We start from the raw sequence: 144,179 nt of genomic DNA, 5'->3' as shown, positions 1-144,179 counted from the left end.
CCACTATAGGACTCTAAGCTTCTTAAGGGAAAGGCTGCCTTACTACCTCTACACCCTTGTGCTCTGTGGTTCTGACAGACAGATCCCGGTTATTTACTCTGCCAATGTGTTGGAGGGTGACCACAAGGAGAAAGCTGGGAAGTTAGGAGATCAATGGAAGGCATTCTAGGGCATTAGGATGGTAAGCTTGAGGATAACTGATGGCTGAGGGAAAGAAACCAAGGAAGACACAGAGACTATACATGTAGAAGAGAGAGAAGAATTCAATCAAGAAATGAGAAGGCAGGGTTGCTTGGGTGGCTCAGTCTTTAGGTGTCTGCCTTCGGCTCAGGTCATGATCCCAGGGTCCTGCGATCGAGCCCCGCATCGGGCTCCCTGCTCGGCAGAAAGCCTGCTTCTCCCTCTCCCACTCCCCCTGCTTGTGTTCCCTCTCTTGCTGGGTCTCTCTCTGTCAAATAAATAAATAAAATCTTAAAAAAAGAAAAGAAAGAAATGAGAAGGCAATAGAACAAGAGCATGGAGCTTGTCACAGAAGAATCTCTAGACTTAAAAGTGAGAATAAAGGGAGAGACAACAGAGGAAGTCACAGAGAATTGCTGAAGTAGAGAAAAGACAAATTGAAGTTTTTCATTATGTACATACGTGCATAAATTAAGAAGCCATGTACCAAATTCCTTTCTGATTTATGTATTTTTGTTAAAAATCAGGTTTTAGGTTTGACTTCCCACCAAAATACACTTAAACAAAATAATGTCTGTCCTTAATTTGAGACCCAAATTCTTTTACCGTAGCATTTTAATCGGAAACGATCTTCACATGGAGTTCTGGTAAAATCTAGCAACTTGTGGTTGCAGTGAATTTAATGAGCACATTTTCAGGAAATAAATTGAAGAAGGATGTGACATGAAAGACCTGATAAATGCCTTTGTTTCTAATAAGTAGTGACAAGGTTCAGATACTTTTTCCCGATGGCTTCTTAAATATTTTTTTTACAAAGGTGAATTGTGGGACGCCTGGGTGGCTCAGATGGCTGAACATCTGTCTTCGGCTCAGGTCATGATCCTGGGGTCCTGGGACCGAGTCCCACATCGGGCTCCCCACTCGGCAGGGAGCCTGCTTCTCCCTCTCGCTCTCCTGTTGCCCCTGCTTGTGCTCTCTCTCTCTGTCAAATAAATAAATAAAATCTTTAAAAAAATTAAAAAAGAGGGGCGCCTGGGTGGCTCAGTCGGTTAAGCGTCTGCCTTCGGCTCAGGTCATGATCCTGGAGTCCCAGGATCGAGTCCCGCATCGGGCTCCCTGCTCAGCAGGGAGTCTGCTTCTCCCTCTGACCCTCTTCCCTCTCGTGCTCTCTCTCATTCTCTCTCTCTCAAATAAATAAATAAAATCTTTAAAAAAAATTAAAAAAGAAAGGTAAATTGTTCAATAATAATAAATATCAACACAGTAGTCTAGTTTGGATACCAAACCACACTGGGCAAAGGGGAAGTTTTTTCTATCATCTCTCTCTTCCATTTCACCCCTCCTATCACCCCCATCAAGAGCTCTGTCATTTGGCATGTTTTCCTAAAATCTGTGCTGCCTGATGCCTGCACCTCCTGGGTGATCCCTGTTCAGGCCTATTTTGCCCCAGGCTGGCCCCACTAGTCCTAATAAACCATGATTTACTGGCATTAATGTCACCTTTGATAAAAAGATTGAGGGATGTAAATATCCCTTTGATTAAAATCAGCCTATCCTGAATCATCAGGGTAGTAACAATTAAATGATACGATTGGTGATTCTGGTGAGATGTGCTCTAGGAAGGAGATCAGAAAGGCTTCTCGGGCGCCTGGGTGGCTCAGTTGGTTAAGCGACTGCCTTCGGCTCAGGTCATGATCCTGGAGTCCCGGGATCGAGTCCCGCATCGGGCTCCCTGCTCAGCGGGGAGTCTGCTTCTCCCTCTGACCCTCTTCCCTCTTGTGCTCTCTGTCTCTCATTCTCTCTCTCTCAAATAAATAAATAAAATCGTAAAAAAAAAAAAGAAAGGCTTCTCATGGGGCTTTCTTTCCAATTAATTCATGTGATTCTTCAAACTGTCTGAAGATGAATGGCTAAAGAAAATGTGGAACATGCATACAATGGAATACTACTCAGCTTTAACAAAGAACACCCTGCCATATGTGACAACATGGATGAAATTTGGGGACATTATGCTAAAGTGAAAGAAGTGAAATAAGCTCAGAAGGACAAACTCTGCATCATTCCATTTATACGAGGTATCTAAAGTCAAATTCATAGAAACAGAGAGTAGAGTGGTGATTATCACGGTCTTGGAGATATGGGGAGATATGGGAAGTTGCTTATCAGTCAGTATAAACTTCTAGTTATTCAATATGAATAAGTTCTAGAGAACTGCTGTATGAATGATATTGTGCCTATAGGCTATAATAACACTGCACTGTGCCCTTATAATCTGTTAAGAGGGTAGAACTTAAATATTCTTACCATAATAAATAAATAAATAAATAAATAAATAAATGTGAAAAATATACCTTCTTATTAAAAAAAGAGAATGACCTTTAAAATATTATATTAAAGCACACATCCTCAAACTTGGAAAACATTTTTTGGGCTTTTCAGTCTGTATGTATGTTCATGCACACACATGCACACAAATAAATGATTTACCTTTAACAACATATTACATTTTATACTATATCACATATTTTAATATATATCACATATTCTCTAGTGTTGTTGCAGCATGCAAAAAGGATATAATTTCTATAATGAAGTAAACTGATGGGAAACACATTGCTTTTCAACTTAACTATATATCCTTTGAGCTAACATGAGATTCAACCTCCAAGTAGTTTTTGACATTTGACATTTGATAGCAGATCTTGCTATAAGATTTCAGTTTTTAAAGCTCTTATCTACACCAGGTGCTCTTGCCACTCTTTTGATAGTGTTTTATAGCTGATTTTTCCAGTGAATGCAAGGCAGATTTTTCTATCCTTCCCCTCCTCTATCTAAGGAACACTGCCTAAAATTCCCCTAAAAACATATCTTTTCACTTCCCTGTGTCTCTTCCTACCCTGGTCTCCCCACAAGAATTACAGTAACAATCATCATCATCATCATCATCTAACCACCAAAATGGCTGCTTTCCCAAAACTCAAAAAGAATTGTAATCTGGGTAGCCTAGCTATTTTCTCTATTAACCATGCAGTCAGGGACTAAATCTGACAGATTTCTCAGGAGTATCTCTGCTTGTCAGTATCATGGTAATGATTCAAGAACAGTTAGACTAAATGCCTCAGACTTTTCTAAACACAGCCGATCCCGTGTTCTTTTCCATTTTATGAGCTGCTGTTGACATTGAGATTTTCCACATCCTCAGAGCCGTTATGCTATTTCTGTTGGAAGGACTGGCTATTTTAGTCAGTGTTGCTCTGACAAAAAACATGCCTCGAACATCCTCTGGTGGTGACAGTGGGAATCATCAGCTTCCACATAACTAAAGGTTCATTGCCAGCCCCATTGCTCACCACCGACACTTCCCAGAAAACATACATAATGACAGAGAAACCTGCTACTTTCAACACATTTCAACTACCCAGCCACATATTTTAGTCACTCCGCTGTCGAAGTTCTTAACACATGGTGGCATCATCCTGCCACAGGACTTGCTTTTCACTTTTTTTCTACCACAGGTATAAATCTGTGAAGAGACTTTACAAGTCTGTTTTCAGAAAGGCAAAATCTCATATGACCCTTCTTTGCAAGTTTCCCCAAAGATACACAAATTATTATTCTACGAAGGTAAGTATTTAAAATTATTCTGCACTAAAAAGAAGAAATTCTAACTCATGAAAACAGCAAGTAGAATGATGGTTGCCAGGGCCTTAGGGGATGGGGAAAAGGGGAGATGCTGGTCAAAGGGCGTAAACCTTCAGTTGTAAGATAAATGAGTTCTGGGGATCTAATGTACAGCATGGAGACCATAACTAACAATACTGTATTGTCTACTTGAAATTTGCTAACAGAGTAGGTCTTAAGCATGTTCACCACACAAACACACACACACACACACACACTCACACACACACACACGGTAGCTATGATCAACTTCATTGAAGTAATCACTTCACAATGTACATATCTTTCAACCCACCACACTGTACATTTTAAGTACATATCATTTTATTTGTGAATTATATTGCAATAAAGCTGGAAAAAAACCCTAAATTTTTATGAATAAAAATGACAAAGTATTCCACAAAGATAAACAAAATGCATTGTTTGGATTTCTTTGTCACAAAAATTAAAGTTTAATAAAAGCTGTGCAGTCATCACAGTTGGAGATTCAAAAGCTGCAAAGTGACATTTCCTCATCTGGTGATTGCGGTCTTGAGTGCTTTGCTTCAAAACTGCAAACCCCACAGAGACTGCGTTTTTTGTTTTGTTTTTTCCAAGAGTAAATTATAGAAATCAGTAAACAATGATAGTCTTTCCAGGGATGGGAGGGCTAAGGTATCAATTATGAATTAATTAAGCTTATGTGGCAATTGAAACCTGTGAATTAGGTGAGAAGCAGTCTTCATTTAAACCAGTGATGAGAGCTATTGAGATCATCATGCTGCCTGATCCAGGCTATGTGTTCTTTGTATTTTATTACACATCATAGAATGAATTAAAACTAATGAGGCTGGCTTGTGTTGCTAATTTCATTAATGATTTTGATTAATGTAAAGTTTAAAGGATGTGGCACATGACTAGCTGTTGAATGTCATGGTACTGACAACATTTTTGGGGGCTTCTGGCTCCCAGAAATGTCATCATCCAAAGGAATTACTACTTTGTAAATGTTTCCTTTGTAAATTCCTTAGGATGCAAAGAAGATAAATATGAACACGTGTTCCTGATTCACAGACTAGAACATTATTATAGTAATCATAGGTTAAAAATAACAATACTATGACGTCAAAGACGGAAGTCTCCTTTGCCCTATTTGAAACAAAATAGATGATCCACAATACATCCCAGACAACACAACGCCCCCTACCACTTACCCTTTCTACTTGGTTGGCATTTCTTCAATCTCAAGCAGCAAAAGTTGAACTCTGGCTAGATGCAGCAAAAGGTAATTTAATAGAAAAATCCAGGAAAGCTTCCAAGTCTGGAAGACAGACTGAAACACCCAGCTTGGAAAAGTCAAGAAAAGGCAGCTCTGCAGTTTCCATGGGTTTACCTTCACCATGTGCAGGATGCTGGTGACAAGGATTGGAAGAAAGAGACACAGAGATCCCACTGGCTTCCCTCACAAAAGGCAGGCACCTGAATATACCATCCCACCCAGACTAGGCACACTGAGGGAGAAGCATTTCTTCAAAGAGAAGTTGAGTGGAAAAGGGATAATGTACGCAGGTAACTGGATGGCAATTGCCCACCACCCAAGCCATGGTACCCTGCCTTAGTATGTGCCTTTCCACCCTTCAACTGATGTTGGATTTGGAGCACCATGACCATGTAACTCTACTTAAAATCCTTTTGGTGTACACTTTCAACGTTTCACCTTTTTTTTTTTAATTGTACATTTTCAAAAATTTAATGTTGTTTTTAATCTTAACACGGCATAGGTCTTCTAAGAAAAAGATGAATAAAATTTTTAGGGAAGGCTTGCTTCATAATTCAAGGTGTCAGGCAGGACTACATAGGACAGAGGCGACATCTCCTTTGATTGACAAAGACGACCAAGTCCACAGCCACTGTTGACCATGCCCTTGCTTAATCACTGGGATGATACACAATTCAAGTAAAGAGTTGAACCTGGCCTGGGGTCCCAGTCAAGGAAGATGGTATTTATAAGACTCCCAGTCCACCAGAGAGCCAGAGTACACACCATAACGAAGTCTAGGGACTGAGCACACACAGAAAGCCAGGGAAAAAGGACACACCTTACGCACCGGATACTGAGACCAAGTGCAGGACATTAACGTCTGAGCAACCCTGTTGGAAGGATTGAGTTGGAACACACTTCCCAGTGTGACCTACAGTGGCTGAACCGGACTACTCAGAGCGGAGCTTGTGGAAGGCAATTCTTCGATGTCAGGAGCTAAAAAAGATTAAATTTACAAAGTAATAACTCCCCATGTGATAACATCTCCACAGGTAGGTGATCTATAAAACAGTGCTATCATCTTGCCATTCACTAGCTATTTGTGTGGCCTGGACTGATGAAGTCATAAAAAACACTTGCTCTCCCCCAAGCCCCCACCACCCCCAAACCCAAGAAACAAGAAAAGCACTTTAAGTTCAGTGAGGGGAAGGAGATCTCATAATTTTCTAACAAGTAAGAGGTAGACGTGGAAATCAATATTTATTCACCTGTTATTACTAGGTTAGAATGAATTAAGTATCTTTAATATGTCTTTCTGTATCCCTTTATTATTATTATTATTGCCTAAATAGCCATAAATAATATTTATAAGAGTCAGTACATTTAATCCAGACATTGATTCCCTTGTGCCTCATAAACATTCCTTTGTGTGCCTCAGCAAATTGTCCCTCAAGGCTGGGGGCAAAAGCGTTGTATAAATGTAAAGCAAAATGATGGAAGAGGTTTGCCAGGGAAGAAACTAAGAAAATGTTAGCAAATAATCAGAACTGATTGTATTAATTTCTGGTGGGCAGAAACGATGCCTATTGTTTTCAGTGTTATTTATCATAATCAGCCATGGGGCCTGATAATAACGCAAATGTTCAGCAATCGTTATACTTTATCTCAGTCTAACCTAGCTAGCAGTTTTCTCAATTCAGATCATCAAATACTTATATACCCCCAATCAAATAGGTGATGTAAGGATGTAGAGATGAGGTCACATGACTCCTGTCCTCAAGGAGGTTATAGTCTGGCATAATAGAGATACATCAAAGTACAAAGTGGAGCACCACAGGTTAACACTTCAACCACAAAGTGTGAAGGGAACAAACAGAAGCAAGTTATATGGAATATGATATCCTCAGAAACACAAAAGAGCTTGTCGCAAATATTCTATCAGGTAAGAACTAAGTCCTTTTTGTTTTTTTATTTTTTTAAAGATTTTATTTATTCATTTGAGACAGACAGAGAGAACACAAGCAGGGGGAGAGGCAGAGGGAAAGGGAGAAGCAGACTCCCCGCTGAGCTGGGAGCCCCACATGGGACTCAATCCCAGGACCTGGAGATCATGACCTGAGCCAAAGGCAGACGCTTAACAGACTGAGCCACTCAGGTTCCCCAGGAAGCCCTTTTTAATTGAGAACTTCATGCGCTCATTCTTATTCTCCCTCACATATTATAAATAAAACAATGCCCTTCATACCAGTGGACCTTGAACTCTGGTTTGCATAAGGATAGCTAAGGAGATAGCAAACATGCCGACGCCCCACCCCCATTCTTAAGCATCTAATTCAGTGGGTCTACATTTTAATGTGTACTCAAGGTGATTTTGATATGGGTCCTCGGCCTATCCTTTGAGAAATGTCATTCAGATGTTGGTATTTTGTTCCGTGTCCTTTAAAGTTTGTACTCCTTTACCATGGCAAAAGTGAGTGATAAGGGTTTGGGAGAGTTTTATAAGATACTTTATTTATCATAATCAGCCATGGGGCCTGATAATAACCAAATGTTCAGCAATGGTTATACTTTATCCCAATCTAACTAGCTAGCTGTTTTCTCAATTCAGATCATCATCATCTTTCCTCAGATGACACCCATACTAACTTTGCCTACTCTGTACTTTAGGTAAAAACGTGGCTGCATTTTAATGGGGATGACGAAGAATTCTAAGATGTGTTAAGCAACAGAAGAGCAAAATTCATACACTATTAAGGCCTACATATCATTTGCCCACAAATCATTATTTGGAAAGAAGTAGACATATCTGACATAACAAGATTTAGGAGAGACCAACACAGATACTTTCACTTCTTTGCATTGCAAATTTTATGTGCTACCTTATCATTATATTGAAAAATATTATCAGGTTTATATGACATTGATTTGTTCTTAATAAACCCATGCTGTTTATGTCTCAATTCATTTGATTGTAGAACTCTGAATAGACTATAAAAATGGATTTCTAGAGTTAATGAGCTAAAAAATTGCCATTAATTGAAGTACAAGCATTTATTTCAATTAAAGAATGTCACAATATTTAGTTTACATCTCATAGCTACCACCGTAAACCTAATCAATGGCGTAATTTATACCGAAGAGCAATTTGAATAATTTAATACACTGTACTTAATGTTGGTCATTAGATGTAATTGCAAATTTATACTATTATAAACGCAATATGTACTGTTCTTTACTTTATTTCCTGCACATTACTTATTATTACTATTAATAAACAACACATAAGAAACCATCCCTTTTTACCAATAATCTCAGAGAAAGTTTAAGCAGTGTAATCCCGTGGGCAAAATCCATCCTTCCTAAATAAACTGGAAAAAAAAAAAACACACTTTATAAATATTAAACATGCAATTACTTGGGATTACTCAATAAACTTAAATATCTATATTCTAATTTCTCCTTTTGTGCCAATTAGCTCTTGCTAAGGTGAGTTTCAATTTCTATAGAAGGAAAGTAAAGCAGGCATGTGGTTGCAAGTCTACGACTAACCTAATACCTCCTACTCAAAACACTCCCTTGTGCAGGAGATTGAGGGCAAGTCATAATGAGATCGTGCACCGTCGCGAGGATGCAGTGAGAGGACACTTCAGCTCTGTGATCTTCCATGATCTTCCTCCCCCAAACACACCCCAGCCAAACGATGAGAAAACATCAGACAAACCTGAATCAAAGGACAATCTACCAAATCCCTGACCAGTCCTCCTCAAAACTGTCAAGATCATTAAAAAAAGGGAACCCTGGGACACCTGGGTGGCTCAGTCAGTTAAGCATCTGCCTTTGGCTCAGGATCCCGGGGTCCTGGGATCAAGTCCTGCATCAGGCTCCCTGCTCAGTGGGGAGCCTGCATCTCCCTCTGCCTGCCTCTCTCACTGCACATGCACTCTCTCTCTCTCTCACTCACTGTCTCTCTTGCTCGCTGTCTCTCTCTCTGATAAACAAATAAGTAAATAAATAAATAAATAAATAAATAAATAAATAAAATCTTTTAAAAAAATAGGTTGTAAAAAAAAAGAGGTGGGGGGTGGAGTCTGACAAGAGGCACAAATCAGAGGAGGCTAAGAACACTTGACCACTAAATGTAAGGGGACATCCTGAATGGAAGCTGAACCAGAAAAGGGGTTTTGCAGAAAATTAATAAAATGTGAACTCAGCGTGGGCTTTGGTTAATAGTAATGTATCAATACCGGTTCGTCAGTTGTGACAAATATAGTTTAGCTGTGTGAAATGTTAACAGGAGGGGGAACTGAGTGAACGGGGTATGGGAACGCTCCATATCACCTTGACAACTTCTCTGCAAACAGAACACTCTTCTAAAATCAAAAGATTATTGACAGATGAAAAAACTATAATATTAAAGGACAACCCGGGTGGGGGGATGGGGTAACTGGGTGATGGGCATTAAGGAGGGCACATGTTGTGATGAGCACTGGGTGTTACACGTGACTGATGAATCACTGAACACTACATCAGAACCAGTGATGTACTATATGCTGGCTAATTGAATTTAAATTAAAAAACTAAGAAAAAAATTCCTTTTTTTTCTTTAATACTTGTAGCATAATAATAAATAATTAGCATCCAGAATATAGCCTCCAAAATTATTAGAAAAAAGACAAAAATAGAAAAGTGGGAAAAACACCAGAAGCGGTAATTGCCTAAAACATACGAAATGTCCAATAAACATAAAATGATGTTAAGCGAAACACAAATTAAAATGACCCACTTTTTATCCATTTTGTTGGCAAATGTAGATTAACTACATCTAGGTCAAAATTAGAGAAACTGCATTGCCATGCGCTGCTGGTAGATCTGTGTGGTATTATGACATCTTTGGGAAGCGATTTGACAGTGTATATTACAATTATAAATGCTCATGCCCTTAAACCCAGAAATTCCAAATGTCATTATTTATCCTAGACATGCAATGGCCAGAAAACAAGTACAAGGCCATCCACTGGGGCAGTGTTTGTAGTGGTAAAAAATTTAGAACTATGCACATATTCATAGAGCAATCATTCCCTAAATTAAACAACGTGATAGTATATGCATCCCACATATATGATACATGCTCTATCACAATGTACAAAATGAGGCAGACCTCTCTGAGCTAACACGGAGAGATGTCCAAGATTTTGCTGAGGGGGAAAAAAGCAAGCTACAGAACAGCAAGTTTATCGTGACACATTAAAAACTAAAGAGGAAAAAAAAATGCTAACAAAATTATATGTTTTATCTGGAACCCCCAAATATATAAATACACAGAAAGTCATCTGGAAGATTTATAGTGTATTGATAGTGGTGGTAAAACTTAAGAGCGAGGAGGTGCAACTTGTGTTAAGGATGCTTGTCCAAGAGAAATCTAGTCAGTGCTGTGCTGATATGGGTCTGGCACAAGCCCCCCTGTGGAAGTATCTGCTGATTTCTGACAAGTAAATACACACCTTGCAAAATTCCTAAAACATTAACAACTGTTTCTTCCAAGTCAATACAATCCTGTTCTAGTACCTCGCTGTCTCTAGCCCTACCTCTTTTTTTTTTTTAAACTTCTGTGGTTAGAAGTTATTTCTCAATAAAAAAAAGTCTTCTATTTGAGTCATTCAGGGACATTCCAGAGGCAGAAATTTCCCGAATTATATTAAAACCTCTAAGTGCTACAAAGGGCTCCTGATGTCATAGAAAATGTCTGTGTCCACAGATGATGGTTTTGGGGTGTTTGGATGGTAGACATCCTCTCTCTCACAGTAGTATAAGCAAACTTCAAATAATTTTAAACAAATGATTTCTCTGCTTTTCATCATGAAGCTTCATGAATGACGAGATAATTAAGGCTGTTGTGTTAGTTTCCTCCTTCTGCTGTAGCAAATCACCACAAATGTAGTGGCTTAAAACAATATAAATTTATCTTACAGTTCTGCAATTCACAAGTCTGAAGTGGGCCTTTGTGGGCTAAAATCAAGGTGTCAGCAGGGCGGCATTGCTTTCTGGAAGCTCTAGGGGAGAATCTACTACCTTGCATTCTTAGCTTCTAGAAGCCGCCTGCATTTCTTAGCTGATGGCCCCCGTCCTCCGTCTTCACAGCCGGCAATAGTAGGTTGAGCCCTTCTCACCTTGCATTCCTCGGACCTTCTCTCCAGTCTCCCCTTCCCACATTTGAAGGACCCTTGAGATTGCACTGGGCCCACCTGGAGACTCCAGGATAACCCCTCCATCTCAAGGCCAGCTGATTAGCAAGCTTAATTCCATCTGTGACCTTAATTCCATTTGCCATGTGACCTAACCCATTCACCAGTTCTGGAATTAGGACACGGACATCTTTGGGGGACTATTAATCTGCCTACCAGAGTCAGGAAGAGAGCTATTGGAATAATGCCACCAATGCCAGTATGACCCACCTGCCTCCCATTCCAGCCAACCTGACAGTCCAGAGATTTGCTGCCTCCTTTTCAGTCTTGGCTGAAGTGTCACAAAGATGATGGTGTGGGGTTGCTGACCATTTGTAATGAGAGTGTTAGTTTCTCTGGGAATGAGAAAGTTGGCTGGAACTGTGTGATACAAGGTTTTGATCAGACATGAATAGCAATGGTAACCCCAACTACCAAGACTTTTCTTTCTGATGAATGCGATAATAGCCATATAACAGGACTATCAGACTCATCTCTGGAGCCATTTGGTACTGACATTTTTCGGTTACTTCACCCAATAATACTTAAGAGTCATAGGGAAGCAATGGTTTTGGTGGGGCTCCCACAGATGCTGGGTTGAATTACCTGGCACTTCGGTTCCCACCTTCTGCATCTATCCTGTGGGCACTTAGACTAGAATTGCTCAGCGGAGTTCTTAAGCCAGGGAAGTGTTGGAGCCCGTATATACCCTGCCTGTGAATTAGTCTTTAAAAAAAGGAGAAAAGGAATGTCTTGTCCAGATTTTAAGTACCAAAGGCATTATGATGCTATTAACAATGGGCTCTACAAAGGCAAAAATTAAACAACAAAAGCTTTAACTGCATGAAATGGGAAATCAATGTTGTATTTATAAAAGCACCAAGGGGAAAGGATATACTTGAAGGTTTCAAGACACATTCAGTACCAATATGATGCGTACACGCTGACTTGGATGGCAGGTAGGATACAGGGAGGTCAGTCATGGAAGAAGAAAAAGACACTAATATATTATTCCTTCCACAGAGAGAAGGAATTTGGTTCTTTAAAATACTATTTTATATTTTCAGCTACTTGATACATACACTATAATATAATCCAGGCCTTTTGATGAGTTGGGTTTTTGTTTGTTCGTTTGTTTATCTAATTTAGTGTGATAATAGTTTGGTAAAGTACTCAAAGTGTTTCCAGTTTAGCTGTTGGTTAGCAAGGATCGGGTCATGAACCCAGGAGCTGTCATATGGTATTGAGGCTCAGACCCTTGTCTTGGCCTCTCTCATCTCTTGACCCAGGGCTGCACGTGTGTCTTCATCCCAAACACTCAGTGAAACTTACGCAGTTGAAGAACCTAAGAGGACTTATGAAATATCATCTTAGGTTAAAGTGCTTTGGATAGCTACCTTGTTTTTTCATTCCCCCTCCTCTTTGTACTCCTCTAAGCTTTCTCGGAATACTTGTTTTGGGAAAAACTAAAGTATTAAAATTATCTTAAGGACCAACTTCACAACAGACAAAGAAAGTATTTAAATTCTTGAGAAAGTTAATGAGAAGATGATATGACTATCTCTACTTTCAAAAAAAATATGTTAAAGTCTAAAAAACACTGAAGTGAGAAATTTCTAGTCTATACTTCAAATCAGAAAACACAATTGAAGATAAGCTCAATTACTTTCTCCCCAAAGTAGACCAAAATACGGGGGACAGGGGGGTTGTGTGTGAATGAAGAAAAAACATATTTCTGCATCTGCCATGTCATTTTTCTTTTCTTTTCTTTAAACACAGAGTCTTTATGAAGAGAATGAAGAAGTATGGGGCAGAAAGGAAGATAATAGATTCAAAATAATAACTTTAATTCCCTCATGTATACATGTCCTGAGAATGATTTTTGTCCCCTGTGAAAAAAAGAGAAATATATCTGGCGATCCAGTTATAAAGAGAACAACATTTATCCTCACATTTCAAAGGAAATAAATTTGAAGTAAACCGATATGCATATTACTTGTTTGAGTAACATTATATTCCTAATCCTGGAAGCATTTGGAAAAATAGTATAATTCAAAGCCTCACTTTTCCCAAAGGAACAATGGTATAATCAGAGGGATAACTGTAAGATATTTCTGGTTAGATGTGATAAAACTGAAAAAAGAGTTAAAATAAATCAGATGACAGGCTGGCAAGAAATGAGGGTGAGAAAAGAAGAGAAATTCTCATGACTTTGCTGCAATTTGGTTTTACCTTCTTGTTGGAATGAATGTGGAATTCAAGAAAGCACAATTATTAGCAGTTCTTAGAAAAGAGGGAGTTTCAAACTTAACAATTAATGTACTTAGGTTATTTCAAAATAACTTTTAATACTATTTCTTTTATCGACAGCAGTCTGTATCAGGCAGGTAGCTCTTGGATAGTCTTTCGGGGACGATATCACTGTGATCAAATCTCTCAGATTCTGTAAGACACCCTCAATATAATCAGGACAAATTACTGTGTAGTATCCGTGTGGCTATTCTTGTGCAAAAGCTCTGTTACTTCTCCATTACCTGTACTTCTAATTATTTTCTAAGGTAGTAGAAACAAATAAAGATCGCATAGAGGACTTTCTTTAAAAAAAAAAAAAAAGATTTTTTTCACTCAGGCAATATAAATACTAATCAATTAAAACTCTAAAAGTCCTGTGACCCAAAATATTAAATCTAGAATAACTTTATTTAATGTTTAAAATATACAACAAGGAGCTTAAAAGGGGAACTAGAACATTAATCAAATAAGTTTCAATCAAATATGCAAAAGGCATGACTATAAATGCCTGGCCCAAAGTTAGCTATTAGACCAAGTTAGCTTCTCCCAAATTAACAGATTTAATAATATGAATAGATAAAGGCAGATGTACACATATATTTCTCAACAACACAATGGAATCTCAATTTGTAGCCCACTGATCAATTCAGATAGATGCCACGGAATTTTTTTAAAGATTTATTGATTTGTTTGAGAGAGAGAAAGAACAGGGAGAAGGTCAGAAGGAGAGGGAGAGAGAGACAATCCCCAAGCAGGCTCCTTGCTGAGCTCGGAGCCTGATGTGGGGCTCAATCCTAGGACCCTGAGATCATGACCTGAGCTGAAATCAAGAGTTGGCCACATAACTTACCGAGCCCCTAGGTGTCCCAATACCACAGAATTTTATAATTTATAAAGACCCTAAAGATATTCAAGGTAAGATTTTATCATCTGGGGCCTCAAATTATTCCATAACTTTAGTGTCCAATAGACAACTAAGCATACAAAAACCAAGACCCCATGAACAAAAATCAGCACCAATAACAGAAAACTGAAATAGATCCAGACTATAGACTATGAAACAACTAGTATTATTATAAAGCCAAGGTTAAAATTACCAACACCAAAATGGAAATTATTAAACAGTGACATAGATGCTTTGGAGAAAAACCAAGTAGAAATTATAAAACTGAAAAATTAACAACTCAATGAAAAGGTTTATCAGATTACATCCAGCTGAAGCGAGAGCTAGTGAACCAGAAGACAGATGAAATTAGCGGAATGAAACATGAAGAAATGAAAAGACAGAAAATATTTTTTTAAGTGTACGATACACAAAAGTGAACAGCATATATAGTAAGAAAAGCTTCTATCATAGGTTTAGTTGGAGACTCAGGAGAGAACAGAAAAGAATCAAGGAGATATTCAAAAAACCAATGGCTAAACATTTTCTAGAACTGATGACAGATATCAACTCACATATTTGTGAAACCCAATGAACGCTAAGCAGGAAAATATAAAAGAAATACACATGTATATTATAGTGAAACTGAAAAAAATCAAAACAAATATACAACTTTAAAAGAAGCTAGTGAATAAAGGATAGATTTATTTAAATAACACAAAAGAACAAATAATCAATGACTCTCAGTTTTTGTTGGTCTGAAAAAAAGTCTTTATTTTGACTTTATGTTTGGAGACTATTTTGCTGCATACAGAATCCTGGCAAAGGCTCTCAAGAGGAAAATGCTTCTGTCAGGAATGCAACAATGACATCACTAAAACTTCTATCTGGCCATTTGGGGCTCCTTACACCACCGAGCCAAGAGATGAAAAAGATGTTCGTCTACTAATTGGGGTGATTATTCCCAGTTACCAAAGGCATACTGATTTGCTGCCTGACAGTGGAGGCAAGGAAAACTACATCAATAACCCAGGGGATCCTCAGGGATGCCTCTTGGTATTTCCATGCCCAATAGTAAAAATAACTTTAAAAATACAAAAAGAAAACAGAATGGGTGAGGACTCGGGCCATTCAGGAGAGAATGTTTGGCTCACTCCACCAGATAAAGAACCCAGGGAAGCTGAGATTCTGGCTGAGAGCAAGGGAGATACAGGATAGGCAGTCGAAGAAGACATAGCCAACAATAAGCTTGTGACCAACTACAGAAGTGATGACTATATGAGCTTTCCATATTTTTTCTTTGTTATGTGCATGTATTTGTCTACTCTAGCACTTACTTCTTTCTTCCCATCCCTATTTTATATATGTTATTAGAAACTGCATTTAGATTTCAGTTTTTAAGTAATAGAATAGTCTAGCTAAATTTGAGAAGGAATTAATATAATTTAGTAATGGATACAATGATTATTGGGACAGTGAGGTTTTTCCTTTTGGGGAAAGGATAAGAACTTTTACGTGTCAGATGGATGGATGGATCTTATTAGGTGCAAAGATAGAGTTGTTCTGATGATGTACAAAAGCTCAAATGTGTGTAGAAAAGTGCATCTGGAAGCTCGGTAGTCAAGAGGTGGACTGGGCCAGTTATCGATTTATTGTGTCTCAGCTCCAAAGTCATATTTCTCTGTCTAGTCTGAAAAAAAAAAAAAAAAAAAAAAACTGGATCTGGATCCTTTGTCGATTTTTTTCCTTTGCCAATGGCTGTAAGTTTTGTCAATAAAGGGTACTGGGAAAGACACTGCAGTAGGAAGGGGCTTTCGATCAGGTTCTGGTGTGCTCATTTGGCAGGACTCTGCAGTGCACACAGCCAATAGCAGTCCATTGCCAGCAACTTCCCCTGGCACCCTACTCAGGTGGTTTTGTAGCACAGTGCCTTAGTGAAACACCTCCCCGTGAACAGCTTTCCCCAGTGCCCTAGAGCATGGAATGTTAGCAAGTTCCAGAGGGCACATTTCCAGCAAGTTCCACAGCATGGCACCACGGTGACTTCTTTGCCATCAGTGAGCCACAGCTGTGCCTCTGCATTGAGATCTGGATCTCAGCCCTGGATGGTATCTTCCTTGAGCACTCTACCTCAGCCCTAGGGGTAACGGCTGCTCCTTACACTGCTGCTCCTGTATTCCTTAGAATCCTCTTTATTTCTCACTAGTGAATCTCTCATTATGCCAATCCCCTCTTACAGTTAATAATTCTTGATATTAAACCTTCCCTTTCAAATTCCTTTTCCTTTCAAATTACCATGTGGTTTCCCTCTTCTAACTGGACACTGACTGACACACTGTGGTTTTCTCTATTTTTATTTTTCCTGAGGTTTGTGGATTTTCTTGGATTCTAAAAAACTACTCTGTACCACCCTCTCTTTTTCCTCTTACTCTGAGACTCTGATTAAACATACGTTAGACTGCTTGATATTGTATCACAGGTCACAGAGATTTTGTTCATTTTCTCCAGTCCTTTTCTCTGTCTCTCACTTTATTCTGGATTCTTTCTATTTGCTTTGTCTTCAAGTTCATTGATCTTCTGCAGTGTCTAATCTCATGTTAATCTCATTCAGTCTGTTTGTCTTTGTGGATATTGTATTTTTCACCTCTCAGTTTCATTTGGTTCTTTGTCATATCTACCATTTCTTTCCTCATCTTTTTCATGTTTTCTTTTACATCCTTGAGCATACGTAAGATTTATAAATGTTGTCTTAAGATCCTTATCTCCCGATTCCTTTATCTCTGTCGGTTTTTGGTTCTTTTATACTGATGGATCTTTCTCCTGGGTATCAGGCATATTTTTCCTACTTATTTGCAAGCAGACTGATCTCTTTAAATCATTTCCTGGCCATTGTGAATTTCATGTCATTGGGTGTTGGATTTTATTGTTTTCCTTTAGTATTTGGCTTTCTTATGGAATTTTACTTGCACATCACTTTGCTCTTTTCAAGGCTTGCTTAAGCTTTATCACGGTGGACCTAGAGCACCTGCTTTAGAGCTAGATTGCCTGGAAATAATATTATGACCTTTCTGAGGATTCTTTCCCAAACCCCATGTCATACCAGATTTCTTTACCCAGACGGTGAGAAGCCAAACTTCCCCCCTGAGACCCACGTGAGCTCTGGGAATCATTTGGCCCACTGCCTTCTGGTGGCTCTCTTCTTGGCTTATGAAGATTCACCCCCACCTGCATGTGCAGACTCAGAGAGAACCCTATGTAGATCTCCAGAGCTCTCCTTCTGTGGGGCCCTCTCTGGTACTTTGCCTACAAACTATGACTACTTGCTGCCTCTCCAAACTACAGTCTCTGTCTCCCCAGTCAGCAAACCACCGGGCCCACTTGTGTTCTCTGTCTTGTGCCATGGCCCGGAGACTGGCCCTCAGCAGTAACCTGGAGCGACTGTAGAGCTCACTCCATTGTTTTCCTTCTCTTGGGGTCACAGTCCAGTTTTCTAGGTTTCATGGAAGGAGAGCCATTTCCAAAGCATTTGATTCTTCATGGGCAGAAGTAGAAGTTCTGCATTAGCTCTTATTTTATGCTTTCTTGGGAATTAAGAGTGCAAATGCAACCCACACTTAAATTTATTTAAATAGCATACACCAACAGATATTTACTCCCAGGATTATAATAATAATCACAAATCATGTTTTCCATCTAGCAAAGCATCTCTAAAAGAGATACTGGATGTACTCTGTTATTTGTGCAAATGTATTCTTTGCAATTAATACATCTGAATTTTTAAAATTATCCTATAAAGCTTTCATTCATTCACCCAACCACAACTTTTCTAAATAACACTGATTTTTATGCCTGAAACTTCAACAACTACATTTGCTACTTATTGGAGTTCTAAAGGGAAAAAAGCCAGAAGAAAGGACGCTGATGTTTGACAACGGTGAAATCCGGGTTTCACGTGTATGTAATACTAGCTCACTTTCTGGATAGGGCTAGAGGAGCACCTGCCCCAGGCCACAGAGCTAATTAGAGACCATGATGACTCTGATTGCAAGTTCAAACTCTTTCTAAACCATTACATTGTCTACACCCGGTGCTCCTGTTCCTTGTGATGACATTTGGCACTTACAACCTGCATAGAGAAGTATTTATCCTTTGAGACAACTGCTACAGCCCACATAGTCATGCAAAGGGGGAGAGCACTGAACTTGGAGCAGTTCACATGCATTCAGTGTCATCTTGCCACTGGTAAGATCTGTGTGGCCTCCGTTCAGGCCTCAGTTTCCACCTCAAGAACCACATATAACCAGAGAAGTGAAATATAAAAGTTCTTCATATGTCAAAATACAATACTTTGTCTATTTATGTCTAAGAGTTTTAATCCAATTAAGTTCTAGGATATAAAGGTGTTAGCATCTAAGACTTTCTCTCTCCTCCTCAACCTGTCACCTGACCCTTTCTTCCTTCAAATATTTAATTACCTGGCTACCGACATAAAATATTCACTGATGAGGTCTGATATATGGAGAAATGAATATGCACGGTACTGAGTAGGCTGCCTGCCGCCCTCATTTACAGACTAATAAGGAATCCTACCTGTGATGATCTGGCTGGTCAAGGGTTAAAGATTGGTAATTTCTGTTTCAAAAATGACAATACATTCCTTGTCACTTCCTAAATCTGAGTCATTCATATCAGCCTGATAGCTGACATTTTAAAGAATAGATCTTTCTCTGTGATTTTTTTTTCCATCGGACTTATTTTTGCTACTTCTAAGGAAAGTGTCACAAGAAAGCAATATGTATGTACATCGTCTGAGCAGCCACCCTGGGTAAAGCATTAATGGAATGGAATGTTGGCTTGCGAGTAGATCCATGAGGAGGGGCAGGAGACAGGTGGAAGGATGCAGATAATCGAGGGGGGAGACAGAGAAAGAAATTTTGAAAACTTGGCAAAACAAAGCAATGCTATCAATGCTGAAAAAGGAAGAATTTTGGCATCAATATAACTCTACCACAGGAGGAAGGCTAAGGTTTTAACACTGTGCAACGATCTTTCCTATAGTACAAAATTTCCAAATGCTATATGTTAGGGGCGCCTGGGTGGTTTAGTCGGGTGAGCATCCAACTCTTAATTTCTGCACAGGCCATGATCTCAGGGTCCTGGGACTGAGCATTGCATTAGCATCTTCCACGCATCTGGAAGTCTGCTTGGGGATTCTCTCTCTCTCTCTCTCTCTCTCTCTGCCCCTCCCCTTGCTTGTGCTCTTTCTCTCTAAATAAATAAATATTTTTTAAAAATCCTTTAAGGGGTGGGGGGCCTGGGTGGCTCAGTTGCTAAGCATCTGCCTTCGGCTCAGGTCATGATCCTGGGGTGTTGGTATCAAGCCCCACATCGGTCTCCCTGCTCCACGGGAAGTGTGTTTCTCCCTCTCCCACTCCCCCTACTTGTGTTCCCTCTCTCACTGTGTCTCTCTCTGTCAAGTAAATAAAATAAATAAAATCTTTAAAAAAAAATCCTTTAAGGGGTGCCTGGGTGGTTCAGTCGTTAAGCATCTGCCTTCAGCTCAGGTCATGATCTCAGGGTCCTGGGATCCAGCCCTGCATTGGGCTCCCTGCTCAGCGGGGAGCCTGCTTCTCCCTCTCTCTCTCTGCCTCTCCCCCCGCTTGTGCCCTCTCTCTATATCAAATAAATAAATAAAATCTTTTTAAAAAAACCTTTAAAAATACTATATGTTAGAAAAGGTCTCATACAGTTACAAAGATGGATATTTCTGACATCTTTAGAAAGAAGCAGTCTAAATGGCCACCAAGTCAGGAACAAATGAACAAAATACAAGCATAAGATAGAACACTCTACAACATGCAGAGACAGCAAAAATGTAATACTGTGTAAAAAAGATAAGATAAAATGATACTGATATAGTGAATGCATTAATAAAAACATGCAAAAAATAATACTATGTAATTTTACATGCATTTTGATGAACTGGAAAACTACACACTAATCATAGTGATTGCCTCAGGAAAACGGGTCAGACGGTGGGACAGGTTATAATGGTCAAAGGAGATGTTAGCTTCATGTTATGTTTCACATTTTTAACAAGCAGAGAACGCAGATATGACAGCTTTTTTTTTATACTTAACTCTTGGTGATAAGAAAGTCGGTATTCTTAATTCTGTTATCATTGTTTTAGCTTTTTATAAATTTTAAATTTATAAATTTATTGTCCAAAGTAAAAGTAAAATAAAAAGAACTCAGAGCCTGAGAATTTAAAAAATGATTTGTTTGGAGCAGTGATGGAGAGAAGACACTAGAATCATGACTGGATCAGAGCTGAGTAAATGTAACTTTTAGGGTCTCCTTCTCAAGCTATGCACCCTGAAATCTGTGGAGGTGAATATATACACACATTATTATTATATTTACATAAAATTCTATTGTTTTATTATTTATATATTATATGTAGTATATATATAAAACAAATATATATACATATATATATTTACATATATATAAAACAAAACTGGTATGCTGAGATGTGCACTGTGAACCCCCAAGGAGAACCTTGGCTGAGGGGATAAAAAGCCATTTAAAAACCGACATTTCATTAGCATGGGATGGAAGTGTTTGTATACTTTATATACTTCATCAGGACTCTTTAAAAGAAACTCCAAGGGAAGGAGCAACGGCCAACATTTTTTTGCAGGGGGGCTATTTTTATACCGTTAACCAATAGTGGCTTAAGGACACAGAAATTAGAGACCCGTAGTTGGAGAGAAAGAAAGGAGGAAGAACTACAGATGTCCATCAACGGATGAACAGATAAAGAAGATGTGGGGTGTGTGTGTGTGTGTGTGTGTGTATTTAATGGACTATTACTCAGCCATCAGAAAGGATGAAACCTTACCATTTACATCAGCATGGACAGAACTGGAGGGTATCATGCTGAGTGAAAGAAGTCAAGCAGAGAAAGACAATTTTCATATGGTTTTACTCATATGTGGAATATAAGAAACAGCACAAAGGATCATAGGGGAAGGGAGGGAAAAACAGAATGGGAAGAAATCAGAGAGAGAGAAAAACCAGGAGAGACTCTTAACTATGGGAAGGAAACTGAGGGTTGCTGGAGGGGAGGTGGGTGCCAGGATGGAGTAACTGGGTGATAGATGGGCATTAAGGAGAGCACATGATGTGATGAGCACCAATGAATTACCGAACTCTACATCTGAAACTAATAATGTTCTCTATGTTGGTTAGTTGAATTTAAATAATAAATAAATAAATAAAATATTCCTAACATTTTAGAGCTCTCCTTTTGAATTTTAAAAACCCCAGGAAGTCCTATATGATATTATTTATGCATTTAAAATCCACCGATTGAAAAAAATAATTGCAAAAACCTATTTTGAGTTAGGCAATATTTCTCAAGAAGATTTACTTAATTACTAATTCAAAATTATCTTTCGATGCTTGAAAAATAGTAGCATACTGTTTTTGTTTATAGGCAATAGATGAAGTATCTCTGATTCTGTGGACCTTTATAACAATTTTGTAGACCCCTACCTCTTTCCATCAGATTGTGGCAACATTAATCTGGACATAACCTCTGGTTTTAGGTGTAAGATGATTAGAATAAATGGAAAAACAACTCCACAGAAATTTGTGGCTTGAGTTCAGTAGAGAATTCTGTGGACTTAGAAATGGATTAAGAAAGCTTATTTGCCAAATGCTAAGTGGCAGAAACAGGACTCAAATTAATCTGATTGATTTCAAAGCTTGCGCTCCTTCCACCCAACACACAACACTATTTTTGAACATTGCATTTTGTACCCAACGCTAGGATGACTAAAACACAGTTAAAGCCAAACTCAACACAAGCCCTAAAGTAAAGATTTGAGCTTTAGATAAATCAGTTGTTATATTATACTGGTGGAGGTTTATTTTACATTATTCCAACCAAGACCTTCCCTGGGAGCGAAAGGCTGAGCAAACAAACCTGGTCCATCCATGAGGCAACCTGGCAATGTGGGCGGGGCCCTGCTGAATGGGCAATATTCACTGTCTTACTCTGTATCTGTGGATGCCTCATTCATGCATCCCGAGACCCTCTGTAAAAATTGTCTTTCCATTGTCCAATTTTAGCAAAAAGAGAGTCAGGGCAGACCTGGATCTCCTGGACAAATATTTAACTGAAGAAAGGAATCAAATCACCTGGTGTTTAACATCCGGGTACTCCTGACCAGGAACATGAACAGCTAAGCAATGAAGCTGAAATCCTTAGTCATATTTCCAGGAGCCAAATGCTGACTCCCATTTGGAGTATGTTCCTGAGTAGAGTCCTGCCTCTATTTTGAAATGCAAGCACCATGGGAGCAGAAGCTGATTCACACATCCCCCCTGCTATCTCCCCAGCACCAGCACCTAGAACAGTGCCTGAGACATAGAAGCACTTAAATATTTGTTAAATGAATGGATACTAGTGGCTGTGGGATTTTTATTCCTTTCCTGTTAGTATAAGTTATAAACATAATTCCCTTGGAATAGTGATGATACCTTTGAGCAGAAGACCAAGATTCAGCTTAAGAGCTGATAATCTCACTAGAGTATCTGAGAGCTTCAGCAAAGTGTTCACTCCCTTAATTTCCCCATCTCAAGGCTAGTGGGCCTTTCCAAGTCCTTCACCCATGATCAGTGATGCGTTCCATAGGTAATGTATGTAGTTTACTTGCACCTACCTTACCTCATTCAATCATCACAGCTAATCTTTAAGTAGAATAATAATGCTTATTATTATTATTATTATTATTATTATTATTATTCCAATTTTACCAATGAAGAACCAAAATGTTCTTGTCAGGACTCAAACTAGTCCAAACAAAATGAAACGCAAAAAGGTTAAAAAAAAAAAAAAAGGTGATTCCAAATAACTGAAATGTCCAGAACCGGATCCAGGTTAAGTTTAGAATCAGTGACTCAAAACATGTCAGAGCTCTCTCATGTGGGCTCTTCTCAGCTCTGTGGGCTTCCTTCTCTGCGGGTTAAAATTTATTCTCAGGTAAGTTCATTCCAGTTCCATAACTGGAAACTCAGTCAATACCATCCTTATAGCTTATGATCCTGGAGAACAATAGCTCACTTATTCCTCTTTCCAAGAAACTTTAGTAAAATTCCCAGATTGGGCCAGTTTGGGCCATGTGTCCACCCATCCCACACTAATCACCGCGGCCAATGGAGTGTTTACATTGCCCCAGTCCACATCATGTTATGGAGGAGGTCAGGTATTGGCCACCTTGTTAGGTAGAAGAGAGAGAGTTCCTACAGAAAATTGTTGGGCAGACGAAATGTGACAGACTGTCCTCAATACCAAAGCACAAAAAATTCAGTTCCACATACACAATTCCATTGCCCCTAAGAGGCTGAGAACCTGAGTGCATAACACATTAAGTATTTACTGAGTAACTAAATAAATGTGAACCTGTGTTCTAACTCCCAAACCCATGCCCCATCTACTATGTGGGTAGCCTTCTATATTTTCAGCAAAATGCAGAACTACCCCCAAGTTCTCAAAGTGAATAGGATTCACCATGTGGGTTGACATAGAAAATTGAACCATAAAAATGGTCATTCTTAGAACAGTGCTACATAATATTGACCTAATGCTTTCTATTACTCTTGATTGTAAGGATTTCCTAATTGATCTAATGGTTTGAAAATGCTTCATTTTCTGTGCACTTAGCCAGCCAACGTCAGAGGTAGTTTCACTCAATAGGAATGACAGAACTTGCTCCCTTAAGAGATGAGGAACAGAACCATCATGTTGCTACTATTTCTGTCTTCCATCTAGTAAGTCTTATCCCCTCCTCCTTTTCTGATTGATAAAACACTTGACTTGAATTAGTGAGAAAATGAGTGGGTAGCATCTGTAAAGTTTTTAAACCTCCCTTTTATCTTGCAAAAATCCAAATGATTTTTATTTTCACTTCAAGAAGAAAAAGAGAAACGAGTCTAAAAAGTATCAAGCGCAGGTGGAACCATTTGCATTTATGTTCTGACACTAAAGTATTTTTCTAGTGTCAACAAATGGAGAGCTTTATTTTAAATGTTGCTAGACTCTGCCTAAGCGTCATTATTCCAGTCCGCTCCGCTACAAAAAGGACAGATACTCTTTCTTTATAACCTAGGATTCCTGGGGAAAGATTGAGGCAACCCTTCTGGCTGGGAGGAAAATGTGTGACTTTTCATTAACGTTAACAGGAGTGCTTTGCGCTGAAATAGCAGACTCCATGTTTTTAAATGCTTGAGTGATGATTCACACAAAGCGGGGAAAAGCCTTTTTGTCTTATGCAGCTCTGCCCACTGTTGGCAGTACTGGGATTACGAATCACAAGGGGCTGTCCTTCTAAGACAGTACATCCATCCACAGACATGCCAGAAAGATGTCATGGCTCCTCACTGCAACATCAAGGGACAAGGCTTCCAGGTAACACTCTTGTTAGACCCTTATGAAAAGAAAGACTAAGTTAATTGAAAAACTGCTTAAGGCTGTATCTTTTCTCTGGTAGGTTTAAAGTCAGAGAAAAATAATAGTATTGCTCCTGTATTTGCAAAGGCTGAAGAAAATCCACTGAAGTACGTGGACACAACAAGCTAATCCTGGTAATTTTTCCACCCCGTATTTACCACATAAACAGAATGACGCTGTTTTCTTATGTTCACTTCTAAATAAGAAAAAAAAGTATAACTTTACAACCTTTTAAGTAAAATAATTATGAAATAAGAAGAGATATTAATGGTTTTTTAAAGATCCAATAAATCATGTAAACTAGGCTTTCCAAGTAATGTTTGCAAGTTGCTGAAGATCTGAAGAGAGGAAGAAATGACTGAAATTAATTCCGAAGACAAATCCCCATCAAAATGAGAAATAGTGCACTAGCTTATATTAAATGAAAAATCACTCGGGTGGCATAAAGCAGATAGAATATCCCTTTTTTTAAAGGAATACAAATATGCAAAGGAGCCCTGTGTGAAAATAAGCAAAAAAGAGACTAAAAGACTGGACGCTGACCAGGTAAGGGATGAGGCCATGAGAGCACCACGGTGGGTTTGCCCACCCTTTGGTCTTGCTCTGTCTCCCTACCCAGTACTCCCCCAGCCTGGGGACCTCTGTGTTCAAATAAGTCTCCATGGGCCAGCAGAGGAAGGCCCAGTGCCCACCTCCTCTGCTTTGCCTTGTGGATGCCCATCTCCAAAGTCCTTTCCGATTTGTCTTCTATGGCACAAAGTCTGCTGGGTCTGGAGAAAATGGGGAACCTACAGGGTTACAGGATGCTGAGGGGGGAGTCGAGGGGGCCGGGCCCACGCATCCTCTTAAAGAACACTTTTAGAAAATAGAAACAAGGTCAGAAGCTGATAGAACAACCACATGGTCCATTAGTTTTTATCAAGAAGACACGCCCATCCTGAGCATATGACCCTGAACAACTGTGTTGTCAGCAAGTCGAAAAGAAGAAGGGTGATGTGGCTTTAGGATAATGTGAAGGGCCAGGAAGCTGCTGGGTGTTTTCCAGATCGCAAATATTTCTACCGTGAAATCAAGGACTGCTGAGAAGAGATGAGGGCTGGGGGAAACACACACACACACACACACACATACACACGCAGATTATGTTTTACATTCCCACAAAGATAAGTAAATCTATATTTAGTTGTAACTGAGGTTTGTTTGTGTCTGGTAGCAAGTTCAGAATCTTTTACCTCATTGGGAAATCTGTCAAGCCTCAAAAGTGTATGGGAGAAAACATGCTGTGGGAACCTATCAAAGAGACTGAAAATAGTCCTTACTTTCGAGGTGTTTAAATGCTACCTGTGAGGAGCAGACATGGGCCCAATACAGTTTTTTGAGGGCAATTTACAAGTAAGACATTTAAAGCATGTGAGAGAACTACTTTCTATTTCTTGGAGTCTGCAGCGTAACGGGAAATGTTTGTAAATGACCCGTCCCACAAAGTAAACTGAGGACAGCTAGACTCATCTGCTCATCAGATGAGTGACTCACGAGGAGAAGAGCTTGTACAAGTAAGGAGGCAGCCTCACACCCCGGCTCTCAAGCCAGGAGGTGGAGCAGGCACCTGTCCCACCTCATCATCTTCTCCATCTTGCTTCTTGGCCCTGATGTGTCTCTGCCTGCCCACATCTGTGGGCAACAGGCCTGCCAGCCCCCAGGTTGCCCTCTTCCAGACCACCATGCATAACATGAGGGGCTAATGTCCAGACACCTCAATCCCCTGTTCAAAATTCTTCTGGGCCTTGTTGCCGGCTCTGTATCATTTATCCTCCAGTGTCTCCGGTGTCTATTATGGTGCATGCTACTTACGTGCTCATAATTAACTTGCATAATGAATCCATTATCTCCGGTAGACAGATAAAGGTCAAACTTCATAATCTAGCTCTCAAAGTACTCAGTGTGATTCCTTCACCTGCCTTTTACTGTAATATTTCTCCACTTTCTGGCACATATTTAGATTCAGAGACCATGGCCCATTACCAGCTCCGTACCCCACCCACCCTCACACTTCTCTTCCTCTTTCTTCTGATCCATGCACCTGGATGCCTTCTCTGCAACTGCCTCTCTAACCTTCCTCTCCAACTTTCAAGTCCAATGCCACCCTCCCCATGCAACAGTCCTTGCTCACCTCAGAATGTTCTTTTTTTTTTTTTTCTTTTTTGAGCATATACTTTGCACCATCCATCCGGCTTTAGAAGATGCTCTGAATTATATTTAGGTGTGTGTCAGGCAAGAAGTGAATTTCCCTTAGCACAGGACACTAACTGACACACAGTACAAGAACACAGTAAGTATTCATGGAATACATAAACGATATGCTTGCATGCTGTCACCCTCACTGCCAAGGGAGAAATGTCAGGTGTTACAAATCACGTTTAATTACAACAACAAAAGAAGAGAAACAAACAGAAGGAGGAGTGTATTACTGCACTTGACTTTGCCATGTTTCCAAGGCCATCATAACCATCTTGTATACACCCTTCCTACTGTGCCACAGCCCTTACATTTGTGGATAGAGATGCCTGCTCACCGAAACATCAAACCTGCTTCAGGACATGCATGGTATTAAAGATAACTATAGACTATAGGACAAGCATTAAGTAAAATTATCATAATGGGCTTGTCTGACCCCAACAACATGTAAACCTTATCTTATTCTATCTTCCGCTTCAAAGTGAGTCCGACCATCATCCCAGGAGGGATCTCAGTGAGCAGTACCTCTTACCCCAATCAGTTAGGGGCCCCTGTCAGTGGGACTGCTCTCTAGAAAGCTCTACATCTCTAAGAAAAGATAATGCATCAACTAAATGCATTCAAGAAAATAATTTCCTTTAGGAATAGTTTCACAGTATTATATAGGGCATTTGTTAAATATTTCTGATGGGTGGAAATTGAGAAGCATATAATAATATGTGGTTACATAAATTTCACTGGTCCTGACTAGAGAGTGGGCATGGAAATAAATGGAATGTGTGCATTAAGAAAACTTACCAATGGTGATACCATAAATTGGTGTTCTGTGATAGAAATGTATAAAGGAACACAATAAGGTAGTGTTCCAATAGTGTGGGATTAATTAGAAATATGGGAGAATGGAATTAAAAGTACTGTTAACTCACACTTATATTCTGGATCACCTCCCACAAGCTGACATCCTGTCCAAGAAGGGACTTGTCCATTGTGTACGTGAATGAGACTTTCAGTCTCAGGGTGACCCTCGGGTCTCCTTGTCACTTAATTCTGTACTCAATGTGCTACCTACCACAAAGTGCCCTGCCCATTTCCTAACTATGCAATTCAATAATTCAGTAATTGATTTTTTTAGAACCTTGTCTAAAACCCAGCTAACACAAAGCTACTAAAATTTTAATGTACTAGAACTAGATCAAATTCAGTAGCTTTGAGTTCACAGGAACCAAATAACCATCTATTTTATCTGCTTCATATTCTCTTGCTAGAGTGTTTTTAGGCAGAAACAGGAAAGTTCTGTTAGCGTTGTATATTTGCTTGGTGGATGAAGGGCAACTGAAAATCTACCTCTGTGCAGACTTACTCATTTTTATGCACACCCCAAGATGAAGCAGACGATCCATGCATTGCAATTGTTTGCCTTTGGTGCTCTATCATTATGAAGAAGTCTGATTTATCAATGTAGTTGGCCCATCGAAGAGCTCACTTTCATTCACCCACCTGGCCCCAAGAGAGGCCTCATTAATGTGGGCAACGAACAGGCCACAGACTAAACAAATGCCGACTCTCCACTGGAAGCAGAAGCAATGAGTGTTGATATTTAGTGAATATAGGAAGTTCTCCAGATAACAATTCCACTTACCTTCACAGAGTTTTCAACTCTTTCTCACCTAAGTGGCTCTTGGAAATTAAATATTCTACTTCCATTTGAGATAAGACAAGCTAAAAATTCTTAACCTAACCATTATCTAGCACACACAAACCTGGGAATTCATGGATTAAAAGATATTGCCCCATGCTACCCAGATCTCATATTGCTGCCTAGGAAGTCTGGTGTGTTGTGAGGGAATGTGGGAGATAAGATTCCAGTCAGATTCCAAGCAGAAAGTGACTTTTTCCAACCAGACTGGTGCTAAGTATGACATCCATCATGACATAGTGGAGAATGATATCACCAGAGAGAAAGAAACTGCCATGGAGGACACCGAGAGTGCCTTGAGGACAGGAGGGGCAGAGAGCTGTCGCTTCACATGGCCACTTCCATTAACAAGTCTGTGCAGCAGCCTCCATCTCACGGAACATTACGGCGGGAAGAGAGCCTTCAAAACAATCTGCTGAGAAAGACTCAGGACTTAACAACTGCGTTTGGAGTGAGTACATAAGCAAAAATCTAAGAATTATCAGGGCTGAGGAAAAAAATTATGAGGAAAAAGGGAGTTGGCTTGGAAGAGAACAATCTGCAACATAAGGACAGGATCCAGAGAGGATGGCGTTGATTCCTTTTGTCACATGGCTTAAGGACTTGACAACACTTCCTTAGTGAGGAGGAACTGCAGGTTTGTATCTGAATCCCCTGTGTCTCCTTTACAGTTTGTTGGGTATAAATAACAAGTAGGACTACCTTTACCAGTGTGGGCATCAAAATTGATCATCTCTTGGGCGCCTGGGTGACTCAGTTGGTTAAGCGACTGCCTTCGGCTCAGGTCATGATCCCGGAGTCCTGGGATCGAGTCCCGCATCGGGCTCCCGGCTCAGCGGGGAGCCTGCTTCTCCCTCTGACCTTCTCCCTTCTCATGCTGTTTCTCTCTCTCTCTCTCTCTCTCTCAAATAAATAAAATCTTAAAAAAAAATTGATCATCTCTTTTTTTAGTGTGGCACTTGCAGCTCCACATAGCCTCATTCATAGAAAGTCTAAGTACCCCCTTGGGGAAAGCTGTCCAAGCAGGTACCATTTGCATCCCAGGGGGGCCGGTCTGGGCACTTCTGCTTTCTCCCAGAGCCTTCAGAGTCATTCACATTCTGCATTGTTATCCAAGGGGATGAAGGGTGGAGAGATCCAGAGCAGAGTCCAGCCTCAGCCCCCAAAATACTGCCACCCGTCCTAGCCCACAACCCTCAGGCTTTGCTTTCATCGGATGTCACCAGATCGGCCTACCCCTCCCACATGGTGCCTTGCTTTGCTGGGCCTTCCCAAGCAGTGAACTACCACCAGGTTCCTCTAACTTTCAAACTCACTTGAGAGTCTTAGCTTCTTCCCTCCCCAGAAGGACCCTAGCTCTTCATGGAAATAGTGTCAACTCTACCCCAGAGGTCTCCTCACAGAGAGGAGCTCCCCTTTGTCACACTCCTCTGTGCCTTCCCTCCAAGTGAGGCACACCTACATGCCAACATGTGCATCTCTAAGAGGGGGTCCCTCAGCGACTCTGAAACACAAGGAAGTTACCCTTGGGAGACTGTCTCTACCTAACCTTACAAGAAGCAGGCATAGTCAGCTTTTTAAGTTATCTGCATCAACAGACAATAACATATAAAATGACACTAAGTAAACCTATTTACTCCTCATTTCAGAGTATGGCTTCACTCATCCTTCACAAATTATTTCATCATCTTCCTTCAAGTAATTCGATATTCAGGCACATAGAGGCTGATCCTTCCTAAGGACTACACCTACTTTCAGTGCCCAGCATGTGGGAAGAAGAAAAATGATGAGAAACTCCTCAGGAGATTTTGCCTTGGGGAATGATATTCCTCTCTCTCAGCATGGGAGTGACTAATACGCCATGTGCCACAGAGGGAGGTCCTGTCTGTGTGGAAGCCCAGGGAGAGCCAGTGGGCACAAAACCGATGATCCTTCCAAAAAGGCAAAAGGGAATGATAAAGAAGACGAGACTGCCCAACACAGTCCCCTTCCAAAAGCCCAGGGCTCGTGGTGGTACAAATTGCACTGGGGGTATGAAGTGCCTCCTTCATCCATTTGCTTGGTGGACATGGACATCCATGGACACGCAGACCTGCCAACCATCACGAAGAAAGCACAGAACCGTAAGGAGGGTCCATTCCAATCTTATGACGGAGTTAATACATGTCATTAACAAGGTAAGGCAATGAAAACACCAGACAGTTACAGTTCTTCGGTCTTTATATCGTACTCAGTGTCATGAAAGCTTCTGTTTGCTATTTTGTCATCAAACTCTTAAAGGTTAGAGAAAACCTACCTCTCAGTGTTTTGACTAAGGAATGAAAGACTGGAACTGGCTATCAATCCTCTTGGATATGAAATGAGATCTGGGGAGATCTATGCAGTCTTGGATACGCTGAGAGGCTGAATGCAGAGGTGTATACATTGCAAAGTATCCAGAAAGAGTGCAGGATGGGTGGGCAAGCTGAGGTCGCCAGGCAGCCTACCCACTTAATGCCTGTCACTCCACAAAAGTGGGGATTGCTCTGACCCATTCTTCACTATATCCCCATCACCTCGCACAATGCCTGGGACTTATAAAACTGCACAATCAACAGTTGCTGCACAAGTGAATACATATTCTATACACGATTAAGACAGCTATAGGGTAAAAGCACTTCTCTAATGTCTTAGACATTCCCATAAGTGATGTAGTAACAGCAAACACTTAATTTAGATGCTCCCATGAGTGCTACAGTCTTAAAAATGAACAACAAAAGATTTAAATCTTGAGATCCAAAGATAAAGAAACTGATACCAATATGATTAAGTACATAGCTCAAGGTCACACATCACTTGCAGGACTCAGACACAGAATTCAAATCAAGGAGTCTGGCTCCAGTCTATACTTGGAACTCTCTAGAACACCTGCCCATGTGACCGCCTGACACGAGATGAGCACATAACCAGGAATCAGTCAAAAACTTTGCCCAGCGAATGGTGTGAGGAATACCACTTTGAATCATCTAAGGTACTGACCTGTATTTATTACAGCCATTACTTTATTGTGGGTCTGGCTTCACTGAAATTCTTTGTTCCTTTTGTGACGTCTTCACCTCCTTTCATTTGTGCACCTGTCCCAGGTGCGTGCTCTTACCATATGTCACTTTCCACATGCAGGCCCTGGTTTCCCTCCATTTGTCTGTATGTGGGGGCTTCCTTTCCGCACATCAGCTGGAAGACATGGGTCATAGCTTCCTATTCCTGATTCACCTCACATGGTAACGGTGGGGACTAATGCTGTTGAGGCAAGTCTGCTTTGTTAAGAGCATTGTGCAATGCATTGGAAAGATTCCAAAGGAAATAAAAAGTACAAATAATTCATCAGATGCAGAGGTTTGACAGTAGGTACTGGACACATTTTTTTTTCCCTTTCTGGTCAAAAAAAGGAAAGAGAGTTTTCCCTTGGCTGAATCAGAGGACAGAATTAAGAAACTCCAGAAATCAATTATGTCTTCCTCTCTCAATAGTTTTTAAGTGATTTAGAAAAAAAGAAAGAAAAAAGTCTCTTCTGGCCTCAATATTGTCTGCCTCCTTTGAACTAATTCCTATGGTATAGAGATTACAATGAGAAAAAAATATATTTAATACAAATGTGTGAGAATGTAAAAATACAGACCAATTGTTAGTAAGCCAGAAGAAAGAAAACTTCTCCAAGGGTAGTACTGAAAATATGTATCATCCTGCCAAAGATGTGTAAGTTAGCAACACTGCATCCTGGAGTCTCAAGGAGGCTCTGAGAATAGAGCAAGGCAAGGCTGGAACCTCAAGGGTCAGAACTGCAGTGAGATATAATAGGTGTAATCAATGTCCATAAGACGTTTTCAAATATGTGGCTTTGTGCAAGGACTAGCAGTAATAATGGTCCTAACCTATATGTGATGCACTGTCTCTTGGAGCTAACTGCCTCACCTGCTTCTTGTCCCACACAACAGAGTACCACTTAGGATGTTTTCTCACACTTACATAAATGAGAAAATCACCTCCTTGGTGCTCCGAAGTATTAATTTCTCTTCCTGGGAAGACCCATCTCCCCACAAGAACTATATTTACATTTGCTTTGTGGGGACTTAGAAAATAAAAACCTGTGGAGTTATAGCCTTCTCTTAACTGGTCTCTGTTTTTCCCAGACGGCTTCACATTTCTGGTTATGGGTGGAGGCTGAGCTTGGCCATCTTGACTACTGAGCCTAAGAGCAGAGGCAAGTTCCTTTCTGCAAAGCCATCATAAAACACTTCCCTAGACTTGGCGTGTGAATTTTTTTAATAATGCCTCAAATATATTTATTGGATGTTTGGAACCATTTCATATGAAAATAATTTCTAAGTATGAGTAGAAAAAAGGGGGGGGAAGCACATATATTACAGGAGGTTTTTTTGTGTGAAGATCATTTCTTTCAAATGAGATTTGTTCAAAAAAGTATTCATAAGGAAATTTATTTAATATGACTGAAATTTCAAGGGCTCAATTTTCATCTCAGTCTTGTGCTACAATAATACTGTAGATCTCCTTTATGCCATAAAGAAGCATCTTTATGTTATAAAAGATAAAATGTTTTTCACGCAACATATAGACTTTAATCTGCATTTTAAGAAAATCCCTTTGGGCCAGATTCTAGTACAATTTCACAGGAAAATTCCTATTGAGGCTGACTGAATTCCAATATAATTTGAAAGCAATTAAGGTTTATCAAAGGAATTACGCAGTAGAGTTATTCTGGAAATGAATCAGGCCCAAAGGCAGTAAAACAAGCATATTAGGTCTTTGGATTTCTTAAGTTCTATTCACTCACTAAAACTATAGTGTTCCAGTGGAGGGAGGGAGGACAAAAGCCTTATAAGGCAATTTATACAGATTCATTGAAAAGTTTCTTAAAACTTGATAATGTCATTTCCAAATGGACATTCCTGTACAACCTGAAGCATAACACTTCTAGTATGCTTTAATAAAACATAATCTAAGCCTGATACAACACAAAATTTCCAATTTAAAATCCTTTCTTCTGTGTTGTTTTTATCTTTCTTAAAAATGTCTGAAGGGTCATATTTCACCACCTCACTACCTCAGTGAGTGCCAGTTAAGAGTTTCACACAAAAGTAACACGGGAAACAACTCTAAACAAAGGAAGGGAACATAGAAAGGAAGGAAAGAATGTTTCCCTGTGCATATCCTCAGGGGTCGCATTACATCATCGGTGTACAATACCTCATCTTTTCCATAACGTTCTATACCATTAATTAAATTTAATTAATTAAACATAGGTTGTTTTTTATCATAGGAATAGTTGCTATATCAATATGGTCTAAAAGAAGTGAACAGATTCTAAGGAAAATGAGATTTATAGGGAGTCTATTTATGCACATGCCACCTTGGGATTAAGTTTGTAGAGTTAACTTGAAAATCATCAGCACATGTTAGCTAATTGCTTTTAACTAGTTGGTTAAATAGAGAAATAAGATCTCAGGGTAATTAATTCCATAAGTTAATGACTAATATTGTTAAGTCAAGGTCATTTTCATTTTAAGAAATTTTACCAAAAACTACAAGTCTACCCTCAATCACAAATGATGATATTTGACACAAAATTCTGGAAAATATGCTCACTCAAGTGAAAATTCCAAAAGGGATAGCCAGACATTTCAAGTTAATACACTATCTTGAGAGAAAATTACATCCAGAATGACATGTAGAGCTTCACAGACCTGCTCCCCAGCAAAACAACCATGACTGATAGAATTGAAAAAAAAAAAAAAAAAGAAGAAATTTAAAAAGTCTGAAAATTTTTCTAAGGACACACAGCAAAAGAAGAAACATTTATTGAAGAAAATCTCCTAAATCTCAGTAAGAACAGGAAGACATATGGTAAGAGCACGCACCTGGGACAGGTGCACGAATGAAAGGAGGTGAAGACATATGTGGTATGTTGTACCCACTTACTTTTTATCCTTTTTATGCCTATCAGACAGAACCACAGAAAGAGACAGCCAAGAACCCTCCTAGGATCAGAACAAATCTCACAGCTGGCCTCAAAACCATTCCAGCAAAGGGGTCCAAATTTAACTGAACCAGATGTGGAGCAATTTATGCCCCAGGGCATTGTCAAAAACAATGAAGCAACCAGCCAGGAATTAGTGGACCTAAGAGCTAGGGTGTTTGTGAGGCAAAGAGCTTAGCAGAGAGATCGAGGAAAGAGACCACGCAAGAGAGTCCTGTTACATCACTGTCATTCCAGGATGACTGTGCACATGCCCAGAATTGCAGTTCTCTTGAGAAGCTACATCATAGGCTTCACAGTGCATAGAATAATAGATGTGATAAAAAAAAAAAGCCAAGTCATTAAACAAGTAAACAAAGCAAACAACAACAAAAACAAGCGGGGGGGGGTGGGGGGGAGTGGGAGGAAAGGGGAGAAAATGAGCACAGGATCAGAGAAATATGGGACACTATTAAGTGCCCTAACAAGGGGTGCCTGGGTGGCTCAGTTGGTTAAGTGTCTGCCTTTGGCTCAGGTCATGATCTCAGGGTCCTGGGATCGAGCCCCATAGCAGGCTCCCTGCTCAGTGGGGAGTCTGTTTCTCCCTCTACCCCTCCCCCTGCTCTGGTGCTCTCTCTCTCTCTCTCTCTAATAAATAAAATCTTAAAAAAGAAAGTATCCTAATATTTGCATAACGGGAGTACCAGAAGGAGAAGAGAGAAGCAGGAAAAAAAATACTGAAAGAAGGAATGGCCAAAAACATCCCAAATTTGATGAAATATTAATCTACATATCTAAGAAGCACAACAAACTCTAAGTATGATAAACACAAACAGATCTACACCCAGACACAACATAGTAAGAAAGCGTAGGAGAGGGCAGGTAACAGGAAGGGCAGAAAAAAAAAAAGAAGAATTTGATAGCAGCAACATAAAAATGATTTGTCATGTAGAAGGAAACCCCATCAAGTTTAATGGCTGACATCTGGGACGCCTGGGTGGCTCAGTCGGTTAAGCATCTGCCTTCGGCTCAGGTCATGATCCCAGGGTCCTGGAATCGAGTCCCACGTCGGGCTCTCTGCTCAGCAAGGAGCCTGCTTCTCCCTCTGCCTGCCACTCCCCCTGCTTGTGCTCTCTCTCTCTCTCCCTAATAAATAAATAAAAATCTTTAAAAAAAAAAAGTTTAATGGCTGACATCTCATGAGAAACAATGGAAACAGTGAAGGCCAAAAGGCAGCGAGATATCATACTCAAAGTGCTAAAAGAAAAAAAAAACTGTTAATCAAGAATCTTATATACAACAATCTTTTACACATAAAGGTAAAATAAATATATTCCCACATAAACAAAAAGAATCTGTTGCTAGTAGACTTGCCTTACATGAAATCCTTCAGTTTGAAACCAAGTGACCCCAGACAACAATATGAATCCATACCAAAAACCAAAGAGCACTGGTAAAAGTAATTATGTAATTATAAAAGACAGTATAAGTACATATTTCTTCCACTTATTATTTAAAAAGCAGCTGTATAAGACAGTATTATATAATTGCACTATTAGGCTTACGACATACAGAAATGTAACATATTTAACAATAATAACATATAGGAGGTAGGTGAAAACAAAGTAAGAAACTGGAGTAAATTACACAGATGGCAATGTGAATCTACAGGGCCAAATAAAGAACCAGAAATGATAAATAAGAAGGCTAACTTTATGAGAAATTCTATAAAGAAGAAATTCTACGTGTCCTTTCTTTGCTTAGCTTCTTTAATAGACAAACAATTCTATAAAGTAGTAATTATAACAATATATTGTTGGATTTGTAGGGTATATATATGTAATATATAAAACAATAATAGCACAAAAAGGAAGAAGAGTGAATAGAGAAATGTAAAGGTAGTATTTCTGATCTCACTGTGATCAAGTTAGTATAAATCTGAAGTAGATTCTGATGAATTACATGTATATGGTAAGCTCTATGGGGCACCTCAGTGGCTCAGTTGGTTAAGCATATGAGTCTTGGTTTTGGCTCAGGTCATGATCTCAGGGTCATGGGACTGCGCTCCATGTCAGGCTCCAAGTTCAGCATGGAATCTGCTTGGGATTCTTGCCCTCCCTCTCCCTTTGCCCCTCCCCCTGCTCATGCTCTCTAAATAAATAAATACAATAAACTTAAAAAAGAACATATATGGCAAGCTCTAGAGCAGCCACTAAGAAAATAAAGTCCAAAGAAAGTAAAAGAAAAAAATTATTAAAGTAATTGAAATAGTACAATGGAAAATATTCACTTAATGCAAAAGAAAGCAATAAAGGAGGGTCAGAAGAACAACAAAGATATGAGACATGTAGGAAACAGAAAGTAAAGTGGCAGACACAAATCCAACTATATCAACAGCAACACTAAACGTGAATGGGTTAAACAATCCAATCAAAAGTCAGAGAGATTGTCAGGCTGGATGAAAAAACAAGATCCAACTTTAAGTTGTCTACAGGAGACACACTTTAGATTCAAAAATACAAATACACTGAAAGTGAAAGAATGGAAAAGACAGTATTATATGGTTGCAAATAGCAACCATAAGAAAGCTGCAATAGCTATACTAATATCTTACAAGGTACTTTTTTAAAACAAAACAGATTTCTAGAGATAAAGAAGGACATTTTATAATAATATAAGGAGAACTCCCTCACAAAGATATGAAAATTATACATATATGCACCTAGCAATAGAGCCCAAAATGCCTGAAGAAAAAGCTGACAGAAATGAAATGAAAAATAGATAATTCAAAAATAATAGTTGGAGCCATCAATAGCCTATTTTCAATAATAGAAATAGGAAGATCAACAAAATAGAATACGTGAACAACATCATAAACCAACCAGACCTAATAGACATCTACAGAACACATCAACAACAGCAGAATACACATTCTTCTCAAGTGCACATAGAACCATCTCCAGGATAAACCACATGCTAGGCCATAAAACAAGCCTCAAAAGATTTGAAAGGCTTGAAAACATGCAGAGTTAGTCCTCTGACCACAATGGAGGGAAATTATATATCAATAACAGAAATTTGAGAATTCATAAATATGTGGGAATTAACCAACACACACCTAAATAATCGTTAAGTAAAAGAAGAAATCACAAGGCAAATTAGAAAATATTTTGAGATAAAGAAAGCAAAAACATAGCAAACAAAACTTGTAAGATGCAGCAGAAAGCAATGCTTAGAGAAAATTTTATAACTGTAAATGGCTTTATTTAAAAAAAAAGATCTCAAACCAATAACCTAATCTTCCACCTCAAGATATTAGAAAAATCACAAACCAAACCCAAAGCGAGCAGAAAGGAAATAATAAAGGTTAGAGAAGAACTTAATGAAATAGAGAATAGAAACACAGTAGAGACAACCAACAAAACCAAATGCTAGCTTTTTGAAAAAGCGACAATATTGGCAAGCCTTTAGCTCAACTGACCAACAACAAAAAAGACTCAAATTATCTTAATTGACAAAACTTCTGAGGACAATTATTACTTTATACATCATCAGGTACATTAATCATCATGAATCAGAGACACTTTCAGATGTGTAAGCTATGTGAAAAAGCACCTCAGCTTGTTGCTTTTTTTTTTTCCTGTTAGGTAAACAAATCCACCCTAAATTACATTTCAAGATCCGTGAAATTTGTCATTTATCTCAAGTTAACTTCCCCCTACACCCCAACACACACACACTTTTGCTTTGAGAGGCTCCTTCCTCAACTTCAGGGCCCATTATATACCTTTCTTTCCCACAACACCATCAAAGCAGGATAGATTTGAGATCAGTTATTTGCACTTGTGTTTACAAATTACACTTTCAAATTCATTCCTACAAAAGCATACGCTCACCAGCATTCATATTCTGAGTCTGAGGTACCGAAGTGTGGAAGGAAGAAGGGGTTTCCTATATTAAAGATTAGTAAGCCTCCACACAACCTTGCCAATGGCTACCACAAGCTGAAACCAAGTAGTTCATGTCAGCCTTTTGACTCAAAACATAGATGGTAAATAAACTTGATTGCTTCAGTTAAAAAACATTGGAGGGAGAAATATGGGCAACTAGATATTCCCCTACAGGTCATTTGAATTGTTATGTTTATTTTGTGTTTTTCAGGGACAGATGATAGGAGACTACAGGAAGCAGCAGAAGTTAAGTCCAAGACGATCCCCTAGCTGCTCAGTACCAAGTGCATCAGGGCAGAGGCTGGGTACCTGCACCCTGCTTTCAGGCCCCAAACACAGGCTCTACCAAAGGAGTTCCAGGGCGCCTTTTGACTGGCTTCTCATCCACAAGAAAATGAAATCTTTGGAGGTCATCTTTAGATGTCAACTACTAATGAGGCAACACCTATGACCCATGTTCAGCGTGTGTGGCATGTTTTAGTCGAAGAGAGAGAAGTCTTTAAATATGCTACAGTCTTTGCAACCATGCTTTGCCATTTCTTCATTTTTGCATACGAGAACTACATACAGAAAGGAAGAATCCAGGGCTTCTCTCCACTTCTCAGAGGCTCTGCCCGATGCTGCCCTCCTGTGGTGCAGGTTCAGGGCAGACCCCAAACCTTCACAAGCCCCCACGCTTTTCCTCACTCTGCTGCAACGCCCATCCTTTCTCCCCCTGCCCAAGGTTCTACCACGATCTTCCTTTGCTGCCGTTTTCAGGGATACTCGGTGTGATTTTTATTTGTATTTAATGCTTTTGTTATTACAGCCCCTACCCAACACATCTAAAATCTACCCAACACATACTTCTTGCACCTGTATGATTTCTAACTTGGACATTGTGCATCCCCAAATCCCTCCAAATTAGGACTATGAAGTCTTTGGTTTTACAATAATTATAACAACAAATAACATTTATTAAGTACTTGCTTTGTGCCAGGCACTCTACTGCTTTACATAAATTATCTCATTCCGTCACATCTAACTGCTTCTAAGCATATGCTTACATTTGCCAGTAGCACTTAAAATTTAATTAAAATAAAGATATTGTTGATTATCTTGGAAAGCAATGTCTCAACATACTAAAGTCCATAGAATAAAATATTTTAAGGTCTTACAAAATGTACAACACTAAGTTATTATAGGATACTATTAAATTTATGTTTCTATCATGGAAAATAAAGCTATTTTCTGGTATGTTGTACCCACTTACTTTTTATCCTTTTTATGCCTTTCTCAAACTCCTGGAAACCAGAGCTTCTAATATGTCAAATAAATACAATTAGATTCATACATTCAATTTGATCCTTTGAGAAATATATAAGGTGACTTTGTTCTTGCATTAACTCCCAAATTGTTTTGCATAATAACCAGCCTGACATTAATTGTGGCATGAGGGCTGAAAAACAACATGAGATATGACTTTCACTAATCCTTCACATTCCATTTTCAAGCATATGCTGTTCCTGATCAAAACTCTTATTTATTATCAAGAATTACATTATTCTCTGAATGAGTGAATTTTCTCTCGGAGACAGGAAATGAAGGATCGCTAACACTGGGAGTGTATTTTTCCTGTCTCAGTATTAATACATGATATATATTCATATTAATAACAACTCTGAAAACTAGTTTCATTTCGTCTACACATAAGCAATAAACAGTATGTGCAAAAATCTGAATCCTAGCAGCAGTGGTGTGGATATAGAATATTGGGTTTCTTTTGAAGGCACAGCCATTTCTAATATTTCATTAGAGCATGTGTAGAGGCAACTGTCACAGATGTCCATCAAAGCTGGGTTGGATGAAGACAAACAATGCAGGCTTTGAGGATAAACTGTAGCTGCAGCTCAAAAGTTTCCGTTTCTCATCGAAGGGCACTATAGGATCATTGTCTTCCTCCTTGAGGCAAAAAGAATGAATCAATTATGTTACTGACATCCCTCCACAGCAGACCGAAAAGTCTTTTTTGCAGTCCCACAAGAGACAGTGAGAACAAGATTTCATAAGAAAATGTGGAAATTTCAAAAATATCTACATGCTCAAGTTTGTCATCTCTGCAATTTTTCCATAACGTCTCCCATCATTTTATTTCTGTGGCAGAATCTACTAGTGTAAAATTTCACAGAAGTATTTTCAACAGAAGTAAATGCTTGAACTACTAAACAAAACATTTCTGTACCATGTTTAATAATAAGATTCAGCTTTAAGTTATTGTCATTAATTTCATGTATATTAATCACAGATGGTAACTGCTTGCACACAAAGATCACTTCTTGCTAGCCCCCAAATAACTTTGCAATTCTATTAAGTAAATGGATAAATAATAAATACAAAATAATACATGAAACAATAGTCTTTTTTGAGATAGTGAATTTCCCATTTAGGAAAAAAACAGCTAAGATTTTAGTTCAATAACATCTATTCGTGTTGCCAGTGATGGGAGTGGCAAAACCAACTTTCATATAGTTGCTGCACGTTAACTGGTCCTCTTTTTGGGGACAATAAATACCTATTAAAATTCAGATTGCATATACTTTCTGACCTGAAATTACATTCCTAGAAGTTTATTGTACAGATATAACCATCCAATCATATGAAGATTTTATGTCGGGATATTCACTGCAGCAATTAAACGACTTCCTTCCTTAATAAAGTATAGAGTAGGACACAATAGAGTACTTGAAAAATGTCCACATAGGCTATGTGTGTATGGATGTATTGTACATACACACATACATGTGTCTGCCCACATATGCAAATGTACATACAGATACGTGCAATTTCTGGAACAATTTATTAGAAAGTATTTGTAATGTGGGGTATATTTTTCCCAACTACATTTCAAAGAAGATATAGTCCTAATCAAATCTTTAAGATCTCAGATAGAACTTCAAAGGTAAAATAGGACTTTGTGTATATATTTGACAATTATAACCCAGCAAATTTTAAGTCAAAGTGACTCACATGAAACTGATAATCAAAATTGTGAAGCCACAGCATTTCAGAGCTAAAAGGAGCCTAAAAGTCATGATGTATACATTTTCTGCAAAAGAAAAATAACCTGGAGTTCCCCATTTCCTAAAATGTGTTCCACGCAAGCAAAAATTAGTTGGAAAAATGAATCCGTGTTCAAAAAAAAAAAAAAAACTGGAAACTCTGGTTAAATACAGTAACATATGGTTCTTATATGTAAAACCACCTCAGAGTTCTTATATACAAAACCACCTAACATGCTAATGTGCACTGTAAATCTCCAAAAGAAGGTTACGATATCCAAGATTCTCCAAATTTATAGACTATCAGCTCTTGACTTAACAAACACCTTAATGGGTATCTTAATGGCTCCGCAGAACACTTTTGGAAAAGGCTAGTCGACAGGAATATATATTCCAAGTTTACCAGAGTAATGAAATTTCATTTTAAGAATATATGAAACCATTCTAAAAATTAAACTATCATGGTCCAAAATACCAATTAAACAAAAGATAGTTAATATGTAGTCTCCGTAATCATACAAATTCAGGTCTTAACACAAAGCATTTTAACACTGAATGTTCATACACCCAGAGTGCAACAGATGCACATGCCCATTGGTGTCTCATTCATTTTGAAGTTCTAAGGGTCTGATGTAAATGGTTCTCAACAGATGCTAAGTGAATTCTAGTCTACCAGAGTGTGGACTCTTCCTGGTAAATTTAGGTACTCACCCTGCTAAAATCTCCCTCAAGAAGAAACTTAAAGATAATAATGCCCCCTGCTTGTTGGGCTTATTCTCCTCTACAAGGCACTGTGAGGATGATCTTTATGTTAGCTCCCCCCAAAGATGGATGCTTGATCTTGTTCACTGCAGAGACCAAGTTACCTGGGAAAATACTTCAATCGATCACAATCTGCAGTATGGATTTGGAATCAGGGAGACCAAGGTTCAAATCCCAGCTCTGCTGCCAACTTGCTGTGAGATTTTAGGCAATCTACTCGCCCCTTCTGAGCTTCAGATGATAGCAGAACCAGACAGAACCTCACAGGGTTGTGTGAGAATGTAATAGGACAACAGACAAAAGGTGACAACAGTGAGTCCCGGGCACATAATTGAGCTACTAGTGAGGATTTCGGTTGATTCTACAGACATCTCACTAGCATCCATAGCATGTGTTCAAAATTTACTTTTCAGAATTTCAGAGGAAGTTTTCATGGAAGGAAATTATACTTGATCTCATTCGCAGTGTTCCCAAGGTCCAACGCAGTATCTGGCCCACAGCAAACACTCCAAGAAAATCAAGTGTGTGTGTGTGTGTGTGTGTGTGTGTGTGTGTGTGTGTGTACATACATTAAACAGTATAACAAAATGACAGGGGCAAATTTATTATATAGTTTTAATTTTTAAAAATTTGTATCAAAATTACACATTCGCATAAAGGGTTAAATAGTTTTAGAATGTTTCTTATGAAAACTAGCAGGTCTCTGTCTCTTATGCCACCAATTTCCTCAACTCTTTTAACTGAGTATTTTATTTACACCAAAGAGCTAAATAGTGTAATTGTATTACTCCTTTTCAATTTTTAGTATTGTCTCTTGACTTTCCCCATGGAGAATGAAGATTTGACCCTCCTTCCTCCTGTCAGACACCCCCCCACCACATACACATATACACACACACACACACACCACCCACATGCATATAAACCCTTCCTTCACTCCATCCTTCCAATACGGTTATGTAGTAACTTTGGCTGGATCAGTTTCTGTTCTATTCTTTCCATTATTGTGATGATGTAAATCTTATCCAGAGCTGAATTATGTGTATTAATGTATCACTTTCTTCCTGCACTTCTTTTCCCCTCCTGGAGTGAATAACTGTAATTATCTTGGGGTTTTTCCACCTTAGTTTTCTATGTACTCAAACCAAAGCTACCTCCCAATCCTCTGATACTCAGGAAGTTAAAGGCATATCATGCAATCTATCAATTTCATCTTCTTGGAGAAAGTTCTAGAATCTTCTCATTTGCTCATATCTGGACTCATGACTCTATCCCTACAACCCTACTTCACAAACATTCTGGGCATCTCCTTTGCTGGATCTCCTGGTTCCCAAATTCCCCATCTGTTTTCTCCATTTTGGTGACACGTACCTTCTAGTAGCTTCCTAGGAAGAAATCTTCAATGATCTTGATATTTAAAAATGACTACTGTAAGTTTGCCTGGGTAAAAAATTCTAGATGAGTTGTAATTTTACCTCAGAATTCATGCTTGACGTTTAGCTTCCAGTGTTGCTATTAGTCTGATGTTCAAATTCCAGTTTCTTTCAATGTTTTTTCTCCCTGTAATTCCTCCCTCCGTGTCTAGGAATTTCACAATGGTAGTGCCTTGCATTTTGATCAACCGTGCTGGAAATTCAATCAAACTGTAAATGTATGTCCATGAGTCCTGAGAAAATGTTTAAATGATTTTGTTGCTGCTTCCTCTCCTCCATTTTCTCTGTTCTGTCTCTTGTTTTCTGATTATTTGGATAATGGACCTCCTGCACGGGTTCTCCAATTTTCTTATTTATCTCCTGGTTTTGCTCTATTTTCTAAGAAATTTCAGTTCTGCTTTCTGATTCTACTATAAAAGTTTTCCTTTCTGCTATCATGTTTTCGGTTTCCAAAAGCTTTTTAGAATATTCCTTTTCTTCACAGCATCCAATTCTTGTTTCATGGCTACAATCTCTTCCCTCACCTCTCTGAAGATATGAATGATCACTTTTTTGAACTTTTCCTAAGTATTTATTTCTTATATCTTACCTTCTATTTGTTTTGGGCTCTGCTGTATTTTATGCCTTCTTCAAATGTCTGTAACTGTTCATACCTAAGAATGGGAACTACCACTATAAAAACAACAACAACAACACAACAAAAATCCAGAGTGGAGGCTCTGAGCACACAGAGGGCACTTATTTATTTGTCCTGCCTTCACCATAGAAGTACCAGCTGGGCCATTTCATTAAAAAGTCCCTGGGGTTGCTCAGATTCTCCAGAAAGACCCTTCCAGGCCCCAGCCTAGAGAGTAGAGGATTTTCTGCCAGTGTCCTGGAGGCCAAGTGGGGGAGGAGCAAACACAAGACATGAGGATATTATTTATTCTATTTTTCAGAGAGGAATCCTGATACTCAATTGCACCTAGGTCCTCTAATAGGCAGATTCTCTCTTCACCAGCTTTTAACAACTACACAGGATTTCAGCCTCCTCTCAATCCAACTTCTAGAGATTATCTGTTGCCACCAATTCCTGAGATTTTGAGAGATTATCACGTAAACAGGCTTGTTCCTCACATCTGCTAAGTCTATTACCTCACAACCATCTGCTTCCAGCTTCCAAAATATTTTTGCTGCTGTCTCTTTTGTTTTCTCTATTCTTGGAGGTTTGTGCACTTAAAAAAAAACACACACACAAGAACTTTTCCTGTTATTTTAATGCAATTTGTGGTGGAAACAAAATTAATTGCCTATGATCAATGGATTATCATTATTTGATACAAAAGTTCTTTTTTATACATTTGTGTATTTTCCCAAGTTTCTACCATAACTATATTACTTGATAATCAGAATATATATTTATTCAGAAAAACCATCTAAAGAAATGATACTTTCAATATACAAAGGCAATCAGACTGACTTGTTCCCCTTTGGGACTTCCTCCAAATACCCATTTATGTATATATAAAAAATAAGAAAACTTAACTCTAAAAAAAGAATGTTCTATTATACAATGATCACTGTTCATAACGAGACCCTGAAGTATGGCCATATCCTAAGAAGTCCTCTAAATCATCTGGTATTTCAGTATAATTGTAACAGATGCTATCTTTCACATGTGAGTATTTCTGAACCTTAAATTACCTTCTATGAAGAGACCCTAGGAAATGAGTGCAAATCAAATCACTACTGGGAGGATTTCCTGAAAAGCTATCAAAAATAAACAAGCACGTAAAATTAAAAGAAATCATAATAAAATAATAAAAAGGCACGCATGCCCATGTGCCCTACTTCTCAGAGGTCACTGCAGGTCTCAGGGCTGACCTAAGGGTTAGTCTGGTTCAGCTCACTGATAACACATTAAAGTTTTCCTCCTTAAGTAAGATAACTCAGGGTAAAATCTCCGAAATAAGAATCTTTTAAGAAATAGGGATGGGGGTGCCTGGGTGGTTCAGTCAGTTAAGCATCTGCCTTCAGGTCAGGTCATGATCCCAGGGTCCTGGGATTGAGCATCAGGCTTCCTGCTCAGCCGGAAGCCTGCTTCTCCCTCTGCCCCTCCCTTTGCCTCTCCCCCTGCTCGTGCTCTCTCTCTGGCTCTCTCAAATAAATAAAATCTTAAAAAAAAAAAAAAAAAGAAATAGGAATATGTTATACATGAGAATTCGCTCTTTCAGAATGGTCTCTTTGTCCTGTACACTAGAAGAACACTTTCTTGGGGGAGTTTTTACATGCTGTTTTAATTTGGAGTTAGCAATGTACCTGATTTACCACCAACACTAGGCTGTAAGCCCCTTCAGGGAGAGTCTATATATGTCTGATTATGTTCTTATTTTCACACAGCCCCTAGAATGCCACCATACACAAAACAGAAGACTAAAAATAAATGTCCTTCCATGACAAACAAGGACACTTGGCCACCTCTTCCCCCCCGCCAAGATACCCACTAATAACAACATCAGGTCATGAGGAAGGAAATACAGAGAGAAAGGAGGAAGAGAAAGGAAGAGGTCAGGAGTGTCCAATGCATTTGAAGATTCAAAGAAAAGAGTGTGAGGAAAATGCCATTGTATTTGGAAAGAGAAGTCAAAGCATATCAGAAATAAGAAAGGGGTGCCAGATTATTTAACATTATTCTGAAAGTACTATATGATGCAGTAAATATTGAAATTAGAAAGGAGAAGACTGTCATTATTTACATATGTGAGCATGGTCTGTTTAAAAAATTCGAAATAATCAGCTAAAATGTTACTGGAAACTATGTGAAAGGTCAGTGAAGAAAGCCAAGGACAAACCTAAGTAATTATTTGTTCAATGAAGAAATATTAGCCCATAGAAAAATATAATGGAAAATGACACTAATCAAAATCGATAATGACATCAGTAACAATAGTAAAGAAAGAAAAAGAAAACAATAATAGTAATAGCTCACATTTGTTGAACGCTAACCTCTGCTAGGCACCGCGCTGTGCATTTTACCTTATTTCATTTCGTCCTCACAACATCTCTAGGAGGTTATTACTCTTAGTATCTTTTACATCATAGATGAGGACACTGAGGCTCACAGAGTGTATCATTAATTTGCCCAAGTTGTGGAGCAAGTGGTGGTGCCAAGTTCCCCACCAAGCCACACCCAAAGCTGACTCTAGAGCCCAAGTTCACACACATCTGTAATGAGTCTAGTAGTGACGAGAGAACCATCCAATGAATGAAGAACATAAAAACTTTTAATAAGCACCGACCTATGCATCGTTCCTTGATAGAAAGATTTGATACCAATTCTCCTTAAAATTATATATTCAATGCAATCCAAATGAAATATTCTAGGAAGATCCTTTTTTCTTTTTCTTTTCTCAAACTCTTTTCACACCTCCTCTTTCTTTTACTCTTTATTTCGACCCATCTGATAAAATGACCCTATAGATTATCTGGAAGAATTAAGCATGTGAAAACAGCCGGGGGCGGGGGGGGGGGCGGGGAATAGCCAGGAAAACTCTGCAGAAGGGGCTAGGTAAGGGATCTTGTCCTACCAAACACTGAAACATACACAAATACCATAAACATTGTGAGCGATGCTCATGAATAGGCAGGTTGATGGAACAGGAGAAGGACTTCAGGAATAGAACCAAGTAGTCACGAGATTCAATGTTGTAACATATTTTTATCCTTTTTAGTCAGATGAGCATGGATGAAAAATCTGGAAATAGTTAATGGTGGTGAAGGTGAGGAGAACTGTGGTTAGTGGAAGCATAAATGGATACAACTCCTGGGAAGAGCAATCTGCATATATACATACTATAATTGAAACTCTCTGACCTGGTAACTCGTTACCAAGAAATTTTTAAGGAAATAGATGCATAAATCAACCACAGTATGACTAATAGCAAAATACTGTAAATAACCTAAATGAATGATAATAGAGGAACAGCTCAATAAAACTTTGGTACATACTTAAAGGTAACCCTTAAAAGGCAATCATTTAAAAGTATGCCATATATCTACTCAACGGCATAAAAAGATATATTACCAAGCAGACAGAAAAACAGCCTGGGGCACCTGCCTGCCTCAATTGGTAGAGCATGCAACTTCTGATCTTGGAGTTATGAGTTCAAGTCCCACACTGGATATAGAGCATACCTAAAAAAAAAAAAAAATCCTCTGGGTAGCCTGGCTGGCTCAGTCAGTAGAACATGTGACTCTTGATCTCAGGGTTGTAAATTCAAGCCCCATGTTGGGTGTAGAGATTACTTAAAAATAAAAAAATAAAATAAAATATTTTAGAAAAGAAAAATAGCCTGAATATAATCCCATAAGGAACATTCTATGTCTACATATCCCATAGAAGATAAATGCATAAAGAGAGATCAAATGGACAATAACAATAAAGGTTAAGTATTCACTGAATACCTACACCATGGACCAAAAACATGTTAAGCCCTTTACATTATCTCATTGTATCTTCCCAATCACACTATGAGGTACTTATAGACTTCTTTTAACTGAGGAAAAAAAGAACTTAGAGAAATTAGTAACCTTCTCAAGATCACACAACTAATTACTAATTAGTGGTGGAGTCAAAATGGAACCTGAGACATCCCCACTATGTTGTGGGGCCTCCATGTTCACGTCCTGGTGATGGCTGTCACTCACAGAGGGTTTGAGAAATCATTGCTTCTTCTTTAGTTTGTTCTATATTGTTTGAATTTTCTGTCATGAACATGTATCATATTTAGACACATGGGAACAAAGAACAAAAAAAGAAAGAAATCAAAGGTGACTCTTGCCACAGCAATTTCAAGAGGTACATGGAAGATGAACACATCTCAAGAAATCGAGGAGGAAAGAGGAGATGAGAAAGAGGCAGAAAGTATACTGAGTGATAAAAAAAAAATTGGCAGAAACACCTTCTATAAAATATTTGATCAATGGTACAAGCGTACATACATAAAGGACCCCATGAAAAGCTGCTTTATTTTTTGCTCCTTCTGCTTTTATTCTTGCTAGGACCCATACCCCTGCCTTCCACACACCTCACATAACAGATAATGTCTGTCCTCATTGCAGAGGTCAAGGAGTTAGTGATTTCTTTGGAGTCTTCAGCAAAAGAGATAACATCTTAGGAGTGACCAAGCAGGGTCATTATGAACGTTTTCCAAGACCACTGACTCATCAAGAGCCCCGGCTCTAGGGCATACGTGACTTAGGGAGGACACCTGAACACCCATCTTTGTTCCTGGATGTCTGAGAAGACATGTGCACCAGACCACAATCCCCAGTAAAAACCCCAGACCCCAAGCAACGACGAGACTCACTCTCCTCTCCTTTCCGAGTCTCCGAGACACTCTGTCTCGCTCTATGTCTTCAATAAGCTCTGCTCTCACTTCGTCTTGGCTCGAGTTTGCTTTCTATCCTGCACTAAGCCAAGGACTATGTTGGCCGGTCCTGCAGGACACACTCTGGGTCCTCGGGGACCCGGTCAGCCTGCATCATTAGCATAACCCTTATTATCATAACCCTGCATTTTAGCAATATGTTACCAAAAATGAAAACATGAGTGTCCTTTTTTCAGAGAAATCACATTTCCAGGAAATTATCTAAAAGAGATAAGGAGGCAAAGATATACAAGGACTTCATAACTTTCTGCCCTTTGTTATTTGAAATGTGGTGTAGTGACAAGAGCTCCGGGTTTGCAGTTAAACTTACCTGGGTCTGAATCATTGCTCCGTACTTTACTGGCTGTGACCTTGACCAAGTTACTCAACCTCTTTCAGCCTCAGTTTATCTCTAAAATGTAAGTCAAAACACAGGCCTCACAGGATTGTTGTGGAGATTAAATGAGATAAAATACAGCACCGTGTCTGAACTATAACAAAGCACTCAATTCTTTTTCTTCCCACCACTCGCTAATATGCTTAACTTAGAATGAATACATAAACTTTAATCAGAACTCTAATATAAATCATACAGCTTGGTAATTTCTACATTATTCTGCATCCAAGTATCATAAAACATTAAACTTAGCTTTTAAGGTTGATCAGTAGTAAACCTACGTTATGATACTTTGACACTTCCTCAATCTCAATTAGCTGTAAACCAATTAACAAAACTTTTATACACTACAGTGAGTCACATTTTTCTTCTTTCTTCCCTAATCCCTGGTGTGTTGTAAGGGTGATTGAGTGTCTAATTACTTCTTAATTGAATGCACATATTATACATTTTTCACTAGTTCAAGCTTAATGCTTTTAGTCCAGAAATCAAAGTCAATGAAATTAAGTTGAATTGGGATTTGGGCAACTATTATAATGAGAGAAGGTTTGTATTATGTCTAATTATAAGTAAATGTGTATTTTAGCATTATTTTCTATGGAAATATTTCAGGTACAGGAATGTGCCATAACTGACTAATTTAGATGATTAATAACATTGTTATTCTTACTTACAATCTTTCATTCCTCATTACAGTGATTTTGATTGCTGGGACCCACTAAATATAATCATTCTTTAAAGAAAAGATACCATTAGAGAATCATTAGTTGTACGCAAAATCAGAATGAACATTCACATCAGTGACTAGATGAGTTTCTCTGCAGCATAAAGGTTATAGGAATTCTCAAATGCTGCCAACAGAAGAAAAACATAACTTTGGAATATAATCAGTTACAATAAAAAATATTTATTTATGGCAAACCATAAAAACATTACTATCAAAATGGCATTCCAAATTCAGTTAATACTTCAGAGAGACTATTTTCATGAGAGGTTTTCTTTTTTCCCCTTTTTGCATTCTACAGGAGTTAAAAAAAAAAAAGGTCTGAAGTAGACATTCTCCAACAACAAAGGTCTGTTTGCTGGTTTATAGATACGGGGAGCAGCCATCTGAAATAATTGAGTTGAAGACCTCCTCCGCAGATGACTAGATTAAGTAACTTTTTCAGGTCCAATTCAACTCCATATTTCCAAGATGTCCTAAAAAGATTTTCTGTAGACAAGCCCTAAATACCTTTATGAGTTTCTAAACACTGAAGTTACAACAAGAATTCAGAAATTTTGAAGGCAGTTAAAGAAGCACCGTAATAGAAAACAGACCCATCAAAAACCAATATGGTTTTCTTGTTTTAACACTTTATTTTGAGAAGGTGTTACCTACCTAGTGGCAAATTTCTTGACTGGAGAAACCTCCACATTACCTAACAAGTATATCAGATTCTGCCCCAAGATATTGGGTATTGTCTAGATTATTTTAGCTTTGTATGTTATCAAAACGAGTTTTAAGTGGAATGTTTGTTTAATTAAAACTGAAGTAGCCCCAGGAGGGAGGAGCAAGATGGCAGAGGAGTAGGAGACCTAAATTTCGTCTGGTCCCAGAAATTCAGCTAGATAAGGATCAAACCATTCTGAACACCTAAGAACTCAACAGGAGATCAAAGAAAATAATAGCAACAACTCTCTGAACAGAAAAGCGACCGCTTTCTGGAAGGTAGAACGTGCGGAGAAGTGAATTCGAGGCGATATTCGGGAGGATAGACGGCGGGGGAGGGGGCCTCTGTCGGCCACTTCTGGCAAGTGATAGAGCCGCGGAGCACAAAATTGGAACTTTTAGAAGTCGGCTCCGCGGAGGGACGTCGCTGCAGTGGCTAAGCGGGGGGTGGAACCCTCGTGGGACAGTGTGGTCTCAGGACACTCGGGGTCACAGAAAGACTGGGGGTGCCTGAGTGCGGCAGAGCTCCCAGGTATGGGAGCGGGGAAGCCGGCTGCAGAGACGGAGCCGAGGCACAGGCTCTCAGCTCGGGGTTGCCATAAACTGTGAACCGCAGCATAATCAAGCCACTGCTCCTCCAGCAGGGACCCAATAAGCGGCAGATCCGGGGAGACTCCCCTTCCTCCCCCGGGGAGGAGCGGCGTGGGACCGCACCGCAGGGATCTGCTGGGTTTGGAGACTCCACACGGGGTCGGGTGCCAGAGATACAAACACTCGGTCCCAGAGATACAAACACTCGGTCACAGGCCAGGTGAGCATGGAGTGCGGCCGGAGACTGGGGAGACAGGACTGACTGACTGCTTTTCTCTAGGGGCGCACTGAGGAGTGGGGCCCCGAGTTCTCAGCTCCTCCGGGGCGCAGACTGGGAGGCCGCCATTTTCACTCTCATTCCCCAAGGCCGAATGGAAAGCTTGCAGGGAATAAAAGCTCCCGAGAGCAAACCCAAGATTACTTAGCCCGACCCGGCAAGGGCGAGGCAATTCCGCCTCCGGCAAAACATTTGGAAACCATGGCAACAGGCCACTCCCCCAGAAGATAAGCAAGAATAGCTGGCCAAGACCAAGTTTACCGATCAATGAGAATGGCAGAACTCCAGCGCTAGGGGAATACAGCACAGAGAATTCATGGCTTTTTTCCCATGATTCTTTACTCTTTCAAAGTTAATTTTTTTAATTTTTTTTGAATTTTTCTTTTTCTCTTTTTCAGCCATCTTATCAGTCCCTTTTTTAAAACATCTTTTTTATTTTTCATTTTTAGAGTCATATTCTATCCCTTCATAGTAGTTAACCTTATTTTTGGTATATACATAAGTTGTTCTCTCTTTAAAATTTTGGGATACAGTTTCTTCTAACAGACCAAAATATACCCTAAATCTCTAGTGTATGGCTTTGTTCTAGTCTCCTGCCTGATCATATTCTCTTTTTAATTCCTCTTCTTTTTTCAACCAACTTATCAATTCCTTTTTTAAAATCTTTCATAATTTTCATCTTTACAGTCATATTCCTTCCCTTCCTCATATTTACCCTTATTTTTGTACATATATGTTTTTCTTTAAAATTTTGGGAGGCACTTTCTTCTAACAGACCAAAATATGCCCAAAATCTAGTATGCGGTCTGATCTATGCACCAGCCTGATCATATCTGAGAATATTCTTTTTTTTTTTTTAACCTTTTTCTTTTTTTTTTCTTTTTTCTTTCTTTCCCTTTGGGATGAAGCAAAGGCAGTCCTAAGAGGAAACTATATAGCAATACAAGCCTTTCTCAAGAAACTAGAAAGGTCTCAAATACATAACCTAACCCTACACCTAAAGGAGCTGGAGAAAAAACAGCAAATAAAGCCTAAACCTAGCAGGAGAAGAGAAATAATAAAGATCAGAGCAGAAATCAATGAAATAGAAACCAAAAGAACAGTAGAACAGATCAATGAAACTAGGAGCTGGGTTCTTTGAAAGAATTCATAAGATTGATAAACCCCTGGCCAGACTTATCAAAAAGAAAAGAGAAACGACCCAAATAAATAAAATCATGAATGAAAGAGGAAAGATCAAAACCAACACCAAAGAAATACAAACAATTATAAGAACAAATTATGAGCAACTATATGCCAGCAAATTAGATAATCTGGAAGAAATGGATGCATTCCTAGAGATGTATCAACTACCAAAACTGAACCAGGAAGAAATAGAAAACCTAAACAGACTTATAACCACTAAGGAAATTGAAGCAGTCATCAAAAATCTCCCAACAAACAAGAGCCCAGGGCCAGATGGCTTCCCAGGGGAATTCTACCAAACATTTAAGGAAGAATTACTACCTACTCTTCTGAAACTGTTCCAAAAAATAGAAATGGAAGGAAAACTCCCAAACTCATTTTATGAGGCTACCATTACCTTGATCCCAAAACCAGACAAAGACCCCATCAAAAAGGAGAATTACAGACCAATATCCCTGATGAACATGGATGCAAAAATTCTCACCAAAATACTAGCCAATAGAATCCAACAGTACATTAAAAGGATTATTCACCACGACCAAGTGGTATTTATCCCTGGGCTGCAAGGCTGGTTCAACATCCGCAAATCAATCAATGTGATACAATACATTAATAAAAGAAAGAACAAGAACCATATGATCCCCTCAATAGATGCAGAAAAAGCATTTGACAAAGTACAGCATCCTTTCTTGATCAAAACTCTTCAGAGTATAGGGATAGAGGGTACATACCCCCATATCATAAAAGCCATCTATGAAAAACCCACAGTGAATATCATTCTCATTGGGGAAAAACTGAGAACTTTCCCCCGAAGGTCAGGAACACGGCAGGGATGTCCACTATCACCACTGCTATTCAACATAGTATTAGAAGTCCTAGCCACAGCAATCAGACAACAAAAAGAAATAAAAGGCATCCAAATTGACAAAGAAGAAGTCAAACTCTCACTCTTTGCAGATGATATGATACTTTATGTGGAAAACCCAAAAGACTCCACCCCAAAACTGCTAGAACTCATACAGGAATTCAGTCAAGTGGCAGGATATAAAATCAATGCACAGAAATCAGTGGCATTCCTATACACCAACAAGACAGAAGAAACAGAAATTAAGGAGTCGATCCCATTTACAACTGCACCCAAAACCGTAAGATACCTAGGAATAAATCTAACCAAAGAGGCAAAGAATCTGTACTCAGAAAACTATAGAATACTCAGGAAAGAAATTGAGGAAGACACAAAGAAATGGAAAAACATTCCATGCTCATGGATTGGAAGAACAAATATTGTGAAGATATCAATGATACCTAGAGCAATCTACACATTTAATGCAATCCCTATCAAAATACCATCCACTTTTTTCAAAGAAATGGAACAAATAATCCTAAAATTTATATGGAACCAGAAAAGACCCCGAATAGCCAGAGGAATGTTGAAAAAGAAAAGCAAAGCTCGTGGCATCACAATTCCGGACTTCAAGCTCTATTACAAAGGTGTCTTCATCAAGACAGTATGGTCCTGGCACAAAAACAGACACATAGATCAATGAAATAGAATACAGAGCCCAGAAATGGACCCTCACTCAACTCTAGGGTCAACTAATCTTCGACAAAGCAGGAAAGAATGTCCAATGGAAAAAAGACAGTCTCTTCAACAAATGGTGTTGGGAAAATTGGACAGCCACATGCAGAAGAATGAAACTGGACCATTTCCTTACACCACACACAAAAATAAACTCCAAATGGTTGAAAGACCTCAGTGTGAGACAGGAGTCCATCAAAATCCTAAAGGTAAACACAGGCAGCAACCTCTTCGACCTCAGCCACAGCAACTTCTTCCTAGAAACATCACCAAAGGCAAGGGAAGCAAGGGCAAAAATGAACTACTGGGACTTCATCAAGATAAAAAGCTTTTGCACAGCAAAGGAAACAGTCAACAAAACCAAAAGCCAACCAACAGAATGGGAGAAGATATTTGCAAATGACATTATCAGATAAAGGGCTACTATCCAAAATCTATAAAGAACTTATCAAACTCAACACCCAAAGAACAAATGATCCAATCAAGAAATGGGCAGAAGACATGAACAGACATTTTTCCAAAGAAGACATCCGAATGGCCAACAGACGCATGAAAAAGTGCTCAACATGGCTCAGCATCAGGGAAATCCAAATCAAAACCTCAATGAGATACCACCTCACACCCGTCAGAATGGCTAAAATTAACAAGTCAGGAAACGACAGAAGTTGGCAGGGATGTGGAGAAAGGGGAACCCTCTTACACTGTTGGTGGGAATGCAAGCTGGTGCAGCCACTCTGGAAAAACAGTATGGAGGTTCCTCAAAAAGTTGAAAATAGAGCTACCATACGACCCAGAAATTGCACTACTGGGTATTTACCCCAAAGATACAAGTGTAGTGATCTGAAGGGGTACATGCACCCCGATGTTAATGGCAGCAATGTCCACAATAGCCAAACTATGGAAAGAGCCAAGATGTCCATTGACAGATGAATGGATAAAGAAAATGTGGTGTATATGTGTGTGTGTGTGTGTGTGTGTGTGTGTGTGTGTGTGTAATGGAATATTATGCATCCGTCAAAAGGAATGAAATCCTGCCATTTGCAACGATGTGGATGGAACTGGAGGGTATTATGCTGAGTGAAATAAGTCAATCAGAGAAAGACATGTATCATATGATCTCACTAATAAGAGGAATTCTTAATCTCAGGAAACAAACTGAGGGTTGCTGGAGTGGTGGGGGGTGGGAGGGATGGGGTGGCTGGGTGATAGACATTGGGGAGGGTATGTGCTATGGTGAGCACTGTGAATTGTGTAAGACTGTTGAATCACAGACCTGTACCTCTGAATCAAATAGTACGATATATGTTACAAAAAAGAAGAATATAGTAGGAAGGGAATAATGAAGGGGGGGAAATCAGAGGGGGAGACGAACCATGAGACTATGGACTCTGAGAAACAAACTGAGGATTCTAGAGGGGAGAGGGTGTGGGGGGATGGGTTAGCCTGGTGATGGGTTTTAAAGATGGCACGTATTGAATGGAGCACTGGGTGTTATACGCAAACAATGAATCACGGATCACTACATCAAAAACTAATGATGTAATGTATGGTGATTAACATAACATAAAAGAAAAACTGAAGCAGCCCCCAAAATAAGGCAAACCTATACACACACACACACACACACGCACACACACGCACACACACACACACCTCCAAGACCTATACAGTTAAATGAACTTTTTATGGCGTATTTTTACTAAAAATATTTTAAAATACGTTCTCACCCTTTTGAGGGTCCTATCAATATCTTTCTCTTATATGGTTTCTTCTCCAACTCACCCTTTTCCCTTCTTCAGGAGATGGCTTTCATCCCTAACAAAGCGGTCCGGGGTAGTTTCCTCCTTACTGTCACGGCATAATTCTGTCCTCACCATCATGCCATTTCCATGCTGAGATTTTAGATTCCCTAGGTTTTGCTATATGTAAGCAATTTGCTATATATAATGGTCAGAACCATAACTATTGCATAACAAAATGAAAATATTAAAAAGAGGACTTTAGTCATTTCATCATGCTTCCGTGTTTCCTGGATAACTGCTAACACCTAGCTGCGGATCAGTAGCTCTAATGCAGATAGGTTTTCCAAAGCCCATTTTCAAAAGACTCTGTACCTTAAGAGCAAACATTAAATCAGATGCCAATAATAGTACTTTTCGTTATGGATGGCAATCACCACCACCACCAAACTCCCAACAGCAGGTGTTGCCAACTAGTCACAGCACCCCTTCCCACTGTGCTGAGAGCAAGCTTTAGTGTCCCTTTCAACCAATCACAGCTGACACACAAGACTGACTGCTCCACGTCCTCCATGTCTTTTATTTTATCAATCTTTCCTTAATAATCCTATGTAGACACCACATCCTCTGTGTCTTTTATTTGTATCAATCTTTCTTTAATAATCCTACGTAGAAGAGAGGGGGGATGCTCTTGTGACAGTCTAGATGAGAAATGGGGCTAAATTCTTGGGGTGTGATGCTAGGGATGGGGGCACAGACAGATTTGGGAGCTGTCAGAAGGCAAATCTGCAGAACTGGATGATCAATTGGAAACGTAAGGTGAGGTGAGATGAGGAAGAGAGGTGTCAAGTGTCACTCTGGTTTCTAAGAAAACTGGAAGAGAGCCAGGTCTGTGAAGAAAGATCATAAATTCACCCTCGTAAATATTGAGTTTAAGATGTCTTTGACACCTCCAAAAGAAAAGTCAGACAGTCAGTCGGGCATTCAATACTAGAGCTTAATATTAAGAGAGACCTAGTCTGGTACTATAAATGTATGGGTCATCTGCAGTTGGTGGGAAAAACTGTAGGTTTTCTGTCCCCTACCTCCTCACAGGTTGAGCTGTAAGGACTCCGACCAGAAGTGGCCTCCTGGAAGGTCCGTCTGAGTGCTGAGCTTTTATTCCTCCCCAGTTCCAGAATGACTGCTTTCCTCAGTCTCTGTAGACTCCATCATAGAAAGAGAAACTCGAGAGAATGGACAGCAAATAAATGAGGAGGAAACTGAAATGAGTGCCTCCTTATGAGTATGGTTTTCTTAATAATTGGTCTCAAAGTGGAAAAATGGAGCTAAAGAAACTGATCTGAGGAAATTACCCAAAACGAGCACCCATGATGCAAAAGGCATAAGAGCACATGTTTAGAGGAGATCACCTGGTCTCAGTAGTTTCTTATGGAAAACATATGCTCTAGGCTTAAAATCATGAAACCTACCATATTTAAGGTATCAGAATATATGAATGTTCAACATACAAGTTGGCCCACGACTGCAAAATGTTCTCTTTTCTTCCTCCCAAACAAAATTTTCTTTGAATTCATGGGGGGGGGGGGGGAGAGAAAAACCAAATCATTCTGCAATTTTTATCCACAATAAACCATTAACATTCCTAAAACATAAAAAGGAAAAAGGGATAAATGTGGAAGTAAGGATTATTTGCCTTGTTGAGTAATCTTAAAGAAATCCCCATACAGCTTTGATGCTTTTCATTCTTGGGTTAACAACAATTTTTATACCACGTAATCAAAACATAATAGACAGGTTGAGCACCCTTGATATTTTGGCCTTTTCCTGAAATCATTTTGAAATCCTTTAGGAAATCCATTCCATTTTCAAGAAATTCTGTATGATACAGTAAATAGAAAACAGCTATATCCATCGAGTTTTCATTTCTCACCCTAATGCTGTGCATCAAGTTAAATTATTAGAGTGAGGAAAAGTCCAAGTTCTATTGACTGAAAATATGGCTTTGAGTTTTCCATTTGTCTGGGAAGGATAATAGCTTTTCTGGAAACTACTTGGTCATTCAGAATTGACGCTCTCCCTTTCCCCACATAGCCCCTCCTTTTCTAGAATGCCTTATCCTTTTCTAACCTATAACTCTTTGTTATAAAAGAGAATGGATAAGAAACTGATGCTTGTGATAGTGTTATTAAAGCTAAAAAGACATTATTAATTGCAAAAGTATATGGGAGGAAGAGTTCAACACAGTCAAGGATGGCTTCAAAGACCCAGAAACAAAAATGAGGGCAAGCCTGAAAAGGGAACACTCAGAGTCATTTGGTTTATAACCCTCTTTTTTCTTCTTTATTTTTTTCCCTAATTTACTTGGAGGCATACTTAGATTTCTTCCCCCTTTCGGGGGGGGTGGAGGGGAAGAAAGGAAACTATTTAAAGAGCCTTGTGGCATAGGTTTTACAGAAAATAAATAATTATAATTAAGTATAGTTACTGTACACATGCGCAGCTTAACAATATCTGAGCTACAGGGGAAACAGACAAGTCTTTGAGCAGTCAGAAAAGCTCTAAATAATGGGCTAAAACTTCATGAAACAGGCAAGTAATCATCTCATCAGAACTAAGTACCAATATTAAGATACCAAGAGCAACAAGTAAACTAGACCAAAACTTTGGTCTTGTTTTTTGTTTGTTATTATTAAGATTTGGTTATCATACAGAAAATTCAATGGGTAAAGAATCATTTCATGTCCACTGGCTCCCAGAAATCTGAAGTAGCGCTGCCAAACTAAAGAATTTCCAGCACCTGGATGAGTTATGTGCTAGTTCTTTAAACAAGTATAAAACCATAGTTCATACTTCTTAAATGGTAATATAAAAAGTCACAGATTATTTATGGAAATAATAAGTCTTGGTTATCAAAGCCCTCCAGATGTCTAGACATGTCATGCAAAAAAAAAAAAAAAAGTCATTTTAAGTCCAAAAACTAGTTATTTTAGTAGACATAGCTAAAATAAATCTGAATTATTTTAAACATTTTTTTAGAGAACCACCAGAAAAAATTTTTTTTTCCTTTTCAGTTCCAAGAGCTTAAATGAAACATTCATGCATTAAATTCAAAGTCTGACTGTCAAACCATTTCACTTTAATAAAAATTTGAATTACCTGCCTTAGGGCATTATTAAATATCAAATAAAAAGCACACATCCATAAGTCTGATTTCCCAATATAATTTTTATGTAGAACTATGACTAGATTTCTATTACACATTTCAAGATAAAAGGGTCAAAAATGTATTCATAGAAGGATGAAGTCTAAACTGGAGTTGCCTTTGAAAGAATTCCTGCACCATTCTTAGGAATTTGGGGGAAAGTGACCCCTCTTAAGTCATCTCAGTCACCAAGATAAGGATACAAATCCATCCTCCTTTGAAAAGACCTAGATCGTAATAATTTAAAGCCTTGAAAAATTATACATTATCTTCCTATCATATAAGGAATATGAAGCACCTGAAATATGCATAATCTCATCAACAGCATTTCAGTCTGTGTGCACGTATGGGGGAGATAAAAGAGTGATGGTTATTTAGATATTTAGAGAAAGGCAACTCTGGTCTAGGGCTAGATGTGGATCAAAAGTTCATGGTAATAATGTGATTTCATAAAAAGTGTCATTTACAGTTACTGATATTCAGAGAGGACACAAAACCTAGACTGGGGAAATTAATAAATTCACATTCACCAAAGCTCACCACACACCTCCGGCCAGCCCACCTGCCCCTCCTACTGGGTCGCTCCTGCGAGCCCCCCATCCCCCTTCCCCTCTGCGCCAGTCTCCCACCTTCCCTCCTCCCACCTCTCCTAGCTGCAGCCCCATTCTTCCTTAAATAAGAAAGGCAAGTCATGGAAATGCTAACTCTACAAACCACCGCCTCCGTCTCTCCTCCTCTTACAGCCCAGAAAGTGTCCCTTCTTGCAACAAAGGCAATCGTCTCTCTTCCCATTATAGCCCAGAAAGTGTCCCTTCTTGTAACAAAGGCAATCGCCACATTTGCTTAGGATTTCATTGCCTTTCTTTTTTAGTAATCCCTACACCCGGGGTGGGGCTCGAACTCAAGATCCCCAGGTCAAGAGGCTCATGCTCCTCCAACTGAGCCAGCCAGCCACCCCAGATTCCATCCCCTCTCAAGTCTTCAGAGACCGCACAGCTAGGATTAGCCCCCCTGAGAACTGGCACCTTCATCGCCTCCCACCGACTGGCTCATTACCCCAACATACAGACAAGTGCTAGTGGTTTTTTTGTTTAAAAAGTGTCCCTGGATCCCTTCACCCCCTCTACTGCTGCAGCCTTCTGCTCTCCTCCCACCCAGCTCATCAACAGCTGCCATCACACCTTATCTCCCCCTCTTCCCTTCCCACTGGACTCCGCTCTGCTGCAACACGCACCCCTCCTCGTCACACCACCCTCACCGCAAGCTTGGGGGCACTCCCTGACCCCTGCTGGGCAGTGGGTAACAAAAGGGGCTCTGCCAGCCAGGCTGCCTGGGTCCAATTTCAGCTCTGCTGCTCCAAAGACTGCGTTATCTTGGCCAGTGATCTAACTTCTCCGTGCTTTTGTGAACTTATCTACCAAGTCTCACATTAAAAATTTTGTGAACACTCAATGAGACAATCCCATGCAGCATCAGAACGTGATACGTGTATATCCAAGCTCCATGCCAATGACTCAATGACTCCCATATTCGGTTCAGACCTCCTTTCTCATCTCCGCTTCTGAAAGTCCAGTTAGCTGCATGAAGGGTCCATTAGTGCGACTGACAGACCTCTCTCATTCAACGAGCTCCAACTCAACTCTTTGTAACTTCCCAAGAGTCTCCTCTGGTTTTCCTGCTGTCATTCGATGACGGCCCTTGACCCGCACACAGTTTCTAAAGCCCCCAAATCCCAGTACTTATCTTTGATATTTCCCTCTCTCTCCACCATCATCCAGTTTGTCAACTAGGTACTATCACTTTCAAGGTCTACTAAACATACTTTAACTTCTCCCCACCTCCATGGCTCCTGGTCTAGTATCCGAGTCTCTGCGTCTTTCACCTCGGCTACCCAGCTGACTTCTATAATATCTCCCTACTCCTGCTCCTGGCCCACTATCATCCAATCTGTTCATTCCGCAGCTACCGTGAGCTACTGGAAACGTACATGAGGTCAGGCCACGCCCCTGAGCAGAAGTCTTTAGAGGTTCTCAATGCATCAACAGCAAAATAAAGATGCCTTAACAAGGCTGACAGGGCCTCCAAGATAAGAGCCCTGCCCCTTTGAGTCCTACACCCCAGACACACAGGGCCTTCCTATGTTCCTCAATGAATCAAATTCTTCCCTCCACAGGGAGTAGCCCCTCAGGGCTTTTGCAAAAGATACTCCCTCTACTTGAAATCTCCTTCACTGCCTTTTTTTGTTCTTCTCATTCATGGACTTATTATAAGTTGTAGTTGTATGTTTTCTGAAATATCTATTTTAGTATTTATTTTTCCACTCTCAGGCTCCCCACAGGAGATTGTTTTCTGAGAGCAGAGACATCTATTCTGACCTTTGATACCCAGAACCAATCACACGGTAGTGATTTTTGATCAAATATAATTTGAATTCTTTAGTCCCTCCATCACAAGGCTTAGCTTAAAGCAGTCTTGCATGTTCTCTCATGTTACCACATACGAATTACGGAAAGTCCCTTCGCAGTCCTACCAAAGCAACTTTGCCTGGCCCTCACCCTCTCCAAAATCAGAAGAGGAAGAACCATACCAACTAACTCAGAAACGAAGAGTCAGGGAATGACTGGCATGTGGCTGGCTGATACACGCTACGTGTAGCTCTCAAGAATTACTAATGGGCCAACAGACACTCAAGACGCAAAGTGTTATGTGTCACAATGGATTCAAAGCAAAATGAACATGTTTCAACCCTTTAAAAGCTTGACTGTAACACAGAAAGTAAGAAATACACACAGCTAAATGGAAGAAAGAATGTGAATAGAAAGGTACAATGTAAGGGAGAAGCAGAGAATTCGTGCTGAGAACAGGATTTGGGTTGAGCCTGCAGGGTAGCTAGGACTTCAACAGGCAACAAGAGGGGTGGGAAGGACTGTATGAGCAAAGCACATTCACAAAGAAAAAAGACAGTTTGGATGGAGTACTGGATATATATGGTTACAGTGATAGAGAAGCAAGAAAAATGGATTGGAGAACACATGGATAAAATGATCACCTCTGAAAATTCCAATGTCAACTGTCTAGCTCAAGACACTGTTTGAGCTTCCCGAAGCCAGAGACTTCTATTCATCTGTGACTCCCAGTCTATATCATACCACTCGCACAGTATGTGAGCTTATACTCACCACGGTCCATTATACCAAGTCCAAGCTCTGTCCTGTTTACCTATGTAACTTCCAACAGATGCTTTCCTCTGTGGGAAGCAGCAGTTGGCCAGCTATGTGCGCTGACCGATGTTATGCACTCTTAGGTAATTCACGAGGTAAAGAAATAATCCAGGATACAGTCGTTTATGTATATTTGATCTTTCCCATGTCTGTGAGATTTTATTTTGTCAGCTCTTTGGGGATAAGGTATGCATATATTCAATCCAATATATTAAAATGCATAGATTATATTTCAGTCAATAAAGAAACGTACCATATTCACATACCTAGGAAGTGCTTCTTGATCTTTCAAATAAAAGCACTTCCACAGGACAAGGATTTTAATGCACGCCAGATCTGCCCTCGCCTACCCCGATAAAGAGGTCAAACCTGCATTAGACGAGGGTCAGCCCTGAGGCTCACATACCCCTCCAGAGGATCCCTTTATGTTCCTCAGTCATCAGGAGGTGACTGCTGCCATTTCAAGGGTGCCGCATAGGGAGCCCTAAAAAGGACTTTTACCTCTTTACCTTGAATAAAGAGGGGATGCTTCTCTGCCTTGGGGCTCCTTACCTGATGAAGGCTAGTAGTAAAGCAAAATGGGAATTAAACGCTGCTCTGGTGGGAAAATACAAGGATCGGAGGTTCTTTTTCAAACACTGCATGAAATTTTTAAAGCCACCTGACTTGTAATTAATAAGGTTTAAGAACATGTCACCACTTTTATCAAAGCGAAGTGCATTCACACTGCTACATCATCAGGATCACCATGAGACTAACTCTGGTGTGACAGGTTTATATGACTGGGAGCCCCATTTTCCTTACTCAATCTGCACATACCCAGATGAAGGCCGTCTTGTTCCCATTCTCTCTGGCTACTGAAATGCGGCTCTAATGACTCTGTCACTAAGTGGCTGAGTGGGTCTAAAATTGTCTCCCAAAACCCCATCACAGCCTTCCACGAGCTCTGCCCCCTTCACATGTGTCCTCAGCCTGCGAAATTCTTCAATCTGAAAATAAAAACAGAGCAAAACAGCTTGATTATTTACTAGACATGAACAAGACTGGAGTTTCCTCAGTGACTCAAAATATGCATAAATTGTAGCAGTTTATAAAAAGAAAATGAAAATTAATCTTTAAGAAGAGTAAGACCGGGGCGGGGGGGCGGGGGGGGCTGGGTGGCTCAGTCGTTAAGCGTCTGCCTTCAGCTCGGGTCATGATCCCAGGGTCCTGGGATCGAGCCCCGCATCGGGCTCCCTGCTCAGCGGGAAGCTTGCTTCTCCCTCTCCCGCTCCCCCTGCTTGTGTTCCCTCTCTCGCTGTGTCTCTCTGTCAAATAAGTAAAATCTTTAAAAAAAAAAAAGAAAAAAAGAAGAGTAAGACGGACTTAATTCTTCCAAACCTAGTAAGACATGAGACATCACTGCTGCACGAGAAATGGAGACAGCAGAAGGAGAGATAGTAAGGTCTCCAGACAACCCCAACAGCCACAGAAACCTGCTGGATTTGCTCACGCCAAAATGCAATACACCTCTCTCTAAAAGCTCTCACACCTATCTGTAACATAATAAGAGGCGAACAAATGAGTAAGTATTCCAAGCATAGCTTTAATTAATGAATTCCAGTATTACTGTATGTTAGCACTGATCAGGCGTTAGATTTATCAGATGGAGGTGTCCTTCATCACAAGACTCTCTCCACTGCTCTTCTAGCTTTTCGGAGAACACTGGTCCAATGAAAACCTCTGACTGTCCAAAAATGTAAGCCCAACTTCTCCCCTTAGCAGTATCAATTTTCATGTTCATCTCCCTTTCTCAGGTGGCCTCCCCAGATCCCATGGATTCTCATTACACGTTAAGAAAGTCCCAGAGTCCCAAGGGTCAGTTTCTCCAACTTAACAGGTCTGCGCCCCCTAAGAACCTTCCGAGGAGTAGCTGAACCCTCCGAAGAGAAGCTGAACCCTCCGAGGAGTCGCAGAACCCTCTGAGTAGCTGAACAACAAGCAAATGTGATGAACGTTCCCCAGACTCATTCCCATCAGTCCATTTATCTACAGGACTCATCGTCTGCCATTCGCTTAAATGCCACACGGTCACATGACACAGTCCTCACTCCTTTCACAAAAGAGGAAACTGAAAGATTAAGAGAGTTTCCATGTTACCTGGGTCTGACAAGTCCACCTGCTCTTCTGCCAGCTCCACTGCCACTTCTTCAGAAATTCCCATCAACCCAGTATAACCTGCATCCTCCATATATCACAGGATATGGAACTGCTTTAAACAGCATCAATCCCCCAAGTCTGCCAGGTCTGTATCACAGGACTTTATCTACAAAAGTTCTTCCTACAGCACAGCCACAGAAGTCTGCCATTCATGAACTAAAATGAAATGCAGGAGACCCATGAATTCGGGGGTTCTAATAAAAGTCTAGACACCCCTAGAGACTTTAGGGACTCATGAAACCCCTGAATGATACACAAAATTTTACATGTGCATTTCCTAAGAAGAGGCTCCCGGACCCCAAAAGAATGGACTCTCACAGGATTCTAATACTCCGAAAATTCACATACATGTTGGGAAACAGAGCTGAGGGAAAAGGAAGTCGCTTGTTATATTAGAATGCAAGTTAGAAATCTAATCTCTAAGGTCTTATTTTCTCACGTCTCCAAATGATTTCCCTAAATGTTGATTTCCCTACATGGGATAAGACTGACCCACTTGGTACTGTCCTGTTTTTTTGCTTTTTTATCATACCTACGTGCTGTCCTTCTACGGAAGTGCCAGTGACATAAGCAATTAGCTGTTTAATCTACACAGTGGTTTTTCCCTAGACCTTCTTGGGATCTTAGGTTGGGAATATAATATGGGCATCACCTATTGTTTGCTGCACCTGGAAAACTTCCAGAGCCAAGTCTGCAGGAGAATCCCCTGTCCTTATTTGTGGCATGTATTTTTACTGAGTTCTCTCTAAGCATGGAGTGGAAAGGAAACTAGTCAGGCTTTTTCAAACAGGAGAATATGGAGGTGAAGGCAGTTGGCTCTGCATCAAAAGCCTAGTTCAGAGGCACCTGGGTGGCTCAGTTGGTTAAGCGACTGCCTTCAGCTCAGGTCATGATCCCAGGACCCTGGGATCGAGTCCCCCATCGGGCTCCCCACTCAGCAGGGAGCCTGCTTCTCCCTCTTCCACTCCCCCTGCTTGTGCTCTCTCTCCCTCAAATAAATAAAATCTTTTAAAAAAATAAAAATAAAAAATAAAATAAAATTTTAAAAAGCCCAGTTCACACCCTGGCTCTGACACCTAAGACCCAAAAGGCCAGGCTACGTCTCCTCTTTACACTTCAGTTTTCACATGGATATAAGGGATGACAATAACAGCATTTGCAAGGACGGTGTAAGAAGCAAGATAATTCATGAGAATCGCTCAGCATACTTCCACAGCACACAGAAGTGTTCAATAGATACTGGCACAACTTCTTTTGAAGCCAAACCTTTAGCATCTTGAGATAAATATTTAGCTAAAATTTTCTGTGCAAAAAGTATACTGGAAATAATAAACCAACTGACTGAGAAAACAGAAAGTCCTGCCCTCCTCGTACCCCCTTTTACATGTAATCACAAGTAATGGCAGCAACTAGAATCCACACACTATGCACGGGGTCACCGATGAGCAATGCGGACTAGAAAGTGTACTGCCTAAGCATATTTTAAGGAAGACTCCATTTCTGACTGACTTTGAAGCTTATTTTAAAACTAGGTTAATTTTATATTTACATATTCTATAGTGACGAATAAATCTTTCAAGCCCCAGACCTCAACCTGAAGCAAATAATGTGAAAACAGCTTCTTCTAGAACAGACGATCGGAATCCACAGCCAGCCAGTCTCAAATCACTGCATTCTTGGGAGAGAACTATTTCACAAGAAATGTTTTTCTCTGATCATAGCAACACTTTGAAGACTTCAAACATCAACAGAGATCGAGGGGAAAACACGCCTTTCTAAAATGCCAATTTTTCTGAAGTAACCACCCCTCAAAACCTTTAGTCACTTCAAATGGTTTTAAAAACACGTACTGTGGTATCTCCCACTGAAGAGAGAGAGAGAGAGAGTGAAAAACGAGCAGAATAATATCAGGATAAAAGTCTGCCACGAAATTCAAATGTCAGAGCAGTAGAGAGACTATCACACGTTATCAGTAGGGATGATTTCGTCAATTTTTAATGCTACTCTACTTAAACATGGCTATTGGTTTTTAACCAATTTACAAGAAAGAGAGGACAGAAACCCAAGCTTCAGGGAGACATGCTTGTCTTCTGAAGGTAGCAGAGTTGAACAGCTATTCTCTGAATCGCACGTGCACTCTGCTTGGTCTAAAGCATTGACTCCAACCTTCACTGACTCATGAACCAGATTATTCACTCAAAGTTCAGCTTTAAAACCGTTTTCTTTAGGAGTGCACTTAAAGTGCTAATTTACAGGGCTTAGGGTTTGGCACTAATTATTTTTAAAAGTTCCCAAGTTCCTGTGCATATGCTCTCACAAATGTCTTTTCACTTGCATCTCTGTTACCACGTTAAAATTAAGAGAAAAAGAACACATCAAAGTCAACGTTCTCATCTTATTTTTTATCATCAGGCAATGAAATACATGAATTAGAGTAATATAATTCCTGATGGAAGCCATCAAGTAAGAGTCAAAAGCCAGCTATACTTAAATAGTCCATAAATAACGTATATATACTGAGATTATGTCATTGATAGGACTCTCCGCCTTTCATGTACTCAGTCTTATTGTTTTTATTTCATTTTCTTCAACCCACTATCTCACTTTTTTTCTAAAATCATTGTTTTTTTTTTAAAGACTTCTCATCCATAAACCAACTCATCTGTCACTGACTCCTTAGTCTCATCTTTCTAATTTTTCTGAGGAAGAGCTCAGAGAAGAGAAGATCCTCTGCCCAGTACGACTGATGCCAACTTGCCCTTCTTCCAATCCCCAGTCCTGGTCTCTGCCAGGGGTCTTCCCATCTTCACTTGAGGGCAGCTACTGAGGAGCTACACATAACGCAAACTTAGTCAAGAATTACAGTCTAGAGCGCCTGGGTGGCTCAGTCAGTTAAGCATCTGTCTTTGGCTCCGGTCATGATCTCGGGGTCCTGGAATCAAGTCCCGAATCGGGCTCCCTGCTCAGCAGGGGGCCTGCTTCTCCCTCTCCCTCTGTTTGCCACTCCCCCTGCACATGCTCTCTCTTTCTGTCAAATAAATAAATAAAATCTTAAAAAAAAAAAAAAAAAAAAGAATTACAGTCTAGAGTTCGTGACCACAGAGGAAGCACTCTCTATCATGGAAGACACTGAGGAAATACATCCCAAACTCCCCTCAAGTGCCTAAAAACCACATGTTTTAAGAAAGGGAAGGAGTGTGCCAGGAAAATCTAGAGTTGCACTATCTCAGTGTGGCCACTGAGCATCTGAAATGCGACTGGTCTGAACTGAGATGTGCTGGCAACGCAGGACATACCCTGAAGTCAGATTTAGCATGAAGTAACCATGTAAAAAAATCCCACCCATGCTTTTTTATATTCACTGCATGTTAAAATGGTATTTGGGGTACACTGGGTTAAAATATACTATTTAAATTCATTTCAGCTATTGATATTTAGATTGTTTTATTGTGGACACTAGAAATTTTAATCTTATGTATGTGGCTCACATGGTTTCCACTGGATAGTCAATGCTTTCCTTAAGAAACTCTGCATTCTGCTATTAGAATGCGGTTCTAAATTACATACGGAGGTAAATTCCAGTAGACAAGAAACAGGGGTCCTCAAAGTGTGCTTCCTGGAATAAGTTCCTCTCCCAGTCCTACTGGATCGGCAACTCTGGGGTGGGGCCCAGCAATTTGTGTTCAAACAAGCCCACCCAAGTTTGAGAATCATGGATACGGAAGAAAATTCACAACAAATGTTCCCCATCACTTGAAATCATTTTCAAACATGACCACGTGGTGGTCCCACAGCAACTTGGGTCTTTAGAACCCATGTGGGAAGCACACAGACAAGAAAGGCCCTGCTGCTGAGTCCTGAACCTAACTGGACCTCTTTGGTCACCCAGGACCAGGTGGGCTCTCAGATCCCACCAGCCAAGCACACACCATACCCTGACTCGGGCTGTCGGGGCTAGGAAGAGTCCCACTTCTCAACCTCTCAGAAATATGTAATGGGGAAGGAAGAAGAGGAGGCAAAACCGAGAAGAAAAGAAAATTAAAGTGGTTTTCCAAGTTCTTACAGACAAATATCCACATAGTGAAAAACAGTGAACACATTTATGCTCCTTTGCTTCCCTGGTGTTACTGGAGTTGAAAGAGAAAGAAAAAAACAAAGACAGGCGCATCTAACTGAAGAAAGCAGATAAACTAAGAAGTAGGAATAGATGAGTAAGGGGGAAACAGAAAAAGAGAGAAGCAAAGTAGAAAATGGAGAGTAAAACTTAATCAATATCTCTGTGTATGCGTGCATACTTGCACACATGCCATATTATCAATTTTGAATATTGTTCACATTTTCATGTCTCTGAAAATCAGGATGGGTCTTATAATTTGTTGACAGATTTGATGAAATTTGGTATTTTATTCTGTTCTTGGAATCTCATCTCCAAACATAACAATTCAGCTGAAAAAATTTTTTCCTTCAGCTTCCTAATGCTTAGACCACTATTTATTGAAAAGTAATTTAACAGTTATAGATCATAGCAAAATAAAATTACACATATTCAAATCCATCCAGTTGCATGTTTTTTTCCCCTAGCATATGGTATGCTAACCAAGCATAAGATGAAAAAATTCAGTTGAGCAGAGGCTTCCAGTTGCTTACTCTAGAATTCTGATACCCAGGAGGATGTGAATGTTCCATGATAGGCTTAACTGTCAACACTGCACGTCAACAGATGACTCCTCCTTAATTGAGATGCTGTGCATTTCATTAAAAACTACGATGATTTAGAGCCTTTTCTTTAATGTGGCTAGTGCAGACATTCTTATCCTATGGCAGATGGTACATTTCAAGAGACCAGTTGTTTCCATAATAATACCCAGCAGCTTAATTTACATACATTAACCCCAAGATCTAAAAGGAAACATTTTTTCTTCAATACAAAGTTTTATATTTCTCAAAATACTCAGCTATGCAAAGACTCTACCTACTACTGGCCGTTCCTTTTGTTATTTTACATACAAATAATATTTTATAACCCCTCCCTCCATCTCTCTTCCTCTTTAACGGCAGTAATAGGAGACATCTCAATTTTTCTTGGTCTGAATTCTAGAATCCCATCTTTCCCTTTAGTCCTCATTTTTCCTGCCCTCTCTGGACCCTTTCTATTTTTGCTCTGCTTTCTCTGAAGTTATATGAGCAGCAACAGTGAAATATTTGAGTCAAGAACAGACTAATTTACATTCTCCAAAAATTACAATTTTTTCCCCAAAATCAACCTAAAATGCATTTTAATGTGTGTGTGTGTGTGTGTGCGCGCGCGCGCACGCGCACACGAGCGCATTTTAACACCGATGTCCTCTGAACAGATGCTGTAATGGAGCTTTGTGCTAATAGTACCTAATCTTTTTTCTTAAAAAGATGCAGCTAATTGGAAAGTCATCTATTTTCAAGAGCAGTTGATGTTATTCTTTCCAAAACACATTCCTCTGGCTTTGGCTCCCAATTAGGAAGATATGGCTTTTCCCAACAATTGAGGAAATGACTTGGTGGGTGAGGGTTATTAGAGTCTGTCACTGGCCTTACTCAAAGGGATAATAGAAAGCAAGGTTCCCTTTGAAACCAGCCAGACACAAAGGCAGGCACAGTGATTTGTCTCTGAATTTTGGCATAATGTGCTAGTCAACAGGGGAGTAAAACTTTACTGCTCACATTTACAGAACATCAGTTAACATTCACAGTATGGTTCAACAGTACCATTCCCACGCATTAACATGCTGGCAAGGGAATTCTTAATGGAATTCCAAGAGGAATTTAAGAATGTTCTCTTTTGTGGCTCAACAAGGTTAATCTCAGCTAACTTCCAATAAACAGAAATTTATTGTGCTGATAAAGTTTTATTTTTCACTAAAAGGTTTGATCTATTTTTAGAAAAATACCCCTAAATAGAGCAATGCTGAACAAATGGGACTGCAGACTCAGCTTCTTCGATTTCATCTCCATGCCTGAGACCTCTCCTTGTGGCTCAATCCAATTAATACTTTTCCACCCTTCACTTAATGTTTGTGCAGAAATGTGATACTTTCCATCTCTCCACTCCCTCTCTCCTTAAAACTCACACCTCCCTTGGCTTCCAGACATTACATCCCACCAACCTCCTGACTCTTCCCACCCCTTGAGTCATTCCACGGGGACAACTATCCCAATGCACACCCTTATCAGCTCCCCTCCCCATGCTCTGCATTGTTTCTTTTTCTCTCCCTAAAGGATCTCCTCTTCTCCACATGTGGCTTCAACCATCACCTATGTATTATACCCCTTTCTTGGGATGTCTCAAAGGCATCCTCAAACTCTCAACATTTACAACCACAAACTCATAATACTCTGCATAAAGCCTGCTCTTCCATTTTTATCCCCTGTCATGGTGAAGAGCGACATTACACTCATTAGTCACTCAAGCCAAAATCCAGGGAGTAATATGCGGCTTCGTCCTCCCTGGAAACCTTCCTATGTCGTCAGTCACCAATTCTACTGACTCTACTGCTTTATTATTTCTAAAGCCATTCCTCTCCTTTCATCGCACTTCACAATCTTAACTAGATTGACATCTTCGTACGGGAGCTACAGAGAGGTTTCTCAAATTCAGACTTGGTCTTGTCTCTCTCTCTTTCTCACAGTGTTCCAGGAATTCCTTGCTGCCTTCAGGAAGCCTCCACAGCACAACATCAAGGTTCTTTGGTGAGTGTCAGGCCCGTGATCTCCTCTCCAATTGCATCTCATGACCCTGGCCCTTTACACTAACAGTGGGCATCTCCAAAGGCCTCTGTGCCCATGCAGGCTCTTCTTCCCCAGTCAGCAATGCCCAGTAACACTCGCGCCACACCCCATTATCTGGCCTGGGGAAGGTCTACCAGATGGCTAAATCTTATTAGGTACCCGTCCTATGTGCTAGGGCATATTCATGTCATACCAAAGCACTGTTCACATGAAATTACTATTCTTTCAATGTGAACATATTTGCCTTTCCCCCCAGATGGTGAATTCCTTGAGGTCAGAACCATGTCTTATTGGTCCTCCACTTGCAGTGCTTATTACTACAGCTCCTGGAATATAGAAAATGCCAAATTACCAAATTCATCAACGAATGCATGAATTAATGAATAAATTATCCACCTTATTCTCAAAGGAGAAATTCCACATCCTAACATCTGACTATGACAAGGGTAAAGGAAGATGGGACTACAGCAACATATTACCTTATCAGTAATTTGCTTGTGTTCATAGAATCAGGGACATGCAAAGGCCAATGAATGAGTCCCCAGCAAAACATATTGCTTATTAAGCTTCATTGTTTTGAAACTTAGTCGTCTAAGATGTTGTGCTACTTGCTGCAACAATGAGAAAATGTGTATCACTGCCCCTAAAAGCAAGATGTAGGAAAAGTAAATGCAGAGGGATGTTCGATCTTTGATATACGTCATTCCCAGAACAATCACAACTCTCCCGCCCCAGCTTAGGACAGCTGAAGCTGCAGTCTCAGTCTGACCTGGATCGGTCAGCCAACAACGGCCTTCACATACCCACCTCCTCATCCCAAACCTTCTTCCCTGCTTCGGAAATGTGGTATCAGCGAGAGAAGTGACTTGGAGTAACCAGATGGCAAATGGAGAGTAGTAAGTCCCATGGGACCCTACCAGCTTTGAAAGTTCTCTTGTAAAAGAGTTCTCTTATAAAAATTTTCTCAGGAAAACCTCCAAGAGACTGTTTCTCCCATCTTCTCCACTCTTCTTTTCCCATACTCTTTTCTTTCATCTCATTTGTTCGTGTCCCTTGGCTCCTTCTCCTATGCCAATGAGCCCTAAATCTCTATGTCCACATCAGCCTCTGAAGGTCTCGTTCTGTGTTTCTGTCAAAAGAAACCAAACTCCTCCAACTGAGAACACAAAACAGGCCAAAAAGGTAGAAACCTTCTCTAGTACCAGTGAGATTTTCCCGACAAGGTCTCATATAGAAAGAGGATCTCAAAGGAACTGTGATATCATAAAGGGCGGGAGTTGAAAGGGGACAGTGGTTAAGCACCCAAACCAGTGACAATCACCCGGAACCGGGTGGGATCTCAAAACCACCCACTGGCACCTGGGCCCATTGCTATAAGGCATGGTTATTTGCCACTCAGGCGGGCAGCACCCACCCTACTTAAATTCTCTGAGGCATCTGTCACTATTAACTTCCCTCCCCTCCTCCACATGTGGGCCATCCTCTCTCCCATCCTGGGCCCCAGGACATCACTCCCTCTCAGGTGTCCTTAAGTTAAGTCCTTCTTAGCTCCCTGCGTGGTGCCATCTCCTCCAGCTGTACTGAGGTTTGGCAATCAGCCGACTGTCCTGTCTCCTCCTCAACTTGAGCTCAACTCATCATCAAATCCATTTCTTCTCCTTCCTGGACATGAATCCTGAATCCACTTCCCAGCTCAGCAGGGAGTCTGCTTAAGACTCTCTCTCCCTCTGCCCCTCCCCTGAGTTGGCAGGTGCACGCACCCGTGCTCGCGCTCTCTCTCTCTCTCTCTCTAAAATAAAGAACTCTTTAAAAATAAATGAATAAATCTCTTCTGTGAGAGGTCACTGGAATGTTGATGTTTATTTGTTACAGCAGCTACCATCTTTGTGGTTAAAATCCAAACCCGTAATTATTAGTCCAAACTTCTATCCCCAACATTAGACTCAAATTTCTAATTTCTTTCCTCTCCTTTACCAGACTTACTCCTAACATTTTTCAGGAATCACTCCCGGTCCCACCCAGGCCAGGTTGGGTTTCTTTCCTATGTGTGTCTGGAGCACCTTACTGCTCACAATCAACACAACCGTCTGTATGATTGTCTGCTTCTTCTACTCTGTGGTAAACATTTTGAGGGTAAAGACTGTGTTTTAATCTCTGTATTCTTTGTGTGTCTGCTTGGCATTCAGGAATAGTTTCTTTTAAGAACATAGGGATAAATGAATAAATAAGGGATCTGTCATATTAAAAATACAAAAGCCTAAAGGTGGTGTGATCAAAGTCTGTAAAAGGATGGAGAAGCTAAATTGGGAAGTTTTAAAAATTAAGCCTTAGAAAAAGAAAAAGAAGAAACTGTTAAAAGTTGAAAGGATTTTGAAGATTTAAGGACAAGCAAAGGAAGGCTTTACTGAGTAGTTAATACACTTAAAGTTCTTAGAAAGTGATAGGAGATGTAATAAAAATTTGTAAAAAGTCACTAAAGGAAACTTCATTTTGTTTGGAGTACAGCCTAAGCCTTCTGAGGTTGATCATGAAGGAAAAAATACAGCCTTTTAGAACACATCCCTGAGCTCCCTGGAGGACAGGAGATATTTAAAGCACCTCTTTTGAAATAATATCAAAATCATTATTTAAACACATTATAATGATGTTGCCTCATGTTCCACCAGCATGACAGTTCAACTCAGTGCCCCCACCCACTGTGAATCAGCATTTAGAGCACCTATGCAAAGCTCAAGGTGAGAAGCAGGCGACCAGAAGTGGAGCTAGAGAACAATCTGGCTCTTCCCAAAGCATTCTTTTTACCTCCTTCACCCTTCTGCTTACAGAACTTTTCCTGTGCAAGCGAAGGAAGAAGTATTACAAAGCCCACATGACTCACAGAAATAAGCAACATTTTCACTTCCAAGACCTTTCTCCTCTCCAGTCCTGGGGAATCCCGCACAAAGAAATAACTAGACTAATCAAAAGTCTGACTATTTCAGTGACTTGTATTTACTCTATAAAAACTAACTTTTAAAATACAGATCATAAACGATAGCTGGGTTTTATTCATCCCTGACCTTTCAATTGCTTTCACTGGTTCAAGACATCTAACTTTCATCTGCGAAGATGTGACTGATCTAAAGGAAGATAAAACATAAAACAGACAGTTCCCTTTTACAGAAATAATATTTAACCTTTAACTCAGAACTTCTTCTGAAAGATTTAAAGTGCTGTACTCACCTGCAGCTGAGATATGGTTAAAGGGTATCGGAATAATATCCAGGTAACACCTTCGCTGCAAGGTGGAATGGTAAGAGAGCCTTCATACACCCAATAATCCCGCAGCAAAGGATCTGTGCAACCGGGTGGCCACGTCACAAAACAGTAAATTAATTAATAATTTCGAAGATGCCAACAGTAATTTTCAAAATTACAAACTGCCTATAAACAACACTTTTCGGAACGAGTCATTTTAAACTACAGCCTCACACATGCATTCTTAAACTAATCATCACGGAGGAAACAACCAACGGGAAAATATGACGAGCCCTCTTCCTAGTATTTATAGTGATTTCTATCCATGTATCACTATATAAGCCAAAGATGGCTATCCAAACGTGATATATACATATATGTGTGTATGTATAGATCCAGTTTAGTCACTTTAGAAGAAGTGTATCTGTGTTGCTTTTTACTTTATTGAAGGATCTACCTGACTTATTCATCACCTAACCCAGTACCAACTGAATGTGAGGCACTATTCTAAGCATTTCACATGAACTCATTTAACCCTTACAACAAACCAAGGAGACAGGTACTATTATGGTACTATTATTAGCCCCATTTTTCAGATGGGGAAACTGTACCACAGAGGGTTACGTAATTTGCCCAAGGTCACCCAGCTAATAACTGGCAGAGCCAGATTCAAAACCAAGCAGTCTGACTTCAAAGACTGTGTTTTTAAACATTCTGTTTTAGCCCTCTCTATACATCTCCCTCAACAGCAAAACACGAAGTCCTATTATGACAGGACAAAACAAATCATTCCTACGTAATCTTTTAGTTCTGCATTAGAAGAACTCTCGATCAAATATGGTGGATAAAAATGTTCAACACATGGCAAAATCTGGTTTGTTGTAAAGCAATTAAATGTAGGCCGTAGATGATACATACAGTGCATCAACCTATTTGGTTTTGTTTAAAACACTAAAAAACAGGGGCGCTTGCGTGGCTCAGTCATTAAGCATCTGCCTTTGGCTCAGGTCGTGATCCCAGGGTCCTGGGATCAAGCCCCGCATCGGGCTCCCTGTTCAGCGGGAAGCCTGCTTCTCCCTCTCCCACTCCCCCTGCTTGTGTTCCCTCTCTCTGTGTGTCTCTCTCTGTCAAATAAATACATAAAATCTTTTAAAAATAAATAAATAAAACACTAAGAAACAGCATATAATTTAGGCAGAAGAATGTGAAGACCAAAATTTTGTACAAAACAACCTTTAGCTACAAACTATGTTTTGAGTATTTTATACGCAATTCTTACCTGTGTAGGTATACCTAAATAATTAGAATAACATCTATATGATAGCACTGCAAAGAGTTTACCTTATAAAATTAGATACAAAACTTAATTCACTCTAGAGATTAGTAAGAACCTCACTGACCAATCCTAGAAGTATATCAAAATTATGTTATTATGCTCATGCTTTACACAGAGGTAGCAATTTTTGCAAATGAAAATCCAAAGGAAACTCTTCAAAGAATAATGGAAAAAGGGACAAAATGTTTATTATTTCAAAAGGTTTACTCCCATGTGTAGAGCAGTCTGAAACTGCTACCTACTACAGAGAATATAAATTGTAAAGAAACTTTATTAACTAATAACATATAGCTATACATATTGGGAGGTAAACAATGCAATCATATTCACACACTTAAAATTCACCTGATGAGAGCAAGATTAACACCTACCTGGTAATAAAGTGTTAGGATTGAAGCAGGGTATTGTTTTGGACTTCCCCTGAAAAAGAAAAGAATTCACCATATGTTATCATAAGACTCCTAAATTTTATTATTTTTTATTTTTGTTTAAGATTTTATTTATTTGACAGAGAGAGACACAGTGAGAGAGGGAACACAAGCAGGGGGAGTGGGAGAGGGAGAAGCAGGCTTCCCGCTGAGCAGGGAGCCCAATGCGGGGCTCGATCCCAGGACCCTGGGACCATGACCTGGGCTGAAGGCAGCCACTTAACGAACTGAGACACCCAGGCGTCCCAAGACTCCTCAATTTTAGAATAAAAAAATTGTTAGCACTGAAAACGCAGGTTGACATCTTTCCCAAACGGCACCCCAGACTGCACACATCTGGCGCTGTCTCACTCTGTCTTCTCACTGGAGCCACATCGGCTGATTCCAACAAGGCACTCCTGCTCTGAGTCCATGGCTATTTCTTCGTGACCACAGTTCAATTTCCCCTATAATTTCAGAGTGAAACTTACAACTGTCTGTCCAATGTCTGTCTGTCCCACTTTTCCTGCTCCTAGCACATCCAACACCAGAGTTGGGCTTTGGTGTAAAATGCCTGTACCCTGGTTGGTTCAGAGAATGCTTTTGAAATGACCTTCCCCCTGCTACTCTGACCTCAGCTCCTAACCTTCTCGGCATTACAACCTGCCTCCTAAATTCTCATTTTGTTTCATTTGCATTTGGTAACTTGTCTCTAGGATCTATTGTAGATGCTCTCTTCCTACAGAGAGGGAAAACTAACACCTGAATGAAAATATTCCAATTCTATGGGCGCCTGGGTGGCTCAGCTGGTTAAACGTCTGACTCGGTTTCGGTTCAGGTCATGGTCTCAGGGTCCTGAGATTGAGCCCTGAGACAGGCTCTGCATTCAGTATCGAGTCTGCTTGAGATTCTCTCTCCCTCTCCCCTCCAGCTTGTGCTCTCTCTCAAATAAATAAATCTTTAAAAAAAAAATTCAATTCTAAGCAACTTTTATCAAAGTTGTATTTAAATTTCAATAAAATTAAAGAATTTCACTAAAATATTTGTGCCATTGTTCAACAGTCACATTTGCAATCACTATTTTAAATAGTGCCACTTAAATTGCTCAGGCCCTAGAGGCAAACAGACCTGTCCCAGCAGTTGGAGGTCTCTTGTAAGATGACTCTATCAATGCAGACATAACAGGGCAAGTTAATGTGTAACCTCTTAGTCTCTTCCTTACTTCTAGGAACTATGTGACACAATAAAGAATCCAGCTTACCTGCTTCCCACCAGCCCCCTGTATTCCACAAAGACGGATGTTGTATGAGCTGAAGCAATAAAAGAAAATTTCTCAACCCGTTTCCATTGGACAAACGTCAGTCAAAATGTGTCCTTCCCTCTTCCTACCAGCTTTTTGACTAGTCTGTGCCTTCCCTTGGTAGCTGGATTCATTCTAAGCCTGCTCAGGAAATCTATGGTAGATGTTTTTGCCTGGTCCAAGATGCCCTGGGTTTGCGCTGGCCTAGAGCTAATCAGACTTCATTCTCAGATGGATTTTTGGATCGGCCTTGGGTCTCTGAATCTCTATGCTGTATCTGCAGTAGGCATCCACCAGGATTAAACTACTGCCCTCCAAGGCCACTCAGATTCAATCGATTCAACGTGAGCGTAAAAGGTACTGGTTATGACAGAACTTGGCTTCCCAGCAAAGGTGGGCTGAAGCACTACAGAGTCGTATCAAACTAAATCACCTTCTCCGAGATATGTGATCTTACAGCTTATGTGTACTTGCCTTTCTTCTTTTTTTAACATAAATGCTTTGAAGTATAGTCGCCATAATTTTTGTGTCATTTACACAACTTTCCTACAACCAATGGGCGGAAAGGGTTAACTCAGCAGGCCTGGGTTGCTCAAAAAGCTGCCTATCTTGGGCGCCTGGGTGGCTCAGTCCTTAGGCGTCTGCCTTCGGCTCGGGTCACGGTCCCAGGGTCCTGGGATCGAGTCCCACATCGGGCTCCCTGCTCAGCAGGAAGCCTGCTTCTCCCTCTCCCACTCCCCCTGCTTGTGTTCCTGCACTTGCTCTCTCTGTCAAATAAATAAATAAAATCTTTAAAACAAAAAAAGCTGCCTGTCTTGAGGACTGGCTTTGATGGGCTCTGAGGTCTTGGGATATTCTGCCTGATAAGAGTGGTTTTGTACGCCTGAGGCCTCGGGCCATGCTGTACCAGTTGGACCGCAGCAGTTTACCCCGACAATGTGATTTGTGATGAAGGCTTGGTTTGGCTGGGGCTGGGGCTGGAAAGGATGGAGGCAGGGTAGCGGAGGTCAGTTACACAGATACTGCATGCTCACATAACTGACCCCTCATAAAATCCCTATACACAAAGGCTCAGCGAGGCTTCCCTGGTTGGTCACACTTCACACACGTTGTGGCACATCACTGCCGAAAGATTTAGGTTCATTCCCATGTGATTCCACTGGGAGGGCGCAGCTGGAAGCTTATGCCTGGTTTCTCCTGGACTTGGCCCCACGAACCTTTGCATTGTCCTCGTTTTTGATCTGTAGTGTTCCTCTGTCATAAACCACAACCATGAGAATAACAGCTACTCTGAGTCCTTGGAGCAAATCATCAAATCTGAGAGTGGTCTTGGGGTCTGCTTTCATAACCAGTATTTTTATTTTCTTTTAAATAAAAACTTACCTTGTACTGGATATCCTGGAGGATTTCAGTCACAGCCTTCAAGCCTACGTGCTCTTTTCCTATCTGTAATACACAAAGCATAAACCATACATACCACAACCATCTTTAAATACTTTGCTTTCCTCCAAAAGAACTAACAGAAAGTGAAGCTCAAGTCTACCTGAATTTCCTTCTCAGGGAATAAGTAAAATACCTTTTCAATAATAACCAGGTCAACATCTACATAGAGAAATTAAAGTTGTAAGAGAGGCTAGTACAGAAGTATTAGTTCTTGGGGCACCTGGGTGGCTCAGTCGGTTAAGTGTCTGCCTTCGGCTCAGGTCATGATCCCAGGGTCCTAGGGTCGAGCCCCGCACTGGGCTCCTTGCTTGGCGGGAAGCCTGCTTCTCCCTCTCCCACTCCCCCTGCTTGTGTTCCCTGCCTCACTGTGTCTCGGTCAAATAAATAAAATCTTAAAAAAAAAAAAAAACTTAGCTCTTAGACATTTTAAAGAATTCATTCTAAATTCATCTTGCTGTGTACAGATTATCACCCACTGTGCTATCTGCAGTCAACCCCTGAACACTGACCCCTGTGCCGTTGAAAATCGCGTATAATGTTTGACTCCCCCAAAAACTAAACTACTAATAGCCTACTGTTGACCAGAAGCCTTACTGATAACAATAGTCAATTAACGTGTATTTTGAATGTGACATGCATCATATGCTCTATTCTCACAATAAAGTCAGCTAGAGAAAAGAAAATGTTATTAGGAAAATCATAAGAAGGAGAAAATACATTTACAGTACTGTAAAAATCCATGTATAAGTGGACCCATGTAGTCCAAATTCATGTTTGTTCAAGGGCCAACTGTATATCAAATGATAGAATACTGCAATATAAACATTTCAAGAATATTTCTGAATTAAAATTGCTCATTACATTCCAAACCCTTTCATTTTCGCCTCTGGCATTCTAGATCATTGTTATAAGATTGTACCTATGCTGGGGATGCCTGGGTGGCTCAGTCAGTTAAGTGTCTGCCTTAGGCTCGGGTCATGATCCCAGGGTCCCGGGATCGAACCCTGCTGCATCGGGCTCCCTACTCAGCAGGGAGCCTGCTTTTCCCTCTCCCTCTGCCCCTCTCCCCACCGCCCCCGCTCATGCTCACTCTCTCTCAAATAAATAAATAAAACCTTTTTAAAAAAGATTGGACATAATTGTACAATCACCATTTTATTCTTAAATACATCAGAATATGCTGTTCACAGATTTCTACTTTAAAACACTATATATCATTACACATTTTTAGTGTAAAAAATGCTCCAAAGAATGTGAGGTTTCAAAAGAAATTTGACATTAAGTATTCTTGACTTTAACTTTAAAAATTATAAACACCATCTGATTTCCACTTTTCATCCGGGTTTCAATGGTCCATGATAATGGAGGACAGTAACGACAGGAGGTAATTTAAAATCTGAGATAAAGAACGTTATCATTTGCTTTTTCTCTTCTGCACAAATTTGTGCAGGATGACCTACAGGAGCTCGAAAAGCTGTCAACATGTCCACGTTCCCTGTTTCTCGTCACGTGTACCACGTGTGAAATATGCCAGGTGAAAGGGCATCAGAAAGCAAAGAAAAGAGACAAGACATTTACATCATCTAAGATAGGCCAATCGGTTCAAAAGAGTCAAGACTTCAACTATTTCCCAAGTGTCTGCCATTCCTCAGACAGGCTTTAAAGATGCAAAATGAATTCTCTAAAGTTAAGAAAATAATACTTCAGGCAAGCGCACGCATAGTGCAGAAGCCCGGGCCCAGTCTCCGGGGCACCCGACCTCCCTTCGCTGTACTGGTTTAACCGTGACGTAGCATTCGGAGGACTACGCCTCCGTTGGCTGTTTTCCTTTCATGCATCTCCCGTCAGATTGCAACTCTTTGAAGAGTCCTTATCTGAATGCTGTAAGGCCACATACTGTAGTGGTTCAGGAGCAAGGCCGCTTATGCTGGAGGCCAGCTTCTGGTCCTGTTTTTAGCCGTAAGCAAGTTTACTTAACCTCCCTGTCCTTCAGCTGCCTCGTCTATCCAGTAGGGGAGGGTCGGGGAGGGCGGATAAAAGTGATAGAGTTGAAGAGAAGACCACAGCAAAGACCTCAGAAGAGGACATGAACCAGCCTCATTCAATTAGTATCGCCCATTATTATCCTTACTCAGAAAGCCAAACAGCATCAAACACAGTTTTTACATATATTAGCACTTAACTCTCACAGGTTCCTCCTTCCATAAAGATTCCATACTTTATGGGCAAGAGTTTTAGATCTGCAATATTACTCCATCTCTTCCCTTTCCTTCTTTGCCAGATTTCTGTAGGAAGAGGTGATAACCACCAAACAGCAAGTACAGACGCTACTCTGCACAGCCGAGTCCCCCAAATCCTAGAGCAGTCCAGGTGACAACACAGCCTGGTGCCAAGAACCACGAGACCCATTACCTCCTTACCTCTCACCATCCAAAAGGCAACCTGTCAGCCCTGCCCAGCCCTGGCCCTGTGCTTTTCCACTTCTCACTCTAACCTCACCTCATTTTCGCTGTGCCCTCTGCAACAGGGTGCCACCGCCTGCTTGTCTGTGTGAACCCCTCAGGGCTGCTCAAGGCCCAGCTCTCCCAGGCCTTCCAAGTGGACGCTGTGCAGTCTCCCCCAGAGACAGGGCTGAAAGCTGTGGTCAGTGCCCTGCGGGTACCCTCCGATGCATACTCTGACCCACAGGCACAAGGCCGTCCTCCTCGGAGTGGACCATCCTCCTCAGATACTGCCATGCTCTACTTGTGGTGAAGTTCAACTGTCGCCAAGTTTTTTAAAAAACGACCCACTGGTCACTCCCCCATCATCATCACCTCCTGCCGCCACTACAGAGGACTTCAACTCCCTGGAATGCATCTTCACCCCTCAGCCCATGGCTATCAGCCCCCTTCCACCTCAGCACCCATCCTGAGAACATTCCCTGAATTTGTTTTCACTCCGAAAACTTCAGCTCCGAAGACCATTCCCCCTGACCACAGCTTCTCATCCATGCAGCTTTTTTTTTTTTTTAAGATTTTATTTTTTACTTGACAGAGAGAGAGACAGCAAAAGAGGGAACACAAGCAGGGGGTAGTGGGAGAGGGAGAAGCAGGCTTCCCGCAGAGCAGGGAGCCCAATGTGGGGCTTGATCCCAACACCCCGGGATCATGACCTGAGCCGAAGGCAGACGCTTAACGACTGAGCCACCCAGGCGCCCCCTCATCCATGCAGCTCTTACCCTCTCCTCTCTCTCTCCCCATTCACTGATCTGAGGAGCCACGGCTCCCAGGAGCCTCTTAGCTTTGTCTCCTTCCCTTCCTACCTACTGAATGATACCTCTCCAACCATCCTCAATTCTCTAATCCCTGTGTCCCCCTAAATCACCTGCTCTGCAAAGAGATCAATGCAACAATTTGTGAGAATTTCCTACTCTTCTACTTGAATAGAGAACAATCCACAAGATCTTGTCCCACACCATCTATGATGTTCAGTCATAAGTGGGTCTCCCACACGGACTGTCAAGTCTATTATCATTCCCCTCCCGGGCTATTTCAAAACCCAATCCCACACCCATGCTTCCCTTGCTCTAGAAATAAATTCTGCTTGGTATGTCTCAGAGATAATGAAGGTCATCAGGCATGAGCTCCTCTAACTTCCTGCCCTTCTTCACCTTTAAATCCATCCCATTTCTACCCACTCTTTCTTCCTGACCCTCTGTTTTGGAGAAAGGGTGGGTGCCCCCTGGTCTCCGAGGTTAGTCTATCCACAAAAGCTCTCCATCCTGCATCCTCTTGTCTCCTCTTCTTCTACATCAAGTACCTCTTTTTTTGCCAGTATTTTTAAACTCTGCATCTGCACTAGTGGCTTTTTGCTCAGAATAAAAATACAGGCAGATCGCAGATCTTGAAATGAAACAAAGAGAACATTCCTATACATCAGCACGAGTTGTTACCCCATCTGTCTTTCTTTTCTTGAGCCACGCTGCTTGAAAGGGAAACCTACGCTCACTGCCTGTGCTGACCCCCTCCCATTTTCCCACTCCTCCTGCCAAAGTGTGAGAGCCCCAGATGGACTTCAGTCCCTCTCCTCTCTGCTTCTGTGGACACTCCCCATCAGTCCTTCTTTCCTTCACGAAATTCTGCTTGCAGTCTTTCTGTAACTTTACTCTCTCCTAGATAACGAGAATCTCTCCTCACAGCAAACTCAGGGCGAGTTAGAACCAGTGCGCATGCTCGCAAGCTTCCCCAGGCCTACAACAATGAGCTTCTTCCTGGAATACTGATGCTGGTTCCCAGAGTCCTGCCTTGCAGCCTAGTGCTCTAGTAGTCCACGCCACCTGTCCTATGCTAAGGATCAGTAAGTGAAAATATTCTCATATTTAACTCCATTCACAAATATTTGTTGAATACCAACTCCAGAGATGAAACAAACATGCCTACTTCCCTTCTAGAAATGACTGCTCGGGTATTTGTATTATTTTATTTCATTATTTTTTAATAACAAGACACTGCCTTCTACTTCTATTGCCTCAACTTCTCAAATTTGGGTGCTTTATTAACTTTTTCAGCTTACAAAAATGGACTTCACTAGTTACTACTTTAGTACATTCAAGATTATCAAAACATTTTTACCAACACCTTGATACCGTAATTTTATTCTACTTCTACAATGCAGTTATAAAATAGAAGAAATACAGGGCCCTGCCTGTAAAAAAACAAAAAACAAAAAAACAAAACAAAAAACAAAAAAAACCATGAAGTAAACAGTAAGAAGGTTCATTTAAAACTGGAAGAATTTGCTTTTAAATTCTATGACATGTGTCATACTTTCAAGATACTGATTTTTAAAATATTAAAAGGCTAAAGCCAGATGGTTGCTTCCAAACATCAACAAATACCTGAGAGAGAAATTTATAATGGAAAACTGTTGTGCTTAATAATACTATTGAAATATATACGACACAAAAAAGGCAGGTTTGTGAAGGCCCCGCTCTCTTCGGAAAATTAAGTTACTAACGATCACTGGGCTAATATGACGCTCTAGTACCACATTCTCCAAGAGGCAGCCTGGAACCATGCAGAACTGCAGTTACAGCAATGGTTTCTGGTCTTGACGGTGACACCAAATCTGTGTGTGTCTGTGACCAGTGACTGACCTCTCTGGCCCTTGGTTTCTCTCTTGTAGGATGGGGAAGGAGAGAGCAGGGTCTCTTCTACCTCTTAATCTTTTAGGACATCCAACAGATGACGAGACAACGTTAAAAAGATCCACGGGGGAGAACTAGATTAAATTTTTACTTTTGGAAGTATGGAGTCTGAAATTAATTTAATTAATATCCTGTGCCCACCACAAGCTCAAATCTAAACTTTATATTGACTGTAACCACCAAGATCTTCGCCAGTCTTATTTCTTCAGTGTTTTTCTATCGGACACTTCAAATCATCTTGGACTGAAAATTATTAATAACAAAGAGCTAAAAGAGTCTACTACATGATTACATTATTGATTTTTCTTCGATTTCACAGCAAGCCAGGGTCCAAAAACATTTTCTAAAATCCTTTTTCATTAATAAAATGAACTTTGCCTTCAGGAGACATCTTCGACATCATTTCTCCAAAGACCCTGAAGGCCAGTTGGAAGAAAAGGTCTACTGACCAACTGAACCATTTTCTACCAATGAATATGGCTGCCCTCTCACGAGCCAGAAAAATCAAGTGTTCTCTTTTCAAATTACATGTGTTCTCTGCACAGGAGTTTAAAAAGTAATAAAATTGAGAGAGCACACAAAATATTCTGCAAAGGAATCAGAAATAAGCATCCCTGAACAATACAACAGTCACAGCAGGGGACGATTTACCTGAACAAACAAAGCAATGATGGCAATGCCATGTGGCTTCCCCACGGCCTCATCAATACTGCCAAACAGGGTGGAGTTCCAGTGGATCAGATGGAGCTGGGTAAACAACAGACAGATAGCCTCGTTATTAATGCATTTCTAGTGAGAACCACAAAGATAGACCAACTTCTCCTTAATTGTTATCTGTTACATCTCTATGGTACCACATGCAACACAAGTATCCCAAATAGGCACACACAGACCACTTCTTTAATCCAGGTCCTCTGCAGGAGTTCCTTTCTTCTTATTTCTCAACAGAGGCAACCGCTCAGTGGGTCGCGGCCTCTTGAGTTCTGCTTTAGTGCTAATCAGAAGCACATCTTAGGACAATGGCAGATTGCACATTGATTTAGTTGCTTTTCCTTAAATGCCAGCCCCTCTGGTTCTCGAGAGGACAAAACTTCAGGTCTAGGCACAAACACCAGCACTCATTCCAGGTATCAGTACCTGCAAAATCACATACTGTGTCACCTGGTATTTCCATCAAAAATAAGACGAAGCCGGCCTCAAATTCTGGTAAATTATTTCAGCTCTCTAAGGATATACAGAGCTAGGACCCTGTAATGCTGCATCTTCTGAAAGTCATGGTACTATAATGAATGTTGACGTAGAGCTCTAAAAGAAGGCCATTTCCTGCACCGGAGATAAAATTTTATCTGTGAAGGAATGACAAACAATGCTCTGGAGGACTCCCTCACTCCTGGCTTCATAAAGCTTTGTAGCTTTCAAGTTTATCTAGAATATGCACTTGCTCCTACACCACTGATAAAACACTTGCAAGAAGCCAAATTCAATTCCCTGGTTAAAATCAAATGCCCACTGAGGTTCTTAGTAAAACAGTAGCTAGGTAAACCTTCTGCCCAGAATGCTATCTTCATCACTATAGCTTTTAATCAAGTTATAATTACTTACCACGTTAAAACACTGCCTCGTTTAAAAATCGGTTCTAATCCAAAAGGACAGAGCTAAAATTCAATCACGATGTCATTTTAGCATCCATATTAAAATGTGAAGGCAAATCATCCCGAGAATAGTCACCGATTTGCTTTTTCTACCCGCTGAGTCTGTCCTAACTAGAATTCAAGATTATAAAGCTGACCGCTAGAGGGAGCTAATGAAGTCCTCTGCCTGTAATAGAAACCAGAACCTAGAAAAAGACCACATGCAAGGCCAAGCTAGGACAGGCCATGAAAAAGCAACATGGACCGCGACTGCCCAGTAAATGCAACTATCAAGGCACTGCCTTTAAGAAAACAATGCTCTATAACATTTCAATTAATAATGAAAGACAGCCCAATTTTAATCTTTCCTCTTCCGGCTCCAACTAGAGCTGGAGTCCCAGTGGCACAGTTAAGTGTACCGCGAACAGATAAGAACCCATTGCCTTAATTAAATAAACGAAGAAGGCCCAAGGTTGAAAGCTATTTTTATTCGGCAAATCACAAAGTTCAAATGAACGTTTTTCTTACTTCTCATAGCAACATTACAGAGTATTTTTTCTGAAACAAAACAAGCCAAAAATAAATAAATAAATAAAGCCTGGTTTCTTTTTGTGTTTCGCCTTGCCACTCCTTATAACTCAGCAACATCATGTACTCACAGGTGATCTTCAACACCTGCTTCACGGTCTTTTTGTGTTTTAAAAAATTGAGGGTCCCCATGCCGTAAGTGGATGCTGCACAAGGTGACTTTGTTTCAGAGAGTGAGTTTACAGTGAAGAAACGGGACCAATGCCACCTGGACCAGGGGAGCAAGGTGAGCATCCACAGTCATCAGTCATGTTGACAGCGTGCACCCTGGACAGGATGTGCTGAAAATGACATGTTACCCCCGTGGTCTTCCCCCCAGTAACCTATAACCCCAGTCTAATCATGAAGAAAACATCACAGGGATCTCAGCAGAGGGACAGTCTACAAAACACCTGACCGGTACTCCTCAGAACTGTCAAGGTCAACAGAAACCAAGAAAGCCTAAGAAAATGTCAGTGACAAAAGGGGCCTAAGGAGACATAAGAACTAAATGTAACATAATATCATAGGTGAGCTCTTAGAACACAGAAAAGTTAATTTAAAACTAAGGAAACAATAAAATTCAGACTTCACGTATAGATTTCAGTCCACTAATTCTAACAAAATACAACATGCTAAGGTAAGATGTTAATAAACAGGGAAACTAGGTATGGATTATATGGGAACTTCCTGGACTATCTCCACAATCTTCTATAAATCTAAAAGTGCTCTAAAAAAAAGGGAAATGTTGGCACCTCAGCCAACCCAAGCTAAAAAAGGGTAATCGGAAGATCGCTAAGACTCTTGTGTGACTAGCACATAACACAGAATGAACTAACCAAAGAACCTCTACTCCCTGTTGCTCATTCTACCATCTGGGTCTTAGCAGGTCAGTGGCAGAAGAGATTTTTCCCTCACAATCAACAAGGGACCCAAGACTGGGAAACACAGTCCTGTTCCCGTACTTACTGGAAACCCTCTTCACTTGGAGGCTCTTGCTCTCACTTTAAAACCAAACATCATTAGAGATCCTCTTTCCATACCTTTAGAACGTGGTTAATTCAAGGACCAGGCAAGTTTCCAACACATTCTGGAAATCAGCCATAACCCAGCAGTAGTAACTTAGCTGCATGACCCACGAACATAACGCTCCACATTTCTGCTGTCTCTCCACTTCGGCTCACTCTGTGCTCCCCGAGCCCTTCCTCACTCCACCTGCATTAGTGTGCTAGGGCCGCCATAACAAAGCCCCACAGATTGGGTGGCGCAAACAACAGAAATGTATCTTCTCGAAGTTCTGGAGGCTGAAAGTCCAAGATCAAAGTGTCAGCAGCCTTGGTTTCTTCCGAGGACAATTTCTTCGTCTTGTAGATGCCTACCTTCTCCCTGTGACCTCACATCATCTTTCCCCTGTGTGTGTCTGTGTCCAAATTTCCTCTTTTTATATAAAGACACCAGTCATACTGGATGAGGGCCCACCCGAAGCACCTCATTTTAGCCTAATTACCTCTATAAAGATCCTGTCTCCAAATATGGTCACATCTTGATGTGGCAGGAGTTAAGGCCTCAACATATGAATGGGGGAGGGGAGGCACAATTCAGCCCATCACACTATCCAGCTCACCCTTTCCTCTCTCCCCACCTTCATGGAAGTTTTTTCAGATCTCGAAAGCTTGAATTATCTGTATCGACTTCTGCTCTCCTATAGCCCCCTCCTTATTTTTGCCTCGTATTAGTCTTGATTGTATCTCATAAAGCAAAGCCATAGTGATGGGAAATTACCAGTGTATACGAAGAACTACAAGTATCACTGAGGGTAGCTAGAGCGTATGTACGTCTGACTGTGACAGGAAAGATGAGGCTGCAAGTTAGAGGGGTTCGGGTGGCACAGAACTTTAAATTTTATCATAACTGTATTTTGGGGAACACTAAAAAATATATTAGCACAGTGACTATTATTATTACTTATGCTGCTTAGACTCAAATTTGCCCATGCCAGTGTCCGTCCTTCTAAAGTCCCCTGGCGGGGCGCCTGGGTGGCTCAGAAGGTTAAGTGTCTGCCTTCGGCTCAGGTCATAATCCTAGGGTCCCGGGATCGAGCCCCGCATCAGGCTCCCTGCTCCGCGGGAGGCCTGCTTCTCCCTCTCCCACTCGCCCTGCTTGTGTTCCCTCTCGCTGTCTCTCTGTCAAATAAATAAAATCTTAAAAAAAAAAAAATTTTTTTTAAGTCCCATGGCAGTATGAGGGTAGAGAAGAAGTGGAAGATGGACACAGGAGCCTGGAAGATAAGCCTTGAAGGCTATCACAAAAGCTCCAGCTGGAAGATCATGCCAGAGGTGCACGATGGCTCATTTCATGGGTCAACATGGCTAGGCTATGGTGCCCAGTTGTTTGGTCAAACACCAGTCTAGGGGCACCGGGGTGGCTCAGTCGGTTAAACGTCTGCCTTCAGCTCAGGTCATGATCCCAGAGTCCTGAGATCGAGCCCTGCGTCGGGCTCCCTGCTCAGCGGGGAGTCTGCTTCTCCCTCTGCCTGGTCTGCCTGCCGCTCCCCCTGCTTGTGTGCTCACACTCTCTCTGACAAATAAATAAAATCTTTAAAAAAAAAAACCAGTCCGGATGTTGCTGTGAAGGTACTTTTTAAAGATGTGATAACACTTAAGTCAGCAGACTTTTAATAAAGAAGATTAATTAATTTAGTGTGGGTGGGCTTCATCCAATTAGTTGAAGGCCTATGAGAAAAGACTGAGGTCCTCTGAAGAAGAAGAAATACTACCCCCAGATTATAACATACAAATTCTGCCTGAGTTTCCAGTCTGTGACCTGCCCTGCAGATTTTGGACTGGCCAGTTCCTGCGATCTCATGAGCCAGTTCCTTAAAACAAATCTTAGTTTCTCTCTCTTTCTGCCTCAGATATGTATTCTCAATATATATTTTCTTTCTCTAGAGAACCCTGATCAATACACAGGTTGTAGAGACAAATGAACAAGCAGAAAGCGTGAAGACAAATGAACAAGCAGAGAGTGTGAAGACAAATGGAGGTTTAAATATGAACAAGACTAGTAGCCAGAGGAATAAAGACAAAGGACTCTAACAATTAAAGTGACAGTATTTGGAATTTCCTCTCCTAAGCCTAAGTGGAGTTCCTGCAGGGAAGGGGGACAGAGCGACGAAACAATCCACAGATGATCAGAAAATACATACGAGAACTTCTGCTCATTTATTTTTGTCCTTTTTAAAATTTCAGTTTCCCTATGCCTCACAAAATAATTACATGTACGGAAAAAGACAGATCTAGATCAAATACATATGAGTGCGTGAATATAATTTATTACTGAATATGCACAATAGTGAGGCTATGTGCTCCAAAATCCGCTGAGGGACAAAGGAGTTTGAAAGGAAAGGCATAGGACACTAAGAATATGTTTAGAAAATGATGAAGCAGTCCATCCAAAGGGAGGCTTTTGTCAAGGTCCAAGCAGTTCTTATCAGTCAAGAGAGCTTGGAAGCTAACTTCAAAGCCTAACAGGAGACGCAGGCTCTGGGGTGTGTCTGGTCCGTGGCACACTACAGAGCGCAGAGGCGGGGATCCTGGGCACTTCTGAAACTCTCTTGATAAATTCTGAGAGGCAACATGTTCCCACAAAAGGTCTCTGAGCTAGCAATCAGGTCCTGGATTCTTGGTTCGGTTCACAGCTCTTTAGCTCTGTGAACTTCTCAAGTCACTAACTTGTCTGAGCATCAGGATCTGTAACATAAGGAGGGCTGTGTCTTCCCAGCTTGGCTTCTTCACACCTCTCTCTGCCTGCCCAGAGTCCTCTCTTTATTCCTAGATTTCTCTCACGGTTCGTGCTCATTAGCATTAATTATATGCAGGCAGCAAAGACATAGAAGCAGGGTGATGAATTTTGAGAATGGAGAGCAGCTTACTTGAGAGTGAAGCCCAAGTATTTAAATGCCCCTGACCGTTGCTAAGGAGTCTAGGGGTTAGACAGCATTATCGCTACGTCTGCCGCCTAGACTCACGACAGTCCCACTCTGGGCGGCTGCTTTGCTCCGTCGGGGTCCGCGGGACTCATGGCCGACTGCAGGCGGGGCTCTGCCTCACCAAGGCCTTCTGGAGCCTGAGCACAAAGCACAGCAGGTGGCAGAGGGCCTGCTTCTTGTCCTCTGAACCCCCACTCCCGCTACGGCTACCAACAACACGAGTTGAAAAAGAGAGAATTCTTCAACCCAAACAACAGGGCAGTTCTCCACTCTCCCTTCAGAGACTCAACCTCAAAAGACAAAAGGTGTTGGCTTCCTCCCGACGTGGGTATGCCTGAGTAGAAGAAAGTGGTTTTCTCTATCAAAGCCAACTCTCTCCTCACTTCTCACTGTTCTCCACCCCCCAACCCCACCACTGCCTAACCACGGGGCCTCAAGGTATGTGGCCTCATGTGAGTTAACAGTGTACAAATTACGGAGAAGTAAGAAAGCAAAGACCCATTATTCCTCTTATCAGCATCCTGACCATCAGTCCTTCCTATTAAAAGAAAAAAAACTCCTGACCATTCGCCAACAACCGTAAAGCACCCTTTTATAGTTTCCAAGAAAATCTTGGCACTTTTGCTGTAGGGCTCACAAATTCAAATTTCCTGCAATTGATTATGCCGCTCTTCTATTAGCACCCGTGAAATGTTAATCTTAATGTACTTAACTCATAGCGATAGATAAATTTGTCCAAAGTTATGAAACTGTGACAAGCCATAGCCTTATAATCACTTATTTGTCACCGAGAAAAATAAGTTTGAAGATTTCATGGCAGCCTAACAGAAAGCTATCTTCAAGATAAATGAGGTTTATTATTAACATAAAAAACACGACAGCATTAAAGTACAAAAGAATGAATCATGAGGAATGGAAAAAGCGGTAAAGGCTGAAAAGGCACTTATGACTCACAAACTTCATTCTCCAGCCCTGTGCACTCATTTGCACAAGTTCTGTGAAATCTCTTATCCTCAGATGCTTGATGGACAATTCCTTTCAAACGGCTTCACGTCAGCTCAAGCTGAGTATCACTAGAACTGACATCAGCTCCCTTCAAAGGTGCCCTCTTACTATCTCACCACAGAGCCCCAACCTCCTGGGCTTGAGACCTTGACCCAACCCCCCCCAACCCCTTTATCTCCAACTCACCAACGCCTTTCCTGGCTCCTAATTGTTTGCCTTATAAAGCTCAACTGATGTCCATTTCATGCAGCTTTCACCACACTTCCTCTGTTCAAAAATGTCTAATTTGCTTTATTTTCTACCCACACAAGATTAAATTTCTCTAACCCCATCCCTCCCCATCCTAACTATCTCCAAAATACTCAAACCAAGTAAGACTCCTGACCATTCACAACAGCCTCCCTATTTTGTTTATGTTCCACTCACTTGCAATGCCATTCCCCATCCTGTCCCGAGACTTATCCAAACGTACCTATCTTCCTGGTCCTCGGCAGGCATTTGATAGAGAGGCAGACAGACTGAAGACGCAGATGATGGAAGATGGAAACAGATACAACCTGAACCAACAGATACGAAGGAAAAGGGATAACTGGGGTGTCCACCCTGTATCACTTCCCAAAAGTAAGATGAGTTCTCTTGGAGAGAGGAGTTGAAAGTTACATCACAACAGTCCAACTGGTCTCCCATGAGTAAGCAATGCAGAATGAAGAACTGCCTTAAGGAGAAAGCCTGACAGCATGGACTACAGATATCTTTAGATATCTAGAGAGATAGCCTTACAGCGTCCGTTCACCCATGGATCCAGTCACAAAAAAGAGTGACAGAAAGACAAAGACTGAGCTTTCAGAAATGGTGAGATGAGAGAAGGCGGAATATCAAATACGCAGGAGGAAAACCAGAAAATTCCGAAGTCCTGTTTGGACAAAAGAGAAAAATCCTTCTAGAAGAAATTGTGGTCAACGGTGTCAAGGCTCTGCAACAAAGCTAAAAAGAAAATGAGGAAAGGAAGAGATTTGGGATTTATTTCTTCTTAGAGATTATTGAGAAGGCAATGCAATCGAATGAAAGCAACAGACGCAGAACATAAAGACGTTAGGATAAAACCAGCAGGGCAAGGCCATTCATCCAAGAAGGTGGGCAGGGAGTATCAGAAAACAAATCAAGAGGTAACTGCAAGTGAGTGCTAAGTGATTTTTTTTTTTAAATAAGGACAAACAGTACGCTTGAGTTCAAGTAAAAGTCACCTTTGTCTTTAGTATTCTTTTAATCTATTCTTTCAATGGACAGAAGTAAAACCTAAGAGAATCACAAACTGCTGTAAGTTTTGATAAATCAAAAGCATTCCGTGCACATATGAACTCACATGCAATTGCACCTAAAAACTGTTTTTCTGCCAAACTATAGTCATCGAGAACTTTCCTCTGAGCTGGGCCACTACCTATCACAGATTCATCAAGAAAAGATCCTGGTGTCTGGGTCCTGATTTTTTGCTCAACTGCTTCCCTTAGTCCCAGAGAAATTCAACGATGGAGAGTTGCAGCCCATCTCCCACCAGATTCTGAGTTTCAGAAGCCACGAATGTCCCCTCACCCGCGCTCCATCACACTCCAAGACACCCATTATCAAAGCACTCAGGAAGAGCTATAAAATGAGAAAAAGGAGAAGAAAAGATAATGTCTCAGCTACACCTAACACAGAGACGGTGGAAACAAAGAAGACACTAAGTATTCAAATTTTAAAAAAAAGAACGGGAAACTGGAAGTGAAATGTTTTGAGTAACAAAGTGGGAGCAATAATTAACTGAAAAAGAGCAGAGAAAGCAGCCCCTCTCTACAGATCCACTCCTCCTTAGATGAAGCAGCTATTCATCTGCAGATAAACTGAGATTTAGTGTATTCCCTTCAGGTGCTGCTGTACTTTAAGATGTCACGGTCAACATATTATGCAGCTATTACTCAGAGAAGGACATCCAAGGTGCAGACAGATATAACAGTGAAAGCACTGTAAAGCATGAAATGGAAAATAAATTATTTGAAATTCTATCTCTGACTGTCATTTACTGGTCATGTTTGCCTAAACTTAATTATGTATCCTCTTACATAGGTAGAAGAAAAATAGGAGGGTCTGTTAAGACATTTCAGAGCAACTTCATCTATTAAAATATTAATATCAAAAGCTATTTATAGTGTTCTTAGGGTTCGGAATTGTCAGTGCAAAAGGCACTGGGGTTCTCTGTAATTTCTAAAAAGATTTTTTTTTTCAAAGCAGAATGACCTCCTCTTTGAATGCTAATTTCCTTTTGTTTGCTTTGATGCTGCTGTCATCTTCGAAAGAGAGCATTTTAATACTGTTAAGGCTCTTCTCTCAAAAACAGACGCTTCCCTCAGGAAATTCACTAGGAAAGGTTGGAAAAGGCTTGTTGGAGCAGTCATGAATCAAAGAAAACAAACATACCGTTTTGAATTAATTTCTGTTTAAGAGCAAAAGCAATTAAAACAAATTCTTTGACATTGGTTTCTTTGCTTTCCAAGAAATACCCCCCATCTTTTTTTTAGGCCCCTGTCCTATTTTATTAAAGAAAAAAATCTGAATTGTGGGTTATGGGCTGCAATTAACTTGCCATAACCGAAATTCTCTATATTTCATTTGTTATTCTATAAAATAAAAGGCGGCTAAGGAATGTCAAAGGGTCTTGGTGTTACAGAACAGAAGTCATCTATAGACTGCCTCTGTGTGCTCTGCACGGTCAATCAGTAAATAGTGTCTGTGTTCTTTCCCCACTGCCCCCAAATAAAAAACACGCTTGACACGAGTTCTGAAACGATGGCAGCATTCAACAAAACAGTTACGGAGCATCAGAAATCCCTGGGCTTTAGTGTTCACTGCTTCCAACACTGGAAACACAAAGACCTCAAATCCTTTTATAATACAGGGAATGAATAAACGAAAATATAAAACTTCTAATTCAACGGAAAAAGAGATGGGTGAAAGGGGTCAGCTGCAATGTAAATTATGGAGGATGCTTTGGGTGTCTGATTTTTTTAATGTGCTCTGATGTGTGACATTCTCCACCAGGCGCTGCTCATTACAAACATGACCTCACTTCAATCCTCACTGTCTAATGACCTCTTCCTAAGGACAGATGCTAGGACTGCCACCAACACCCCATCTTGACAAGAAGGGATTGGAGGCACAGAACGCAACGCAGCCCCCGTCCAGGGTCACACAGCTAACAAGTGACAGAGCCAGGAGGTGGCCCAGGCGGTTGGGCTCCACCCTTCCATGGCAGCTCCGTACTCCCAAGAGGGAGGGGAAAAGGAGACCGATCAGGGCAGCTTTCGCAGTGTAACTGTCCACACAGTGCGTGGAGGAATGACACACAACGTTCTCTCTCGAGACAAGAAAAACCAGGGAGAAAGAATGAAGGGTGTACAAACCAAGAAACGGCTAGTAATCCAGTCAGGCTGTGCCTGATGCCAACAGCACACGGGTGCCACGGTGCACACCTGCTGCGACTGAACACTTACTCACTCTGAGCTCCTGGGGGAATTACCTGAGCTCTAGGAGTCTCTGCCGTAGAAGAGAGATCATACTGTCTACCATTTAAGGCCCTTACAAGGGCAAGAGATACGACACGGAAAGCTTCTGGAAAATGGCAACGAAGTGCTGGCTAGAGCCAGTGAGAGTGGGGAGAAGCAGGAGGTGCCAACAGAAAGATACTGTATGAAAATTGCATTAAAAGTCTTGGGAAACAAAGGTATGCTCATCTACCTTCTCTTTTGGTTATTTTCTCATTATGCTGCTGAACTCACCTATTTATTGTCCTCAAGGTTAAAAGTAACTACTAAGTTTTTCCATTATAGAAAGCTGGATCATTTCTATCAGAGTTGCAGAATTCAGATGCCTCCGGGAAGCAGGCCGATCAATGAGGGAAAGCACGGGATGCACAGGGACGGGGAGAGCCAGGAAAAACATCCTTTTGCCTCTTCTCTTCCCACTGAGCATATTGCTGTTGGATGATCCTATACACTCCCACATCTTCCCTGGCCATCTAGATGCCCATGATTCCAAAATCAACATCTTTCACCAAAATCTGCCCTGAGTCTATCTCCCTTTACTAAACTGCCTACCAAAATATTTTAAAATTAGCTTTTCATCACTGAAGTCCCTCCGCCACTCCGCAGAGCTGTGTCCCCCCACTTTGCTCCTAGCTCTGCTAACGGACCCAAGCCAGAAATCTCTTTCATCATCTTCTTCCCTTACAAACAACCAAGAGGTATGTCCCGCCATTTTCTACCTCCTTAAAATCTCCCACCTCCATCCACTTGACTTATTCCCATGAGCCGTTCCTTAGTTTAAAATATCTGTAATCTATTGCTAGAATTACGGCCCATGTCTCTTAACTAATCTCCATGCCTCCAAAGTTGGCATTTCAAATTCATTCCTCAGCTTGCAGTTATATGGTGCAAATCTTATCATGTCACCCTCCTTAGGAAAGCTCATTCAAGGCTCCTTACTGCCCCCAGGGTACAGCCCACACTCTTTAGTATGTCTTTCTATAATCTTCGAAAGTGTGCCGGCTTTATTATATATTAACTGTTTCACATGTGTTGGTGATAACAATAACAGTAATAAGCTCTTTTTAGTAATAAGAATGCACATAAAACGATTTTAATTGGGCTTAAAATTCAACACTACTTCATTTCTCTGTAAAATACCTCTGTCAATTTTCATATTCCAACTTTATATACCTAATACATTGCCTCTTAACCTAATTTTCAGGAAATATATTTTAAATCCAATTACAGTATTCAAAATATTACAATTCACAATAAAATGCATTTATCTGAAAGCGTTAAAGAAAATCCATTTTAATCCTCACTGTACCTGAAAAGGTACTTGTCTGTTAACACAGCACACTCAGACGCTTTCACTTTTACTTTGTGAATTGCAATTATCTAGAGCAAAAATCAGAATCGTTTCGGTAGAAATATGAGAAGGCGTATATTTAGAGGGAAAAGAATGGTACTCGGTCTGAGTCTCAGCCGTTACCGACGTACCTGGGGCAACTTATTTAACGCCTCTTGACCAGATTATTCAACTGAAAAATACACATAACATCTACCTCTAAGGGATATTTTAATGATGAAATAAGATATGGCATATGCCTGGCGCACAGGTGGTCTTCAGAAGTGTTAATGCTTGTCTCCACAATTCCCTGAGGACTGCAGGAAAATGCATCTTGCATTAACTCCATGGACATGAGATAATGCAAGGGACATAAAACTTCCCAACAATAACAAAAATCTTGTATCCTCGAAATATTCTGAGAAGAGTGAACTCTGACAGGCTAAAGAAATCAATGTATACATAGAAACTCATGTCACAGATTGTCACCAAAACATTCCCCCCACCAATAGAGGAATTTCCCCCGGCTCTACAACCGGATGAAAACGGAGGACTCCTGTAATCCTCAAGACAAAAAGCTCTGCAAAAATCTACACCTATGTTTTTCCCACAAAGTACTTCCTTATTTACATAAGTTTTGTAATACTTTAAAGTCATAACAAACTAATCCAACTCACTTGTTGCTCAAGAGAGTCGCACCGGGAAGCATCCTATAAGCAAACTCACTGTAAACCACATCACTTCTAGTGCTAACGGAAGGGGACCATGTTTCCCTGAAATCTGTTACGACTCTCCTGCTAACACAGGAGCAATGCTATAGGGAGCCAAATACGAATCAGATTCCTTTAAAGGGCCTTCTAGAAAACTGGGTTTTAACCTACTACTGACCTCAAACATGGAGTCCAAGTTTCTTTTCAGTGCCATGACAAGGTAAAGTACCACTCTGCTTGACTGAGATGGAACTTGTACCAAAACAGCTCGGGTAAGAAAAAGGTCAAACTAGGAACAGGAAAGGCATGAATGGGTGCGAACCAGAAAAGGCACAACAATTCAGATAGGAAATTTAACCTACGTTTATATGGCAGCGCACTTCAATTTTGTGCAGCTCACACTGACTTAGGGGAAAAACATTTCTAAAACAAGATGATCACACTTGGCACATAGTCCAAAATGAATCATCACCAATGACCACAGTGCTTCCGATGTTCAGAGGGCAGATATGGGAATGCCAATGAGAAAAGGAGACCCTTACCTAGGCCTGAATTTGCCTACCGATGGGGCCTGTCTCTCCAGGACTGACCAGAGTCTCTGTTTTATGACACTTACTCCCCTGGTCCACAGTCACAGTTGTCAGACCGGTACTTTTACTGGACTACTCAACACCTTTATCATCTTGGCCATCCAAAACCACTCAAAAAAACGATAGAAATTCTAACAGAAACAAAATTATTCTTTTTCCAGAAGTCTTTAGTATAGGTAGAATATTTTTTATTTTTTTTAAAGATTTTATTTGTTCATTTGAGAGGGAATGAGAGAGAGAGAGAGAGAGCATGAGAGGGGGGAGGGTCAGAGGGAGAAGCAGACTCCCCGCTGAGCAGGGAGCCGATGCAGGACTTGATCCCAGGACTCCAGGATCACGACCTGAGCCAAAGGCAGTCACCCAACCAACTGAGCCACCAGCCAGGCTCCCAGAATATTTGTTTTAGACCACTGAAATGTATCAGTAAGTAAAACTGTATTTTTGTGTGTACATGCAGTCCTATAGATGGGCCCCTTAGAAAAGCAAGGACCCTTCCTTGCTCGACAGTAACATAACCCAGAAGATAATTTTGCTATCTAAAATTATTCTACAGGTGTGCAGTTACTTTATTACCTTTGCTTTTACAGAACACCATTATGCGAGATTTTTAATTAATTTGCAGCTAAGCCTTAAACAAGAATGAAAATTTAATGGAAACCCTGTTTCTGTGGGGAAAATGGTAACTACTTTCTAGTGGGCTCTCGCCAGCACATTTTCAGTAAGGCACTGTGATGAAGATAAGAGTGAGGACTCGCTACCCTGTACAAAGGTCGACATTCAATTTATTATAGCAGGCCTAATGAAAATGTAATGTTAGAAAAATACAAATGAAAATGAGAAAAGCATAATCACTATAGAAAATATTTATTGAGGACTTACTATATTTAGCTACCCTGAAAACCAAAGGCCAATTAAATTTTGAAAATAATTCCAGAAGAGATATCTTGTGGAGCAAGAAGCCACTTTTCTGGTAGTCCTCTAATTGGTCTGAATGGATGTTCCTACTTTCAGCAGACACAGCCAAATTCCACTTGCCATCCGTTCCCCTCCCCTGCCCTCCATGCAGACAGAACCTCAATTGCATTTACGTATCAGGAGGCCAAGTGCTTATGGGAAGGCTAGACCCCCGCCCCTCACCCCACAGGGTGAACTTGATTAAGCTAAGAATTACAGCCTTGTCATTGACCTTGAAATGACTGTTTCAGGAACCTGCACGTACAGAAACTCTGGACAATAAGAGGGGAGGGCAATTCTGTTGGATGGCAGGGGTATGGAAGACTTCTGGAATTCCTAAGACTGGTGGCAAACACTTTGGTTAATTCCTTGGCAGCATCCACTATAGCTGCACTATGCCTTTCCCACAACCCAGGCCAGGCCACCCTTCTAAGTGTATGAGCACCAAAAGTCTAGAATATTCACAGAAGCTCTATCCTAACAGACAAGATTCTGAATGTAATCCAAATGTCTATCAGCAGTAGAAACATACTGTGGAAAATTCATATAATGAAATACTACCCATGAAAGCAAATTTAAGCAAACAGAAAGTACACATCACTGGTGTAGAAGACTCTGTGAATGTAATGCAGAATTTTGAAAATCTAAAACACAGAATAACAACTGCTATATGACTCAATTTATTTAAAATCCCAAGACGGGCAAAATTTATCTATGCTGCTAGAAGTCAAGATCACAGTTAACCTTGTAGGAACCATGAAGGGAGCTTCTGGGCTACTGGTTATTTCTGTTATGTTTACTTTCTAAAAATGCAATGAACTGTCTATTTGTGGTTTGGGCAACTTTTCTGTGCATATATTATTTACCTATAAAAACGTTTTTACTGTAAAAAATAGAGATGGCGCCAAAAGCACAACTAGTAAGAGAAAAAATCTGGTAAATTAGATTTCATCCCAATCAAAAAGTTTTGGACATCAAGCAACACCTTCAACAAAATGAAAACATAATACATCCAGATGACCAGCAGCCACATGAAAAGATGCTCAACATCACTAAACATCAGGGAAATGCAACAAAACCACAACGAGATACTACTTCAAACCCACTAGAATGGCTATACAAAAAGACAGACAATAACAAGTGTTGTCCAGGATGTGGAAAAATTGACACCCTCACACAGTGCTCTTGGGACTAGTGAAATGATGCAGCCCCTTTGGGAAACAAATGAGCAATTCCGAAAATGTTAAACCCAGAGCTATCTTATGACCCAGTAGTGCCACACCTACATATATGCCCGAGAGAAATGAAAACATGTGTCGGCACAAAACCTTGTACACAAACGTTCACAGCTACATTACTCACAATGGCCAAAAAGTGGAAACAAACTAAGTATCCATCAACTGGCAGATAAGCAGCATGTGGCATATCCATACAAAGGGAACGCTTTCCGGCAATAAAAATCATAAAGTACTGATACCAGGTTACAACATGAATAAATGAACCTTGAAAACTTTGCGTGGTTCCATTTATATGAAATGTCTAGAATCGGAAAGTCTATAGAGACAGAAAGCAGATTAGTGGTTGCCTAGGGCAAGGGGTGGGGGGTAGGGGATGGGGAGTAACCTTTTCTTTTTGGGGTGATGGAAGTGTTCTAAAAGTAGACCATGGTAATGGCTGTGCGACACTGTAATTATACTCAAGCCATCGACCTGTATGCTTTAAATGGGTGAATCTTATGGTATGTAAATTTTATCTCTGTAAAATGATTTTTTAATGCAGGAAAATACAACTTTTAATCACTAATTTGTCAGGATGTGACACTTAGAGGTGATACAGCCATCTTGCAACAATGAGTCAACAAGGGCGAAAAGCCGAACTCCTAAAATGCCTTAGCAGAAAAACAAAGCAACTGGCCCTTAGAAATATGGCTTAGCAGCTGAATTAACCAACCCTGGAACTGCCCTTTGGGACTTTCTGTAATGTGGAAGGAAAGTGTCTGATCATTTCTTCATTGTGTCTCCTATTACTTGCCTGAAACCCAGACACTCGTCTAAAAGAGACTGAGTATGCTAAACAAAAGCACTCTGTTGATTTCTTACATCAAATCTCCTCGATGTATACATAGCAGAATAACTTAATAAATAAAAGAAAAATTTTATTACAATTCAAAATTTGGGCTTCTGGTAGACGAAATGGGTATTTCCTGAAAATAAAGTTCTGTCTAAGAATACACAAAAGTGGATGGAACTTTTTGCTCTCACAGAGAGCTTTTCACAAAAATATTCTAAGAGGCATTTTCTACATCGTTATTTTTTTTTTAAAGATTTTATTTATTTATTTGAGAGAGAGAGAATGAGAGATAGAAAGCACAAGAGGGAAGAGGGTCAGAGGGAGAAGCAGACTCCCCGCTGAGCAGGGAGCCCGATGCGGGACTCGATCCCGGGACTCCAGGATCATGACCTGAGCCGAAGGCAGTCGCTTAACCAACTGAGCCACCCAGGCGCCCTACATCGTAATTTTTAATACGATGAAAAATGTAAACCAGTTATCAGTGAGCAGAAAATGTATCATCAGCTGCAGCAATTTCAGGAGTATAAATCTAGTCCTAAATCTCTTATGCTCACATTAGTATGTCTTAATAATAAGCAGTGGATTTTATCAGTAGTTTATTACTGAGGTGAGTAGCTTAGTAAGTTTCCAGAATGGATTAATTATTGATGTGGATGAAGACAACATATGCTACTAGGACCGCTACAATCGTAATACGTAAACTAAGGGCATAAAACAGCCATTACCTAGGATTAAGAATATAATTTCCCCTTGGTAAAGTAAGCCTATACTTGGGAACATTACACACTCCTGAGATACCAATAAGCAGCAGTTATTAAAACTGCAAATGTGTTTTCCCATGACATTGCATGAAGAAAAGATACTGTGTACTCTTATATTAACTCACTTACCTAGAGCCAGATTCAAATAGATGCATAAGTAAATAATATCAGCTGCTGCAATAAATCCCGGTTAGTGACCTCTCTTCTGAGTTCAGATCTGCATTTCCAGCCCCTTCCTGGGCATTTCCACTTGGAGGAAAGGCGGCTGTCAAATTCAAGGCATTTCCAAGTATACCCCATGATTTTCCACCACAACAGTCCCCCCGATGTCATATTCAAAACATTTCAAGGTATACACTACGATTTCCCACCAAAACAGTCCCCCCTTTCTGACATTTCTTAAAAGGTCCATTTTTCCAGTTATGGAGGCTCAAATCTTAGAGGAATCACTGATTTCTCATTTCACCTGATCTCCAGAAAAGCTATCAAAGCCCTTTTTGGTCTCTGAATGTTCTCTCCCCACACTGTTTCTAACACCCTTTCTCTTTGTCAAGGCCGTCGTCCCAATTGTGTTACATCTGGTTTTTAAAATGACTTCCCCAAAGCATCACCTTTCTGAGCAATGAAAATGATTAGATTTCACTTGAAGTACAGTTTTAGCAGGGAAGTGATTTTTGCATGCTTTGTCACTGGTGTGTTCCTAGTACCTAAATTGCCTGCAACCTACATAGTAGGCGCTCAATAAATATTTAGTGAATGCATGAAAAAATCTGTAACTGTGAAATGTAGAACAGTGATCCGCACTGCCCTTAGTGAAATGCCATGTATACATCGTACATCTGACCAAGGAGAAACATATCAATATAATCCTGACATTCAAGAGTTTCCATTCTTTGTCCCCAACCTGCCATTCAAAGTGTATCTCCAGCTACTTAATTTCTAGATCCCCTCAACTCCAGCTACAATAGATTACTATAAAATTGCTATATTTATATGTTTACACGTACATGGTATATATGTATAAACACCTATATATATTATTAAATGACTGTGAAATACAATGGAGAAAAACACAGCAGGTTAAAGAAAGCTAAATTTAGCCTCACTGATTTTGTGACATTTGAAGAGAGACCCAAAGGTGCCAAAGGAGCAGGCTGTGTGGCTCTCTGGTACAGAATATTCCAGACCACGGGACTGCAAGGACAAAGTCCCCCAGGTGGGAGAAGGTCATAACTGTCTTATTTACCTCCTCAGAACCTGGCACTATGCCTAGAACTTTCCCATCTATTCTTTCACTCTCACTTGTCTTTATTTATTTAGAGCCAAGATTTGAGATTCTATTAGAAATCCAACTTCCCAATGTAAAATTCCTAGAATTTACCTTTGAGTTTAATTATATAAAAACCTCAACCAATCTCAAATCCAGCACAACTTCAGTTGACCCTAACATCCTTCCTCCAAATCTCTCTCCCTCCTGGCATTCCCCATGTCATTTCACAAAGCACAGTGCTCCCAAGCCTCCCACTCAAAATCTCTATTCCTTTTTGACAAACATAACACTACGCACATGCCTACTAAAGATTATCACCCCCCCAATTATAGTATTTGGTCAGCCCACTTTTACACCTACTATCTTCCCCAACCCCACCCCCAAAAAGGAAAACTAGGAAGAGAAAGGCAAAGCCATCTGCCATTATCTCAAATCTTGGTCCCCAGAGGATTCAATATTTATTCAGGAAGTGACGCAACCAGGATGTTTCTGATGTTAGACTCAAATAACCACGGATAATTCTTCCTGTCAAGGCGGTTCAAATTTGACTGGAATCGAGAAGCACAAAGTCTAGTTCTCCAGAGCCTTCTGGCTCACCAGACCAGTAACACCAGTAATGCCAATCCTAATAACCTAAAACAAAATTCTGTGTTATAGTGATTAAAACTGCACCGGTTTCGCACCGAACTCAAAATCAAGTCTCTAATAAAATTTAGACATGGAAATGTTAACTATCCACGTAACTGATGCACTTTCTTGCATGTTTTTCCTGGTCAATATCCTTTCTATTTCTGCCACTTTAAGTTTCAAAATACAGAAACTTCTAAGAGCCATCAGGGGCACTGACAGGGCGGGGACATCTATGTTAAAAAATAACATGGCCAGAGGCAAGGTAGGAGGAGGAGTCACCCTGGAAACAGCAAGTGATAATGGCAAACTGTAGCAATTCCAAGGAGCACAGATATCAAGAGAAAGTCTCTTCAAAAACACCACCAGAGAGGAGAGGTTCTGCTGGGTGTTGCCTAGGAAACCCAGGGCAGAAATACATGCTACCCAGTGAAGATCAACGCTTTCAGACCATCAAACTAAAGAGAGGGGATGAAAATCCCAAAGCTGAAAATTATTTCCCTGGGAAAACAAATCAACTCCAATTAACAATAAACACAAACTAAAATCAGGCAATCCTCCGTGTAATGCACTCTCCTGTTGTGTAGAGAAAGCTTAGCCCTGCTTTCATTAAGACTCAAATTGTGTAAGGCTAAGGAGAATTTCAAACATTTTTCTCTCTTCACCTTACCTACAGCTGAGAGCACCTTTACAACCTTTCAAGGAACTGCAACCCCACCTTGTGCTGTTTTTTTTTTACCTAATTTGAGAGTGTTCTGGGATTAAAAGCAGTATGGATGTAATTGAGTCAAGTGACACTTGTTAAAATAGTATCATTTATTAACCCAAATTCATTAGCCTCTCCCTACCATGGTACCTCACTTTCTGATTCCCTCATTTTCCTATTAATTGCCCACGACTATTTCCAACACTCAAGTTCCATTTCTCAGCACATTGGCCTTTTCAAATCACTCATCAAGCCCTATTCCACTGGTCCTTTATGACACGTCTTGTGCCCACCTCCACTATTCCATGATATGTGTTCCCTCTTATATATTATCTTCTAAAGATTTTTTCACACATAACAGCCATTTTTAAAGAACTTATTTATTCATTTATTTTAGGGGGCGAGGGGCAGAGGGAGAGAGAGAATCTCAATCAGACTCCCCAAGGAACACAAAGCCTGATGCAGGGCTCGATCCTAAGACCCCGAGATCATAACCTGAGCCAAAATCAAGAGTCGGCCATCCAACCGACTGAGCCACCCAGGTGCCCCATAACAGCCATTTTTAATAGGTCTGTCACCCTGTTGGGAATCCGAACTTCTTCTAGACCTGAGTTATTTTTCATTTATTGTCATATATCAGCACCACACACAGCAGCAAATACATAATAGCTGCCCCCAAGTGTGTTTTGAATAGTCTGAAATCTAACCCTCCAATTATCTCTTCACATGTTTTTATCTTAATTCCACCTCTTCCAACCACACTACAGAGTCATTAAATACAAATGCTGTTGTCTTACATGTTGTGTACCTCACAGGGTTTGGCTTTAAATAGAGACCCCTAACAAATGTTGGCTAACTGAACGGTACACACCACTCCACCATCCTGCCTTCCTAAGAGACTCAAAACCCAGACGTAGCTTTCCTTTCATTTGCTCATGGGGAAGTCAGCCTCTAGAAGGGAAAGCCTCAAAGGAGGTAAGCCCCTGGAGCTCAGCAGAGGAAAAGGTAACAGACATTACTAATGGTACAGCCTCTATTCCAGACCCAAGCCACTGACGGACACGGCAAGCTCTAGCTCAGCTGGAAAACAGCAAGATTGGGAGCACCATTAAAGCACATCAGGGCTAATCGGTTAATTAGAAACAATGCCCACTGTTAAAAATCTGTGATATCTGTTCTCCGTGACAAGGTGGGTAAGTGACATTTGTTCTTAAAAATTATTGCAAAATAGTTCCAGCGCCCTACAACCCAAATTTGCAATAGGATTAGTAATTTAAGCCCTGGACCCAGCTCACCATTTCTGAAAAGTGAAACAGTTATTTATATATGTAAATACAACCATAGCTTTGGTTTAAACAGTGACTGGCCCAAGCTGAGATGTTGCGTTGCGCAAAAACCCACCCAAGTGAATTAGAAAGAAAAACATTAAATCCTGAACGTGCATCAAAATCCTTGCTCACTCCGTCTCCTAGCTCGTTTTAGAAAGTGGGAAACCGTGTGACTATCTTCGGTACAAAGGAGCGGCAAGCAAAAAGGGAATGATTTGGTCCCAGATGGTTAAAATGAGCAAACCTGCAATAGAAGGAAAGAGAACTTCCTCCACTGATTCCCAAAACGTAGGTGTCTCTTGCGTCGAGTGCCATCGAATTTTAAAAGGTACAAGGGAGAATTCTGAAGAGTCTTGTCTTATTAACAGGAAATCCCTCTTCCCTGTTCCCGGTTCCTATAAAGAGGGATTTTCCCTAAACAGGACTGGCCTTCCTCCTCTGCACTCCTTCAACTAACTTCTCTTTTTTTCTTCCTCTTTTGAAATTTGAGCTACCCTTACAGAGCAGGCTAATAAACCCTACCAGGAACCTCCGCCACCACTATCAGCTCTGTCCTCCCTCTCACCTCCGCCCCTTGCCTGCCACTGAATGGGCAGAGCCTTTTCTCTTTCACGCTAAACTATGTCTCCACTGTCGTTCTAGTCACGATACAGGTGACATTTTGTTCTCTGTATAAGGACTCTAATAAGAACTCTAGTTCTTAAGCTGTTCAAAACTCAGGCTGGAGAAAGGTATCCCTTTACGGATCTCCTCAGAGAACTCATCAATTTAGAGAACTCATCGAAGAATGTTCGCGACAAATACATTAACTCTGAATAATAATAATAAATCGGTTCCACTGAATAAGCTCTAGCGTCTGGAGCTCCAGGTGACTCATTAAGCTGTGTTTGGAGAACATACTTGCCTCAGGGTCCCCAAGTGAAAACATTAATTGGTGAAAAATAGGTTCATCTTTCATCTGTCAGCCCTTACAAGCATAAATGTTCCTTCTGTACCTAATGTTTACATTCAACAGTTTAAAATCTGGATTTCTGGGTGCCTGGGTGGCTCTGTTGGTTAAGCGACTGCCTTCGGCTCAGGTCATGATCCTGGAGTCCCGGGATCGAGTCCCGCATCGGGCTTCCTGCTCAGCGGGGAGTCTGCTTCTCCCTCTGACCCTCTTCCCTCTCATGCTTTCTATCTCTCATTCTCTCTCTCTCTCAAATAAATAAATAAAATCTTCAAAAAAAAAATAAATAAAATCTGGATTTCTTTTCTAGTCAAGGCTTCTAAAAAAAAAAAAAAACAAAACAACCATACTGTCATAAATCACAAGATTTACATCCAATACAGCTAATTATTCCCTTAAAATGCTTTTACAAAGTACTTTAAGTGAACACCAGATTGTGTTTAAACCACCATATGAGACACTTAAGTGGCTGGTGCCTCCAGTATTAACACCATTAATTTTTATAGTCTCTCCCTAAGTTTCATAAGGGTAGGTACAACTGTATTATCCTTATGTACCAGCGCAGGAATGGGGCTGAGATGGCTACACATGAGTCCCACAGCAAACATCACGGTGAAGCGGAATGAGTGTGGCTCTCCCCTCACTGACATTGCCCATCCCCAGAGCAGGCTTCCTCTGGGAAAACCAGGGCACCAAAAATTCCAGTTTCCCATAGGGCTTATGGCATGCTGTTCTAGGATTCTATCGGGAGCTCCATTGCGTGGCATCCTGAGAAGCTAAAAGAAAAAAAATGTATACAAGCACAGCAAAGCTGTAGCCAGGGCACAATTACCTTCCCAACATCACTGTGCCATTTTAAGTGGTCATTCTCTCTTTTTTTAAGATTTTTTTTTTTTTTTTTTTTGAGAGAGAGAGGGAGCAAGCACCATGAGCTGCAGAGGGAGAGGGAGAAGCAGACTCCCTGCTGAGCAAGGAGCCCGATGCGGGGGCTCGATCCCAGGAGCTTGGGATCATGACCTGAGCCGAAGGCAGACGCTTCACCAATGGAGCCAACCAGGGCCACCCCTTAAGCGGTCATTCTTAAATATGAAAAACAGAACAAAACAAACTTACATAGCTTTTATACTAATTAAGATCTTACAGAGTTAAAAAAATCTCTTAATATTCTTTTGTTTGATTAGAAGTTTTATCATACCATTACTCAACAACCTTACACAGGAAATATTTTATTTTCACTACAATATAAGCTGATGATATAAATTCTACTGCATATACACACATAATAATCATAAAAAGATGTCTCAGGAAATATCATGTTGACCAGACTTGTGGAGGATAATATATTCAAGTAAAGGGGGAACAGGGATTTTAAAGAAAACAGAAGACTTCAAATTTTTTCTTCATTCATATTCTATGTAGTAACAAACAACAACAACAGCAACAACAAAAAACCCTTTTGTTTTCCCCTCAGGAAATCTTCATTAGATTTTTATCATCACAACTACAATTGCCCCTTTGATGTCCCCCCATCTCTTCCTAATCACACGAATAACATAATAATAGGAATAATAACACCTTTCTAATATACAAAAAGCTTTACTCCTTGCCAACCTCTGAGCTAGTTTCAAGCCCCTTGCATAGACAGGAACATCAAGGCTGTAAGAGGTTCACTAGTTTGCCCAAGGTCGCAGAGCTGGCATCTCAGTCCTGGTTTTTCTGTCTTCCCAGCCTAAACTTTCACCAACCTGAGCACTCTGACCCCCTCCCACATAGTCCCACCAGTAAATGGCCTGGGTTTTCCAGCAGAACCTAAGACCTTTCTTAACTTTCCCCTCACCATCAAAACTTTCCTATCATGGGTCTCACTGAGCCTAATTATGTTCAGTTATGGCAGTCAAATTTACCCTGTAGCAGCGTTACACCTCACACAGTGCCTTTTACATACTAGTCGATAAATATTTTGTTTGGTTGACAATCATTTACATCTCAAATAATGGATCTGCTTTCTAACAACTGACTTCAAAACCTTCCTCTAATTAGCTTCTGACAGCCAGAGTCTGCATATTGCTTGACAGGATAGAGGGAATGATGCCCTTTAACTGTCATGAACACAACTGATTTAAACACTCACCAATTTGGGGGGGCGGGGCAGCGGGAGGAGACAACTCGCATACACTGCATTTGGACTTCCCCAGTGTAATAAACCCTACTTGTTGCCTTCCCCACTCATTGTTATCTCCCCATCACGTAGCCCAGAGCATGAACATTAGATTCCAAAGAAACACTTGATCAGACGCATGGATGCATGGATGGATGGATGAACAAACAACAGACGGACAAATGGACGAATAGACGGAAGAGAGTCATTTTAAAGATGGCCACTTGGTTACGGACTATATATTTAAATCTGAGTCTATCTTTTTATCTGAAGACTATTTTTTTAGAGGGCGGGAAAGGGACAGAGAGAGATGGAGAGAGAGAATCTTAAGCAGGCTCCATGCCAAGCAGGGAGCCTGACACAGGGATCGATCTCACAACCCTGAGATGATGGCTTGAGCCGAGATCAAGAGTTGGAAGCTTAACCAACTGAGCCACACAGGTGCCCCTATCTGAAGACATGTTAAGGAGATATGTTTTATTGTAGAATTTAGATCTGTTAGAACCCAACTGAAAATATTTTCAATCTGCAAGTCTATAACCACCTATAAATTATATATCCTATACATTTACAAAAACAATTTTTCATTTTGTACAAATTTGCTTTATGTTGTAAAAATATACATATAAAGGATTCTTTCAAATTTAGTTTGCCAAAAACATTTTATACATCTTCAAACAACAGCAAAGAAAAACCTACTAAAAAAATTTACAAATATAAAATCAAAGGTAAGTTCAAAGACTACTCAAAGGTCAAGTTGGCCTTATACACTTCTATTTCTAAGTGGGAGTGGCACATTGCCACATCATGTGGTACAGCTAAAAGAACATTTCTGTTTGTTCAACACTGTAATTTATTTTCTATTCAGCAAACTGTGAAGTTTCTACACTAAATACATTTTCATAAATGAGAAAATAAACATGCTAAATCAAAGCAGGAACTGTGATTTTTATGGAGTAAAAATGCAAGTGTTCATCAGAATTCAGGAAACAGGAAATTTGTTTTTATTTTTTTATTTTTTTACCCAGATGTGAGAGGGAGTTTCCACAATTATGACCACAGAAACGCCATAGCACAAAGTTCTAACTCCTTCATCTGTCTTTCACGAGGCTCAACCTGCTAGCCCCGCGGAAGATTCCAGGATGCCAGATTATAATCATAATAATCATTACATTGACAGTTTGTTCCTTTTTCTGGTCAAAAGAATAAAACTTCCCAGAGAAATTGAACATTCAAATTTTGAATCATTTCCTTTAGTTATCAGTCTTTACTCGCCCCCCGTTTTCTTCTCCTAAAGCAACCTCAATCCAAACTATTAACTACCATTGCAAATGAAATCTCAACACTATTGTTGATTTTCCCAGTAAGAATTAGCTTTGGAAAGTGGAAAAAAAAGCACCCCTTGGAGAAGTCAGTTCACAGGTGTTGTGTGGCCTCTGCCATTTCCTAGGTGTATGACCCTGAGCTAGTCTCCTTCTCCTCCAGACCTTGGTGAACACCCCGGCAAAGTGGGAGGACTACAGAATCCATTAAACCCACCCCAAGCCCCAGGGGGCAGCAAGGGTTCCACCTTCGTGACACCACAGTCCTGTACTTTCACGGAGCCACTGAGTTTGTCTTCATAGCCTATAAAGCCAGGGTCCCATGCCACAGCTTCGCTACAATCCTACACAAGGTACAACATGCCCACCTCTGAATGCGGATGCATGCAGACGCAAAAGCCCCTCACCGGAGTGTGTGGGGGGAGGTAGGGAGACAAAGACTGTTGTGTTGTCTCTTTTGATCTAACCTATTAGAGAAAAGACCAATATTAAAGGATAATCCTTTCTTAAATGGGATATTTAATTAAGCAAAATACCCCCTTCTCTACCCAGGCTGTATACATTATGGCTTCCGGTAAGTTGCCCTGTGACCCTTAACCTTTGGGAGCTTCAGATTTCTCCTACGTTAAACAGGAGTTTGCACCAGGTGAGCTCTAAAGCTCCTTTTGAAATAAATTAATTATACATCTTATTAAAAAATAATAAGAATGATTATATGTCTCATAGATCTAATCTCATCATGTTCTCTCACTGAAGTCAAGGAAAGTCAATGAAGTCTCTCATTTGGAAGCGATTCACAAACATGAAGCTCTACTTGAGCTATCCATGGAAATAATGGAAATGATATAACTTGAAAAGATCCTCATTTCACTGTTAACCAGGCAAACTCTTCCTGGTATCTTCCCAGAGTAGTAAAATAAATGAATACAGGATAAATGTCTTTCAGTCAGGCGAATGCACAAATGACTTGGGAGGCGGCGAAGCAAAAGGCCAGATCATTTTTACTAAAAGAAAACTTAAATGGCAGACACTAGTATTTGCCTGAAAAGGAAAGAAAAATATAGGATCACTGGGGCACCTGGGACTTGGGAGAGTGGGGAACGTAACATTCAGAATTGCCACTATATTATGAGATAACATTCTTCACAATGTTGTCGGCCTATTTTGCAACCAAGGCCTAGACTCTTTGCAACTGAAGAATCCTGCTCTGCACAATCAAACTTACTTTTTCTTTTTTTTCAATATTTACCTAATGCACTCAACTTCGCATAAAGAGCTGGTATGTGGCTCAGTTACCACTGAACCCTTTCAGCAATGGCTGCTCTTTAAATATGCAATATAAAGATAAGCATGTGTCCTACAATATGCTCTTTCTTGGTAATTCACTCTCAAATTATAAACTTTCAGGCCCACAGGGCCAGGAAGACAGACCCACCATGCATGATCTCCTGCTGGTCTGTGGGCAGGACCAGTGCCCATCCTGACAAGACTATCATTCATCTGCAGTGAAATAAGAAAATAGAACTAACGTAGTGAGTGTTTTAAAAGCTAGTGGGGCGCCTGGGTGGCTCAGTTGGTTAAGCGACTGCCTTCGGCTCAGGTCATGATCCTGGAGTCCCGGGATCGAGTCCTGTATCGGGCTCCCTGCTCAGCGGGGAGTCTGCTTCTCCCTCTAACCCTCCCCCCTCTCATGTGCTCTCTCTCTCTCTCTCATTCTCACTCTTTCAAAATAAATAAATAAATCTTTAAAAAAAAAAAAGCTAGAATCTGTTCAACTTACAGGTCTATGTTTATTCTCAGACTGCATCCTTCCTACATTTAGCTAGTAAAGATGTTCTCTCTATAAAATGATGGGGACAGCACAGTTAATATGTTCTTATTTAGAAAAAATAAAACTTGGCCACACTATTGGTTTCCCCATCCTCTAATTTTTTTTTAAAGATTTATTTATTTATTTATTTGAGAGAAAGAGCAGGCGGAGGGGCAGAGGGAGAGAAACCTAAGCAGACTCAGTGCTGAGCATGGAGCCCGACGTGGGGCTCGATCCCACGACCCCAAGATCATGACTCGAGCCGAAATCGAGAGTCAGATGCTTTACTGACTGAGCCACCCAGATACCCCTAATTTTTTTTTTTAATTTACTGCTCCAGCATAAAATCTAAATGCCTGGGAAGCACTCTTCCATAGAAGTATGAAAGTAGCAATTCATGTGTAAAGATTAATCATAATTTCCAAGAGCTATACAGGCCACAAAGTTAGGCTACCTCGAAGTCGCAAAGAAGCTGACAGTCTTCTCAGACAAGACACAAAAACAGAATATACAGCCTGAAAGTCAATTGTGAACCTAAATACTCAGACATTCCTCTACCAGTTAGATTTGTAAGAAAAATTACTGGGAAAATAAATAATTCCGGTGGTATGGTGGATGCCACTGTGAGCAAAATGGCACAATTCATAGAGCACTGAAGGTGGACTTCAAGAGCTATAGTATCTAGTGATTGTCCAAAGAAGATATGAAGTTTCTACAGCCATCAGAAGGACAAAGACACAAGAACTAATTTGATTGGATCTCTTAAATATCATGATGCAAAATATCTGCACGCTAAGTAAAAGAATTCCAGCTGGTACACATGACTCAGACGTTTATAAGAATATAGTTAATACATGCAAGCCCATTAGGTTTTCAGGTAACAGGAAGAAAAATGCAGTACAATTTATTTTTCTCTTGCTAAGGCACTGTCATGTAAGCATAAACTTCGAGTATTAATAATAGAATCCAGGTTTACAAGATGAAAGCACAGTGAGAATGTCAGATGCCGTGGAAGCTCGTGTGTTTCTCAAAACTAAAAACTGCAAGAAGAAAAAACAGAAGTGGCCTGCTTTACCCATCTTGCTTAGCAAAACAGCTGCCATTTAAATTGTTTAAAGTCACAAACTGTTAATTTGGGGAAACGATGCGGATGCTGGCTACTAGTAGTATCAAAAATATATTCAGGATCGTTTTTACTGCATTTATAATTTTAAAAAGTGGAGGGAGGTTGATGAATTACTGTCAAAAGCCATTCCTGTGCTACATGTAACAGACATGGTAATTATTTGTTTACAATGTTTAGTAAGCCATCCATTTAAGTTTAAACGAAATTAATAAAAACGAAGTATGTTGGGGCGCCGGGGTGGCACAGTTGGTTAAGCAGCTAATAACTCTTGGTTTTGGCTCAGGTCCTGTTCTCAGGGATGTGGAATGGAGCCCTGCGTCGGGATCTGCGCTCAGTGTGGAGTCTGCTGAAGATTCTTTCTTCCTCTGCCCCACCCCCTCTCAAATAAATAAATCTTTAAAAACAAAAAGGAAATACGTATACATATATGATTTGGAAATTAAAGTTAGTCTTAAAATGTAAATAAAATATGGAAAGGGTCTTAAAACTTTTTTTAATCACATACTCAAGAAGGTACCTACCTGATCCCCTCACTCTCCTCTCTTCTATTGGCAGGTGGTCCTTGTCTCCAAGGTGGCCCTTGAGGGTAGTTCAGGGCCAGGGGACCAATGGGAAGTTACCTACCTATCTCCACGTTAGCCTTCTCATTCCCTCCTGGACTATTCTACGTGGCGTCTGTCTCTTCTCTCTTTCAGCACACCATGTGAACCCTCTCTTCCTTAAAACCCAGCTCAGGGGCGCCTGGGTGGCTCAGTCAGTTAAGTGTCTGCTTTCGGCTCAGGTCATGATCTCGGGGTCCTGGGACTGAGCCCCGCATCAGGCTCTGTGCTCAGTGGGGAGTCTGCTTCTCCCTCTCCCTCTGCCCCTCCCCACTGCGCATGCTCTCTCTCGCTCACTCTCTCTCTCAAATAATAAATAAAATCTTTAAAAGAAACAAAATAAAAAATAAATAAGAAAATAAAAGAAATAAGATAAAACCCAGCTCAGTATTCACAGCCTCCATTAAAACAAAGCAAAACAAACTAAACAGAAAACACGTGGCTTGTAGATCTCTCCCTCTATTTCTGCACACTCCCTGCATTTATGTACTCAGTAGGATAGAGCACTAAACAAACACTGGATGATGAAACAAGTATTTTCTCTAGGATTGAATCAGGGATAATCTGGGATAACAAAGAATATAAATATTATTCATCATCTATTTTGGAAAAATTACAGCCAGTAATTCCATTATCCTAAATATAAATATTTCTGCAGAAACAGAGCCTATCAGAATTTAATCTTTACTCAAAACAAACCATTACCTGTGTTTAATGGACTAGAGCAGTTAAAATGCCACCAAGTAACAGGAACAGTCTGAACATGTGGTCTGGAAATTCTATTCGACCACAGAGCAAAAAGCACACACCACTGACTCGCTTAATCTAATTAAGCTTTCTCAAGGCTGTAAATTCTGTGTGTCACAAGCAAAGCCACTAAATTCTCGTCCACAAGTTGTTGCCTACCCAATTACCTCCATCTCTCCCTCTTTGAAGATGGGTCAAGAGGAAATGATGAAACAGTCTTTCAAACCCAAAGCAGCCCTGCCCATCAGTGTCCTCCAGCCCCTCACTCTGCCCTCCCCTACCCTGCAGGTTGCACTGTTTTGGACTGCTTTGTGTCCTCTCTCCTCTCTGACGCATCCTGGTGTGCGCTTTTCCTTCTCATGTTGGGTGAGGACAGCACAGGAGACAGAAGTGACACAGAGACAGGGCAGAATTGTTTTAAGGTAATAGAAGTGAGGGCGCCTGGGTGGCTCAGTTGGTTAAGCGACTGCCTTCGGCTCAGGTCATGATCCTGGAGTCCCGGGATCGAGTCCCACATCAGGCTTCCTGCTCAGCAGGGAGTCTGCTTCTCCCTCTGACCCTCTTCCCTCTCGTGATTTCTATCTCTCATTCTCTCTCTCTCTCAAATAAATAAATAAAATCTTTAAAAAAAAAAAAAGGTAATAGAAGTGAAAGGATGTCTGTAGGCACTGAGAAAAAAAAGTCCCTAGGATGGTAACATATGAAGTCCCGACCGTCCCCATCAAGGCCTTTATCACAATCTGCAATCATATACTCAGGTGCTTCCCAACTTATTGCAACCGATTCCCCCCTTCCCCTCCTTCCTTAAAACACTTAATATTTCACTTTTAAGACTCGAGTCTTGAGGCACCTGGGTGGCTCAGTGGGTTAAGCCTCTGCCTTCGGCTCAGGTCATGATCCCAGAGTCCTGGGATCAAGCCCCACAACGGACTTCCTGCTCGGCGGGGAGCCTGCTTCTCCCTCTGCCCCCATTCATGCTCTGTCTCTCTCTCTCTCAAATAAATAAGTAAATAAAATCTTAAAAAAAAAAAAGCATTCGAGTATTTTTTAATGAAAGGGATATCTTGAGATTCCAAAGGCACTTTTTAAGAATTATAATTAAAGTAATATGGAGAAATACTTCCTCTACCTTGATTCTACGAAGCACATGTATCACTTATAGGAATTATACAACAGTGATTTTCAGTCACTGAGGTGGGACTGGACACAGTATCTAGCCATGTTCAATTCCATACTTAAGGACACAGGCAGTTGGGAACAACAGAGAACGAAGACCGGCACCCCAGCTGCCCCCAAAATACACTGCTATGTGCCACCGAAGTGCTGTTTCCTGGAGAGAACTGTGGGTCCTTACAGGAAGACACATAAACAAGGCCTGGACCAACACCGACATCGCCTGAAGTTCACCAACACGGACTGCCTCTGAGTACCCGCAGTGGATGAATGATGGGTGTAAAGAGAATGAGGGGCGCCTGGGTGGCTCAGTCGTTGGGCGTCTGCCTTCAGCTCAGGTCATGATCCCAGGGTCCTGGCACCGAGCCCTGCATCGGGCTCCCTGCTCCGCGGGAAGCCTGCTTCTCCCTCTCCCACTCCCCCCGCTTGTGTTCCCTCTCTTGCTGTGTCTCTCTCTGTCAAATAAATAAATAAAATCTTTAAAAAAAAAAGAGAGAAGAATGGGAGGGAGACATTTTTTCAGGAGCTTAGTCAAAGTGGGCCATTATAACAAACAACCACTGATGGGGTGGCTTACAGGACATTTATCTCACAGTTCTGAAGGTTGAGCGATCCAAGATCAAAAGGCTGGTAGAACTGATGTCTGGTGAGGACCCCCTTCCTGGATTGCAGGCAGCCATCCTCTTGTCGCGCCCTCACATGGCAATTAGCAGGGAAAAGCAAGCTCTCTCTGGACTCTTAAAAGGGCACTAATTCCATTCACAAGGACTCCACCCTGGTGACCTCATCTAACCCTAATTACATCCCAAAGGCCCCACCGCCTGATACCATCATATGCAACATACGACTGGGGGGGAAGGGGGAGAGGCACCAACACTTTGGTCCATAACTGGAACCCACAGGATCAGTGAAAGAGACACTGTAGACATTAAAGGTTACAATCCATGAGTGCCATGGCAACAATCTGTCAAGTATGCTGGGCACACAGAAGAGGGAGCAATTAATTCTGCTTAGGGAAGGGACTCAGAAAAAGTCCCATGGAAGAAAGGATACTTCAACTAGGTATTGAAGAAAGAGTAGGAATTGACTAAGAAGGTAAGTGAAGACAAAAGAATGACTCTTTAAAAATCTCCTTCTCTCTCTCTCTCTCTCTAATTGCCTGGGGTGAATAAAACCAACTTGCCAATTTTAATCAGAGCTAAATTAGACTTTTGACTAATGTTGAGATTTCTCCAAAAGTTATTGGTTTTCAGTTTATCATCTATTCATAGCATCTACAAAAATGACCTACTGATGGGGCGCCTGGGTGGCTCAATTGGTTAAGCGACTGCCTTCAGCTCAGGTCATGATCTCAGGGTCCTGGGATCGAGCCCCACATCGGGCTCCCTGCTCGGCGGGAAGCCTGCTTCTCCCTCTCTCACTACCCCTGCTTGTGTTCCCTCTCTCGCTGTCTCTCTGTGTCAAATAAATAAATAAATAAATAAATCTTAAAAAAAAAAAAAAAAACGACCTAATGAATTTGCAGAGGCAGCAGAATTTTTAGAACAGTAACAATACTGAAATGAAACTTAATAGTGTGGTTTACCTTTATGGCCAATTGCCCCTGTGCATTCTTCAAGCTCACCAAAGTCAATGGGAAGTGTCATTTGCTGCCGAAGCATACATTTCCTTAAGCACTTTGTTACTTTAATATAAATTGATAAAATTTAAATGCTATACACCTACTTCTAAACTCAACCATTCTCAGTAAATCGCTGAATACTTCACATAAACAGTAAGATTTTTACAAGATGATTTGTTATTCTTACCTCCATGGGAAAAGCTTTGAAATTAACTGTGTGCTCAGAACCACGCTGGTTTTCTCTCCCCCAATGAAATCTAACTTCATACAGTTCAAATTCATGCCCTTGAGGCAATGGACCTCCTGACAGAACTGAAAAAAGAAAGTAAGTTCTGTTTAATTAACAGAAATCATATTCATCAGTACAGTAGAATACTGTAGAATAAACATGGGGGACGTTTTTTGTCAGAAAGCTCTTGTGAGCTCTAAAGATTAAATTCATATAGCCAAAATGAGAAATATATTCTAACTGTGGGAAGCATTCACACTATCATACTGATACAGTAAAGTTCAAAAACTCTGAAATACTTGGTAATATTGCATACCATCAACTTCTTGTGTGTTTCAGGTAAAGGAGTAGACAAAGAAGACACAGAGGACCTATCTCCCTGAGACTTACACTTGGCACTGCTCAGGAGACAAGGACAGGGTTTACATCTCAGACTGACCAATAATTTGCTATCGACCAATCAATAAATTAAATCTTGTTTACAGATCATCCATCTGTACCATACTTTCAATTTAGAGAATAAGTGTAAGCTAACAAAATTACCCTTGAAAAGAATGTTTACACCAATATGATTTTTCGAAAACAAAATCATACTTATTTACCATTTAGTACCACAGACATGCAAATGAAATAATTATGATAAAACATTAACAATATTTAAAATGTTAACATTTGGGGGAAAAATGTTAACATTTGTTCTACAGGGCCCTGCCTCTATTTCTTACTTCTGGATAGGACCCAGAACTTTGTCCCAAACAAGAACACTCTAAAGGATGATGAAAAATACATTTGTGCAAAAGAACCTGCCTTGAGGCAATAAAAACACTTTCCTTAAACACACCCCGGTGTCATAGAGAAAAACTTGGTTCATTACAGACGACCAGTTTTGACACAAATGAAGACTGTCTGCATTTTTCCTATAAAACCTGTGAATTCTAGGGGCGCCTGGGTGGCACAGTCTGTTAAGTGTCCGACTCTTGGTTTCGGCTCAGGTCATGATCTCAGTCCTGGGATCCAGCCCCGCAGTGGGCTCCCCACTCAGTATGGAGTCTGCTTGAGAGTCTCTCTTTCCCTCTCCCTCTGCCCCTCCCGCTCATGCTGGCTCTCTCTCTTTCTCTAAAATAAATAAAACCTTTAAAAAAAAAAAAAAACTTGTTGATTCTAAATGGTATCAGCTAAGAATTTTAAGTTATTTTTAGTCCAGGAGCTGACAAAATTTGTCTCCTTCCCCAGGAAGCAGTCTCTGAAAGAGAGGGGCATTCACACTTGGGCCGGCATTGCAGAGGAAGCAGTACGCCCAGAGCTGAGTGCCACACAGAGGAACGGGCCTGTGTTCAGCCTTACCCTAAACCCTAGAGGACAGGAAAGGGAATTGGTGTGGCAATATTTATTTGTTTGGCTGGTTCTTCTTCTAATCGCTTGTTCCAAGAAGAATTTAAGGCTTCTTACATCAAGTACCTGTCATCCAGCCAGAAGGCATAAATCAGAAAGAAGAGCAAAGGGAAAATGAAGACAGAGACAGAAAACAGATGGAGAACTGCACAAATGAATGCCAAGAAGTCCTTACGAAAAGTACCCTGTACGTGTGGTTCTATGTTTTCTGCCAGCTCAAAGAAGAAAAAGAGCATCAGCAGCAAAACACAACTGTAATTTTCCTCTCCAGGGGAAAGGAAGTGAGACACATGGCCCTTAGGATAACACTATCTCACACACGACTTTTAGGTTTTCTTCATGCTTGGTCTTATTTTAAGTTGTACAACAAATCGGAGGGGTCAGGAGCACCGAGGTGGCACAGTCGGTTACACATCCAACTCTTGGTTTCAGCTCAGGTCGTGATCTCAGGGTCGTGAGATCGAGCCCCACATCAGGCTCTGTGCTCAGTGCAGAAGTCTGCTTGAGATTCTTCCTCTCCCTGCCCCTTCTGCTTATCCCCCCTCTCTTTCTCAGATAAATAAATCTTTAAAAAAAAAAAATTGGAGGGTTCAATCAGTGTCCCCATCCCAATGAACAGGGGAGAAAGTGTAGCTGGGACAGTTCAAGTGTGACCTGCCCCGGGGCACCCAGCTAGCCAGCTCCAGGAGCCTGGAACTCCAATCTTCTGACCCACATCTCACCCTGAGACAGGACAGGGAAATTCAAATCTCTGCATCTGTGAGCCAGAGCTGAAAAAAACAGTGAGTTCTTTAAGCCTGGGTTTCTAAACTGCAGTCCCTCCTTTGAGTACTACACCTCATCCTATTTCCCAAAACAATAAAAAAAAAAAAGTGAACACGTGGATCACAAAGGTTTACAGATATCCCAAACTGCACAGCAAGCACAAGGCATGTTCTCCAATAACCAACTTGTATTTCAACCGGCAATGCCACAGTTTGTGAATACCCTCAAAAAATCACTCCTTTCCCACTGGCTGCCTGATGTTGGTCTTATGAAAAACCAGGAAGGAAGTCTGGACTGTACCCACTCCCAGAGGTGGAATGTATCCCACCTCCCAAACCAAAAAGAATCCATGGGAAAAAGCTTCTTGTAACATCCCGTGCCACACCCCAGCCTGCACCATCAGAACTCGAAAACACTCCCCACTTTTTTTTAAAACACTTTTTTTTAAAAGATTTCATTTATTTATTTATTTATTTATTTATTTATTTATTTATTTATTTGCGAGAGAGACAGAGATAGTGAGAGAACAGGAGCAGGCAAAGGGAGAGGGAGAAGCAAGCTTCCCACGGAGCAAGGAGCCCGATGCGGGGCTCGATCACAGGACCCTGGGATCGTGACCTGAGCCGAAGGCAGACGCTTAACCAACTGAGCCACCCAGGTGCCCCCCAACACTCTACTTTCAACAGAAGGTGGAAATTGTCTAAGAGGAGGCTTAGCTCTGCGTTGCTGAGGAAAAAGAAAGGGCAGCACTGTGAATTGGAAGCACGTGACATGGGAAAGAGGATTTATAAAATCTTTCCCCCAAATTTCTTTGTAGGGCTCAAGCACAGAAGTGCACCATATTTCTGGGCTGGTATAGAGCCGTCTACCCATACTTTCCTATAGAAACAGAGGAAAGTGACTTTGACAGTGAATTCAGGGCCCCAAAATACAACGCCCATCTGATTGATGCCCAGTACTTCTTTCCCAGGAACCAAGCCTTTAGTTTAGAACTTGAAGACAGAGCTGCCATTTTAAATGCCCTTAGAAACTCAAACTGCACCAATTTATGTGTTGACAGGGAACAGTTCCAGGCCCACAGGGCTTCATTTACTCATCCTTTCAACCAATATTTTTATACCAGGTACCACATTAAATGCTTAAGATATACTGACTTGGCTAAAACTGACAACTTTCACTAGCCTCACGGATCTTACATTCTATTAGAGTGAAATGAAAATTCGCACATTTATGAAGATCAACGTTTTGCTGAGTGGTATTTGGTCACCACCTGGCAGATTTGTTAGCTGTGATGTCATTATGTTCAATAAAATTATAATGAAATAAGACCCTCATGGGTCTTACACTCCATTGGGTTGAAAAATAAACACAAAGAAGGGAAGCCTTTTGCCCAGGCCTGGTCCCCAGGGAGAGGAGACAAAGACGCCGCTTTCAGCCAGCAATCAAGGCTCCGGGTACCTTTTGCTTTTGCTGCAGATGAATAGTCCAAAGTTAAACCACACTAAAATCACACGGCTGTACAAAGCCATAAAAAATAACAAAATACTGAGTTCAGAATTTTATGAGGTGCCAGCTAAAAGCATTACCTGTTCATCCCCCAAGAATGATTGCATTGACAGACTAAAAATAAATAGTAGCTCTGTTTTACCCATTTGGTAACATCCTCTTAAAGCATTATTCTCCCTTTGCACAGCTTGTTTTTTTAATAAGAAAACTAGTCATACCAAAAGGGGTGCATTTTTCCTACACTTACGAGCATCAGATTTTGCTGAGTGATGTTTTGTCACCATGTGGTAGGTTTATTACTTGTAATGTCATTATGTTCAATAAAATTACAATGAAACAACATGAAACTCCTACTGATGACACACTGCACTTCCTTAGAGTAACACACTTGTGGAAAGAATATAAAGTAAACTGATGCCATTAGCACTAGCTGCTTTTTCCTTAATAACGGGCACGGCTGTTATGCTTATACATATAAAAAGATCTCCTTTCAGAAGCCTCTGCAAAATCTGAGAACCCCATAAAGACATGATATATATGCATTTACCTAAATCTAGCTAAGCTTCCACAAGCCTTTGCTGAAAACAAATTTGCCAGATAGTTCAAAGGCTGTTGATCAAGGCTTATCACCCCCACTTGTTTCATTTGAGTTCAACCCGCATTTAAAGATGGACTCCATGCCCAGCCCTGTGTTGCCCACCAAGGAGGTAAAAAGAAGGACACAGTGTCTGTGCTGGCTGGACATTCTCAGTGCTTAAGAAACTTAATACTGTCATTTAAACGTGAGGAGCAGTAAGGGAAAGTGCAAAGGAACCAGGAGAGCACCGAGCAAGTGCGATGCCAGAACCAAGAGGGCATCGGAAGGTCAGAGAAGACTTTCCAGAGGAGATCACTAAGCAGAGTCTGGAAGAGGAAGCTAAGGGAAGTGAGTAAGTACAGTCCAAGCAGAGAGAAGGGGCTGAGAAAAGCCTGAGTCTATTTCAGGAGAATAAAGGTAGGCTTCAAGATGCAAGCACCAGGAGGGGACTTGTAGGCTATGCCTAAGAACTGGGAGTTTATCATGGAGGGAATCAACAATAGCTTTTAAGCAGAGGGCTAATATCTTCTGCATTTAAAATGTTATTCCCAGGGGTGCCTGGGTGGTTCAGTTGGTTAAGTCTCTGCCTTCGGCTCAGGTCATGATCCCAGGGTCCTGGGATCGAGCCCCACATCGAGCTCCCTGCTCAGCTGGGAGACTGCATCTCCCTCTCCTGTTCCCTCTGCTTGTGCTCTCTCTGTGTCAAATAAATAAATACATAATCTTTAAAAAATAAAAAAATAAAGTGCTATTCCCATACCTTCACGGACAGTGGACCAGAAAAGCGCAAGCCTAACTAGTAGCCTGTCATAACCCAAGCACAGATGGTGAGGCCCGGAGACAGAGTCCTCTGACCAGAGCCGTATCTCCAACACGGAGGGAAACTGTTGATGGTCCCTGATGCATCCCTCAAATGCCCCTAAAGACCCAAACAGTTCATCCTCGATGGGTCTAAAGATTTTATAACTTCAGTTTAACTTCTAAGGAATCCAAAATGTATTCACAAAACATTCCAAAAATAGTATAAATTAGTTCTTCTAAAAAGCATTTGAAATCTTAAAAGCAAAAAATCAATTCTTTTACTGCCTTTAGCTTCTAACCTACAGTTTCATTTCATATTAAAAGAACGAATATCGTCAGCTCTTAAGAGTGGGGTTAACACGGACGGTGTGGGGAGGAGGCCAGTTAGCCTGGGTCTGCATGAGCAAAGGGAAACAGATTAAAGCAACTGTCCAGGTAATGCAAACCCCCAAAGTTAGCTAACAATAAGGACAATCATAAAGAAACTCAACCCTGACATCTCATATAAGTAAACAATACAGAACCACTTCCTAAGTGAAAATAATTTTAAGATATTTTTGACCACTTCATCTTTCAATCAGCAAAGCACTACAAAGAAGTTGTCATGTTTTTGGGAAAAAAAAAAAAGTCTGATAAATAATAAAAGTAATCTAGCCTAAATTTAATACTGAGAATTAGAAAAGACCCAGAAGTAAAACTGTCTAATTAGGGTTTCTATAATAAGTTACAGCGAAGGGCACAAATGACCTATCCTGATTAGCAATTTCTCCCATACCGATGGCCCATTAAAAACGTCATTACCCTTAACACACAGCTTGTCGTCAGATGGAATGACATTCTATTGCAGAAGCTTGGCCAGTCTCACACTTTCTCATGACTTAAGTAAGTATCCAACCACTCAGGCTAGAAATCTACAGTTATATTTTTATACTTAAGCAACTCTTTCTGCCGCTGTAACATGTCTGATTTTCAGTTGTGTACACAAAACATGGCAATTCCTGTGCTACACTGATTCACAGGTCCGACAGAGATTAAATGACAGATGCGGCAGCCTGAATAACGCTCTCCGTACTCCAGGAGATCACAGGACCCAGAATGTGAAGCTCGGCTCCACTCCATGTTAGGAGGCACTCTTGTCACCTTGAAAGATGCTGAGAGCAGAGGGCGAAGCACAGTGACAGGACCCAAAGCGTGGTCCAGTGCCAGGGGCTCCTCCCCAGCGCATCCTTCCAACGGGTCCCTCCTCACCCCTGTTCCACATGGCCAAACACCGACTCCCTGTGGACGGCATCTCAGAAATCTCCCCGTGTCATCCCTGATTTTCCACTGGCACTGCCAACACAGCAGCTCCCCCTCTCTCCCAGATCCCATCTTACTCAGTATGGCCCGGTGAATTTTCCTAAAGCAACGTATTTTACAGGGGGGAAAAAAAAAAGGTTATACTCTTTAGACTTGATTCAAGATCCCTCATGAGTTTGCTCCAACACAGCCTCTCGATGTATATATTAACCTCATTTACCATGAATCAGTATTTTCTTCCAGATACACTTCAGGATTCATTCTTCCTCATCCAATGTCTAGACCTTCAAATCGCTGTCTTTTCTGCTTGTTGCCCTCTCTTCCCATATAGCCCAATCTTCCCCATCCAAATGCTGTTCACTCTTCAGTGATCACTGCAAATGCTACTTCCTCTGCCCATCCTCCCCTAATAATGGCAGCCCAAAATCATCTCTTCCTGTACACCTATCTTTCATAATCCACCACTGTAATCTTCTTAAGGGCAGGTTGGGGGCTTGATTTCTATTTACCTGATCCAAAGCAGGTAGGTAAAACAAAGATTACATCTTTGCAAGCCAGAGGAAACCAGTAACAGAAGCCAATGCAAATTGCTAAGTGGAAGAAGTCAATGTATGCTTCCAACTATACGACATTCTGAAAAATGCAGAACTATGGTAATGGTAAAAAGATCAGTGATTGCCAGGAGCTGGAAAGAGGAAGGAAAGAGTAGATAGAGCACAGAGGAGTTTTAAGATAATGAAACTATTCTGTAGGACAGTATGATGGTGGAGACATGCCATTGTACATTTGTGGAAGCCCACAGAATTGGCAACACCAGAAGTGAACCCTGATGTAAACTCTAGGTTTTAGGTGATGATGATGTGTCAACACAGGTTCAGCAACTGTAACAAATGTGCCACTCTGGTTCAACTCTTTTGCCTGTGGGTCAACAACCAGAATGCTGACAGTCAGGTGTGAGCCACCACATCCCTTTCTCCAGAAAAATGGGTAACATAGTCTACAGAAGTTCCGTCTACAACATGGCCAGATCCTTACATGATCACATTACTGTGATGTCCACCAGATCACAACCCCTGCCCAGGTGCACAGAGCTTCTAATCCAATTTTTAGACTCATTCTTAAATATGAACAAAGAGCCAAAGATAACTAAACACTTGAGAAGAACTCCCATCTTAAAGAGAGAGACCAAACAAATAGAAGGACCCAGAATAAAGAGAGACATAGAAAGAACAGGGGAAAAAAGCAATACAGAAAACAATGGAAAAAGAGTCTGCATTTATAAAATAAATAGCAGAAGTTGTACTTGAACAACCAAGAAAAATCATAGAAGCAGCACAGTTTTTTTAGAAGTAAAAAATGTAAGAGCAGGAAATATAATAGAAAGACCAAAAGAGGGGCGCCTGGGTGGCTCAGTCGTTAAGTGTCTGCCTTCAGCTCAGGTCATGATCCCAGGGCCCTGGGATCAAGCCCCGCATCGGGCTCCCTGCTCCACGGGAAGCCTGCTTCTCCCTCCCCCACTCCCCCTGCTTGTGTTCCCTCTCTTGCTGTGTCTCTGCCAAATAAATAAAAATCTTAAAAAAAAAAAAAAGACTAAAAGACATAAGTTGAGGAAATCTACCAGGAAGTAGAACAAAAAGACAAAAACAGAGGAGTTATGAAAGAATAAAGGAAAACCAGAAAACTTATCAATTACATAATGTAAGAAAATTTCTAAGAAATGGAAGACACAATCATCCTGATCAAAAGGCCCACAAAGCACCCAGCACAGAGACACACAAGGAATCCAAACATTAGCCCTCACATGCCCTTCTTCTTAGGAAATTACTGGAAGATGGACTATAGGAGGGAATAAACCAAAGAAACTCCTTGAAATGAGGGATCAACTACAAAAGTGGCTGCCCAGCATCCAGGAAACATGGGATTGGACACAAGAGATAAGCAAAGGGACCTCCTAGGCATAAGGTCCAGGGAGCTGCAGGTGATGGCTAGAGGGCAGGCCTAGAGATCAAGCGATCCAGAGGGGCAGAAGAAGGGAGAAGCCTCCAAGGGGAGGTGGGAAAGACCAAAGGAAGGAAGGGAGGGACTTCTCAGGGTAGCTCTGCCATCTGTCAGAGTCTGGAAACAAAATCATAATAGATAAAATAAGAAAATAAATAAACAAGAATGCATTAACTCCAGGGGAGAAAAACTCCACATTGTTCAATAAAGGAAAGAGAATATAGTCTCAGCTGGAAACAACAGCTACATGGTCACAGTGATAAAAATACTGAGTATTAATTTAAAGAAAAACCATAACTTAAGTATACAGGGACAACAGAGGGGCAAACCATGATGGCAGAGGGCAGTAAGAGAACCAGCCTCATTCCCATAGCAGGAAGTTCACAGATTTCTTAAACGTCAAAGCAGGACGGTATGAACATATCCATAAGGGATGGAGACAGGAGAAGTAGCTAAGAATTGAACGTGGTTGTCACCAGGGCAAAAAGTTTTAGCGGGGGGCTGGGGGGTAGGGTCTCACCAGGGGCAGAGAGAAACAACATATAGCACAAGTCAACTATTTAAATTATGTGTATATCCTATTTTGATAAAGATAACCCTTGAATTAAATAAATGAAGGACGGGGTGCTCGGGGCTTGCAGATTACTCCTTTGAAAAGCTTAAATATCCTAGGAAAATAAATGGTCCACGCATGGTATTTTTTTGTCCCTTCTTTTTTAAGTTTGAGAAATATGGAAAAGGCAGAAACAACGAAGATGACATTATTCCAGCAGCAGAAAGGAGACAGGGCATCTAAAGGTGCAAGCTCTCCAAGGAGGCAGGAGTAAGGGGTCTGGAACATGTGTATCCAAATTAGGCTGGGACAGAGAGCTCTCCCCTGCTGGTCAGGGGTGGAGGATGGAGGGGACTGGACCGCAAGGGAAAACCTTGTGGTTAGAGAGTCGAGACACTGCTTGATAGTCTCTGTTTTGGGGATGAGTGAAGGGGCCAAGGAAAATCGTGAATTTTGAGAAGGTACCAGAAGGAAATGTTAAATTCAACTTGATGAAGCAAATTGGATCTTAGAGCAGAGAGTATTTGTACTCAGTCATTCCTCCATGCTTCCATATTTCATAACTCTTCCATAACATCTTTATACTAATACTTTAAAGGACTCTCTTTTCACTAAACTATGAATCCTTGAGAACAGTCTTATGCCTTTGTCTTCTACGCATACACATTCACCACGGTGCCTGATGTGAAATGCATTTTTGTTCTGTAGATATATAAATGTTTATTTCCAGAAATACAAAGGCATGTCAACACACCGATACACATTTATTATATTAATATGCTTTCTATAAACCAGGACAGTCAGCATTTCATAATTTTACTATAGAGTTTAAAAATAATACCTAATGTCCCTCATGGATAGCCCCCCCCCAAAAAAAATCTTAACTTAAGGTCAAATTTACATCTGAAGCTGTCTCTCTTTGACTACATATAATAACACCTAGGATCTGTCTGGGGTGATGCCCATACCTTAACTCAACTCAGAACATCAGGAAAGACTACATGAATCTATGACTAACTAGCTCGTAGATTCTAAAGTAAAGTTCAGGAACATTCACAATGAGTTTTAAAACAAAAATTCCATAGTTGAAAATCAATGCCTGCCCTGTCAAATAATAAACCTAAAGAGTTTATGGTTTGAAATATCAAATTATTGATTCAGAATTAATTTTGAGTACAGGTGATCTCTGTTCATTAGTACTTCCCAATATTTCAACATACTCTAATTTTATATTCCTTCCAAGAGAGAAATCCAACTATTCACTAAGAAAAGCATAATATAATGCTAATTTTTAAGAAATTCTTCTTTCTTCTCCCCTGCTTTTAAGCCAATTTCCTTGATAATTTCCAACACCTTTTCCACAAAACATTTCAAATCCATCTCAAACAGGTTCAAAGGGGAGAGGAAGAGCTAAAACTAAATACAAACAAGAGTTTTGTTGGCCATTTAAATCTTTTACTAAGGTTAAAGGATGTTTTTGATTACTATTAAAATCCCTGCCACACTAATATAGAGAAAATTAATTTGAGAAGTCTATCTCAAATGCCAGATTATGTCAATAAATCCTAATCTTTAGTTTTACAAAGCAGCAAAACAGAATTTTAATTTTCTAAATGAATTAAGCTAATGAACGATTTGGGACAAAATGCAGATTAGTACACCTGAATATACTTTTCCTTAAATCCCACAAAGTTTAAGTTGATCAACTAAGGTTGTTCCAGCAATCATATAATACAACCAAACTACCATCTCCATAATTTCATCCTTTTATCCTTTCAAAAACATTTTAGAAATGCATTTTATAGTATACTAAGCTATCCTGATAATGGTACTATGTTAATTCTACTTTTAAAGTCATATAAGCCAAATCAGTTCAATAGCTCCATAAGAACTTCTAATTTACAAAGGCATGCAAAAGCATCTTCTAATATACCTGATTTTGACTTCAGGATAACCTGAATGGTATGTCCGTCATTGGTGACTTCGCAGTCTCGGCAGACCACATAATTTGGGGAGAGGCGGACATCCAGCAGTGAGGGGTCATATCTAGCTTCTCTTGAGTTTAAGTTAATGGGAGACTGGTATTCCCCATTAGCATCAGGAAACACCAAGCCCCACTCAACACCTAAGCACAAAAAAAAAAAGCAAATTTAGAACAGGTTAAAAGAAAGTTCCAACAAAATTTAACATGTAAAAGCTAGTTTAGACACTGTTTATGATCCTTGGCATTATTAAGGTCATGACTATTGTTTCTTTACAGATGAAATATGGTAAATGTGTATGAATTTCTGCATTCATATTTTCAATGATCTAATGCTATCAAATACCACACACAAAGTATTGTACTAACAAAATATTCTATTTGTCTTTGTCCGCACAGATGTAATAATACGTGATTCTAGAAAATTTAGGTCTTTAAGTGACTGAAAAAGAAATCAATAGTTCCACAAAAATTTCCTCGCTCATTAGTTCAATTACATGTAGTACTTGAGAAATATCCGAAAGTCTGAACTTGCTTGATGAGAGCCAAAAACCATAAATCTGATGCTCATGAATAAACACCTCTTATCAGAAAGGCAAATACATGGGCACCTGGGTGGCTCAGGTGGTTAAGCGTCTGCCTTCGGCTCAGGTCATGATCCCGGGGTCCTGGGATCGAGTCCCACATCGGGCTCCCCGCTAGGCGGGGAGCCTGCTTCTCCCTCTGCCTCTCTCTCTCTGACTCTCATGAATAAAAAATAAAATATTTAAAAAACGCAAATACAGCAATTCTGAAGTGGTCTTATGCATATATACGCACACCGATATAATCATACAATATATACATATATTCTCTTAGCATATTTTGTAAAATTATAAATTCCCCCATTTGTTTCGACATCAGAACCAGTGGTCATTTAGGAGCACCAGTGGTCTATTAGGAGTCCTACATCTTCCGGGATAAATAGAGCAAACAAAACTTTTAAAAGTCAACGCCCTTCCGACCAAGCCCACTGATTCAGCTTGAAATTGGGACTTCTTTGGAGTTGAGCACTGTTAGTACCCTTCATGCAAAGAGTAGTGGCAAGAATGCTTTCTCCCAGCAGGGTCCGCACAGCAAGCAAGAAACGAATAGTTTCGGTACCACTGTGTACCTAAGGTGCTGGGTGAAACGTAACGCAGCTCTTCGCGGGCACTCAGCACACACAAGGGTTCCAGGCGCAGCGTAAGGCTGGCCCTCCGCATGGCCGCAGGTGCCAACTGCGGCGCGGCAGCACGGCCCGGCTCCCCGACGCGAACGCCAGGCGGCGGGCACGCCCGCTCTGCCTGAGGCCACTTCGGCCCCAAATCGAGCCTGGGGAGCGGGAAAGCGACAGAGACGCACGTGGGAAAGAGGGGACGCGGCGGTGCTGGGAGCGCGCGAGAGCTGCAGGGACTCGGCGCTCGGCGGGACGCACACGCGGGGCCCCGGACCCCGGACACCCCGCCCGACTCGCGGCCGGTTACCTTCTTCGTAGCCCCACTCCACCCCCTCCTCCTCTTCCTCTTCATCCTCTTCCTTCTCCGGGAAGGCGACGGAATCTTCGATGAAGCTCAGGTCAGCCATGGGAAAGGCCGTGGATCCCCTCGGCGCCCTCGCCCGCGGTGCCTGCGCGGCCGCAGGGAAGCGGACAGGAGTGGGAGTGTGAGGCCGAGCGGGAGCGCGTGGGGGTGCGAGGGCACGAGTGTGTGAGTGTGAGCGCGCGCGTGTGGGTGTGAGCGCGCGAGCGGGCGCGAGGCGGGCGCGGGCTGAGCCGGAGTTTTGGGCGGCCGGGGCAGGGAGCGCGCGTCCGGAGTCCCGGCGGAGCGCGAGGGGAACCGCAGCACCAGGAGCCGCAGCGGGCGGATTATAAACACGACCGGGGCGTGTCTGGCACGGGAGGATCCGCCCCCTTCGCTCGGTGGCCCCGGCGCCGGGGGCTGGACAACAGTTAAGGGCCTGGGGCCACCGGCCCCACCGGGGAAATTGCGGAAGCCCGGCCGCCCTACCTGCGGGGTTGGCTCCCCACTCCCGGCTCTCCCACGCTTACCTTCAGAAGCCTGCGAATCGCCCAAGGACCCGTGTGTGCAGGCCCTAGACCCGGGGCTTTCTAGCTTATTTACTTTCGGCTTTCCGACAGGAAGTACCAAAAAAAAAAAAAAAAAGCGGAGGGGTGGGTCGGGAAGGAGAGGGATTAATTGCCATGGGTAAGAGAAAGGAGAGGGCTGGGAAGACCCTGCAAGAAGTTTCCCACTCTGAATTTTTATTATTGGCTATTTACTTTATCCTTCGTCCTTAAAGGACGGTGGAAAGGAGAATGGAAAATTTTCCAAGAAACTTGTAGTTCCTAAAACATGTAAGACAGAATTGTTTTAATCCAGAAAAGTGGATATAATTTGGGGATTTGTTTTCCCTAAAAGAAATTATATCTCAAAAGCAAGAGTGCTGACAAACAATAAAGAAAGGGTGTTTGGTTTTAGTTTCAGAGTCTGGGCGCTGTTGCAGGTACAGCTTGCTGGGCACAAGACTCCCAGACGCCCAGTGACATCGTGTAAATAATGAAATGCACACATTGCATAACCAACAGGAACTTTCCTGATCCTAAGAGGTCGCATGGTTACCTCTTAAACGGACTTCCCAATGACTTAATGCCTTGACCTTCGTGTTTCAATGCGTTTTAAAAGCCCCAGCTAATAACCCCTGATCAGGTTAACTCCATATTTTTAGAAGCTCAGATTTGGACCTTAAGCAGAATTTGTGTTTTGGCGGGGGGGGGGGGTTGGTTTTCTCTTTTAACTTTTTTTTGATGTTATGTTAATCACCATACGTTACATCGTTAGTTTTTGATCTAGTGTTCCATGATTCGGTGTTTGCGTATAACACCCGGTGCTCCATGCAGAAGGTGCCCTCTTTAATACCCATCACCAGGCCAACCCATTGCCCACCCCCTTCCCCTCTAGAACCCTCAGTTTGTTTCTCAGAGTCCATAGTCTCTCATGGTTCGTCTCCCCCTTGGATTCCCAGACCCCTTCATTTTTCCCTTCCTGTCTTCTTTTTTTTCTTTTTTCTTAACATATAATGTATTATTTGTTTTCAGAGGTACAGGTCTGTGATTCAACAAAGCAGAATTTGTTTTTATATGCTCTGTGCATGCACCAGAATGTCTGTTAGCAGTTTGAATAGCCGGTTCTTAAATCATCCCATCTTGGGCGCCTGGGTGGCTCATTCGTTAAGCGTCTGCCTTCGGCTCAGGTCATGATCCCAGGGTCCTGGGATCGAGGCCTACATCAGGCTCCCTGCTCAGCAGCGAAGCCTGCTTCTCCCTCTCCCACTCTGCCTGCTTGTGGTCCCTCACTCGCTGTCTCTCTCTGTCAAATAAATAAATCTTTAAAAAAAAAATCATCCCATCTTTATGAATGCTTAATTCCTCATAGGATGGAGATGCTCCTCCTGGGGCTTTTTAGGTTCTGTGCTCCTAGCATTCAGTGCCTGCTCAGCCCTCCACTTTTTAAAAAAGCCACTTAACAGGTTATTAGAAACTACTCCAGAAGGTGGATTGGGATTGGCTGGGGGGGGGAGGCCCTCAAATCAATCAATTCTGACACTTCCTGGAACATTTAGCTAAAGAGGTGAAAACTATTGGTCAGCTTTAGCTTTGAGGATTCCAAGCACTCGTAAAAAAAATAAAATAAAAAAAAAAATCCCCCTTAACATAGAGACTAAAAATTCTACCATTATGAGGACTTGAGCCACAGTCTAAGAGACATGAAATTCATTCTTCACTCACTGCCTTTAGGGTGTTCTTTAGTGGATAGCCTCTCTCCTCTGCTCTTCTAATAAGCCTGAGACTGACAGAAGTATAAGTCTACCCTATAGTTTTTAAAAATAATAAGCACTACCCGAAGTATTAACCATTTTCACTCAAGTTCTTCTAAAAGGAATGTTTCATTTATCTTTCCATTGTTGAAAACTTTTTCACAATCTTGAAATTTTCATTAAAGTTCCTTTCTAGAAGTATATTCACACATTAATCAAATGCTGCAGCTAATGCAACCTGTAGAAAATAATAAAATCATTTTGCCACCCTGAGCTCATCAGTAATGTCCATACCCCTTGGTCAAAACGTGCGTAGATGCCAAACGGTAACCGTTGTGTGACCACCAGTTTCATTTAAAGTATCGCATGAATTATAGAGATGTTTACCAAACCAGAGGACAACAAAATCACCATGGAAAAAATTCAGTGTTCCATGAGTAAATGGTGTGCCATATTGACTACAGACAGCCTGAAAGATTGAATTACCAATATTGAATTTTGTAGCTAATAGACCATTTTGTATGTAGCCAACAATATATCACTATTCATAAATGCAGTTAACCGCTAGACAAACATATGTTTACCCATACTTGTTCTTTCTAAATTATTCAACATCGTGTGTATAATGTAGCTCCCCACTGCAAGCCTAGGATACCCTACCCAGCAACATATGAACCATTCCACTGTGCATCCAAGTATTCAATTAACAGCCTTAATTGCTTTGAGACTGTGTGCTTTAGATTTCTGCTAATTAACAGCACCTTAAGACCTTCTCTTCTCAGGTCCCTGCACTATATTATCGCTAAAGATGGAATTTCTATTTCTAGTTATTATAAGGTATCTGTCACCATAAAACCTAAACACACAGATGGAAGATATAGGCCAATTCTTTGACTTATAAACTAGAACAAGCACACCTAAATCTAATATCAGAGAATCTAAAAATACTCACGCTCTCTATTATGAACATAAGTACTCCACATATCCCCATGTGTAATTTTTAAAAATATTTCAACCTAATATCATATTTGATTCCTTAAATTAACTTTCTATTGCTTGCTTTCAGTGTTTGCATAACTGAGGTCAAACCACATCAGTAGAACAATGTGTTAAGACTAAGACCTATATAACAAATTACTATTTGATAGCAAGAAAATAGAAATACCTAAAAAGGGACAAACTGATCTAGATGTCACAGGGACAAAGAGACACTAAGATTGCTTCACAGCACCCCTGACTTACACACCCCTCTCGTTCCAATCTTTTCCTATCCTTTGCCTACCTTATCAGAGCTTTCTTCTTGTGTTGGTGAGTTTCAGCCCTACAGTCGTCACAAACAATTACTACTTAATTCTTGCGTGCATCTTATGCTCTGGGAGCACCTCAAGGACAGAGCTAACATATGTATGTCAAAATGGCTTCTAACTAGATTGTAAATTTCTGAATTTCAACAATGAATTGTGTTCCTTCATGTGCACTGCTCTGCATTGTGCACTGTGGGAGACCCCAAAATGAATTAACACTCTTTCTGCCAGTAAGGAATTCATAGTTCTCTTGGGATGGGGGGGCAGGGGGAGTCAATAATTAACTATAATAAAGGCAATATATTTAATAGAGATGCAAGCACCATTACATCTGAGAAAGATGCAGTTCATACAGAGGGGAATGATCGAGCCAAGTTTCTTAGAGAAGATGGCTTTTAAGGCAAATGCGAAAGAATGAGTAGGATTTAGAAGACAGTGAGTGAGCAAACAGCATTTCAAGTGCAAGTAATGATGCCAGCTCGTGGAAGTGCTCATTGTGGATCCATGTCTCCATGAAGTACCTCCATGACCTGCCAAGACCAACCTAGATTACTCAAAAAAAGTGTGCTTCAATGGGATTATGTCTGAAGAAAGACACTTCTTTGGCTTAGTTTGTTAGTCTGACTTTTGTTTTGTCAGTAAAGACATTGTTAACCTTAAAAACAAAGCAGTCACCTATTTTACCAGCAAAAATAGATTTATTTAGGAATATCAGAGAATTGCAATGGCAAAACCATAGGCAAGCCCAACAAATAAAGGAAAGGGATATTATTTTATGGAGAAGAAGGAGAGGTTGGAAGGGGTTGTTCTGAATGAAAGCCCATAGGAGAAAAGCAAGAATTAAAGGTGATAATGGTTTCTTATTGGCTGAGTTGCAGGGATGGTTCATTTCTTGTAGGAGATACAATGGACATCATTCCCTACTGGGGCCTGTAACTGATGATTTTTTCCTGTTGACAATTCTTCTATTCAAGTCTGTAATTGACAATTCTTCCTATAATAGACATTTGAGAAATAAAGCTCCCCCTTTCTGTGCTCCCCCTCTGGCCTCCCAACTCCATTTTAGTGAGGCTTCCCTTTATTAAATTTCACAACATCAAAATTTTCCTCATGTATATTTTGATTTCTGAAGCTTTCAAGCTTTGCTTATAAGGCAAGAAGTTCTGATTCTTTCATATTTTTTCTGATCAGATCAATCTCCTATTTTGCTTGCTTACAGCTTTGTTTATGAACCTACTTTGGTTTGATCTCTTCTCGATCTTTGTCTTCCAAACATCAGCTTTTAGTCTTCAGGCTTGGTGTAGCTGTGGCAGATTGTTTTATTGTTTCTGTCATTCGCTGCCCCTCTCCATGAGATTATGCTTCACTGACTGACCATAGAACCTACTTTGACCAATTGCATATGGGTAGATATGCACATGCCACTTCCAATAGATGCCTTAAGGAGTTGTCATGTGGTTCCACCTATTTGTCCATCTGTCCACAAATTATCCAAGAAAGGCACTGCTTCTTCAGTCACTCTGGATCCTGGCATGAAGAACACCCATAGACCAAAGCCACAGGCAACCAGAAGTTGACATGTAATGTCAGTGAGAAGTAAACCTTTGTTTTATAAACCACTGAAATCTGGGGATAATCTGTCACAGCAGCATAACCGAGCACAATCTAGCTGTTACAGTAGCCCATTGGGTAAAGGTGAGTCCAAGGATAATTTTCATTTCCTCAAATGCTTTTCTCATCTTTTTCTTCAGCGTAAAAGTACCTCTCTGGCCTGCAAGGAAACTGAACAGTCTCAAGCTGTGCCCTTATCCCACCTTGCGAAGGTCTTAGAAGCCCTGGCCCTAAGTAGGATCCTCACAATCTTGCCACACGGTGAGAAAGCCTTTATCCATCGGAAATCCCCATCCGTTCTAAGTAAACATGGGCTATAACTTCTGAGGTCATACCACTTATGCGTGGGACCCCACATCTAGCACCAAAATGACAAAGGCTGCAGTTGGGATATGAGATCATTATAGTGATGCTTCTCAAATCTACCTGTATTAGAAAGCAAAACTTTTTTTAGGGAACCTTCCTAGTATTCTGCCAAATGAAACTCCCACTCAAGTGGTTAGAGTGCTTCCATATACCGTGTACAGATCTCTAGCCCTGAAATTATGATTGTGTTTGAAATATGTACTTTATAGCCATCTCCTCCTCCAGTCGACAGTGAGCCCCCAAGAGCAAAGGATTCATCTTATTCCTCTTTGTAGTCCCCACATGGTAGGCACCTAGGAATTAATTTCCCTGTGCCAGCAGCCATATGGTGACCTGATTAGCCTTTATAAGTATATTAACGCAATAAAAATTATGATTACCAAGGTAGAAGCTTTCAGGATGCAGTGGGGCCACAAAAAGAGGGAGTGGCCCAGTTTACTTGGTGACAGGTGTGTCGATAGGGGCTTCATAAAGGAAGTGACATTTAAACGGTCTTGAAAGATAAATAAGTGTTCTTTTGCCCACAGAAAGGAAGAGGAAAGGAGGTAAAAAGGACAGACTAGTCCAAAGGAAAAATAAACAACAAAAACTCAAATACAGAACCAGCAAGACTTCAGCTTTTCTTTCTCTATGGCGTTAATAGAAGGTTTTCTACAGTTAATAAAAATGCAAAATGACACATTCAAATAATGTGTCTATGTTTGTCTTAGTGACTTCTTTTTTAAAAAGCCTCAAAATAATCTCATGATGTGGAGTAAAATACAGAGTAGATGGTATACTTATGTGAGGACATAGTATTGACAGAACAACAATACTAAAAATGTATTGAGCCCTTTTCAACATTACAAGGAGATGCAATGGCCAAGTTAAGACCAGTGCCTTGGCCACACCCATACTTCAGTTCCCACAACAACTTGAGATACCTCACTCTGCCTTACAACATGCTATTTAGCGGTAGGAGATAAAGGGTTGCCTCTTATGCAAGATGTCAAACCAATTCTAGGAAAGTAATCATTCGAGCACTGTGGTTGTCTCCAAAGATGGCCACCACAAAGCTTGCCCTCCTGTAGATACATGCCACTCTCCCATTCCAGGGAGATTTCCCCTCCCCTTAAATCAGAGCCAGCTTTGTGACTTGCTTTGTCCAACAGACTGTGGTAAAGCGATCCTGTGCAATTTGGGGCTTAGCCTTCAAGAGGGCTGACCAGTTCCTCTTTTGCTCTCAGAAACTCGTCATCATGAAAGAAACCCTACTACCTTGAGCCCACGCCATACTGTGAGGAAGAGCAAGTGAGTCAGGTCATGACAGGTGGAGGAGCACAGAGGCTTAGGTGCATGCATAAAGCCCTCCCAGACCTTCCAGCCCAGCTTAGCTACCAGCTGAATGCAGCCAAGTGAGTGACCCCAACTGAGGGTATGTGTGGCAGAAAAACCCTGCCTGAATTCCTGGCCCCAGAAATGTGAGAAGTCATAAATCATTGTTTTAAGCCAGGGAGCTCTGGAGTGGCTTATTAAGCAGCATGGATAACTGAAAGCAGCACTTACCTATGTAGCAGATACTATGTAAAGCAGTTCCCACGCTGTTTCCTTTCATTCTCCTAAGAGCCTCAATATCGGCTCATTTTCAGGTGAGAAAACAAAAGGCTCAGACTTGTCTGTTGCCACAGACAAGTGGCGGGTGACCTGAGGTGTGTCTCTAGAATCCAGGCTCTGAGCGGCCAAATTGCCTCCAGAGTTGGTGAGCTCAGGTAATGTGCCCCATCACCACCATCAGGAGAATGTGGGTTGCAGGAACAGTTAAGAATCAAACACCAGGTGACATGCACTCCAGCCCTCTTGCATCCTGCCTCTGAGCAAACTGGGAGATATGCTGGGCCAGTCTTGGCAGCTGGGGGTTAGGAGGGCTCAAAGGGGAAAGGTAAAGGAAGCCAAAAAAGGAAGCTTGGAAAAAGACACCTACAACAACTGAAACTTTTTTTTTTTTTTAAGTATAAAAGACTTTATTTTGTGGGCTGTTTTTTGGTTCCAAAAAGGATTAAGCAGAAAGCACAAACAATTGCCATCTAACCCCTTCTGCAGCCCAATTCCCCCTTAACATCTTGCCTTCCTATGGTACACTTGTTACATAGACAATGAGCTAAGAATACTGATACATTGTTATCTACTAAAGCCCATAGATTACATTAAGGTTCACTCTTCCTGTCCTACAGTCTATGTATGAAAACTGTACTTAAGTATAGAAAAGGGAGTCGGGGGCTGGAATTCTATGTTGAAGAGATTTGCTCCTAAACCAGCCCTTGTCTGCAGTCTTAGTCCACCCCTGCTTACTCCTCTGACCTCTCCCTTCTCTGTCCTTGCAGACCCTATTTGTTTCCCCCCTTCTCTAGCTTTTATGCCTCACGACACATGGTCCACAGCTTGGCTTCAACCTCAGGCCTGCCCTACTCAGACTAACAACCCAGGATTAGATGTCTCTTGGTAGACTGCAGAGTCCTCCCTGCTTGGCTGGTGATTTATTAATCACCCATTATGTATTAAGTATGAGATGTGATTTAGCTCATTAATTCATAATATGACAAAAGGTATTTTTTTATAGATGAAGAAACTGAAACTCAGAGAATTAAGTGCTTTAGCCATGACCACACAGCTAACAAATGGAAGAATTAAAATCTGAGCCAAGTCCAGCCAGCTCTACAGCCAAAGCTTATTCCATAACCCTCTCCCACCTCTCACTCAGAGCCAAGCTTTAGCCACTATTGTAGCAAAAAGCCCATTCAAAGTGTCATTAGTTATTCATCCTTTCACGGTCACAACCAACTCTCAATGGGATATGAATTAAGTGCCTACTTAGCAACCTAAAATGCTACTCCTCAAAAACAGAAAGCAATTCAAGATGTTTTATATTAAATATTTCTACTTCATAAAGAGTTTGTGTAATGAGGAGGAACCAGGGACACTAATGAAATACACAAAGCAATAAACATTTCTAATGCTAATGGAGCACAGCATGTTTACATTATGATTGGAACCCCATTGATTAGACTTCACTGAATATTACTTTTAGCATAATTATCAATGATGGAAGAGAAAGTATAGCTTGCTGCTGAGTACATGCTAAGCACTAAACAAGACTGACTGCACTAGTTTCAACTGGGCCTTAATTACCTAAGGGGCAGTAACGCACAACATTGTGACTTGATATTCCCCACCTTGACAAAGGAGATAACAGAAAAATAGACTAAAACTATAACATGAGAGATTTTGGTGAGACACAATGATTATCAGACAGTAAGAATTATTTAAAGTTGTCCTCACCAAAAGTCTGATGGAAACACCTCTCTCATTAAACGTTTTGTTATTATTAACATTTAACGTTGAAAGACAGTATAGTATAGTATAGTATGGTATAATATAATATAATGTAATGGTTTTGTCGCTGACTAAGTTTTGATCTTGATCAGATTATTCAACCTCTCTTTGCCTCAGTCTCCTCATCAATGAAATGGGAACAATAACAGTACCAAACCAAAAGGTGATGGGATGATTAAGTAAGTTCATATAGATAATGCACTTAAACTAGAACAGTCAGTTCAACTAGAATGCTTGTTCTGGAAATGCAAATTTGTTCTGATGCAATTGGTTTATGAGGAACAATTTGAGCACAACAAGGCTTCCCTGCTGCTTATGCAGTTTTGCCTGTGCGAAACACAAGACTAACACAGAAAACTACACCCAGGTGAACTGAGCTGTGCAAGGAGTACACTAAATGCACACATGTGCACACATCAGGCATCCGCAGCTACGTTAGTTCACCATGGGTCAGCAGCCAAGCCATCCTCATCTGATATGACAACTGTCCGTCAGATTTCAAGGAACCTTCCTCCCACCCCTTCACAGTAACTCACATGCTGCAGCCTTTCTAGTACCTGCTTCCACAAGCAAACATCAGTCTTCTCCAAGTTAAAATGCCACACTAATTTTAGCACTTATGCACTTCTTAATCTTTGAAATGTGTAAAAAACTACCATCTTATTACATCCCTTTTTTTTTTTAATGTGTCACTGATGAAGTTTTTGAGCATTGTGCCCCGAAACTCATTTTCTCCATAAGCCCTGTGATGGTTACTGCCAATTTTGCATAACACGTTGGTCTTTAAGAACACGTGTGTCACCTTATAATAAAACTGACTCTACCTTGCATGTAATAAACACTCAAATAATGTAATTATTATGGTGGTAATTATAAGAAACTGACATTTAGTGTGTATGACCTGGATATTTTCTTAGGTTATTTTATGTTTGGGTTAATTTGAGTATTACCATTATTAGTTTGATTACTATCTATATTAGTAGTAGTTATTATTATATTCACAGTCAGAAGTGGTCTTTATGTTTTGCACATTTGTGAGATTGCCCAAAGCATGTAAAACAATAAAAGAACAGTCCATCACTTAAGGATTTCAAATACATTGCAAGCCTTAGGAAATTGACCATATCCCTCTGAGACCAGAGATAAAAATAGGACCTGCTGGTAATCAGTAGGTGACTCTAGGTATTTAACTTCAAGCTTGTTTGGTTTTAGACAACTCTATGTATTCTAGACTTGTTTTCCATAAACCTCTTTAACCAATGATCACATAGATGGGGGGGGTTGATATTTACATTTCAGATACAAGGGAAGTAATCAGTAAGTCCGCCAGAGGAGCTGAGGTTATGGGAAGAAGGCAAGAAGATCATTTGAGATGTGAATGTTTGCACACTTTCTGTCCTACTTCTTATGCACTTTCAAAACCCAAGTCACTTGTGAGCAACCCTCAAGGACACGATGAAGATACAAATACCAAGTGCTGACTTTCTTTCAGGCAGTCCATCAGTCCTGTAACTATATTGCTCCACCTAAGCTTTGATGACTTGAACGTGCCCTTTCATTCAACCATTCATTCATTCAGGCAGCATTTATTAATTAAGTACTCTGTGGAAGATACTGTCTAAAGGCTTGGGATACCATGATGAATAGTGTACCCACAGTCAGAATGCCTCCAGTAATGACCTTGATAAACAGACCTTACAAATCATGGTGTGACCACTGGGGAAGATCCCAGAGATGAGGAGCTTGTAGATTTCCCACAGAGCATCAGTAAGGAAAGTCCAATCTACATAAGCTCCAACTGCAAATCAAAGGACAACCGTGTGTACCTTCATTGTGAAAAGAACCACACATACACACATATTGCCTAATCCACATTCATACATTCATGATGTTGACAAGAGTAGCATTCCCTTCTATGAAAGACAAAAATATGATTCTATAAAAATATCAATTCACAATTATTAAAAATATGAAGATTATTAAAAATTGTAAATAATTATGCAAATGTAAATTTGCTTCATAATCATGATTCTTAAATTGCTTCTCAAATCATGTCTGTAGCTAAATTCATTCCCAACTCACCCAACCTGTTTTCACAACTTACTTTTCTTACGTTCTTTACTTCCAGTAGGGAATTTACCATTGGTACAATATAGAAAGCTCATAATCAACCAGCACTGCTTTCCTTCTTACAAAAGCAATATTCCTCTCTAATTCAACCCTGTTAATTCCATTTCCAAGCATGTCTCTCAACCCCTACCTTCCTTTTCATTCCCACAGCTACTGTCATAGTTCAAAACTCAGCCAGGTTTCACCTGGATAGTCGTGCCCCCACTCTCTCCTCAGTTGCTTATCTTCCGTACCAATGGTGAGGGTAACATACTGTCTCTTTCCTGCCTAAAAATCCTCCTGATGCCCTGCCACTTATGGTTATATAAGATCTGCTTTCTTCAGTATGAAATACAAGGCCCTTAAAAAAGCTGGCCAAATCTTATCAGCTAGCTTCATTAAATTCTCTCAGTAATTAATCCAAAACTCTAACCACACAAACTTATCATTAGCCGTAAAATACTCACAGTTGTTTTCATGCCCACCATACCATTTTGTATAATGTTTCTTCTTTGACTCCCTATTCCTGGGTGGATATGAGGATGGGGAAGCTGGTAGGTGCACGGGTAAAGGAAGACTCAATCAGTGGGGATATGTGACTCTTTTCCTAGGCTAGGAACTAACTGCAAACCTATCTCGTTTATCTATAGTTGCCTTGCTAGGGTCTAGTAGTTTCCCAGTAGCTTAATAAATTTATAAACTGATGACTTTAAGGCACTGCTTCTCTTGCTACAGCATTACAAAATAGAGCAAAGACAATCAAAGACTTGTGGCCCCAGAGAATCTGACTCTCTTGGGAAGGCCCCTCACACATGGCCAGATTTCCACTAAAAGGACATCCAGAAATCTCTTTTGCCCATTTCAAACGTCTTTCACAAGTATTGGCTGACAGAGGAACCCTTGCAGATCCCTTCATTTAAAAGGCAGAATTTAGGGGCGCCTGGATGGCTCAGTCAGTTAGGCGTCTGACTCTTGATTTTGGCTCAGGTCATGATCTCAGGGTCATGAGATTGAGCCCTGCACTGGGCTCCGTGCTAGGTATGGAGCCTGCTTAAGATTCTCTGTCCCTCTCCCCCTGCCCCTCCTCTGCTCTCTCTCTCAAATAAATTAAATTAAATTAAATTAAAAATGCTGCAAAAGGCAGAGTTCAGAGAGGTCCTGTGATTCCCCCCAAGCTTACACTTTTAGTGGCTGTTTCAGGTCTTTTCTTAACGCTTGACATTCTTTCCACTCTCTTTGGCATTTCTCTGTATCAAGAAACTCCCAACCTAGAACTCTAACAAGCTTCTCTTCTTTCTTCCCACTGGTGCTCCCTAGGTTTCCAAGTTTCTTCGACAACACTTTCTTGGAATCTCTTCGCAGGGGCTCTAGATGTAAGAGTTCCCTTGTAATTCATGGAGTTATCCCAGATACTCAAAACACAATGAAAAATCCAAATGCTTCCAGCAATATCTCAGTAGTTTCACCATTGATTTTTTGGATAGACTCATGTATCACTAACATCTGCAGAGCTGAGTCTTATCCTACTATAACGAAGTCTTCTTTTTTTTTTTAATTTTATTTTATTATGTTATGTTAGTCACCATACAATACATCATTAGTTTTTGATGTAGTGTTCCACGATTCATTGTTTTCGTGTAACACCCAGTGCTCCATGCAGTACGTGCCCTCCTTAATACCCATCATGGGGCTAACCCATCCCCTCACCCCCCTCCCCTCTAGAACCTTCAGTTTGTTTCTCAGAGTCTTCTAATCTGAGTACTTCTTACAGTCATCCCAAGCGAAAAAATTAAATAATCTTAGTATGTTATTTCCGCCAGAAAAAAAAAAAAATCCTAGCTCATGTTGTGACCCAGAAAAGGAATCTCTCATGATAAAATGAACTTAGAAAAAAGGTACTGGGGAAAAGTCATGTGACAACTTAAATGCTATTCTAAATTATCGATATGATTCTGCAGATGGAATATGCATGATGCAAAAACATCTTTATGAACCTTATTCAGAATACCCAAAGCAGTGACTGTAGTCTGCATGAGAAACTAAAATAATGGTCCCAGATCAGTTGTATCTTTGGAAGAATTCTTTTAAATGAATTAACAGCAGCGGTTCTAAACTATGGGAGAGGGTTAGAGCCAAGAATCATAGTTTTTAAAAGTTCCACCAATTAATATCAATATACAGCAGGGCTAAAAATCACTGGGCTAGAGCAAACCTTCATGAAACCAACCCACAAGTGTCTCCAGTTTCTTCAGAGATGTTAGGAAGTTCTAAAAAGTTATTTAAATAAATTCAGTGTTAAGCCTATTAACAGACATAGGAAAACCATATTTCACACCAAAGTAGGGGAAGGGGTTAGGGCAGGAGCAGCAGTGAGCACATTCTGAGCACCAAGTGTGAATCAATTTCAATTAAACTTGCTTGCCATTTAATCCTCATGACAACTTTGTGATATATTATTATCTCTATGATACAGATGAGGAAACTGAGGCTCAGAGAGTTAATGTAACTTAGCCAACATGACAGAAGCAATAAGCAGTGAAATTAGAATATGCACACACAGGGAGGCCTGGGTGGCTCAGTCGGTTAAGCGTCTGCCTTCAGCTCAGGTCATGATCCTGGGATCGTCCTGGGATCGAGCCCCACATCGGGCTCCTTGCTCAGCGGGGAGCCTGCTTCTCCCTCTGCCTGCCACTCCCCCTGCTCGTTCCCCCTCTCTCTCTTTCTCTGATAAATAAATAATATCTTTAAAAAATATAGGCACACACAACCTGCTAGCTTCAAAGATGTTATGGCTTTCATTGCTCCAGTAATAGAAA

The 144,179-nt window shown here is 40.8% G+C and overlaps 1 protein-coding gene across 2 annotated transcripts; it reads right to left on the bottom strand.

The window, feature by feature from the left end:
- Positions 1-39,140: 39,140 nt before the first annotated feature.
- Positions 39,141-130,616, bottom strand: CA8 (carbonic anhydrase 8 (inactive)). Of its 2 annotated transcripts, XM_028108427.2 has the most exons (9): positions 130,276-130,616; positions 128,723-128,914; positions 117,857-117,981; positions 85,701-85,796; positions 79,802-79,864; positions 77,083-77,131; positions 75,361-75,473; positions 63,997-64,166; positions 40,764-40,851 (listed from the first exon to the last, which is right to left on the bottom strand). In XM_028108427.2, exons 1-8 carry the CDS (start codon positions 130,373-130,375, stop codon positions 64,032-64,034), a joined length of 873 nt encoding a protein of 290 aa, XP_027964228.1. In that variant the 5' UTR covers positions 130,376-130,616; the 3' UTR covers positions 40,764-40,851; positions 63,997-64,031. The 2 variants fall into 2 exon arrangements, with proteins under 2 accessions (XP_027964238.1, XP_027964228.1); XM_028108437.2 differs by lacking the exon at positions 63,997-64,166 and having other exon boundaries at positions 39,141-40,851.
- Between the last annotated feature and the right edge of the window lie 13,563 nt (positions 130,617-144,179).

This window comes from Eumetopias jubatus, unplaced genomic scaffold (genome assembly GCF_037043125.1).
Source record: "Eumetopias jubatus isolate StellerSeaLion01/CBP00866 unplaced genomic scaffold, mEumJub1_p1.0 scaffold_4, whole genome shotgun sequence".
Taxonomy (NCBI): Eukaryota; Metazoa; Chordata; class Mammalia; order Carnivora; family Otariidae; genus Eumetopias; species Eumetopias jubatus.
Note: the sequence above shows the minus strand (reverse complement) of the source record. Positions and strands in the feature narration are given on the sequence as shown.

Coding starts and splice junctions, on each gene's coding strand:
- CA8 (XM_028108427.2), bottom strand. CDS start 130,375: ATGGCTGACCTGAGCTTCATCGAAGATTCCGTCGCCTTCCCGGAGAAG. Junction 79,865..85,700: donor TCATTGCTTTGTTTGTTCAG/GTAAATCGTCCC, acceptor TGTGTATTACAG/ATAGGAAAAGAGCACGTAGG. Junction 77,132..79,801: donor TCCAGGATATCCAGTACAAG/GTAAGTTTTTAT, acceptor TTTCTTTTTCAG/GGGAAGTCCAAAACAATACC.